Genomic DNA, 144,179 nt, shown 5'->3' with positions numbered 1-144,179 from the left:
CTTCAATTGCAGTTTTCTTTCTTTAAGTAAAAATAGTAAATTATTTAGACTTTTAACCTTTCCAACTGGACCTCCCTGTTAATACGTGCGTGCTTGGGCTCCCAGGTTGGATTCCCGGTGATAGAGTATTGAAATTAAAAAGCATTATAGTACAGTGACTCGGATTACAACTTAAATGTAGGTCCAGGTCTCAGCCTCGATGATGAAAGGTACAGCTCCCTCCAACACTTAAAAGATCTTGTTCAACTGTGGGCGACACAATACTACCTTCTGGGTAGTTGTTATCTGGTACTTCAATCAACAGTTCATAAAGCTTCGGTTAGATTGATTAGATAAACACTCAAATCATTCTCAGTAGTTTATAATCTTAGTTAATTATGCTTCTGAATAAGTAGTTCTTACCGTAACTCTGAAACACGTTTCTTTCTGGAAATAGTGTCGCTACTCTATATAGACTCTTCTTGTATTGGTGCATGGCGATACTCAACCCGGAACAGGTAAACTTCAGTGGTGCCACAGAGATAAGTGTGTTTAGATATGGGAGGCAGCCTTTAGTAGAAGTAGTACGGCTGCCTCCCTCTAGTAGTAGTTGGTAGTAATAGTGATAGCAGTAATAAAAGTAGAGCAAATAGTAGTAATAGTATTGGTTGGTAGTAGTAATAATAATAGTAGTACAAACAGTAGTAGTGGTAAGGGGCCGCGGTGGCTCAGTGGTAGAGCGTTCACCTCTGGTGCTTGGGGTCCCGGGTTCGATCCCAGCCCCCGCCAAGTGAACTTTGTGGTGGACAAACACCGTGTGCGTGGGTTTTCTCGGGGTTCTCCCGTTTCCTCCCACTTTCTTCATTCCACCATTTCATTCATCACTCATCATCACCGTCTCCTTTAGCCTAACCGGCATAACCGTGGGACGTAAAACTCAAAGATTTCATTTCAGTAGTAGTGGTAGTTGATAGTAGTAGTAAGTAGTGCTAGTAGTAGTACAAATAGTAGTAGTAGCTCGGATTCGGTTAGGTTAGGTTAAGGTAGGTTCTGTTGTCTGGCTCCCATTATCTAGGCATAACCCCACCATTTCCCTGTCAAAACATTAAATAGGTTGAGAAGAACCTGAGACCCCGTATTCTTAATGTGTACCTTCCTAGTGGTGCACATTCTAGAACATTTTCGAACCTATAGGAAATAATATTGGCACATTCTACAACAATTTCGAACATTCTGGAACATCCTGGATCATTGTAGAAGGTTCTAGAGCATCCTTAAAATTCTAGAACATTCTCGAACCTTTGGGAAACTTCTATAACAGTCTCTAACATTTTCCAAGATTGTTGATAATGTAGAATATTCTGGAATATTCGATCAATAATAATGTGTGTAGAAAGAAAAGTAACATTGAAATTGAAAATAAAGAAATGAATGCATTGCCATTAAATGTTAACCCCCTTTTTTGGCACAGTAATACCGCTGTTAGGGCGTTTTCTCCCTCTACGACCCCTGCTGGTCCAAACCAAAACCTTCTTCATGGATGGGAGATACAGGGCTACAATACCCTATATCTCCCATGGGGCTCCGGGCTTTGGTTTCGGAGCCTTTGTGGCACGCACAAACAAACCACACTTACTTTTATTATATGTATTGATTGATTATACGAATAATAGATTAATGTACTTTTGATGGTTTTAAATTTTTCAAAACATAAGCATACTGATATAGTGATATATGCTCAAAATATTGTATGTTATTATATAAACGACTAGTATATAAAATTTGCACTCGAAGGGAACAAAAGTAGAGTAATCCGTAGAACATTTTGACTAATAGAAGTGCTCCTTACTTGGAGAAAGTTTTTAAAACATTGCTCTAGTCAGCAGAGCCGATTTGTGTAAAGGGTAACAGATCAGCAATATGCGTTTTGCTGTCAGATATCCAGACAAAGATCCAAGTAAAGGTTCCAGAACGTAGGTTGGCCCCAGGCTTTTCATCCGTACGATAATTTAAGCCTTAATGCAATATAGGGTTTACGATAATGCCTTTGCGGTAATAGGTGAATATAGGACAATTTCAGGACGCATTTTTTTTTGACAATTTTTGAATGTGAAAATGAATTGTAGATGTGCATTAAATAATTATAAAACACATACTAGGATTTTAAACAGCCATTCCCGCCAAAATAAATCAATAACGATTTGAGATTTGACAAATGGCAACTCTGGATCATTTTTTAAAAAAAGTCAATTATGTTAACGAGCAGTGTTTCTTTCAGAAACAATGTTCCGGGCGGGCACACTTAGTATTCCGTGGGGGCACTGCTGACACTATTCAATTTTCTATTTAGTGTTATATTATAGACGTATTATTTTGGTCTCCTCCGGGGGGCATTTTTAGAGCAGTGCAGAGTTGGCGTGGGTCAATGAAAACTTGACCCACGACCCACTGATCCGCCACCCACCGTGACCCACTCTGACCCACCACCCACCGTGACCCACCACCCACCATGAACCACTCTCATACACTGTGACCTATTTTGACTCACCAAAATCCATCGTCATCAATTCTGAACACGATTCACGGCCTCTTCTGTACTGACTAAAGAGTTTACACTTGTAATAAAACATGACTGTGAAATTGTCACTAATCGGAGTTTGAATTTCTAGTCAATCGCTCAAGCACCGCTCTGTCAGAGTAACAGTGGATCTGATCTTTATGATATAAAATGGTAAAGTGTTTGTCAGTGAAGAAATTGAAACAGTTTGAGGTGAGGGGAAATTAGTGTGTGCGTAAAATATACTTGCACTAAGAGAGTATTCTTGCAAGTGTTAATTTCTCAACGCATTCCAAAAGAAACTTCGCATTCGCAGGAAAATAACCCTGTGCAATATAGAAAAGGTTATGGTTTCTCAGTTCACAGTATTTTTCTCACAAAAGAATTGAAAAGTCAGTTTTTCATAGTGTATAAAGGTGCTCGGGTACCCTATGTGAGAGGATCTCCATAAAGTATGCTTATAATTATAATTTGTGTAATCTCTAAACACCACGTTAAATTTAAGTTACAAATATGCATAATTGCAATTATTATGAATATTTATTCAAAGTAGTTTACCTAAAGCAGAGACTTACTAAAAAATAGGTACAAAGTTGAATAGCACAAATAAGCCATTAATAATACAAGTAGGCCTATACATTTTCTATAGCTCGTAATTTTGCACTTGAAAACAAACCTGAAATCGGATTTATTTCCTGTTGGTAACATTTTCGTGGTAAATCATCCGGAGCGGAATGGTGTCCATCCTTCAGCCAAGAAATAAATAGCTGGTCTACTTTGAGCTTGTCTAGCGGTGGGCCATTAACATTGATGAACAACAAGTTAGACAATGTTTGAGCACTTAGTCTATTTCTAATATCAGTCACCTGTAAATTCATAAGGGGAAGTCCCCATTCGCACTCTGTCGAGGAAATTGATAATACTTCTACCCGATTTCTGCAACTCCTCATCGACAATCTGCTTGTTAGACTTAAGTCTGATAACGATTTTCCTTGGTCAGTTTTGAAATACTCAGCAAGAAGTATCATCTCTCTATCACCATACAACATCTTTTCCATATCGACCATGTCAGTTAGCAATGTCGACTCATGAAGAACAGAAACTTCATCTACCACGCCTTCGATAGGGAAGCCTGATGAACTGAAGATTTCTTACTTGTTTATAAATTTAATTTTTGTAATTATACATGAAGGTTTGATGCCATTACGAAGTTCCCTCTCCCGTCTAGAAAGCGAAAGAGAACGAGTTTCCTGGAAAGTGTTCAGAGGTGAATGGGAATTTCTCTCCTTCTTCCCCTTCAATTACCACACTGCTCTTTGCTGTGTGCCAAATTACGATGCATTTCAATTAAATTATCAGAGTATAATTATTTCCTTGTTGGATTATCAATACTTTTCAGTGGAAAAAAAGAATGAAATTTGAAAGTTCCAAATCAAGGTAAGTAGATCAACGTAAAGGGAAAAAAGTGTAAAATTTTCCATATAATTATGCGTACAATCCAAACTTTATATTTCCGTGTAATTAAGCTTACAGTACAAATTTTATGCCTATTTTAGTCACAAGTTTTTGGGTTGATTGCCCTGTGCTGTAAGCGCTCCATATAATAAACATAAGCTTCAGCAATTATTATAGTAGAAAGCAATGGATATATGAAGCCAAGCACTGTAAGTTTTTGTTTCTGATTTTTTTTTCTTAAATAACATCGATCGTTTTCGATCCTTTTTACAAACCAACTCACTACCAATTTTCCATATATAGAAAGTGCCCCCCTCCATAAAGGAGAATTTAAAAATATGCCAGGACACATTTTATTTATTTTCAATAAAGAGTTAATACACTGAATTTAAGCTCAGTAAGTATAACGGCTTGCGAGATACTATTTTTTTTTCGCAAAAATTCGGATCCTCACCCTCCTTAGGATATGTAGCTATTATAATGAAAGCAATACAACATCCCAATTTGGATTAAGGACTAACTACATACCAAAAGTAATTTCATTTGACTTTGCAATTCGGCCGTGATGATCAGGTACACACAATTACATTCAATTTTTTATATAATAATTTATATATTACAGTGATTCAAAAATGTATTTTTTTCCAATAGTTAGCTCCTCTAAAAACTCACAGATCTCGAAAGCCAAGTAGTGGTTTAAGTCTTATTGTTATTATTACAATTAAAAATATCAATATCCAAAAGCGCCTGAAGTTCTTTTTTCACTTGGTTAGATATACTCATCTCAGGTAAGTAGACAGAAACAAGTAGAAAAGGAAGGAAATTAAGGTCTTGGAAGTAAAACGAAGAAAAATTTACCAGTCTTCAGAAGATACTGTCTACAATGCAGTGAGCAGAGAGGATCGGTAGATCATACTGAGTCGGTGGGTCGCAGTGGGTCATGGTGGGTGGTGGGTCGCAGTGGGTCACGGTGGGTGGTGGGTCACAGTGGGTCATGGTGGGTGGTGGGTCGCAGTGGGTCACGGTAGGTGGTGGGTCACATGCCGTTGACCCACGACCCACTGACCCACTCAGAAAACTTGACCCACCGACCCACTGACCCACTCCATCTCTGGAGCAGTGCCCCCCCCAAAAAAAAACAGATCTAGAAGAAACACCGTTTACGAGGGAGTGGAAATACTGTTGTTGTTTAGAGAAGTGTAAATTTAAAATATGGTAAGGACAGTAACGTTAATTTAGATTTCGAAACCGAAAAATAAAATGAAATCTTTCAGTTTAACGTCCCGTAATTATGCCCGTTTTGGCTAAGGAAGACGGTGATTAGGGCAAGTGAATGATGATGGAAAAATTGGTGGAATGGTAATGTGGAACGAAGACTTAGAGTTCTCCGAGAAAACTTACGAACACGATGCTGTCTACCACAAACTTATTTGCTCAGGGACTGAACTATGAACCCCACGCACCAGAGATAAGTGCTTTACCACTGAGCCACCATTTCGAAACTCAAGATCACGAGATAAGTTCGTTATATAGTATTACTATTACTAGTAGTATTATTGTGTTTCTACACTTATCAGGTGCATAACGAGTATACGATAATTTTTAAAACGAAAATCAATAATTCAGTGGTGCCCACCTCCCCTTATGTCCATGACGCACCCCCCTCCCCAATTGTCTATCCGTAGGTGTTCTTCCATGAAAAAAAAATCTTTTCGATTAATTTTTAAACCCCCTCAATGTTTGGGGGGTGAAATATATAAATTTTTAACACCCTCAAATATTTCAATGACGCAGTTTGCGTCATAGCCCCCCCCTTGTGGACACCCCTGAATAATTTTGTTCTCTGAGTTTTGCAACTTTGGTTGGCTCAAGAAGATTTGGTGGTCAGACACTGGGCCCCTCGGACACATTCAAATTTTTTTTTTTTAATTAATTCTCCTCTATACATACAGCTTGTTGAAGTTCAAGATTTAAGAAAACAAACCCTTTCCATTTCAGTAGTATATTAAAGACTCATTAGGAGTGGCAGTGTTTTACAACCTCCGCCAATTTCGTCGATACGCCACACTATCAAGATATTATTAACACTCGTCTAAATTATTACTATTCATCTTCCCAAACACCCAATTTCACCAGTAAATGTTCAAACATGAATTACCATCTATCAATCTCTAACCATTAACAAATAGCTATATATTAATGTAAGTATCTATCTGTACTTACAGACCGTTACAACCCATATTAAAGGAAAAAGTAGGTTAGGAACTCATTACCATAAAAGAATAGAAAATGAAGACGAAGGAAAATAGGATCTTATACATGTGGAAATGACAGTTGATGTTATAATGCCTGTAATATTACCTCATTTATGTCAGATAGCTTCACTTTCCATTGTTGCTTATGATTATTACAGCTCAAGCGTGCGAAAGGAAAAAGAGAAAAATATACCAAAAAAAAAAAAAAAAAAAACTTGAAGGTCTTGCTTATTCTTTGCTTCCTACGCAACATACAATGACCTTGAATTGAGCATAATGCGCACATGCATTAGTGTATCTGATACATACCACGTGGAACTGGATATGAAGATTTGTTTTACCCATCCTATGAGAGATTTTCTTTTTAAGGTTACTCCATACAGTCTGGAAACGATTGAAATCTATTCCGGGATCCGCACGAAAACTTCTTTACGGTTAAACAGCGTCTAAACGGTACACCTTGTTATCTATTTACATATAAAATCTTCAAATACACTCTGAATAATCAGTCAGGTTTCAAGTACAGAAAGTCACTATCGGGCGCCGCTGAAAGATTATAGTTCAATAATGTTTCATCTTTCTTCACATTTTGTGGTAGTCACAATATACGTGGAACGTTCAATATACACGGTGTTCATTTATTATGTAGCCAAAATTCACTGGTGAAATCCTCACACCTAAACAATAATAATAAAAAAAAAAAGTCCATGTGAACATAGGGCGAAAAATGCGTTGTTTCAAAGTTACGCGATGCCGAAATGGAGAAAATTGTAACTTTGAGGCTGCCTAGCTCGAAAACTATGAGAGATATTAAAGGCGGTTAAACAAATATTAGATAAACTAGTGCACTGTCTATCTAAATAACCATGTTTCAGAGTTGGGTTGTACCGGTGCATATGATTTCACAGGGACGGGAGGAAGAGCGGAACATATACCGCAGCTGTTTCTATAAAATCCGTTGTGCCGATCCGTCTCAACTCTGAAACATGGTTGTTTAGATAGACAGCTATAACAATACTTGTATTTCATCACTCTTTATTATATCTTTATTTGTATTTGTGGGCAGAAGTACTTTTAAATTATGCACAAGCTGCTCTAGAAAAAGAGTGAAAAAGTTTAATGTGTCACATACTATAATAAAAGGTAATATCATAATGTCGTGTGTAAATGGATTTTATTAAATCAGTAGTCTGAGTTATATATAAATATATGAACTGTGGATCGTTATATAATTTGCGGTCCTCGTCGCAGGATTGTCGTTATATAAATTTTGGTGGTTCCGCCCAGGATCGAACTGGGGACCTTAGGAGATTCGTATGAAGTTAAGTAGACTATCTCCTAAATAATAAATTCCATGTGTGCAAATTGACTTTAAGCCTACTTAGTGATTTTGTTAAAAGAAATATCAAAACGGAGTATACTTTTTTATTAAGGAGTGACACAAAAAATTTCAGAAATATCAAAATGAGTCGTCCTGATATTGGAAATGCAATTGAATCAAATGATAATAGGGAGATGGACCTAGCTGACCTGATTAAACAGCAAATGGAACAAATGAATCCACAGATGGGACAATTGAGGCCGATTACTATTACTGTTACTACTAAGGTTAGGTTCGGTTATCTTACCGGTAAAATTAGGTTCAGTTCTCATTCGTTTTACTGGTGGCGGGATGTTGTGTCTCCTAACAGATCTGTACCTATTCTTTCCACAAAATTCACGGTAATTTGTCCTACCACGGTTTTTGTTTCCTCTGTAATTAGGTTCGGTTACATTACTGGTAGACGTGAATTTAACATCACCTTTTACATTGGGATCACATTTTAATCTCACATGGATGTTTCGAATTTAGTTTCGATTTAGGTTAGTATGGTTCAGGTTATGAACCATTGATGGATTTTCAAAATTTTGCAATGTCATACTTAGATGATTGAAGTCAACGCACTGCATTACGTTCTGTAAAGGTACCATCCGATTGTTCACTATCTACTATCATTTTGGTCTTTTCTTTGGATGAACATTTCAACAGCTCCAACCCAATCGGAAAATCACTACAAACATTGGTGGGAACATACCGGTACGTTCTCTTTCTGGATTTCACGAATACTGGGATCAACTTTCTTTATGCTACATGAACCTAGGTCGTGTACATATCATTAAACGGTTCTACTACCATTACTTCATCTCCGGGATTAATATTATATTGAATATATCGTGAATACAAGCAGTCAATAGCATTCACTAGACGAAGATGAGCATAACTTTTCGTACATTGATACATACCAAAATCTTCATTATATACAGTATCAGTAAGGCAATCAAAAACATTCGAATGAAGAGAGAAGTTGGGATAATCTGATCCAACCGATACCGCAGTATGTTTTTGCGCAAACTCAGTAAATTTCACCAACGCAAATTCAAGATCTGCATTTTCTGTTGTTTCTGTGGAAGGTGCAGGTTGACAGAAAGCATTCATGCTAGCCTGTGGTGAAATCTCTTCAGTAATTGACAAATTTTCCTGTAATTCCTCACTTGGATTTGCAACTTCTGTAGAATTTTGAACTTCGATGAACCTATTTATAATTTGCTCCATTTTAAGGTCACTTTGTTCAATTCGTAGATTTGTCTGATTGATTTTATTATTAACTTGTTTCATCTGTTCACCATGATCTTGCTTTAATTGTCCCATCTGTTGATCGATTTTACCGTCAAGTTGTTTCATTTGTTCCATTTGTTGATCTATTCGGTCACCAATTCGTTTCATTTGTTGATTCATTTGATCAGCAAAATCTTATCTTAGTTGTCCCATCTGTTGATTCATTTGTTCTATTTGCTTCTCCCTATTACCATTTGATTCAATTGTATTTCCAATATCAGGACGACTCATTTTGATATTTCTGAAAATTTTTCTGCCACTTCTTAATAAAGTATACTCCGTTTTGATATTAATTTCTTTTAACAAAATCACTAAGTAGGCTTAAAGTCAATTTGCACACATGGAATTTATTATTTAGGAGATTGTCTACTTAACTTCATACGAATCTCCTAAGGTCCCCAGTTCGATCCTGGGCGGAACCACCAAAATTTATATAACGACAATCCTGCGACGTGGACTACCAAATTATATAACGATCCACAGTTCATATATTTATATATAACTCAGGCTACTGATTTAACAAAATCCATTTACACACGACATCATGATATTACCTTTTATTATAGTATATGCCACATTAAACTTTTTTATACACCTTAAAAATTGTACATATAGTGTTCACAAGATGGAACCGCAATTATACATTATTTATTTTGTGTTGCTATGACAACCAATTTCACATCGTCGAATTTTTATATTAACAAAAATAGCAACGTATAACAACTGAAAGAGAAATTACATCTATATCTTTTTTTTTTTTCATAATCTTCTTCTCCTTTCTACAGCAGCTTTTGCATAATTCAAAAGTACTTCTGCCCACAAATACAAATAAAGATATAATAAAGAGTGATGAAATATACGTATTGTTATACGGTGTACTAGTTTCTCTGATATGTCTTTAACCGCCGTTGATATCTCTCATGGTTTTCGAACTAGGCAGACTCAAAGTTACAATTTTCTCGATTTCGGTATCCCGTAACTTTGAAACAACGTAATTTTTGCCCTATGTTCATATGGACTTTTTTATTGTTTAAATGTGAGGACTTCACCAGTGGATTTTGACTACATAATAAATGAACCCCTTGTATAAATTTCCCTAAGCTGAAAAATGTTTATTTTTTATGATACATTTGTAAACTATACTGTAGACTGTGAGTCTTTCCTCACCTCTTCACATAATCCTCATTGAGATTTAAGCATTTGTCTCACCGTTGCACTAATTTGTCCAAACATTTTGCAAAAAAATCAATGCTCTGGATATTTAACACTTTCGTCATATTCCACTTCACTCTTTGATCTGTTCCGAATCGTTCACTTTGCAATGCAAACTTTAACACTGGAATAGACTGAAATAGTGTGACGTCACATCCGTCTCGTTGCTATGGTGATCGTAGTTTTATTTTCTCAACAACATGGCCTTAGAGCCTAAGTACAAAGCGAAAACAGTGACGTCTTAACTTCCGGATTGTAAGCATCAGAGTAAATGAAACACTTCTATATGTTTTTAAAAGATTCCAATGAAAGAAAACTGCGAAAACATAGAAAAAGCAAGCAATTAGGTAAATATGTTAAAATATGTCAAGCGTTGAAAGTGAAATGTTTCCCCTGATATCGTAGATTTTGTGTTTTATACATTTAGAGATTACGTTAAGTGTCAAAATATATTTAGCTTATTTATTAACGGATATTGGATTTAAATAATTGTGGAAAATTTTTATTTAGTACCATCGATATCACACATTACATTCCAAACGTGTAGGTCTACAAAAATAAGTGTTTAAAACTTATGCTGAACCACTCATAATTGGATGTTTTCTTGTTGTTATATTTTTAAGGTAATATAAGGAAAGATCCGACGCATGTTAACTGACCAAACATTGTTCCTGATTGAAAATTCTCAGAACGCATATGGTTACAAGCTGTCTTTTTTTTTCTCTCTTTTGATTGATTGTTTCTTTATTTTGAAGCCACTGTAACTATGTACTTATATTTAAAACGGTGGGCGTAAAATATTTGAATATGCCAATATAATTAACATCAAGGATTAATAACTGATTTCACTCCAAAATTTTCTAAATATTGGATCCATATTCTTAATCTGTATCTTTTCCTATCAACTCTACTTTGTCCTCAAAATATTCTAAAATTACTAAATGTGTGTTCTTATTAACAGTATACTTCATAGTATTTATATGGCTTCATGCGTTTGTTTAGAAAACAACATGGCGATCATCATGGTAACGAAGAGGAAATGACGACAACACTATTTCAGTCTATAAGATGGAAGTAACTTGGCGTTAAACTGAGTCTGTATCAAGGATGTTATAAATAGAGGATCTGCCCATATGTATCTTCATCCTATTAAATCGATGAAGCCAAAAAACAACTGAACATCGGCACGTCTGATTGGCTACTCTTGTTTCTGCCATCCTCTGATTGGCTACTTTCGTTTCCGCCATGATTGTTGGCTCAAAACATTGCGATCCTATTGGGAGAGTGGGCAGAGTAGGGGTGGCGAAACTGTGACGTATGGCTTCAAGATTTTGTTGTAAGGGCAGATCCTCTATTTTATAAGATCCTTGGTCTGTATGGAGAGTGGGACAGCGTTCCAACCCTAATTCTTCAATTTTGTGTTTTGTGTGCATACTGAGTGGGAGTGGGCGCTATCATCAAGAAGAGAACACGTTGCATGTGTCAAATTGCGTTTCCCTGGAGAATCCGGGTTCGACTTAAGCGGAATGCAAGAAGAATGCTAAATAGCCAGAGCCCTGATTTTTTGCAAAGGGTTTGGGCAAATGCAACAGTGAGGCAAATGCCTGAATCACAATGGGGATTATGTGGAGAAGTGAGGAAGGACCCACCAACACATGTATGTATAATTTAGAAATGTATCTTAAAAACTATTTTACAGTTGAGGTAAATATATATATTGAACAGTGGCGTATTTAAGAGGAGGGCTTCCGGGCTTAAGCCCCCCCCCCGAAATCTTACTATAGTAAAGTAAATGAAATATTTTGCAGAATTTTCTCATTTCCAGGCAAAGCACCAGCCCCGAAAGTTAGCAAAGCCTCCCGAAACAAAATCGTAAATACGCCACTGATATTAAATGACCCACGTATTTGCGTAACAAGCAATTGATGATATGAAAGTTAGATATTATTACTACCAACCACGTGTACTACTAAATAATAAATTTAATAAATTTATAAGCTAATCCTAATACGTCCTTAATTAAGATACCTTATTTACCAACATATTTACCTGCGTAGGATAAGCTGGATACACATTCCCAGAACATCATAGAGTTCGTCTGCATCGGTGGAACCTGTAAAAGGAAAAGGGATTAGATAGACATCAAATCTGAAATCACAAATCTGTACATAAATACAGTACATAAATAATATGTGTATTGATTTCCTGTTTTCTAATAATTATTGTCTTCTTTTGATATTGCATTTCATTTACATGTTAAAACATTTCTATTTCAGGTAACTTTTACTATGTATGCAATTAAATACTTAATTCAGTACTTGTTTCACTTATCGATACTTTGATGACAGCTTTTTGCGAACCGAGCCTTGAAATGTGTTAAAATGTTTTATAGACGTGTATTTTCTAGATGTTTAGACTGGAAAGGCGATTCGGGCCGTATGTTTTTCAGATCAGCGACTTATACGACAAACGGTTGATGTAAAAGTTGTTTTCTTTGCCCAACATGTCATCGCCCAACCTCAGGGCCGTAACTTGTGCGGGAGGGGCAATTGCCCCCAGGGAAGCTCCCCGCCGTTCGTGGGGGCTCTTTAAGACAAAGTTTTGTTACTCCATATACAATGCGAACATGAAATTATAAATGAAACATCAAACAGGTTCACTACATTACATGAAACATCACACAAAAGGTAAATAAAACAAAAATGAGTCGTGGACCTATTTCTGTAAAAGATGTTCACTATTAGGGGCCCTAGAAATGTATTCCTATGGCTTCGAGATTTGCCAATGTTGTCCCCTAAATTAATTTGTCATATATGGAGCGGGCCCAGAGGCGTGCGGGAGTCCCATAGACTCCGGGAGCCCACAAAGAGTAAGAGAAAGATGGAAAGAAGGGACCTATATTCGAGGGATTTCTGGAGGGAGCTCATGTAGTTAGGATTCCACAGTTAAGCTGTAGGTCCATGTCTCATATTGCCTCGCTGTTGAAAGAGACGCTAAACTGAAAATTAAATCAAATCAGCACTCCTGAACATACCCATTTACCTGGGGATAACTTAAGAATTGAAGAACATATCTGTTACCAAATTTGCACGAAATAAAAATAAATAGAAAAAAAACTTTATATTACGAATTAAATTACAAAACTAGATTACATTTCTAATCATTACATTAGTTAAACTCCCACTTCTGTGATATCCAGTTTTATTGAATAACTGCATGAGACATACTTTCTTGAAAGATAAATTTGGAAAAAGTAGTATTATCAATAACACAAACACCCACAAAAATGAATTTGTTAGTGGACATTTAATTAAAAAAAAAAAAGTTCAGGGACGTAAGCACTGCGACAGGAAAAAAATATTGTTCCTGGTATAAATATCAAATAAAATCATTTTTTAAAGTATATTTTATTTACAAAGGATTTTAAGTGCAAAGAAGAGGAGAGACTCCTTAAAAATACACTGGAAAGACAGGAACAATAAATGCTTTTCTTATAACCACTGTTGCTAAAAATTGAATAGTTGCCACCTCAGCTAAACGGGTGACTTTTTCCCAAGGCTTGTGACTGCTATAGTTGAAAACTTACATTTTATTTATTTATTTGTAGTCAACGTAACATATACTTATTATTCAAGGAATGGAAGATTAAATACCAAGCCGAGATTTTAACCGTCAGGTGAATAAAAGAATTCCTAGCGGACAAGACGTAGACTTCTTTAATCCCGACCAAATCGGGAAATTTGGGAATCCTAGAAACAGCAGGGATTACCTCTGCAAACTTTGTGATTTTTTTTTTTTTTTTTTTAAGTTTTCGATTCTTTCATTACATTTTAATTTTGCACTTTTAAGAGAAAATCGCAGTTCATTTGGCCAATAACCTGATTTTATTTATTCATTTATTTTTACCATGGTTCGATTCTCATTTTAAGCTCTTAAGTTTCGTTTCGCAGCAAGAGAAGCTAAACTACAATCAATTCGAAGGACTATCACTAAAAGAACAAGAGTCTGATAGTGAATCCTATTATTTGTCAATCCTATCTAAACAAGATTGTAACTTCCAGTCTCCTTCAGCTACTGCTTCACATTATCTTATATCTTCTTTGGTTGTGTTGAACATGAGACGAGATGAGACGAGAAAACCTTATTCCTCGTCTCGTCTAGTAAATTTTTATCAGCCTCGTCTCGATTCTCGAAGAATTCTTTCTCGTCTTATCTCGATTCTCAGAAAGCTTTTCTTTCTTCGTTTTGCAAATTGATGTACAAAATGTATGTCCTGATGTTCTCTCCTTCCGGGCCACGAGAATTTCACGAAAGGTATGATATCTCAAAGGTAACCAAGAAAGTTCTGTCGCTTTTTGTGGAAGTCTCTGCTAAATTGGCCCTCACACCCTGAGTTGAATGCGAATGGAGGTAAGGCGAAGGTCAGTTGTTGGTGTGGGTATATCCAACATACTACCTGGTTGTGGCACTTCACTTACACCGTGAACTTGCTTAAGGACAGAGTGACTATGGGACTTCCACACAGCGTCATAAGGGCGTGTATGCTGTGCGAGTTCAAACTGGGGTCAATCGTCACTGAAGGGGGTATATATGCCTTGCCTTTGGTGAGGGAGTCGTGACTACGAGAACAGTGCAGCGTTGGTTCTACAAGTTTATGGACGGTGACGAAACACTGGATGACGCACCACGTGCCGGTCGACACTACAAGTGGGTCGATGGGTCCCACATGATTTGACTGTGAGCCAGAAGGAAATGCGAGCAGACACCTATGTTTCTTTGCTGTCTCGTCCGAGGAAGAAGACATTTCTGGACAGAATTCTTGTTGACATGTAATGAGAAGTGTGTCCTGTACGATGTTCCACGGCCGCGTCATATGGGGCTAGGAATATAGGTAGTTCAACTAAAGTCACTGCTACTCATGAAGATTTTATGAAATGACTCCATTACCGAATGCGGCCGAGATAATCTTTCCAGCTATCTATTGTCGAAAATAGAACTTTATCGTTGTAGTGTTATCGTCTCAAGCCGAGGCAGTTCATGATGGAAGTCATGCTGAAAAAATTTACAATACTAAAGTTAAATTTCTAATTGATTCATTTGAGCCTAAAGACTCCTTTCAGTATTTACGATATATGAAGTCTGAATTTGAGTATTCTCTTGAGAAATGGAGAAACAACAGAATGGATATTATAGGTAACTGATCCAATTAAGAATTTAAAGGAAGATAGAATTACTTCCTTTACATGATGAAATATCTCAAAGTAAAAGTAGGATGAACAGTCAGAGGATTTTTAAAGATGTTTCGACTGGGAATAATAATAATAATAATAATAATAATAATAATAATAATAATAATAATAATAATATGTGAGGCGTATATAACAATTACTTTAGTGTCACAATGAAGACAAAATTGCACTTCGAATAGAGTTGCCTCCGTGACAAGTAATCTCGGAAAAGTTACGGGGAAATGATGTCATGTCTCAGTAAGTGAATTTGTTTCTACTGGGAGGTCTGTATCCGGTCTCATATCACGAAATACTGTCTCGTATTGCCTCATGGGATAGCCTAATTTTTGATATTTAAAAGGACAATATAGGAGTGTCGAGGTTTTGCGTCTATAAGATTTTTACTGAGGAGATATAATTTTTTGATCGAAAATGACACAATTTAACTTTAATTATGTTATAATGATACTTTATGAAGGATACGGAGTTCCGAAATTGAACAAAATCTATATATTAAAATGCTAGGTTTATATGTTTGTCGCCAATCCTTTCCACAATGAGATCTCGAAAACCACAACTATTAGAAACGTGCCGCTTTCACTGGTCGATTAAAACTTTTGTGTAGATTGTCCAGTTCTAATTGAATATTTTCAGAAATATTGCCGTTATTACATTTTTAGAGGTACACTGGAAATTCAAGCATCATATCCTACGAGGTATACATTGCAAAACCACATTGTTGTATATAGGGGTTGTATATCTCTCAGACGTTAGTTTCATGCCCAAATGATAATGGAAAACAAAAGATAACCATTTCTGCAGTCTAAGATGAATCTTTATTGTTTGGAGTCTTTTGCTCAATGAACACCATATATATCACTAACATTATAATTAATTGTGTATGTAATATATTTGCTTATTACATACTGCATGCAAGAAGAAAGAAAACGCTGATCATACATGAATAGAAACTCCAACCGGAAGTAGGCAGAAATCTTGCAAATGGTGCAAGATATTGAAAAAAAAAATAATCGAGAAAATTTCCCCTTTATGGTACCCTTTGCCGATTTTTATGAAGATGTCCTTCACTTGTGTCTGTAAAGGGTTATGTACAGATGTTATGAGGAATGTCAAGGAGAATCATACTCATATGTCAATGATGTGCTGTGTAGAGAGCGCAGGTTCAGCTAGTGTATATTTACAAAGTAAAATAACCTAGTTTTATCTGAACGAAGTCCGTCTATACTATTTTCTTAGGGTAACAGGGGAGAATAATAAAATATGAGAATTGTACCCAAACACTAGCGGGAATGGTTATTGCTAATTATACGCAAGAACAAATGAGAAAATTGAAGAAAATTTTATTTTTTAGTTTAACGTCTGACGCTTATGCCTCGGCGCTAAGGGAAACGATGATGAAGATAATAGACGAAATGTGGAATTAGAAGGTTGATAGAAAACGGGAGAATCCCTCGAAAATCTATGCACAGGCGTTGGTCTATCACAAAGGCCACTTGGCGAAAATTGGGATTCATCCGGGTTCCAAAACACCAGAGTTAAACGCTTTATTACTAAGGCGTCCTAAGAAAAATAGTATATGTTTAAAAAGTGAAAAGACAGAAGAGACGGAATTGGTTTACTGGAAATGGATTGTTAGAAAGAAATTTCTTCGTGGTTAAGCAGTTAGCGTAAGCCCTTTGGCGAGGGAGACTCGAGTTCGATTTCAGGCGGCAACTCACGTTAAGCTGTAGGTCCATATTTCATATAGCCTTCCTGCCGAACGGGACGATAAACTAAAAATGAAATCAATCAAATCAAGTTTGAAAGAATGAAGAAAAAGAAAACGTAATTAAAAAGTTGTTCATTTGAAGTTTAATGTTTCATTCACCATTAAGAATTTTTAAAACTGATCTATTGTTTAGCGTGGGATTCGAACCACATGATCTCCCACCGGCAACTTAACCTATATGTCCTACGTCGTATTCGAAATACATTGTCTCTACGAAGCTCTAATGAAATGAAAAGAAAAAAAACGAAAGAAATCGAATGAAATGGAACTTCCACATTAACATTCAACGGTTATGCACCGAGGCTATGAGAGACAGTGACAAAGATAGTGAATAAAATGGTGGAGTGACAAAAGCAGGCGAAAATTGTAGAACCCTGAGAAAACCCACACAAAGACTGTTTGTCCACCATAAAGTTCACATGGCATGAGATGGGATCGTACAAGGAATCTCATGCACTAGAGGCGAGTGCTGAGCCACTGCAGCCTCGTAAAAACGAAACAAAGTGTGAATCTATAGTACTTACTGATTTATAAAATACAGTTGAGAAAATGAACTGCAATATTTTGATGAAAGTGCTAAAAGAAAGTCAAAATGGAATGAGAGAATTGGGAATTTGTAACTACGAAAAAGAACATTCATAAGTCTTGGGGAGGTCAAAGTCCGTCGCATCTGTGCTACAACAATTTGGCTGATACGTCATTCAAATTTAAAATGGAAAACTCAATTTTTATTTTTTAACTGTGCAGTTTTTTTTTGTTGTTAATATTATTTTCAAATTTTTAGTTTAATGAAACACGAGGTAAGTAATATCAATTGCAAGTAAGTTAAACTTCGAGTCGAAAGTGACAAATACCAACAATTGGCAACGGATTTTCAACACTGATAATTAAGTCCGATCTACAATGTATTTTGGTATGTTAATCGGTGGTAAAACAACAGTTAATAGTATGTAGATGGAAACAAGAGGTTATTTGCCTACGCATTTTTCCGTCAAGGATTTCTAGTATAGCGCTCTTGTTCAGGGTCCATGGGAGTGGCCACCCAGAGGGGACAGGGAGAAGAATAACAAAGACCGGGCGTAAGTTAAAAAATAAAGAAAGAAAAATGAGAGCATCGATTATTTTGCAGGATAACAGAAAAAATATTTGGCTACAACAACCACTTTCTAGATTACCATAATCTGGTTTTATTAGCGTAACGTAAAGCAAGAAGTACTCATCCCTTTTGGAATTAAATAATATCTGCTAAATCTGCGAAATAAATTCTTTGTTTGGATGTCAAAAGATTAGGGACAATGGAAGTTAAGTTCTTTAAAGTTTGGTACAGCTGAGGATGATTTATAATTTATTAGTCGGTTGTTAAGTTTTTGCCTATGGCTTGGTAATTTTATATTAACTCATAGAAAGTACGTACATTACCTAGACTGGCCAGGAGAGAGGGCGATAGGTTGTCTACTGAATACCCACACAGAAAAATATCGTATTTTTCTACAATGTAAGATTGTAAAGAAATTTGAAGAAATGTGTTTTTATGCTCAATCATAGTGCTGTACACTCTTAGATGTAGGATTGTTACTTTTAAGAGCATTTGCGTGGCCATTAGAGGACAAGGCACTATAAATACAATCACTAGCAGATCCAGAAAGGTCATTTGGAGGATGCGGTAAACAATTAAAGGATTAATCTAGCCTTGAAATAAGAAATTTCACATCAATTCTGAATAAAGTAGTTCGATCCCCGACCAAGTAAGTTTGTGGTGTATAAAATCGTATCCGTGGTTCTTCTTTCGCTATCCCCGTTTCCTCCACCAATGGGATGGACTATTATGTACTACTATGTACTAATATTATCATTCACTTCCTTACTCATCCGTCTTTTTTTTTTTTGGTCGAAAATGCATATCGTGGGACGTTAAACTAAGAGATTTCATTTAATTTCATTTGAAGTCCTAATAGTGATACTCCAACTCCAAACAGTGACACTCATACTGTTTGTAATAAGCCTATTTCCTGATGCTGCTTGTGTGATTATACACTTTGCATACGGTAACGTGGACATAAAAAAAAAAAAAAAAAAAAAAAAACTTTTTATGTGGATCGTTTACATGGGAAAGAATGTTGAAAATCAAGTTAAAAATTCATGAATTCATTGTAAAGAGCATAATTACAATAACCAGAACGAGATTAAGCACTTAAAAGTTTTTTTTTTGTGCCGATATGTAATTAAAAATACAAACAAAAATAAACCATAAAATTTAATTCTATTTATAGAAGTTATACAAAACATAAGGTAAGATGGAAAATAATGTTTATTTTTGTATACTTCCACAGTAATTGTTCTTAAATTTAAATATTTCTTTAAAATGCAAAGTTGTTGATCAGATCCCCAGTCATTACTATTATCAATAATTACCTCTATTGTTATTATTATTATTATTATTATTATTATTATTATTATTATTATTATTATTATTATTATTATTATTATTATTATTATTATAGTTCCGTAAAGGAGATTATGTTTTTGATGGAGCATATTATGTTCTCTTCACTGCCATTGTACAGAAAGTATACGAATTTCGTAGGCTGCATACTAAGTTTTCCCTTCTTCATTTACGCTACGAGAGGGCATTTCTCCAAGTAGCTTCTGACCCTTGGTGTACGTCTGCACTTTCTGATTAATATTGTATACATCCAGGCACGTAGCCAAGGGGGTGTCCGGACCCCCCCTCCTTCAAGACCAGAAATTTTAAAAAAAATAATGAAGGATGAAACAAAAAGAAACGAGAAATAGAAAGATTCAGCGTTAAAAATAAAAAGCGAAAATTAAAAATAATTTTTCATCATCGCTTCTTTGTAGATCAAACATGTTATTTCAGAAACGGTTTTCAACTGCTCTTTTAACTTGTCATTTGGAATAGACAGTAGTTGACAGAATAATAGAAACAAAAAGAGATGTGGAAAGCAAGTTCTGTTAACATTTGATTCAACAGAAAAAGGAACGCAGATATTACAAATATTTTACATTATTGGATACGTACTTTTTTTTAAATAGTTCAGGTCATAATGAAAGGAAAATTGTTATATTTGAATGAACAGAAAAAGAAATGTAGATATTGTAAAATCTTTTAAAATGTTTTTAACATTCTTTTATTCGAGATTTCTTCATAGTTTGCTATTAAAATACTTACTAACATGTCCTCATTTTCTTGTCCTAACAAACCAATATGTGTTGTTAGTAAAATAGTTTAGATTGATCAAGCCCCTGGCGCGATAACCACAATATTTCATGTCACACTGCCCCCCCCCCTCCCATTACGAAATCCAGACTAAACGAACCAATGTATGTTACCAATAAAATAGTTTAGAATAATCGAACTCTGGTGTGACAACCACAGTATTTCATGTCTCGGACCCTCCCTATTACGAAATCCTGGCTACGTGTCTGATACCAGCTGCACCATTTGCGGTAAATCACCATATATTGCCCATGGGCCATGCTAAATACAGTTATGGAAAATTTATGTGGTGCCCAGTTGACTTCATGGCTAAGCAAGTGCTTATTTTGCTTAATGGTTAATCCACCACTGATAATAACCCTCTAGGTATTTGTGAAAAAAGTATAACTTAAAACTCTTGGAAGAGGATGACTTTTACAATGATTATGCGTTTTCCTAATACAAAGTTCAAAGCGTGACATTTATGTCCTCGTTTTGTACCACTGTCTGGCATTGGTAGGAATACGAATTTTTACAGATCGATTGTAAATTAGACTTCCAACTCTTCAATAGGTGGTAGTAAACACGCTTAGATCAGTTGTATGCACTTTCATTTTCTAAAAAAATGATTTTCTTACTTTTAGTAAGAAAATTTAACAGAATATTTATTGAGAAATTAAATATTTCCCACCTCGTTGCTCTTGTTAACAATGTAATATTTTAAAGTAGATAAATTTTGTACTTACCTAGACTATAGCCTATAAAGTTGGAATATGAGGTGAGTCGCTTTTCTCGAACACGACAATGTACTTATTAAATACTGTACTTGAAACTGAATTTTTGTAAAGTAAGTCGGGTACTTAGTAAGTACTTGGCCCTTGAAGTTTTCTAAAAGTTGATTTAGTTGCAGTGACGTAATTCAAAGACGGCAGTTTCATGCATTCCAGAAATATTATATATATATATATATATATATATATATATATATATATATATATATATATATATATATATATATATATATATATATATATATAAAAACATAAATTATAAATACAGTGAAACCTATGGTGTCACCGTCGGCTCCATTGAAAAGTGGCCAACTTATAGAAAATGTGGTTGGTGTAATTTTAGAAAAGGATTTCTAGTATTACTTGATTGTAAAATTTTAATAAGCAATACCACGATAGCTACTTTTAAATAATGTAATGTATATAGAGTAATCATAACAACACACAGTACTAGAAAAAATACTACAGTATATTTAATATATGTACGTACCTTTTTCTTTCTGAAAACTAGTCTGGTACACTGAATTATTCGGATGAAAAACACAATCACACAAATAACCATAAAATCGAAACCTATGTACGCAGTTCATTGAAATTGGTATTGTAGCACACTGAGTCATTCAGATTGAAAACAAGAAAAGCAAAATTATAAATTCAATAATTTATATGCAGTTTATATGATTTTTCTGCAGTGACAAATATTTTCTGTAGATATCTTTCGAAAAGTAGCAAATCAGTTAATAAATTTATTCATGGCGGTTCATTCTAGACGTATATCTTACATTCTTTCTTACACATATGCACATTCTAATATTGTAGTGTCTACCTCTTGTTAATGAGCTCCTAGTGTTCCCCTTGGAGCGAAAGATATTTTGAGAAAATCCTAAGGAAATTCATATCTCAAAACCTCCGCTACCTTTCGACAAGTAGTCAGGTGCCAATAAATGACAATTGAGATGGTTAGCTTTAGTACCCGGCTATTTGAGGCGGTCGCAAAGCGTATTTATTGCTCTTGCGTACTCTTGGAATACGCTGACCATGTATTTAAATGTAGATGGCTAATCATAAACGCGAAAGCAATAAAATCACTGAGAAAACGTCAGCTCGAGCGTATTTGGTGCGGGTTGGAACAATAGACCGCCTGCTGTTTAAAAGATTTCAAAAGGAAGAAAAAAAAGGAAAGACGTGTTGCTAGGCAAAGGGATTGTAGCAAGAAACAGCTGCTTGAAAGATGGTTTGTGCAGATTATTGGAACTCTGCTATTACACACCTGGACCTGGCAAAAGGACCTGGAAACCCTGACTGGCTCACAGTATGATTTACACATCTGGTGAAAGTAAAATTACTGAATAGCCACTTTGGCCGCGTTCGCTACAGGGGGTAACGCTTTCTCGACTAGCACAGGACTTAACCATGAGAAATTTCCGGAATTACTAAACCTCCCCACTGATGAAAGGAGCCGATATAGCTAATGGTTTTACCAAAACAGACACGGTAAACATTACGTACAACTATTTCCTAATTTCCTGTACGTGGTTTTTCTTATTCACATCTTCCTTAACCACCCCTTTGTTAGGGTAGTGTTCTGGCCATTGACCTTCAAGAACAAATCGTGGGAATCTATGCTTCTCTGTCTCCAGTAACAAATACAGAATATTTGGCTCTCATACGGGAATACGAAAGAGTCAAGAAAAATAATAAAACGTATTTGCGTGGCCAAGATACCCAGGTAAATTTACCATTATCAACATAGGATAAACATTTCTTCAATGCGGCCAACTTCCAAGATAGACAGGTGGCCAACTTAGAGAGTAATAAATAACGAATGTCTTATGGAAAAATTTGGGTTCAAGACGAACCAGGCCAAGATACGTAGGTGGCCAACTTAGAGAGGTGGCCAAGTTGACAGGTTTTACTGTACTAACTAGGAATATTCCATCACAAAATGATGAAATTTTATATTTAAAATGAGTTAGGTAATACGAAAGAAGATTGTGTATGATATTAAATTTAAAGTATACGGTGTGGCTCAGTGGTAGAGCGTTCACCTCTGGTACACTTCTGGTTCGATCCCAGCTCGCACCACGTGGACTTTGTGGTGGACAAACACCGTGTGCGTGGGTTTTCTCGGGGTTCTCCCGTTTCCTCCCACTTTCTTCATTCCACCATTTCATTCATTTCTCATCATCACCGTCTCCTTTAGCCTGGCCGGCATAATCGTGGGACGTAAAACTCAAAGATTTCATTTCATTTCATTTGATATATTACACTGTAAGAGGAATTTTTATCAATGTAGGAGACCAGCATTTCATGTTTACAAGTGTAGTATTACGCCTGTTAAGCTCCTACAAAGGTTGTACTATGGACAAAATGAATGAGTGGAAGCCAGAGACGACTGACGAGCATACCAATTTCTACCGGCGGAATATTTATACATGATATAGGAACGGTGTCAATTGAGCCAAATATTAATTTTACTATTCTAAGAAGTGGCACAAAAATAGACAGACGTGTCAAGATGAGTGATATTGAAAACGAAGTGGTTGATAACAGTATGAGTGAGACCGGAACAAACCATACTGAAATTATGGTTGATCTACTCAAACAACTATCACAACAAATGTCTCAACAAAATATACAGTTCCAACAACAACTTAAGTATGAATTCTCTCAACGAAATATACAGTTACAACAACAACTTAAGGATGAATTTTCACAACTACTTCATGGAAAAATGAATCAACTTAAGGATGAATTTTCACAACTTAAGGATGAATTTTCTCAACAAAATAGACAGCTATATCAACTTCTTGATAGCAAGTTGGACAAACAACAGCAGCAATTGAATACTAAGTTAGTCGGAGCACAACAGCATTTGGACCAGCGCTTAGGACAAATGACGGAACGAAAGGATCAGCACATGGAACAGGTTAAAGAAATGTCATCACAGGTTAACATGAGTGCTTTAAATGAACCTGAACCTTCTGCAGAATCAACAGAAAATGCAAATTTTGAGTTTACGTTAGTAAAATTTACTGAGTTTTCGCAAAAACTTACTGCCGTATTGGTTGGATCAGATTATCCTAACTATTCTTTTCAGTCGAATGTTTTTGATTGTCTCATGGATGCTGCGTGTATTCAAGAGTTTGTTATGCATCAACGTGCGAAAAGTTATGATCGTTTTCGTCTAGTGAATGCTGTTGACTGCTTGTATTCCCAGTATACTCAACATGATATTAATCCTGAAGATGAAGTAAAGGTAATAGAATCATTTAATGGTAGGTACATGACATTAGTTCATATAGCAAGAAAAAAGTTGATTTCAGTATTTGTAAAATTCAGAAACAAAACGTGTGCTCCCACCAATGTTTGTATTGATTGGCCGATTGAGTTGAATCTGTTGAACTGTGCATTCAATGATAAGACCAAAATGATAATAGTGAACAATCAGATGACGCCTTTACGGAACATGATACAGTGCGTTGATTTCAATCATCTAAGCATGACATTGCAAGATTTTGAAAATCCTTCAATGGTACAATACAGTAATAACTTGAACCATACTAACCTTAATCGAAACCAAATTCGATACATTCATGTGAGATTAAAGTGTGATCCCAATGTAAAAGGTGATGTTAAATACATGTGTACCGGTAATTTAACCAAACCTAATCACAGAGATGGAAGTCAAAATGATTGGCGAAGAGAAGATTGGATTGACAGAAAGAGAAAGAAGTCATACCGAAATTATCCGCCTGACCACAATGCGGTTACTTCTAAGAAGCAGAACAGAGATACATCGGATGCTCCGAGGGAGTCTTCGTGGAACAGAAACCACGGCAAAACAGACTACCATGGATGTCATGTAAAGGACAAGTACAGATCTGTTAGGAGACATGATATTTCACCAGCAGTGAAACGAATGAGAACTGAACCTAATTTTACCGGTAATGTAAACGAACCTAATCCTAATAGCAACAGTAATAGTAATTGTGTAACAGAACCTAATCTTAATAGTAATAGCAATAGCAATTGCACTACATGTAGAAAGCATGTAATCATTAGATCTGATTTTCTTCGAATTGGATTTCGTAGAAAAATCATAGATGGCAAAAATTCTCAAAGTAAGAAACGAAGAACTGTAGAAGTAAATAACGCGCAATACTGTATTCCTATTTATGACTTTCAATGTAACCTATATGAAGTCGTTGGTCACGTAACTTAAGTTAAAGCTACGGCGTCCAAGAAAACCGTACCTTATTTATGTATGCGACGTTTGATAGATGGTATGTAATCTCAATAGAGAAAACGAAGAATCTTATTTATATATATATATATATATATATATATATATATATATATATATATATATATATATATATATATATATATATATATATATATATATATATATATATATATATATTCTAACTTATTGTATTGTAATTTTTGTTATTTTATCTCTAAACTTATATTTAACCCAATAAGTTACCTATCTATGTTGATTGTATTTCCTAATGGGGAATTTTGTTTTCGCGTTTAATAATAATTTAATCTCGCTATGTGGAGGCCTCGTGTTCACTCTGTCCTTACACAAGTTCATGGTGTAACTGAACTGCCACAACCAGGTAGAATGATGGATATACCCACACCAACAATTGATCTTCGCCTTATCTGCATTCGCATTTAACTCACTGTTTAAGGGCCAATGTAGCACAGACTTCCGTAAAAAGCGACAGAACTTTCTTGGTTACCGTTATAGCTTTCTTATAGCCCGAAAACAGTTAACTTCTTTAATTTTGTAGCAGCTTTGAGTAATATCGTGGTTACACCTCCCTTATCACAGTGAATTTTCCGAAGTTTTAAATAGTCGTTATCCTTAATACATGCTGGCCGTATTCACCTTGTTTAGGTAGGTTTCGACTTTGGCAAAAGTCATTTAAGATTTGCTTCATAGGAAGGCAACTGCAATGAACACAAACTTGCACCAACGAATTGCTAGAACCAGAAGCTAGAAAATTGCATATGTTCAATTATTATTCTATTACTTTTATTTGCTATCGGGAGAAGTGGAAAACAAACTGTATCGTTCGGCTTGATATAATTCCTTTCTTACTGTCTTTTCGTGTAATTGAGCAACGCCAGCACTGTTGTCGCTAAAGGCGCACCTAGAAAAAGTACAAAATGTTATTATTTTAACCATGGATATGGGTTACTGTCCTGCGCTTCAAGTCTGATGCGAATTGGCAAAACATTTTTCCCGTGACGAACGGGTTGAATGCGGTTGCAGTAAATATGTATTTCATTTGAATATATTTCTGATATGGTTATTTCTTATTTAAAATGTTATAATGTATGTTTTGTTACATTTTACATCAAATTATTCTTCTCAATTTTGCCCAAATGATTTAAATTTGTTGATAAACATTTTATGGCCCTGAATGGACTTAATATAGGTTTATAATTCGGAATTCCTTATCGACGTTATTTTATAAAAATATAAATATATAAATGATTATAAGATTAATGTAAAATGAAGTATTAATAATGGTATGTGAGGGAAATATGATGTATATGAGTAATTGTGAAATGTGATTTTTGTTTATATACAAGGAATGTCCTAAAAGTATTGACGATTAGTGTAAGAATCCTAACGGTACAGGATGCTTTTCTTTTATTTGTAAAATAATTAAAATAAAGTCGATGTTCGCGCGCCATAATACAACGATATGTTGTGGGCAAAATGTGTGATCTTTTCTATAAATATGCACTAGCCAGATAGGTTAAAAAAGAAGAAGAAAAGGAAACATATCTTGTTATAAATCAATGTATGTTTTGTTGTATATATTGTTACTAAGACGATGTGTTTATATGTTACTATGGAAACAGAAGCAAGGTTAGACATATTGACAATTACCTTTTAAGGATTATAAAGTTTATAAAAAGAAGGTATACAATAAACGACATTTTGCATTCTGTCAATTTAATTTACTCATTGTGGCTCAATAAGATAATTTAATGTTAGAATCAGGACAATAAAACGAAAATAACAAACAATTATTGTTATAAATATGTATTTACAAATATACAGTGTTTTAGAGGATACAGCATTACCTTTACACCATAACGGAGACGTTTTGTATTAAGTTCCCAATAATCTCTCGCACCAAGGTAACATATCATGCATTGCCAATCATCATCCAAACTTGAGAGATTTAAATGATGATTGGCAGCAACATGGTCGGCCACGTCTAGGCTATCTATCATCAAGGGCGCCCATCAGGGGGGAACAAGTTGGGGCTCTCGCCCCCTAGAGGAAATTGTACTTCAGAATACCGAAAACCCAACAGAATATTTACATTAATTACAGCAAAATTTGAACCAATATTTGAAACGTCGCTTATACTTGCCCTCCTGGAAACCACAACATGGGCGCCCTTGTCTAGCACCAAATATAAATTATTTATGTTTTTTTTCTCTCTCTCTCTACCTCTTTTTCCTTCTAGCGCGAGCGATTTCCTACTATTTCAGTTAAGAAATACATCCCGCGGCCTGAGCTCTCGCACTAAGCTTTTAGGTAACTATCAGCTAATTAAAATGACCTGAGAAACACTAGATATAATTCAAAATGTCATATTTTCAATTTTGATTAAGATTACAAAGCTTTGCACACTTCGTTCAATAATAGTTTTCATGCACAAGCGTAAAATAACAAATTTTCACGCACACAAGATAAACAAGTCTATAAAACTATAACATATAAGCACTTAACGGCCGTGTTTTATAAATTTACTAGTTCGCTCTACGAAAGCAAACTCTCGGTGAATTTTCACCCAGTCAAGTAATCTAGGGTTTAATAACAAGTAAAATTATATCTGACGACTCTGGATCGTCGATTATATCAATGTTTCCTCACATCAGTGTTTAAGATCGGTATCCGGAAATAAGTATTAGTTCACTTTTTCAATTTTCAGTTTCTGTGGAGATACAAAACTATTTTACTTAAAGTTTTCCATTGTCACTTCACCCAAGTACACCATGCTCCACATTGTTCGATCTAAATGCAGCGACAGAACTCGCGACTCAAGTTGCTGCTACTTCGTGGTTTTGGGGAGCGTTTGCGACTTACTTGACTCAGTTCAGATAACTGATTGTCGAAAAGCGAATTTCACCATGAGGATACTGCTTATTTAAGGGGGTACTATATACAGGGGTACATTTGACAAGTGCCAGGTATAATCCTTTGAGGTACTTGAGATACATAATGTACATGCCAGGCACATACATAGCATGTACTAAACAGACTAAACACTTGCTCTGTACGTGACTGGAATGTACCTAAAGTGCTGTGGACGATATTCGCTTCTGCCAAGAACATACCTAGAACATATTAGACACATTCTCAGGTACATATCAAGTATGTGCCTAGGGCCGGATTTGCCATCCATGTGACTATCATTTGTCATCCATGTGATTTCTTTCTCATAGGTACATAAAGCACATACTGAGCACATTCCCAGGTACCTGAGGGAACATGATAGGCATATGACTGGTATGTAATTGTGCTGTCATGGTACGTCCCACGCTTATGCCGTGTAGCCAAAGGAGATGGGCATGATGAGAAATGAATGAAATAGTGGAATGAAGTAAGAAATAGGAAACGAGAGAAACCCAAGAAGTCCCACGCACACAGTGTTAGTCCACCACAAAGCCTACTTTGTGCGACCTGGGATCGAACCAGGTACCTCACACACCTCTACCACTGAGTCACTGCGGCCCCATTCATAAAAGAATGTTGTACGCTGCCAATACTACTACTACTACTACTACTAATATATATATATATATATAGATAGATAGATAGATAATTCTATTCTACTGGAGCAAACTGCTTATTCATTCGTTTAAAGTTTGTGTAAAAAATACAGTGTTAAGTAGGAAATTCTGTCTATTGTTTTCTAATGATGACACACTGGCGTTCACCCATAATTTTTTTTATTGGGAGGGATTCAAGTTTTTTATTGGGGGGGGGGATCTAATACTATATAAGCCACTATGTGTATGTAGTTTTGAACGGGTATTATTCTGCACTCTAAAAGACGATATATAACTAGATTGCTTTCATACGAGATAAAGTGTAGAATCAATGAAGTGTAAGATCAAATTTTTATGATACATCAGTCGCTTTCCTGTTAAACAAGTATAGATTTACTGTTAAAGTGTACAAATGTATATTGAGTTAGGAAGTTTTTTTAGCGTCCGAAGCAGGTGAACCCTCTATAGGTGTGCCCCTGGAGACACATACACCTAACTGTTACGCCAATACTACTTGTAAGGCGGGCTGTTTTAGGAAGTAAAGCGTAACTTGGAACACTGAAGACGTTATTATTATTCAATAACAATAGTCTTAATAATAAGTGTTGCAACTCATGCTGAGATTTCCCACGAGAATAGAAACCCATTCCACGAAAGCTAGAGAATAATAAAAACGTTGTCCAGACTGATATTAATTTATTATTATTATTATTATTATTATTATTATTATTATTATTATTATTATTATTATTATTATTATTATTATTATTATTATTATTATTATTATTATTATCTGTCTTCCGTGACAAGCGCATGATGTATTAGTGACAAATGATCAATTATTATAACTTCAGGTGTTTGAGTAAATAATACATTGAATACAAATTACATCACCTTTCATAAACTGGAAAAGAATACATTATATCAGTAATTGTTAATATAGTGGGTGGCGAAGGTACTAATAAAAACAGCACGGATTACTAATAAAACTTAGAAAAAATATATAATAAAAACTGTTTTTTAGTTACGTTTTCCTTAACTGGACATGTGAAAGATCATTAGTTTCCTTCACAATTTGTAGCAATGCACAATTTGTAGCGAGTATTTCGAAACAAAAGGAAATCTATCACGCTTACCTGTCTCGGTAATAGCCATCAATTTAAAAGTGCGGAAAGAGATTTGAAAAGCAAAGCAATCATTCATAGAATTATGACTGTGCACTTCAGTTGTATCCTGTACAATCTTTATACGTCTTTTCCAAATTGTATTTTTGCATTGTCCAAGTTATCCTTGACATTGTACCCTTTTTTTTCTTCATTACTTATCACAGTTGATCGCAGATCTCGGATTTTGTTGTTATTTGTAAGTATAAACGCATTTTCACACCAAAAATACATTTTCGATCTAAAGTATTGTGTTGTCAGATAAAATGAAAGTTCTATTTTGTCCGATTGGCATAAACTACAGTATAAATATTTTATCAAATCGCCAGAGGCAGAAGAAAACCATAACAGAAAAGTAAGAAAGTAGACCCTATAACATGTGCTTGATTCAAATACATTAATGTCCTACAGAGTTCTCAAAATCACGTTCACTTATCTATGCAATAACCTATTCATGAGAGTTTTTTAAACAATTCTTTTCAACAGTATGCCATTAATTTTGTGATGATGTAATTAAGTAACAATTTTACCTTTAATGGTAATATATTACTGTGTCTACACCTATGTCATAAATTTTACTGATGTAGAATTCACATATTAATAAGTGTTACACATTTCTTACGTGTATACGGCTGTTTGTGCAGACGCCAATCCAGGGGCGGATCCAGGGGGGCGATCGGGGTGATTGCCCTCCCAGAAGAGGAAACTTTCTGGTTTTATATATATAAATAATATCCATCCCAGAATTTGGAGCCCATAAAAGTACCATTATGACGACCCACCGCCTCCCCCAGAAGTCGGTCCTGGATCCGCCCCTGCGCCAATCTTGTGAACTAATTTCGTTGTTTACAAGCAAAGTCATACCAGTGAGACCTACACTAGTGCTTTCGTACTAGATCTAGTACCTTCTATAATATTTTAGTCTTCTAGTACTTTTCTCTTCCTCTTCTTTTTTCATAATTGTATTTTGGAGAGAAAAAGAAATCTCATGAAAATTTGGCAATGTACGAAAATTTCACTGTTCCCCGGTAACTTTTTTTTTCCTTTTTTTTTCCAACAGTAATATTTACAAGAGCGGAAGTGGGACATAGGTACCGTCCGGTCGCCTCTTCCAACCTATAAATGGCCCAGTAAACAATATTAGATATTTGGTGATCCGTTTAAACAGTACGCTATTACGGCATTTAAACTCAATTTTATATTTCTTGTTTTTTGCCGACATCCTGTGCATTTGTCATACTTGTGTTACTTTAGTGGTTTTACAGTGGATTCTAATACGATAATTAAGCAGGGAATCAGCCAGGATTTTTAGTTTAGGGGTGTAATGTCAAAATTGGTAGGGTGTAAGTGGTTTGCACGGTTTGTATCGAATTTTGACTGAAAAAATTTAAAGTGGGGGTTTCGGGTTCTTTCAAGAATGTGGGGTTCAAACCTCCACCCACAGGGAAGGTTGAACTGCCGGAAACCTTCTAATAAGATATTGATATCGTAAAATGTCACAAATAGGATGAAAGGAGAGCAGGAAAATTTGTTGTATTTTTTTCCTCAGATTTTCAATTTGGTAGGACGTATTTTCAATTTTCAATATACATGCTGAGATATTCAATACAACGTAAACGCCTAAAATAAAAAAAAATGCAAAATGGCGGCAGCCGCTGCGTTACCATGGGATGTTGTAAGAATAATTAATTGTGGTTTTAAAGTTCCCTGATATAGGATAAACATTCATGAAAAAAATAGATTTTTTTTAAAAAAAGTCGAGCGGCAATTTTTATTTTTTCTCGATCACTTAGCATGGATTGACCCTATGGTGATAAATTTACCGATGACGAAATTACTGTGTAAACTTTTCCGGTGACGAAATTACCTACATGCTAATATTTTGGCTGGCTATAAGCAACTCACGCTTTCAAATTTTTTTTATTCCTAAATGCGAATTACGAGTAAATTAATAAATGTTCATATTTAATGTATTCTGGGTGAACAATATGTTCTCAAGCATATAATTAAAAGTAGAGCCTGCTGTTGAGAGAAGTCACACCGTTAAAAAATTAGTTTTCTTGTTTCAAAGTCAGAGGAAAATGGTGATTTGATCTAGTTAGAAAGTGTGGGGCATGATTGGGAACAGTATTGTGAGGACCCAGGTTCCCAAACAACTTGCATGTATATATATGAGAAGCTTGGTGCAATATTGTGCTAAGCCACATATCGTTCCCAGAAATGAAGCGAAATTTGCCAGTGCACTACCATATCAATTAATGAATACACGAACAGCCGTTGTGATATTTATTTGCACCTTATCTCCATTTTTGCAAACTTGTCAACAGCAACGGGTCATAAGATATCCAAAAATTTTAAAAATAGTACAATCTGTTTTTTTTACAAATTTGGCTTACCACATAGGTGTTCAAACTCTCGAGCGCGACGATCTCGAGATCGTCACTCGTGCTCAACTGGGCTCGGGCTCAATAACTGACGGCGGGCCCGAGTACTAATAAAATAAGCCAGAGCAAACCCAAATGAGTGCGGGTCCAACTGAGAGAAGTGTGCGAAATTTAACTACTGTATTATGTAATTTTAATATTTATAAATAAAAACTAAAGCAATATTACATTAAATATAAGAATATTTTAAAAGCAAGGGACATTTAAATAGGTGAGAAGGAGATATTAGTAATATCAAACAATTTAAATCCTGTATATTAAAATTAAAATAAAAACACTTCCTCATATAAATCAACGGACTATAAAAAATAGAAAGAAAGTGGCAATTCAACATCCAACAAAACACACGCACCCTTCCTTTCATTAAATCCATATTTCAGAATTCTCTGGTAATTCCGCAAAAGTTTTTATAGAGGTAGTTGGTGAGTACTTCAAATGATATGCCTGTATCCAAACTGCCTCTATAAAAATTGTTGTGTGAGTACCTTAGGATTCTGGAACATATATTTTTGGATAGAGGACATATTAGTTCCTAAGTTAAGTCTTGACCCGACTACAGTAGGTCTCATAGTTTTGGAGCTATGGGCCTTTAACCCTTTCACAGAGGAAGTCGACTTTTGTCGACAGAACCAAATTTCCTTAACATGCGAATGTCGACTATAGTCGACGTGTTAAAATTTGTTTGTCCGTATCTTGGCTTTGTCGAGAGTAGTCGCCAAAGTTGTACCGTTCATTTTTGTTTGTGTTCTATTGTTTTCGATAAACAATAGAAATCACACAGAAAACCTTTGGCGACTACAATCGACAAACACAAGATACAGACAAATTTTAACACGTCGACTATAATCGACATTCGCAGGTTAGGTTAATTTGTTTCCATCGCCTTCCACAGTGAAAGGGTTAAAGTTCATTTTTCATGTTTTTGGCAGCCTATAACTAAGAAAGGAAGTATTTGTGCACCCAGGTTGATATATACTTTTTGTCTTGTCTGGTTATCAGGAATCACCTTCCAAACGTTGTTGGTGTTGTTTTGAAACACCCTGTATATATATATGAAAGACTTATGCAATATTGTGTTAAGCCACATATTGTTCCCAGAAATGAAGCGAAATTTGCCAGCTGCATTACCATACCAATTAATGAACAGCAGTTGCAGACAAGAACAACAGTTGTGATATTTATTGGCACCTTATCTCCATTTTTGCAAACTTGTCAACAGCACCGTGTCATAAGATATCCAAAAATCCTAAAAATAGTTTTTTTTTTTTTTTTTTTTTTTTTTTTTTTTTTACAAATCTGGCTTACCACATACAGTAGGTGTCTAAACTCTCGAGCGCGACGCTCTTGAAATCGTCACTCGCGCTCAACTGGGCTCGGGCTCAATAACTGAGAGCGGGCCCGAGTACTAATAACATAAGTCAGAACAAACCCAAATGAGTGCAAGTCCAACTGAGGGTAGTGAGCCCGAGCACGAGGCCAGCTGAGAGAAGTGAACCCGAGCGCGAGCTCAAGTGAGATTAGTGAAAGCGAGTCCAGTGCAGAATTGGCATATATAATAGATAGATAGACAGATAGATATATCTATATTATAAAAGAGAACGTACAAAACCTTTGTTCCCTCATCACGCTAATACGGCTGAACCAATTTCTTTTATTTTTGGGGGGTTATTAGGATTTGGACCCTAGATGGTTTTTATCATATCACTTTAATTTTTAATTACCAGTGTCTTGAGATAATTGACCATTCAAGTGTCCATACGTACAAATCCTTTGTTATTAGTTCATCATAGGTAAAAATAAACGTATTTATATGCAACCCGCATGACCGTGTCACTCGGCGGGTTAACATAAATGACAGGCGCTATAATGTTAACATTTACTGCAATTTGAAAGCGAAAAAGTAAAAATTATCTAAGTAACAAAGTTTATTGCGTTCCGGGGTGACCGCAGCGAAGCGGGGTGAACGCTGCTAGTGGAATATAAATAATAATATACCGTTTATCGTATAATGTATACCTATGTATGCTATATAAATTTCAATCATTTGAATGATAATCATATTTACCCTTACTTATTGTTTATTTAGTACATGAAAGTAACTGTGTGAGGGAGTCGGTTGAGGGTGAGAGTGGCTGAGGGTGAGGGTGGATGAGGGTGAGGGTGTCAACTGAAGATGAGGATGGTTGAGGGGTGAGGGAGTCAGTTGAGGGTGAGGGTGGCTGAGTCTGAGGGTGAGGTAGTCAACTGAAGGTGAGGGTGAGTGTGAGGGGGTCGATTGAGGGTGAGGGTGTCAACTGAGGATGAGGGTGGCTGAGGGTGACTGTGAGGGAGTCAACTGAGGGTGAGGGTGAGTGAGAGCTATCAAAAATGTCCATCTCTGATCTAGACACAGGCTACAGTAATACAAGAAACGCATATGAAATCATGGAAAGACGAACACTTTCTATTTAGGAATAAATGGGCTTGTAGCTCTTGCGCTTATTGAGAACCAAGGGGCACTTTCATTTAATACTCCAGCAGTAATCTGCCAACACATTTTTGTCCCATCGCCCTTGATAACACTCATCCTTCGTCTTCAGGTCTTGGTGGAAAAAATCTCCCTGTTCATCCTACAATCTCCAAAGTTCTCATGGAATTGATCAAGGCGACTGTATAGGAAATGAATATTCACACTCATGTTGTACCCAAGATTGCGAAAGGGCGATAACATTCTCTTATTACAGAAAAAAAACTTTCGGTACATTATGCGAATTGCTTATGAAATATGATCCAAATTTGCTGAGCAGTTCTTAAGAAAACTATTCGTTTAAAAAATTATTGTGGATAACTTAAGAAGAAACGGCTTACCCTACATTATAACGTTGTTAATGAATGTATTTGTTTATTAATTTATTGAAGTTTATGGTCCCTTTTCAGCATCAAGACTATATGAGACGTGAGTGTACAGTTTGTGATGGAATTGGGAATACCGTGATGCGTTCAAACATTTAGTGCTCTTATCAAGAATCGGTTGTTAATTCAATATTTGTGAAATGTTTACTAAAATGCACTGGGCAGTATTTTATAGAACTTCACAAAACCGTTCGGATATATATATATATATATATATATATATATATATATATATATATATATATATATATATATATATATACGAGGTTTGTCCGGAAAATAGTATAAATGTTGAATAATAACTTTATTTTACAGGTTGCAGTCACCGCCAGGTGGCACTATTGCTATAGCCAATCCCATCAACGCTCAGTTCGAGTCAGAGCGATCTGCGTGTCAGTAGGAGTGCGTGGCTGCTTGTTGAAAGTTACCCTGTTTCACCTGCCGTCGGCATGGAGCTCTCTCTGATTGAGGAACAGCGCATCAACATCAAGTTTCTTGCAAAGCTAATTAAGAATGTCCGTGAGATTTTTGAGTGTTTGAAACAAGTGTACGGAGACAATTCTCTGAAGGAACCAACCGTGAACAAGTGGTTAAAAAGGTTTCGGGAAGGCCGAGAAGACGTGAAAGGAGACCCTCGCCCAGGACGTCCGTCGACATCGAGTTCTCATGAAAATGTTGAACGAATACGGACTTGTGTTCTTAAAGACCGTAGATTGACAGTCAGAATAATTGCTGACGATCTGTCAATTCCCAAAACAATCGTTCACGAAATTCTGACACAAAAACTTGAAATGAAGAAATTGTGTGCGAAAATCGTACCGAAGCTCTTGACTCCAGAAGAGAAAGCAAAGAGGGTTGAATGCTGTGAGGATTGGTTGGAAGTAGAGAAAAGAGGGGATTTTCTCAACCGAGTCATCATTGGAGACGAGTCCTGGTTTTACGAATTCGATGTGGAGCTCAAATCTCAAAGCAAGGAATGCAAGCTACCAAGAGAACCCAGAACAAAAAAGTCATGAAAAGCAAGATCCAATGTGAAGACAATGTTGATTGTTTTCTTTGATTCTAGGGGCATTGTTCACAAGGAATTTGTCCCTACCGGCCAGAGTGTGAACGGATAGTTTTACGTGGAAGTTTTGAGACGTCTCAGAGCTCGTGTGACCCGAGTTCGACCGGATTTGGCACAAGGGGGCAGGTGGATCCTTCATCACGACTATGCGCCCGCTCACACGTCGCTCGTTGTGCGTGAGTTTTTGGCCCGAAGCTCAATCACCGTGACAGACCACCCGCCTTATTCACCCGATTTAGCCCTTTACGACTTCTTTCTGTTCCCGAAATGCAAAATGGTGCTTCGGGGGCGGCACTTGGGAGATGTGGAAGCCATCAAGGCAGAAACGACACGGCAACTGAACAGCATCCCAACTGAAGACTTTCAGCAATGTTATCAACAGTGGAAACGGCGTTGGCAGAAGTGTATCTTGTCTAAGGGAGAGTACTTTGAAGGAGACCATATTGTAATACCTGAATAATTGTAAAATAAAGTTCTTATTCAACTTTTATACGTATTTTCCGGCTCACCTCCAAGAATAATCTACCCACTTTTGGAACTTCTAAGACGAATGGTTTAACGGGAAAGGGTTGTTAATGAAATGATGATTTAATATTGAAGTATAAAGAAAACAGTGATCCAAAAAGTAATGACCCACAAGAGTAAACTGTTTATTTTTAATTTTTCCCAGAAACATGACTTATACTAAACTAGCAGAATACCTGTTCTTCGTACAGGGAGAATTAGTTTCAATTTGGACATAATGGGCAACAAAACTGTCACCAATCAACTTAGAGAGCCCAGAAACTATGAATTCGTCACTAATATTGGTCATTTTGAATTATCTTTACATGTCATCATCCCACTTAGGAGTACCAAGGGGGCTGAATTTGGATTTAAACGGCATCAGAAGTGTTACTGTCTTACTCAGTGACCCCGAAAACTGCGGATTCGACACTTATCGGTCATTTCCGATCATTATTAAATATTATCCCTCCCCCACTTTCCTAAGTTCTACCGTCAAAGTGAAATGATAAAAAACTACCTCAGGCTCGAACCGCATCTATGTTGAAAATATGTTCGAGATCGCTCGGGTGGATCAAGAGTTATTAAGTTACAAATATAGTCACTTTCATTTTTAAATATATAGATTAGAGGGCTGTTAATGTTATAGAAATATGAACAAAATCGTTGGAGTGGTTTTCGGCAAAGTCGTAAATTTTGATGTGCATCCTTTAGCAAACTACTATTATTTTTTGAGTGAGAAGAACCTTCGAAAGAAGTCACTAGAAAATTTTATAAAACCTTAAGTTTAAAGTTGACTTTGAATACGTTTAACGCTATGACTTCTAGTCTAATTTATATACACCGAGACGAACGAATGATCTGATAAGCTAACTTACAGATACCCAAAAATAACATTCTGAAGATGTAGGAACCATGAAACATGTAAATCACAGATGCTCAAATTCGTACATGTCTTAGAAACGTGCGTGTTAAGGAGAGGTGGATGTGTTCAACTTTATCCTGACGTTCCTCAAATCATTCCACAACAACTCCAGCTGTGTGAATGGGCCAAGTGAGTGCAAGCCCCACTGAAGATAGTGAGAACGAGCCTCGCTAAGAGTAGTGATACCTAGCCCAGTTGAGAAAAGTGAGCCAAAACTCGAGCTCATTTGAGGTTAATGAGTCAAAGATAAAATAGAATTAGTGGGCACGAGTCCCTCCGAAATTAGTGAGCTCAAGTGCGAGTGCTGTTGAAATTAGTGAGCGAGAGAGCCACTTAGAGCTGTAGGATTCAGCCAAGCAAGAACGTGCCCGAGAATAGTAAGCACGTGCCTTATTGAAGGATGTGATCCTGAGCCCAAGTAAGTGCAAGTGTCAACGAGAATAGAAATGTGAACCCCAAACTCTAGTCCGTTATCTTAATTGTTAAGAACGTCAAAGCAAAGATTCAAATAAAAATAAAGCAAAAAAACACTATATGTTCACATACGGAGAGCCTAATGTCTTGACCGAACATTCATGGGCAAAAGAAAGAAACCAATTAGATTTAATGATGATTGTTTTTCAGCTTTAAGGAGTTAGGGCATAAAGATAGCTATAGTCAAACCATGTGAATTATAATAACATTCTTGGGTAGCTTACTCTATTTTTATAGCCGGTTACATGAGACACGAGATGGCATTCATATGTGTTTAAACTTGGAATATACGTACCAAGATTTTTGAGCATTTTAAACGCATAAAAGCATTGATTCTATTCAAGAAAAGAATGCCGTTATAAAATCTCTTGTACCTGTTTTACTTTAGTTTACATTGTGAAACAAGTAGACCCCTACTCTTACACGCTTAGATATTCTCAGGTATTTCCTTGCATACATCTATCGTTTACAGGTACATGAATCCATTTATGTAATTTATTTAAACGTGTCCATGAACTTACTTATAACGTGGGGGAGAGTGAGGGAATCGTGCGCGGGGGGTAATCATCCTCACCACCTTTCCGAAGTTACGAGCCAGAGAATGAGCTTTGGATTGATGCTACAACCTAGCGGTCGTCACAGGAACTACTGCCACATTGGACATTTCGCGCCTGTTGTATTGTGTTGTGTGGGACGAGTGGATGTTTGTTTTCCTGCCTTTTCTTGTTATTTTGCTGTTGAGGAAAAATGAGGTATATCTTAAATTTTTACTCTACTGTTTTAAACTATGCTTGTTTCGATAATGCATGACCTTGTTCATAGACATGACTACTTATTATGAGTCTTATACCTATATTATACTTATTATAGGTATATACCTACTTTTTTATACTTTTCTAGTAAGTTTTGTTTTGTAATGTTGGTGTGGGGCAATTCTGCGCTTCGGAGGAAGGGTGCGCACGATTTCCTCTTGTATATAATTGAGTGCGCACAATTTCCCCAAATGCCGTTAAAAGTGAAACATGTATTGATACCAAGGTTTCAATTTTGTTTGCAGATCCCTAGAAATTACAACAGAAATACTGAGAATTCCTACTCTGAGGAGAGTTTGAGAAGCGCTCGGACGCTATCAAAAATGAAAGAAGATAAATACGGGAAGTTGGTAGATGCTTCAACATACCTGAAATTACGAAAAAGGCTTGTAGAAAATCGTGCTATGTCTACCCCAACACGGCTTGGAAGAAAATCAACGTTTTCTGTTAAAGTGGAAACATAATTGAAGGATTATATTTTAACGCAGGCAAAGTTATTCTACGGGTTAACTCCAAGAGAATTACGATCGGGCAACCGGGGCCTCCCAGGCCCAGTAGCTTCATATTTATTTTTGAATTTCTCAATAACCATACATATTTCGATGTCATAAAATTCTGAATTCTTCTATCTTTAGTCGAAGTTAAAGCCATGAACATATCGAGTTGGTAAGGCTAATAGAGTTGGTAAGACCCCCAGCTGCCGTCTACATTACAAAAATAGCTTGCCCGGATAAGGGTTAAATTTCACATTCTTTCAATAAAGAAAAGGCTGCAGCAGTTAAAGACTGGTTATACGGATTTTTAAAACGAAACTCTACGACAATCTGAAGGAACACGTTTAAATAGAATTACTGTATTCAATGAAGAAGAAACGAAGCTATTTCTGTCAAACTTTCAGAAAGTTGCAGATGACTTTAAATTTGAACCAAGCCAAATCTACGACATGGATGAAACTGCATCACCGTCGTCCCAAAGAAGTTCCCGAAGATTTACGCTGCGAAAGGTGTGAAGGGAATTGGTACTGCTACTTCAGCAGAAAAAGGACGTACAATAAGTGGTGTTTTTGCTGTCAATGCCGCTGGATCTTATATTCCTCCAATGCTTATATATCCACAGAAACGTATGACACCTCAATTGCAAAGGAATAGGAAGGAATATTGGCTTTTTCTTTTAAGAATTCGAAAAATGGTTGGACAAACGCACAATTGTTCACTGCGTAGCTAGTTCATTTTCAAACAAGTATAAAACCCACAGCAAGTGATCCAATGCTGCTTATTTTAGATAACCATGCCAGCCATATTTCAACTGAGTTAATAATTCTGAAGGAATAACCACATCCATATTGTGCCACTACCACGTCACACATTGCACAGGTTGCAGGTGCTCGATGTAATATTTTTTAGTCCCATGAAAAATGTATTATATATGGAATATGATCTTCGTTTAACTACAACTGCCATGAGAGGGTGACAGAACATGATTTGGCTGAACTTTTAAATAAAGCTTTCATGAAAGTTGCCACAATGAAGAAAGATGTTTCAGGTTTCAACTCTACAGGAATACTTCTCTTTAACCCTGACAAGTTCCGAGATCATGATTTTCCTCCTGTTCAGGACGTCACACTAGTTATCGCTGAAGATTTGGGCTTCCCTAAAGGTTCTACCAAATCATGTGACATTCCAAACAGTGTAGATAAAGACTCAGTGGAAGAAAACAATCCAAATCCTGATGATCTTGTGCCTTCAACATCGGAAGGTTGTTGTTCGAACAAAACATGTGACATTCTAAATAGAGAAGACTTAGTTGCAGAACCGCCCTCCAAATCCTAAAGAACAAAATCATCCAACTCCTAACGATCCTGTTCGTTCAACATCTTCTGCAGGAAATAATTTTTTCCTTCCCTTTGGCCCAGTGAGATTACGTCAAGGGAAGGGGGATACTAAATCTGTAAAGAAGTCTCGGCGACCAAGACAACGTTCAGAAATTATGACCAGGACGCCTATTAAACCCAAGTTAGCAGAGGCCCAAAAGAAGAAATAAGAAGGAAGTGAAAATGAATGGAATAAAGTAGCGAAACACTATAAACGTTTGTGTGGAAGAAAAGTATCATGAAGAAACTGATATGGAAAAGGCAACTTCCAGAGTCGTCTGAGTGAGACATTGAGGGAGAAGAAATTGTTTTTGGTGATGATGATGAATTGGATGACATAGACTTAGAACTAGGACAAGGCAGTACTTTGATTGTAGAAGACACTAATAAGCGTGTCAGAATTTGAGGTCACTTTGGAAAAAACAATGAATTGTGGTATCGATGTGTTTTTTGCAGTGAATGGGACCATGCACAGTGTTCAGAAGTCGATACAGCCAACACTTACGTGTGCGATTATTGTAAACGAAAATACAAGTAACTAAGAGTACGAACATACAGAATGTGACGTGAATCAGTGTGGCACAAAGCGAAGCCTCACGAGAAAATTAGAAGCGAAAGTCGAGATAGGACTAACACACAGAACACACCTCTTCGTTTCGCGTCACGTAGCTTTGCTTCACGTTCCGTGTGTTTGTATGGCTATTCTTTACTTTGATGGTATGTTATTGAATGTGTATATAAAACATTCAATATACAACTGCATATACATTTTAATTCCTGAACTATTTATCACTGCGTACCATTGCTCTACCCGTTGCGTATCATTACTCCATAGGTTGGGAAATTGTGGACAAGTGTAGATTTGCATTAGATGTTTCATTACTCACGTACACTTTGTTTCCCTTCAATTTTAATTGTTTCATTCTAAAGGAGAAAGGATGGAGAAGAATTAAGCTAAATTTTATGTTTCTTCAAGAAATACTTTTCCAATTATAACAGAAATTGCTTAAGTGCGCACAATTCCCCCACTTTCTCCTACATGTTATTATTTTTGTTTTACTCTATCTAATCCGTTCCCAACCTGGACTCATATTGGAACCATGGTGACTCAGTGGTAGATCTTCAGCTCTGGTGCATGGGGTTCCTCGGCGGTGGGCAAACACCGAGTGCGTGGGTTTTCTTGGAGTTCTCCCGTTTCCTCATACTTTCTTCATTCCACCATTTCATTAATTGTCATCATCACCGTCTCCTTTATTACACAAGGCATAACCGTGGGACGTTTAACTCAAAGATTTCATTTTCATTTCTGGACTCACATTACGAAAACTCTGCATCCGTTACTGTTAGTGCGTCTCGTCAATCATTTCTTTGACATCAAGACACCAATCTAAAAATTCAGGATTGTCTCGCCTAAAGTGTGAGGTATGGTCGCTAAGTCTACGAAAAGTAAGGGAAAACAATATTCTATAAACTTTACGAAATCATACATTCAAAGTAATATCGACCTGCACAAGTACAATGCAGTAGCATTGTTTCTTAATAAAGTAAATACATCTTTCAAAAGTTTCCAAATTTGTGGGCCCTTGTTCGACTGTAGCATTATTAAAATCTAAAACTCATTAATATCCACTTTCTTATCTTTTTGCAATTGAGAAACAAGCAACACTTACGCTATGTTGAAATTTATTCTCCTTGTATAGTTTACAATTGAGTTGTCAATCTCATTTTCATTTGCATCCTCCTTGATCTATCCAGAAACACATAAGACAGTTTCAACTTCAGTCGGCATTCGCGGGTTTAGGTACTTCTTTTATATCCTTTCTGATTTCGACTCTTTTTCTAAATCCATACGGATTTCGCGCCTTTCCACTTATTGTGATTAATGTAATTCAATTCCATTTGCGATATTTTATTTATGATGTTAATGTGGAATTACTACGTAAGAAAACCGTGTTAAAATGTCGCTGGAAAGATATATAGGTTCCATTGCTCCTAGCTGTTTTCTACATTTTTGATCTTGTATTTTTTTTAAAGGGATTAAAATGAATTTAAAATACACTATATCTTACCAATATCTACATTATATTCTCTGTAATTATGTTGCACATGTTGCATTATGGTCTGATGAGCAAGGCTCCCTACCGTCCACGGCTGCAAGCCTGTCAATTATGTATGGTTACCAACTCTTTAGACATGCCTATTAATTACATAGCTTATTACTAGCTGAAACACTCCTTCTTTGAGGGATAGGGATCGGATAGAGAATATTTAAATCTTTTTCACGCTTAGGATACACGTAGAAATGAAAGTGTCACAACTTCTAACCAAAAACTCTTAAACTCCTTCCACCCCACTCCTCAACCCTCATGAACTCCATCCCACATACATTGCAATGAAAGTGCCATGATAAAAATACGCAATGTCACCACTTTTTCAACCCCTGACCCTGACTCCCATGCCGAGTGAGGGCGATTTGGACTTAAACAGCAACGAGTCTATTCACCTCGGCGTCCCCAAAAGCTATGGACTGGACATTAATATAAGTCGCCTTCAATCATTTTTGCATGTTACCCTTTCCACCCAACTCTAATCTCCCATGCGATAGGGCGTGGATTTTGACTTCAACTGCATCGAGATTGTCACCATTCGTCTCAATGCCCCTAAAGCTATGAACTGAACACTAATATCGGCTGTTTTCATGTCACCACTAATTTATGACTCCCCGCTACTCCCTCAGGATATATATTTTAATTATTTTAGTACCATATGGTACTTGGGAACCCTAAGGTTAATTACTATGTCAAGTATCATTTCAATTAGTTCAGTAGTTACTGTTCAATTAGTTCAGTAGTTACTGTTAGTTCAATTAGTTCAGTAGATACTGTTAGTTCAATTAGTTCAGTAGTTATTGTATTTTCAAAAACAAATAAATTACTTCATATAGTAAATACTACTTGTATATTGTGATATAGGTACCTCATCTACCATCTCCCTTCTTTAGAAAGTGAAAGTTTATATTTTCCCTCAATCAAAAATTCCAGAAGATTATTATAGCTGTACAGTTATTGCATAAAATATGGTATTCATAAATTGTAATTGCTTTAGCCTTTGAATGAAATAAAAATATTTTATATACTGTTATTATGTCTTCTACATCGTTGGAGGTTTAACTTTTTCATATTTACTTCCGGACAGATAACTAAAATTAGATGCGGTAGACCTATAATTTTGTTGTCAACAACAAATCAAAAAGTACACAAAGAAGTGAAACGATTTCGACAAGATCATTGTAGAACAATGACATTCTAATAAAAGACTTACTTCTTATATTTTGCTGATTTCTTTCCACGAGTTTACGTCACAAAGCCATAGAACCATACCGTAGATTTGAACATAAAAAATTCTGTTGTAAATATTATTTTTGATGAAAAAGGTTGTTTCCAAAGTCGATCAGCCATATTCCTGTGAGAAGACAGTCACAAGGCAACCGTTTGTTTATCTTAAGCAATCGAGTCAGTAACTCTGTGAACATATATATACATATATAAGAAAAAAATTTCACGATTTTCTGAAAGGGAAAAACCGGATGCAAATATTTATGTTGTAGTTCGTTTTCGGATATTGGACGAAACAAGCATTGCAAGATCTTCACTCTTTCCTGTCAAAAGATGGTGTCAACGTGCATTCAGGTATGTTAATAAATCATATTCTATGAGAGAGAGATCAAAATCATATAGATTACACTTTCGGCTATTGAATAATTTCATCAATAACGTAATTTACAGGTGGAAATTTTACTTTACACTCAACAACAAAATATAAATTTTAATTTTGCAAATCAATATATTTTTTTGTACTATTGCAACATTTTGTTGTAATCATTTTTGTGCGACGTAAATATTTCTGGTTTCTGAAAGATTTAAAGAAATAAAATACAATAGAGAAAAAAGTAGAGAATAAGGAAAATGTATTTATATAGCTATTAATTTATCAATTCTAGGGTTACTTAATCCAGCGTTTCACTAACTTTTTTTTTTTTTTTTTTTAAAGAGGATAATAATCGGAATGTGTTACGAACAACACATTCATTCCTTGGTTTCAGTGGCGATTCTAGAGGGTATAAACGGGGGAGGGCGGTCAGAACCCAGATTATGATAGGTATATTACGACTTTACTATACACTTAAAAAATAGATAAATAATAACAGATTAGAAAAATAAACACACTGCTGAACAAGACTGCACTTCTTTAATATAAAAACACATTTACAAGTTTACACGCATTATATTAAATAAGTGCAGTCTTATTCAGCAGTGTGTTTATTTTTCTGATTTTATTCGCAAGACGTTGACTATGATTGTGTGTCAATAACAGATTATTTTTTCATTCAAAAATCTGGGGTCCTAGGCCCTCCCCCAGCCCCGGACTGGATCCACCACTGCATAGTTTTACGGACATAGATCTCATGGACTTCGGAAGCAACGAACCACATCTGGAGCATCCGATTTGGTTTGAAAGTCCTAATTTTAAACTTCAAAGCTTGAATTTCGCTGGTATTATATTACATATTTACATTGTTACTAGGTTTTGTACACTTTCAGATAACTTGATTAAAAGTGAAGTATTCGGGTTCGATTCCCGGTGGGGTCACTCGGTCGAAAAAGTGTAACAGCTTTTTCAGGCCAGCCACCCTGAATGCGGTTTTCCTGGGTTTTCCTCATTCACACCAGGCAAATGCCGGGATGGTACCTAACTTATAGGTCCCAGGCCGCTTCCTTCCTTCCCCAATCCTTTCTTCCTTCCCTTTCCCCGGATTATGTGCTCGTCGAGGGACGTCATCCCTCAAATAGTGAAGGGCTAAATGGCTTTAGATGCCGAAAGCCCAGAAATCCAAATCCTAAATCCTAAAAGTGCAGTATTGTAGTGTTCTTTTTTCTTTCGTAATGTCATTGTGAACATGAAGCACTGAAGAGTTAGTGTCGGAACTTACGGATAATTAGTAACATCGGGCTACTTTTGCCCCTTTTTAGTCCATTAAAATGAGTTGTTCCCTCCAGCAAATTTATATTTAAAAAAAATATCTGAGCACATATTAATACAAGTACACGAAGAGGAAAATCGAGCTATTTCACGAGCAAGGGCGCTGATTTCTCTGTAGATTTGGGGGGCCCATTCAGGTGCAGAAGGTATATATATGAGGATTTTAATACAAATTGCATTCAAATTATGCCAAATATTGTATATTCATAAATTGCTTTGTGGGGGCCCGGGCCCCCCGGGATTGGCGTCCTTGTTCAGAAACAAAACCCGTAGATTCCGACTATAAGGGGAATTCTTGGCGCTGACCTTGAAACGGCAGAGCTGCAGTCTGTATTGTGGTGAAGGTTTTCTATGCTGCGTTACAGCTACATCATCCAAAATGGTGCGTACGTGTACTCTTTATGTTTTCTACGCATGTTCCGAACAAATTTTCTAAATGCTGTTACGTACTCAGTTCTTTTCTATGTATGTTAATTTGCGACCAGAAAGAAAATTTAGATCGTACACAAGAATGGGTCTGTGCAGTATCCGAACACAACCAGATAATCTTTATTAAAGTACATAATTGTGACTTCCTGTAGCCTACGCGTGCCGACGGAGGACACATATGATTTCCGACTATTTGAAAGCTGTACAGATCACCATCGGCTAATCAAGAAACTTGTACGTAGCCCCGTACGGAATACTTCCTGTATGATACAAAATTCTGCTGAATTTTGCCTCTGGATTTTTTAAGACTAAAATTTTGCCTTTTCCCCCTCTCAGTGTAGTATTAATTAAATTTCTGTTGATCTTATATTCATATAAGGATTAATAGAAAAAAATAGTTTCTTTTCATAGAATTGAAGACTATGAAGAATATTTTGTAGAGTATATAACTAGAACACTATGGCCTCTGGAAACCGTAGGTTCAATGCCGCGTTTACAAAAGCTTTCCACTGACTTCTATCTTAGCCAACTGGATCCAGTTTCTACTTTGTATTCCTATCTCCGCAAGATCCATCTTAATATTGTCCTCCTATCTGCGTTTAGGTCTTCCTAATGGTCGTTTTCCGATTGGTCTTACAGTTAAAACTTTAAAAGCGCTCTTACTTTCTTCCATCCTGGCTACATAGCCTGCCCATCTAATCTGAGTCTTCTAGATTTGATAACCCTAAAAATGTTTCGGTAAACGTATAAATTATGTAGTTCCTCGTTATGGAGTTTCTGCCATTCTCCGTTCCCATTCCTCTTGGGTCCGAATATTCGTCTCAGGATCTTGTTCTCAAATACGTTCAGTCTACGTTCTTCCTTCAGAGTAAGCGACCATATTTCGCAGCCATATTGAACAATAGTCATGATTATCGTTTTATATATTTTAAACTTCAAATTCCTCGACAGAATTCGCGACGACAAGAGATTTTGAACTGAATAATAACACGAATTCCCTGCTTTCAGTTGACATTTAATTTCTTCGTGAATATGTTTTTCGTCTGTTAATATTGATCCTAGATATTTAAAAGTATCCACTTTATCAGAAGCATTGGATATTTCAACGCATCCATAATTTTCCGTATTACGATCTCGACAAAGTTACATATATTTATATAGGTTTTTATACAGTATATATAATTCGGCGCTCTTGTTATATACCTATAAGGTCTTCGTCCGTCCCGCTCTTACCTACGGACATGTGGCTTGGCTCTCTGCAAATAAACACTTTTATGACCGCCTCCAAGTTCTGGAACGCCGAGCTATTCGCATCGCCTATTCCATACCAGCCAGAACACCCACAGCCGTTGTCTATAGCCATACTACTATGATTCTACTCTTAGCGCACATCTACCACCTTCGCACTCGATATATTATGGGTCACATAACAGCCAATCATCCCATCATAGCTGAATTACTGGACCAAACTCCCACACGCCCACGCAGAGCTTACCCACCGGTGGACCATCTTTTAGCAATCTACGAACGAGCAACTGATAGTGCCGATTACAATCCTGCTCGACTCATATATCAGCGCCACCCCTACATCTATCCGAATTAGATTTCTCGCATCCATAATCCGCTGACACCATTATTCAATAATCACACCGGCTATATTTTCTTACTCATTTGTCGTAAAAAGCGCATACAAATTCACTCACATTAAAGTATATCCTGTTTCGAACTAACTTCACTTTCATCTCCAGTCTTCCACACCTCCGGCCAAGAGAAGGCATAACCTTCTAGGGCCCGCCCATCTCTGGATGGGAATGAAAGACAGTGAAAAAAAAATACCGTATACAGGGTAATAAATTGTATAAAATGTCTGCCGTGGGAGAGAAAGTGAAAGGTGATTACTTTTATAATTTACAGGTTCTGTTTGACATTCTTAATTATTCTGCATGGTACGAAATTCACTTGATTTTTTTTTTTTTTTTTTTTTGTTCTTTTCAACAGATGCGGACGACAGCATGTTCCTTTATGCAAAACAAGGTAAAATCCACACCAAACGTACGCTACGGAATAGACATGAAACCTGCGGAAGCGGTACTAATGCTCCCAATTATGTCGTCTTGATTAGAGGTTGATAGCGTTTGAAAATTATTATACAAGATTTTGGAACATATTGGCAGTAGGAATATTTCTCCATAATTACTGCACATAATTTTGCCTCCTTTCAGCCAATACACGTATCACTACATACTCTCTTCAATTTGGAGGAATTCTCTCTCTCTGTTCTGTTAAGCAAGTTGATCTTATTATCTAGTTTATTAAGAAGGTATCATCTGACCTGAATACATAAACTAAAACGATAAAATATTTCGGAAACTACACGATTTTTCAGCTTTCTACTTGCTTCAGGCTCTGTAAGAGACAGTTCCGCAATTATCTACAGGTGCTACATTCATCTTATATCTCATACAATATTGATTATACCTTGCTTACGAAGTAGAAAAAAAAACGACATTTTTCATGTCGACTCGTTTATATACAGAATGTTTCAAAACAACACCGACAACGTTTTGGAGGTAATTCCTGACACCAAGATAAGATGTAAAGTATGGACCAACCTTCCTGTAGAAATGCTTTCTTTCGGCGCTATGACCGACGGAAAATTTGTCAAAAAAGAAAAAAAAAGAGAGAGAGAAAAACAGCAAAGACAGTCATAACTTGAGAACAAAATGTCGAATGAAAGTCAGGTAAAAGAAAATGTCTATTAAGTGTTTAATTATGGATTCCCTTAATGCACAATTGAACGTAGTACAGGAGCGGCTCAAGGGTGATTCCCAAAGAAACTTGAGATTACAGAGGGTATGTTTTTAAAATCAAAGTTGAATGAAACAATAACAACCAAGTATAATATTTCAACGAACAACAAGGGTAAAACTGATAAAGAACGCGGGTGGAGTCGTTTTCCCACTTCTAAACAATATCTATGGCGTGTCCGACTTCCTAGAAAATTACAATTCGCAAAGATGGCAAGAAGGACGGTGTGACGTCATGCGTCCCCCTACCTTTTCAGATTCACTTTTGTCTCTGCGAAAAACAATCATAGTATCTCGTTCAAGTTAGAAAGAAAAAATGTTAGAATTCGAAAGATGCAGATACACATGTTTGATGTACTTTGTCTCACTAGTCAGTACAGAATAAACTCCCTGGATAAATGAAATGAAACTAAATTTTTAAGGTCTCATGGTTGTCTTTCAGGCTAATGAAGACGAATAATAAATGACAACTAGGTTCTTTCTGTTCGAACTGTGCCCTTGCTGGCGTTGCTGTCGATATGTGACTTCCTGTACCTCCCTCAAAAGAGGAGGGATAAGTTGCTGCGACCGAGATCTTTCAATTGTTGGGTGCGGAAGCGTTGCCACAATGAATCACGGACTTCACAATGCTCTTGTCTTGTCAGCCACTTTATATAGCCTATCTTCACTCGTCAAGACCAAACGACTGAATGACAAATTGGCAACACAGCCGAGGTCATTCACTTGTTTCCGCTACGCAAAGGGAGGGTTTCATCCACCAGAGGGCGGCGGTGGTGGGGGCCGAAGCATAGCTCGCATAGTTTCCGAGGGTACAGGTGGAATAGACAGGCTCTAATTATGGTGAAAATAATTCATTAAATGAGAATGCATGAGAAAACTGGAAAACCTGTGTAAGCTCACGGACATGATGTTGTCTAGTATAAACTTTCATGATCTGAAATAGAAAAAGGACCCCCCTCTCACCAAATGTGAACTCTACCCTTGAGCCATTATGCTCCCATTTTCGAGGAAAAACTATTATTCTGATAAATTAATCAGTCAAGTAAATTTTATGTATGATAAATCAATGCACAAAAACGTGAAAAATTTATAGGTTTCTTGGCTAGAAATGGTATTAACATTTCTTGGATCATTTATTCCCAACTGAGGAACGCGTCCCTTCAGCGATCGCGGACAGATTGTTGGTAGGTTGTCGTTAAAGTGGTTTTTAATCCATTTTATCATTTTTATTGTTTAAAAAGAACATGGACTTCATACGTTTAGGGGAAAGGAGGACATTAGTGTTCAAGAGACTGAGAACTTCTGGTCTAGATTAATTGTAAGAGAATGCAATTGAATGAACAGCGTATAAAGAGATCAAGTAGACTTGTTTTTTAAGTCTTAAGCGTTATTAGTCGTATTACGGATAACTACATGATTCAGGCAGTTTCCTAATGGTGAAGGGTCAGGAAAATAGAATTTTACGATGTCGAAGTAAAGCGGCTTATAACCAAATGGCAAAGTCACGTTGTAGTAACAGAGGACTGTGTCGAGGAATTCTAGACGTAACTTCAACTCATAAAGATAAAGTTTAACATATTTGAGAATATTTACTTGGCGCCTTTCGTATCAAAGTATTCCAGGTTACGATGTGAATTATTTGACAGGTTACGATATGTGTTTTAAAGATCAATTCTGCAATACCTCATAGTCAACAATAGTAAAATAACTTGTATAAACTGCCTTATTGAATCATAATAACTGTATCTTAATTTCTAAAACATTCAGTGAAAAATGCTTTACATTCGAAAAAAAAAATGGATTCCGGAACTCACTGAAGGATTCTTCATAGCGACAAAACCAGCTAAAATTTATTTTAGGGGCAAAGGAAAGAGTTAGGAAAACTTAGGAGCAGCAAAATTTTTATATCTATATCGAAAAGGGAAGTTTTATATTACTTGACCTACATTACAATACATTTCTACAGGTTTCAAGGTAGGCGTTGTCAACGAGCTAAGGGCATTTGCCCTCCTCTCTCTTTCTCCTGACGTTATTGCTGATTCGTATTTTTTTTTCATAATTCACGACATCACAAACGTATTTGGACAAAATGTATTTAATAAAAGGCCGCCAGGAAAGAAACGTGGCTATGAAATTTCAACCAAGGGAATTTCAAGAGTAAGAGGAGAAAAGACAGCCATCTAATAGTGAAGGTAAACATGTATAATAGGATGTTCAATAGCGCATTAATTCAGGAATGTTAAAACACCAAAATTAGATTCTCATTAAAAAAAAAAATAATTAAAAAACAGATAGAGAGAGAGAGAAGTAAGGATTTGAAAATGAAATCTTTGAGTTTTACGTCCCACGATTATGTCGGTTAGGCTAAAGGAGACGGTCATGATGATTAATGAATGAAATGGTGGAATGAAGAAAGTGGGAGGAAACGGGAGAACCCCGAGAAAACCCACGCACACGGTGTTTGTCCACCACAAAGTTCACTTGGCGGGGGCTGGTAAGGATTTGAATAAGGTAGATTGTTCGTGAAGTACAAGAACTTCCTTATAATTACATTTACAAAGGTGTGAGTTCCCACGCATCATAAGTATTTCAATATTTTTCGTAACTGGGAAGTTATACACACAGAGAATGTATACGTCGGAGGGACAGTTCTTCCTCCTAGATCTTAATCTCAACCCAGACAAAGTAGATCAATCAAATATGTGAACCTCTGATTTTTTGAATTGTGTTTATTGATGTTTCTTTTTTCTCATTCAATGTTTGACAAAATACAAAAGAAATTCTTCAGTTTCTTTGAGGGTCACCCTTGCGCCGCCTCTGTGCTAAGTTCAATTGTGCGTTAATAGAGTTAATGACAAAAAATAGAGAACATTGCTTTTTATCCGACTTCAATCCGATATTTTGTTCTTGAGTTATGGCTGTTATTTTTCATTTTTCCGACAAATTTTCTGCTGGTCAAGCGCTGAAACAAGCTATTTCTACATCCAGGTTGGTCTATCTTTCTCACCTTACCTTTGTTTCGGGAATCACCTCCTAAACGTTGTCGGTGTTGTTTTGAAACACCCTCTATATGTATCTTTACTCATGTTCTCATATAACGATATAGCTACGCACAATTTATCAAAAGGAAATTATTTTAAAGATTTTTTGGTAGTCCTTTGTAAATCTAATCAGAAACCGATGATAACCTTCGGATCTTGACTACGGCACGCTACAAAGGGTGTGACATTAATACTGCAATGAAAAGACATCATTTATGTATCTTGATGTAAACTCAAAAGAACACAGAAGTTCGATTTTTCATTTTCTTCCATTTTCAATTTCAGTATTTATAAACATATACATTGTAATGGCAACAGTTATTTGTAGCAGGTGCAAGATAATATGGCATTATTCTACACTTTTGCAAGACCTCCAATTATCCATTTTTTGAAAATTCTTGTCAAACTCAGACAATGTAACATGTGTAGCTTCTGAACTATTTTTTTTTTTCTTAAAGCTCATACATTACAGCATATTTTAGCTTTGGACTAATTATTGTAAGTTATAAAATGTACTTTATATAATTAAAAATTAAAACAGTATTCCAGATTGTTCTACTTTCCTCTGCACGACATTGTATACAAAAAAAGTAAAATAAAACAAATCTGGTATATCATTTGCTATATATACAGGGTCTTCCAAAAGTCCTGCAAAAAAGTAAAAAGCTGTAAGTTTGTAACCATTTATTGTATTTGTACAAAACTTTTAGTGAACCTGTAAGAAAGTCTGAAATTTTGTTTCCAAGCACTTTTTCAACGCCAAACTTCCAGCTGAGCACCATTTACGTCCAAACATTGCTGAAATCTTTTCGGGAATCCAAGAATGGCATTTCACAAAACTCACTTCTTATGTTACAGTCTTCTTCCATCAAATCCTGTACAAGTTTCAACTTGTAAGGCTTTGCCTTTATTTTCTTGCGAACGATATTGTGTAGCGTTTTCATTGGCACTCGCAGCTCCAAGGATCTGAGTTTCAACGATTTCTTTGGACTTCGCAACACGCTTTCCTGCACGGACTGAATCACATCAGCACTGGTTGTTGGCCTTCCGCTACGAGGCAAGTCCTAGACACTTCCGATAGCTAGGAACTTATCGTACCATCTCTTTATACTTGAACCTGCAGGTGGTTGTTTCTGATATTTTTGTCGGAATTTTCTTCTCACCAAAACACTAGATTTTAACTCGCAAAACCACGCCATACACTGCGCTTTCTCTTGAGTAGACGCCATCTTTGTCACGTTATGTGCGGTTATGACGTCAACGTTTACATCCGCTCATTGTTGCCACCAAATTCTTAACATTTCCACTAAACATTACTAACAAAATACAAGATTGTAAGTAGTACTTTCAAAGTTACAGCTTTCTACTTTTTTTTGCAGGACTTTTGGAAGACTCTGTATATATATATATAACATCAGGGAGCTATCCTGAATTCGTTGGTGCAGGCGCGGTGGCTCCATAGTAGGGCTCTTTTCTTTCATGCGCGAGGTTCCTGGTTAGATCCCGGCTAAGTAAGTTTTAAGTGACAACATCGTGTCCGTGGTTTTTCTAGGGGTACTTCCGTTTTATTACAATAATTTTATAACTATTTTTGAAAAAGGAAATCTTTCAGTTTAACGTCTCAAGATTATGCCCTTTAGAATAAGGGAGATGATGATGATGGAATAATTGGTGGAATGAGAATGTGGGAGGAAACGGAACTGCCCGAAAAAACCCACGGGCACGATGTCGTCTTGCTACAAACTTACTCGGGCATGGATCGAACCTGGGACCCAAACCAGAGATAAATTCTCTGTGTCCCCAACCAATTTTTAAATCTATACCGAACCAAACAAATTAATTCCTCATAAAACTATCATCGAAACTAAAATTTGATATTAGGAATCAATTTGCTTTGCTTGACTCAAAGTTCAGTCATTTTTGTGTTTATTGGGGTGTATGTAAAATATTGTTCTCGGTAACACGGAGTCATTTGCTAGTATGAATGTAAAATTTAATTATAATTCAATGATTTTTCTTTTTGCATAGATAAGTTCGATTTGAAATTTGCATAGCCCTAATGTTTCTCTGTTTGTCTTTCGTAAAAATAGTATAAAAGAATTTACCATTATGACTTTTATTTATGACCTAGCCTTTGGCTATCTGGGGGTTACCCCAGACCCCAAACTTTGCTCGGTCTACGGCCTAGTACCTCTTAAACCCACAATTCTTCGGAATTTCAAGATTGTTTTACTATTTCAGCTACCTAAGGGACAAAATTTTGTGTTCCAAGAAAACGTCCTTTTAAATAGCATGGGAATTTCTTCATCCCCCCTTTAGACCCTCTTAAAAATTAAAACTATTCACTTTTGGCAATTTTCTTGTGGATTAGTTACGGCAGTCTACAATCATGCCAAATGTCATCGTTTTGAATCTGCCGGAAATGCTTAAACATTTTGGGGTGTAGAAGATGTCCTATATAAATAACACGGGAAAGATTTTTCAGTTCCCTATAAATCCACTTTAAAGTTGAAAATTTTTATGTGTAGTAATTTTGTTAAATAACAGTATAGAAAACATACAACATACCAAATTTCAAGCTTTTATTCCAATTCCAAGTACCTAAAATATGAGATTAAAGGTCCAAAAAAAGATCTGTTTAAACAAGATGGGAATTTTTTTCATTCCCCTTTAGACCCCCTAAAAATTAAAAATATTTACTTTTGGAAATTTTGCCGTGAGTTAATCCCGGAAAGCTACAAGCATGCCAAATTTCAACTTTCTCAATGATAACCGGAAGTACCCCTTTATTTTATGTCAGTTCATGTAATTTTATATATACGTAGTTAGGATAGGATTTAAATACATAAATACCGGTACATGATAAAATTTGAGAATAATTTAATGTGACTCTTCATGTAGTTATAAATTTTAAGTTAAAAATCTGTAATTTCCGTTAATTACTACAAGAATCGACCAATTAGGATCATGCTAGTTGGCTTTATAAGATTGTAATATTAGTCCTTTCGTTCGTTACTCAGCAAAATAACTCTTGAGGGAAAGTGTATTTTTGATTTGTTTTCTGCAATATACAGCAAGATTCATTATTCCTGCCGAGTTCGTTAATGGAATCAATCAATTAACATTTCTATAAGTAACGGTGACTGTAACGGTTGGCCATCCAAACCGCATATATGGATAATGTGAGTCTCCCATGATCCTCTTTACTATCTTTATCAGTGTTGCCAATTTGGGTGAAAAGTCGCTAAATCTAGGGGATTCAACTTTGAAGATAGCGATAAAAAGTAATTTTCCTGATTGGCTAGGTTTTTTAAAATTATTTTTTAAATGACAATTTAGCGACTAACAAGTCTAGCGACATTTCTGTGACGAACAATTTGTCCTTTGTTCTTTATTTCTTCTCTGTTTTAATCAGCACAAGCGACAACGAATTGTTTAGCTGTGCCAGACCACACAGAGAAAAATCTGTTCTCCGGACAGCGGTATATTGTACAAATATACGGTATCCTCTTGCTTACTATATAAATCAGTACGGAGCATACGTTATTCATATGCTACATAGGCACTGCCCTTAGGTGTTACATCATGCCGTTGCAGGATGTCTAGCATCTAACAGTTTTCCGTATATTACATACATGAACTTATGTTACCTTCGTCAGCTATATGTTATATACGTCCATTTGTATGTGAGATCCTGACCGCCTACATTGTTTCATACAGAAAGTGCGTATAGATGGAACACTTATACAGAAAGTATTATAAAACATGCATTTTCAGTTATACGTCTGCTGTACGTTAAGTCCAAAAACTACAGGAATTACGCATGTAACCTATCTTTTTAAGTACGCCACCTACAACTTTTTTTTTTCTCAGTGCATACAATCCTGCTTCGTTCTCTAGTACTCTTTATCTTCCAATGGAGAAGAATTGAGGTGTTCTTGATAGTATAGATGAACTCAACATCAGGTCGTATTTTACCACTTAGGTACAGCTATACCCAAAGTAATGATAATAATAACAGAAATTTTAACAACAATATTAATAACTAATTGATAGAGGAAAGTTATGTTTATTTAGCCCTTATGACGAAAGTTTAAAATGCATTTTTCTGATAACAAGTCTGTTTAGTTCACGCTATCTACTTGGAACATCTGAATTCCAAACCTCAATTTCTAGTTTGCAGAGCCTCCATTGCAAAGCACAAATAAAACAGTACTACAGATAGTAGTAACTTTAGAAGCGTGAGTTAGAGTAAAGTGAGTGTTAGATTCTTTTTAATATTTGTGGACTTATTTATACATTTTGTTTAAATCGTATAACGTAAGTGGCCTATTTTATAGTGTTAATTATGTCAAAACATTACAACTCCAATTTTAATCGACTTTTTACCCCAAATTGCAGTGCTTGTATCTCTCACTTAGCAACTTTTTACGTCAACATTTTAGCAACAATGGTCTTTATAACAGTTTATTCATTTATTGTATTACTCACCAAATGCGAATATGCCTAAATATTAACCCCTTGAACGAATTTTGGTCTATTCTGAAGGGATGTCATCATCATCATCATCATAGGTATTCTGCCTTTATTGGCAGGTCACTTGTCGCAGCTGAGAAGCTTCCATGCTTCACGGTCCTCAGCTAACCTCTTCGTCTTCGCGTATGACCCTTCTGTTTTTATATCATCCATTAATTGTAATCTCCTTCGCCCCCTCCCTCTCTTTCCCGACACCATACTCTCTAGGACGTCCCTCATGATACAATCTCTTCCTAGGCAATGTCCCAACCAGTTTCTCTTCCTCTTCCTAATAATGTCTAAAAGTGTTCTTTTCTCACCCACCATTTCTAACACTCTCTCATTCGTTTTCCGCTCGACCCAACTAATTCTTTCCATTCTTCTCCACACCCACATTTCGAAGGCTTCCAGTCGATTTTCGTCACCTTTATGTAATGTCCACGTTTTCGCCTCATACAGTACAACACTCCACACGAAGCATTTTATGAGTCTTTTTCTCAACTCTTTATTCAAGGTCCCACAAAACAGACTTTTCTTCCTCCTAAAGGCTTCTTTCGCCATTCCTATCCTTGCTTTTATTTCACGTTCACACTTCATGTTATTACTAAGAATACTACCCAGATATCGAAAACTATTCACTTGTTCTATTTTCTCCCCTCCTACTTTTATATTTGACACAGACCCCTTCGTTCCAATCACCATGGCTTTTGTCTTTCTAACATTTATTTTCATCCCATATTCTTCAAAGTCCTTTCTCATTTTTCTAAAATTTTATTGGTTTTCTTTTCAGATTCTCTGAAGGGATGAAGGAAGGAGAAAAAATAATAATTATTCAAGCTTCTTTTGATCTAAGGTTTTCTTTACGCATCTAGATATCAAATAGAAGAATATTGTTTATTCTTCCATCTTCACAGAAAAAAAGTTTCTTTAACCCTTTAATTGGCAAGCACTGACAGAATTACTATTAAAATATACAGTTTGCTTTTATGTTTGAACCATGTCTTCCTTATCATAATTTCGTAATTTTTAATGTATTTTTGTACTTTGGTTACAAAATAGAGGGTGTTTATTTCAAAGCAACATTGCCATAAATGAGATCTTATCTGTAGCTACTGAGCAACATTGGCCTATTATGGTAAAATATCATAAGAATACTCTCAGTAATCACAGTTTCGTTGAAATATTTTCGTATAGAGCAAGAAAGGAGAAATGAAAAAATAAAAAAAGAAATTTCGCGAAATGTAGGAGATAAAGCTTCTACAATACTAAATCTGACTGTCCCCTGTTGACGAAGATTAGAAGTATCTAAAGAAGCGACCCGCAAATCATGTATATGAATATCATATGAAAGTAATATTAGGTAATGACAATTAAATGAACACTGAAGTTATAATTCGTGCGGATAACGCAGTAGAATGCGGTGTTGCTTGAGAGCAACACTCCCAAATAAAGGTAAATAAGGGTAACACATAATTAGTACCGGTATCTTGCTGTAGTTTCTTTATAGAAAAAAAAATAAAAAAGTTCAACCTTTCACTCATTTTACATGTAATAAATTGCATCTTCTGACAGTAGCTCTCGATGTACAGGTAAAGCTTAATATTTTTCTCCATTTCGGATTTTTACCAGATCACGGTCGTGTTATTACAGATTCCGCTAGAAAATATCGTCTAATTGTGAAACGCATTTGATGCTTTTTATTTCATTTGAGATAGATAGAGAGAGAGAGAAGAACATAGATTCCTGCATCATCTTTATGTCCTTACCAAAGTTCTGTATTCATACTGTTTATTTGAACTAACGATTATACCACACATCAATAGATGGTGCAGAATCTTGAATATCCTATTTAAACATCTGTGAAACTTATCCTTTTCTTTTCCGCTTCTACCCTAGCTTGTGCTACTTAAGAAATACTCGCGTGGAACCACTAATACATTGGGCCCGATAGAGATGTCATTTGGGAATGGCAGGGGGAGAATTGCCCCAGCTCCTGATTTTGACTAATGTAGTCTTTTAATATATTAACATCGTGAATATCTTATGTCAGTGGACAGTGGCGTTACCGGTCCCTAGGATGGCTATTCCTAGCTTAAACGATGAATGTTACAACTATTTCACGCATATCAATGCATGTTTTTTTTTTGTGTGTGTGTGTTTGTGTGTGTTTTAGGGGAGGAAGTTAGGAGCAATCTTTCAATATTTGAAATTTGCGTCCCATGGTAGTGCCCTGTATGTTGAAGGAGATAATTATAAATTCAATCATGTTTTGGAATAAACGAAATTAAAATTAATAAACGCTATATTAAAACCCTCTTTCTCTAAATCGCTCTTAACGTACCTGAAAAGACATAAAATATATTTACTTAGAGCTTTGAGCTAAACAATTTTATTAGCATATGAAATTAGAATAATAATCAACAGTCTATCACAAAATATACCAACAATGTTTGCTTAATATGCTCTAATTGGTTGAGTAGTACGTTGCGAAAAATTATTGAAAACCTCAAAGTTTAAGCTTTTGAAACTCGTGCTTTTAAATTTTTAAAATACAGCATAAGAACCATAAGATATATTTTTAAAATTCGAAATTATATTACACAGTAAAAACTCTTGCACCACATAATTTTTAAAAGACCCCCAAAATTTTTACTAATTTTCATTACTAATAATTTCAGTAATTAACCACAACGCATGTGGTATCACTAAAATCTAATTCCTAACACAAGAAATGTGCTATCTCGTGTAATTAGTTGAATATTTTTTAGAGATTGCGACAGAAGGCAATAACAATTTTTTTCTCAGATGTTTGTACAACAAATTGTCGTGTTATAGACATATAGAGTTTAAACGAGCTTTTCCTTCGAGCTTTTACTTATTTTACGTCGTTAAGTGCAGTAGTTATTTCAGAAAAAAAAAGGTTCTGGGGGAGGGGGCACACTTGGTATTCCGGGGGACACTGTTAATGCTATTCTATTCATTATTATATTATAGAAGTATTATTTTGGTCTCCTCCGGGGGCACTCCCAGAGCTCCGGGGAGGGGGCAGTGTTCCCCCAAAAACATGTCTGGAAGAAACACTGGTGAAGTGTTGTTCTAGGAGAATAGACAGATATTTATCACTTTAATGGAAACATTCTGGATTGGAAACGGTCAGACGAGGACAGGACCATTTTAGTGTTGGTGTGTTAGAGTAAACTTCATACTATGAGAAGAGCAGTAGAACGGTAGTGTGCAGTGAAGTGAACAGACGGAGATGGTGGAAAATAGACGACTTCACTGATTTCCAAATAAGGCAAATTGTTGGTGCTAGCTTATGAAATGTGAGGGTGACGAAAGAGCCCAATGCATTTGGTGTATCACGAGGAATCACGAGGGACAGTGTCCAAGATTATGACGACATACAAACTCACGGCGAAACCACTTGGGGAAGAAAAACAGTAATCAGAAGAAAACCCTCAGTGGTAGGTCTCCCGAGCATTAAAGTGGATTGTTAGAACTGTTGTGTGACTGCGGTGGAATTGACGGAGGAACTCAAGCAGCATTCAAAGCCTATATCGACAATCACAATACGCCGTGAGTTACATGATATGAACATACGGGGTTAGATTGCATAGGTAAGGAATCATAATGATTTAGTACTACGCCATTGATGCCACCAACTCGCAACAACGACCGCTAATGATATTATCACATGCATTATCCATGTATTATTTCAAACCATGGACTGTTCTTCTATTGTGGAGGACGCCAAAAAGGAAACAAATGCATGAACAGCAGTGTCTCCACCCAACCGTGAAAGATGGCGGCTGTTCTGAGATGCTGTGGACGGCAATATCCTGCTTTTCCGTGGGTCCTACGCCAATGCTTACTGGTCACATACCTGTTGTCATTTTCATATATGTCGCCATTTTAGGTGTTTATGAGCATCATATGGTCCAGATATTCTAGAATAATAAGGAGACATTCACACAGCATAAGTTGTTTCCGCCTAGTTTGAGGAACATCAGCATGAAGTTAATGTGCACATAAACCAGCCCGTACATTCCCCAGATGTACCCATAATCGAACTTTTCTGTTTGGTTTTGCAAACAGCAATCCGATGCAGATTTCAGTGTCCATCTCCTCACAAACTGAGTGATGCACTTTGCGCAGTATGGTGTAATATTTCAATTCCTACCATTTAACACCTCTATAACTCCATCCCACTTTGCATTGGAGCAGTTCTGAAAGCGAAAGGTGGTTCAACAAAGGTATCGAAAAAAAAAAATAAGTAAAACCTGGTATCACAGTATGTCTACTTGTTTGTGCATAATGACATATAATTTATTCCTAGTCTTGTCACACAAATTCAAGTGTTAATCTTTACCTTAGGTCTGAAGTATTTCTCATCTAGAATTTCTTAATTATACTTCCTAAACATCGTATTATCTTGCAATTTTAAATAGAGTTACGTTCAGTTCTTATTATTATATCTAATTCAAATATTATGTTCTTAAATTTTAGAATGATTCCATCCGTAAATTCACAAAGCTCCTCCTACTAGCTTACACGTTAGTAGCTAACCCACACCCCGTTGGTGCATGTGGTCTCAGGTTTTATAACAGTAGGAAGACATTGAAGGCATTATGGTAATCCGGATTGTAACTTAAGCTGTAGATATACGTATCATTAGGCCTTGATGCTAAAAAAGAATTAAACTTCCAGAAATAACAATCCTAAACCTACTATATTGGTAAAACAGATTTGTGTATAAATTTAACAACCTTCATTCTTTCCAGTCAAGTACTATTCTAGGGGAAAGGAACATGCTCGCTAGGCTAATCAAACTAAGTTTGTGCGAATATGTTATATACTTAACTGAGATCAAACTTCAAAGAAATCTAAAATTTAGAAAAAGCTATGCCTACTACATTCATTTTTATAAACAAAAGTACAAATTTATTTTCGTGAAACATCTTTGTACATTGCATTTTGAGCTGAAAGTGAAATTTAAAACCCATCTTCTTATGACACAGATACGATAGGGCCGGGAACGAACATTTGGTCATAAATGTTCAAAGAACATCTTCCAATCGTTGTCCGATTATTGGGATGCTGCAAAGTACAATCGATAAGTGACCTGCATACAACCTTGATTCATTCCTCCTACAGATATTGGAATGATATTTTGAAAATTATTAACTGATTGTATTGCTTAACTGATAAAAGGATGAATTTATAGTATATTTATACAGTTATACTATAATGTCCGTCAGGCTCCTATCCTTTCACATAAGTAAAAAAAAGCAATACTTTCTGCATTGCCTCATAAATGCATCGAGGGATAGGAATCACACGAGCTACCGGTATTTCTTGACGCATATCCTGCATGGAGGGCCGGATTTAGGGGGGTGCACTGGTGCAGGTGCACCCCCCTGCGTTGTAAATATACACTATCTAAAATGAGAAACCAGCAGTGAAAATAGCATTTTCATAAGGATTTTGTACGATACAAGTATCCATCATATTCCAAGTGTCCATGATTAACGAAATTCCTGATCTAAAGCAGCAAGTTAACTACGCGTATATACTGAAATTATAACAATACAAAGCGGCTGTGGCTCAGTTCGTAAAGTGTTGGTTTTGCATTTCGAAAGTTGCGGGTTAGATTTTCGAGACCAGACACAGCATTTCCAGGCCAATTCCTGATTCACACCAAGTTGCCGAAATGCACTAAAAAGTTCAAGTCTAATTCAAATATACTGGTAATTATTGGTGTACCCCCCATCGGAAAATCCTGGATCCGGCCCTGCCTGCATGCTAAATATGGTCTTCCAGTATTTGAGTTTTGCAAGTTTAAATACTGAAACCTTATTTAGATTATTTTTTTCATAAAGTTTCTATTCCTTGTCAACTTGGATGTTCACTTATTCAGCAGTGATTAAAACACATTTACTTTATTTGTCTCTTGAAATTGTGGATCCATAATATATAGGTGAAGAAAAACTTCTATTTCATTATAAAATACAAAGTCCTTGTTACATATCTTATTTGGAAGAGATGGCATCTTATTGTTAAGTTAATTGTGGGATGTTATCAATTTCACATCTAAGCCGTCTTCGTATGTAGTGGTTGATGACGTGTTAAAGAAATGTCACTGGGTTAGTTTTAAGAATGTCTTCCAACACTGAGGACGTTGTGCTTTGAAATTAAATATATTTCAGTAATGAAAGATATTTATGACACAAAGAAGGGAATTGAAAGTTGGGACGGGATGCAGTGGGTCATGGCAGGAACTTCGTGACTGTTTTTTCTTGGGAGTAGACGTTGGTGATTGAACTCAGGAAGTGCTGAAATTGGTTACCTATTTTGATTTTTGTTTGATATGCTGCTCTAGCTGAAAAATACATTATAGTTTTTTTTAGTTATTCGTGTTCTAGTGTCTGTGATACTACATAACTTCGTAAGAATAATGTAAAATGTAGCTTTGACAAAAATTACCCGTACGATATTCCCCAGTCCAGCTGAATTATTCACATAGTTGTGTGCGCATTTTCCTTGTACAATTTCGGATGAACGAGCTTTACAGTTAAGCAAGGAAGAATATTGCATGTTCGTCCAATTGAGAAACAATGACAGTTACGATAAGTTTATGCCTAGGCTCCTAATAAATTGCCTTTTACTATTTTTAACCAGACTGTCAGTAAAGTGTATATTATGGATGCACAAGTCAATCTTTCGACAGCTAAAATCATGGGTCTTCCATTTGAGTCCCCAATGAGAAAATGTCTCTGGTGTTATGTAATTATTGTGAAACTAAAAGATTTGGTCATGAAATCTGAAAAACAGTGTTCCCTACTGGTATTTATAATGGGACCAGGAAATTTTCTATGATGTTGAAAAATCTTGTTTCCACTTGGTTACATTTCGACACTGTCAAAGACTATGTCTCCTATCGTGAACAGTTACGAACTTGTTATGTTTGCAGTTCTCTACAGTACAGCATTTTCAAGTGTCCTCTGTGGCGGCGCCCTGCAAACCCTATGCATTTGGAAGGGAATCCTATGCACAATCATGACAAATCTGCATCAAATTACACAAACCTCTAGACCACAGTTGTCTGCAGGGGGCGCGGTGGCTCAATGATAGAGCGTTCACATCCGCTGCTTGGGGTCCTTGGTTCGATCCCAGCTCGCGCCGTGTGGATTTTGGGGTGGACAAACACCGTGTTCATGGGTTTTCTCGGGGTACTCCCGTTTCCTCCCACTTTCTTCATTTCACTCATTTCTCATCATCACCGTCTCCTTTAGTCTAACCGGCATAACCGTGGAACGTAAAACTCAAAGATTTCATTTCATTTTCACAGTTGCCTGCACTCTCTAAGTCAGGTAGTGCTATTAGTCTCCACAAGCTCCAACTCCGCTACACACTAGGAACAGCAATAGAATATTCCTAATTCACATCAACTAGATCCTCTGCTTCCACGTTACCAGCTTTGCAGGCCTTAATTTCCACCGGCTTACGTGAGGGGTAACACGCGTTCCAGAGGCTTATATTTTCCCCAGATACACTACCCTCATCTCTTTCTTCATGCATGACAGTCGTACTTCAGGAACGTTATCCCTAATGGGCATGACATTTCCAATAAATTAGTGCTTCTTCCAGCAGTGCTTCTGACCGCTGACGTTCCTGATACTGTCGAGTTTTCATAACACGGGAATCAACTTGAATCGAATACATGGGAAAGTGTAAGTGATCTACAGACGTCTGACCTTGTGAAATACCAAATTTAGCAAGAATTATTTTGTTTATTTGCTTCGTCTCGTCACCACTAGATATGTGCTGTTCTCGTGTATCGCTTCTCGCTTGTCTTCATACATTATGGACTTTTGGATTCTTTCTGCTTGTGTATAACCACGAGGTTTACAAATGTTCGTCGAATTACTGGTATTGTGTATATGAAACTATCCAGTACTTAGTTTTCTGTGTATGATACAATTATCTGGCAGATACGTGTCTTGTGTTTCATTTAATGCTTGCTGGTGTCAACTCCCATTCGTACATAACTAAATAATAGTTCTATACGCAGGCTACCTAATAAATCTCTATTAGCACGCTTCATTGTGATACTCAAGGCTAAACTTACATACACCTTTTCTCGTCAGAGTGAGCTATTAGATGTGTTATTGGTGGAATATGATTTTTTTGTCTAGGGAACTCCAGGTACAAATCAGCGTATAATCACGAATATTTTTAATGAAGTTATTAAACTGCTACTCCTTACACACAATGAAATACTACTCTTGAAAACTTCAACTATCACATGATTCCGAAAGACAGAGCAGTGATTATTATCAAGTTTTTCATCGTTTAAATACGAATTTGTGCTTGAAAGTCAGACACAAGAACCTTAATTTTCACAAGAACCATAATTTCATTTTCAAATCAACCCGACTGGGTTTGCGCTTGGATAGATATTATCTCCCGGTCAGTTTCTTAAGCAGAGAGTTTAATATGGTTTTACCCAGCCTGTTTCCAAACTATGCAGATATTAAGATAGTGTTACACTTTCCGACGTTACTTCCAGAATTGTATTGTCGCACTTATTGAAAATCAAATAGTCAACTTTTATCTGCTGACCACGTATAATGTTTATTTACTCCAAGTTGGACATGATGGTTGCGTGTTCGGACGACCTATTCCAATATTAATATATTGTGGGGTCAGTATATTAAACCCCAAATTTGCTCTTTCTTTCATGGCATTCGAAAATAGAATTACAGCGTAAAAATATAAAATGAGATTCAAGAATTTATATATATATATATTATTTTATGTGAAGTGTGAAATCAACCATGGCCACAACCATGCGTGATAAGGACCAATTGAAACAGATATAACATTCCCAATCCTTGAGCGTTCACATCGAGAATTTGGTGAGAAAGACCGGTCTCTGAACCTCTCGTCTTTGTAGCATTGTATTTAACGTCTCAATCATAATCAGTTTATATCGCACATCACTGGATTTGTAGGACAAACGCTCACTATTAAATACGTGTCCTATGCTCGTTTTCAGTGATATTACACTGAGTTGTATGCATTACCTGCAGTTGATAGGATAGTATCTTCCCTTTTCCTCAACACCGTACCTCTTTATTGCGCCCAATAATTTATCTAAAATTCAGACGATCCTCTCCCAAGTTAAACGAAGTGTAGCTCCGGGGAAGGATGGTACCACGTATCGCTTTTATACATGCTTCTATGCATTGCTAGGTCCGATACTCTGTGAATTATTCAACTTTTTCATTTGCAAGGTGGACCTGTACATCATCGTGATGGCATTATCATTTTATTACCCAAAGGTGACAACCCGTCAAGGGTTATTGACTACTGTCCGATCAGCTTCTAAACTCACACTACAAACTTTTTACTAAACTTCTGGCTATTCGTATTAAGAAGGTCATTCTCCTATGCATCGCACTGCACTAAATTAACGTTACGCTACCTCCTCAACATACACTGCATTCGCGACCATACGCGAGTCCCTCCCTTGTATACGGTTTCAATCTACCTAGGTATTCCTGTGCAATTTCCGAAAAGCTTTTGACATGGTACAACGCATTAATTTGTTTGAGTTCACTCAAGCGTACCATTTCCCTCCTCAGATACTCATCGTTTGGCACCACTTCTTCTTCACGTCTAAAAATTAATGGTCAACAGCTTTCACCGTTCGCTATTCATAAGGTATTCGAATAGGTAGCGCTCTCTCTGGAATATTATTTTGCCTTCCGATGGATCCTTTATTTCATAGTTTCCAGCACTCCCCTGCATCAGTCCTCCACAGTCAATTAAAAAGTGTTTCGTATATGGACGATTTAACGCTTCTTTGCACAACCACTCCTTACCCCTACAATGCAAGATTTTTTATTTTCTGTGAAAAAATAGTTTTGCAAGAGAAATCAAAATTGAGTAACGGAAGTACCAGAATGCTTAATAGTGGCATCAATGCAGAAGCTGTGGAATTACAACTAGCTTCGAGCGTTCCCAATCTGGTTCAACATACATTAGCAACTACATACCGTTTTGTATGAAAGCACAGTGTAATGTGCCATTACAATGAAGGTAATGAAATTTTTGTTTGGAGAAATCCAATACTTTTCAAACGTACCGTGTACTATAAATTTTTAATACATAATTTTCGGTCCATGCAGTAAATCCAGTTGTTCTTTATTCAAATGAACATTAATGTGGAAGCTTCGGAATAATCTAGTAGGAATTATATTTCGAGTAATAATATCTTTATTTATACATTATTTTATTTATATCCTGTATATCGGCATTTCAAATGGATGAGTATTGAAACTATACACTTTAATGCTATACGAAAACATAGGCCCGCAATTGGACAGAAATTTTTAAAAATTATCCTCCAATTTGATATTTGGCAGAATAATTTAGATCCCTTTCGTACCTCTGAGATGCCCATATCCTCCCAAAATCCGGTTTCAACCAGTTTTTACTATTTTCTATTCGATTTATATTTTCCACCGCCAAAACTCTTTGTTCTGATTGGAACTATTCCCGACTCTCTAGTATTAAGGCGCGTTTCTTTTCATTCTTTACCTGGAAAAGCATCAAGAAACACTACGCTAGTTTGCTCCAGATATTTATTGGAATTCTTCGACAAAAATGCACTAGTATAAGGTAAACCCAGTTTCAATTAATAAATAAATCCGTTGGGATAGAGTCGCAAAAATATTGGATTTTCATTTTAAAACAGCCAACAAAAGCGAGATATGGACTTCAACCCAAGCGACGCCATATTCGGAAATGTTAATAGTGATAAACAGGATTCATCGTAGTGCGTAATCTTTTTCAAAACAGTTTGAAGACTAGTGTTTCTCTTAATAACTCCAGTTATCCTGAAAAATTTTCCTGTTAGGTTGCGATAGGCCTGTCCTAACATAGCTTTGTCTGTATATGTAGTAAATGTGATTCTGTTTATTGTAACATGGCGGTAGGTGTAGATTTCTTCGTGATTGAATTTATTACTATAATGTCAGTGTAAGTTAGAACAGGGACTCCTCCTTATTCCTGAGTTGATCACAGCTTCCAACACATTATGGGTTAAATTAAGAATCAAAAAGGACTCTTTTCCCTTCAAGAAAGGGACTCTTACCATTAGTAGTTTCAATATATCCTTTATGGGGCATTGAAAGTAATTCTGTAACTCGATAACCATGATTTAATTAATAGGAGGGCCGTATTGGGCTCTGATTATTATTTCTCCTTTTCATAGTGCATAGAGCCGGATCAGGATGGTGAAGTTCAGTAATTTGTTTGATTTACGTTAGTTGAACTGTGTAATAAGATGATGTAACGTGTGTAGTGGTATGTATCAATATTTGGTTTCTTATTTTGTGTATGTAATTTAGTACTGTACACCGTAGAAGTGATGTGTGAGTGAAAGTATGATTTATTTCGTTAGGGACAGTGTATTGTTTAATTAGTCATCTTTTGTGCTCAGTTTAAATGTACAAATCAATTTGCCACGCAAATTTGTAGTAATCCTGTACCGTAATTACGTAGTAGATTGCTTATAGTTTAGCGATGACGCTGTACAAAATTTATTTAATAGTGCAAAGTTAGTTTCGTACTATCAATGCCATCTCGTGTCGGGTTGAGAACTATTCGACGCTAGCTTTTTGTTACTCCAAAACTTAATGATTTAGTTGATATGAAAATTACCCTTCTTTTTTAATTATTGATGCCTAAATATTAGTTCTGGCCTATATGAATAGTACTTAGACGAATTACATTATAAATGAACGTTCCTTAAAAGCACAATCATTTATATAGTCCCGTAATCGAATTATTAATAATAGTAAACTTTGCTTTTCCCCTTAGCGTTTGTCTATATGGCATTTTCTGTTGTCATTCTGCAGTTTCAAATTTTTCTCTCTCCGTTGCTTTCTGTGAACAATGCAACGATCGCATTGTTGACATTTTCTGAAAATATAATTGCATGTAGTTAATATTGAATTTTCGTTGCATAAAATTAATATGAAGCCGTAAAGTGAAATATACTGTAATTTGTTTTGAAAGAATGTAATGTAAGTTCATACAAGCTCACGCGTATTGATTAGTGTACTATACTAATTTGTTGATGTTAATATATAATGAGAATGTTTTGTATAGTCTTGGGTGTAATTGTAGAGTATAGGATGTCTGAAAATAAATCGACGTTATAGGAAAATGAATAAATATATAAGCGATCAATGATAATATCATTGATATATATAATATATATCTATATCTATATCTATATATATCTATATATATCTATATCTATATCTATATCTATATCTATATCTATATCTATATCTATCTATCTATCTATCTATCTATATATATATATATATATATATATATATATATATATATATATATATTGTAGTGAGAGTGAATAAATAATAGGACACCCGTGCATATATGTGCCCAGTTGTAAATTTTACTATGAGGTATTGATTGTATTTATATAATGATAAATCTTATGTACACTAAACATTACGTTAAAATATTGTGTGAGGAAACTGTGTTGTGGAAAAATGATGGTTTGTATTATCACTTTGTGGCTTGACATTTAATAGTAATTGAACATACTAACTGATCATCCGACCTGTACAATCCGGACCGACCGATACGAATAGTAGTCATATAGCAAATGATTCCGGATATTTTTCAGTTAATCACAGAACAGAATACGTAGATGTTTGCAGAATTGGTATAGTTCAAATATACGCATTCAGCTTACGTTTGCAATACTACTCTGCAACTTTGATTTTTTCCACGTTACCTGATTAAGCTAGGTTCATTGCTGTTCGCAGAGATGACGAGGTGGATAGGGTTGAATAATATAGAAAATTTATTACAGTAAAATCTCGTTGTACCGTACCACACCGTAAAATCCCCAATGTCCATGAATTTTCATTTCCTCTTCTTCTAGTAGATATAGTGCTTTGAAATTAGTCGATGCCTCAAGGTTAGAGCCCTTGCGAATTTGGGAGCTACTGGTAAGATTTGTCAGACAACTTACTAGTACAAAATTTATTTTATTATTTTTTTTTAAAATTTTGGCAAATCACTGTTAGGATTTCTACTATTTTATTGATTTTATTCTACTTTTTCATACTTTACTCGGAACTTCTCTGTTTCTGAGGGGTCGGTTTGTTTTTTTAGAAATTCTAACTTAAGAGACCACACTGACCTTTCGGCTGGACCGCCCGTAATCTGAGCGAATTGGTACCGGAAACGGTTAATAGTCAATTATTTCACAGGGCTTATTCCTTGTGAGATGGTCGCCTAAAAGGCACGGACTCGTACTTAGACACTCAGAGACCCCGTTGGATCACGTTTTTAGTAGGCTACCTTTTTCGGCATGTGAAAGTACATTTGGCTGTGGATTGTTGTATGTCGAAATTCGAAAACTTATCTTTGTAGTTCCGAAATATCCGATAAATGTAAAATGTAAATGTTAGAAAATACAGCCGTATTAGAAATTCTCTCTAATCTTTGTAATACTATTAAGTATCATATGTAACAGTTAACATCGTCTGTATTACACTAACTGCATGTAGCATGAGATTAAGGCAGGTCATCGTAACCCTAATGTATTATTAAATCTACCTTCAAGTTAGTAAACTGAAATCCTCCTGTAAAATTACATTTCGATTTCATCCCTTCCATACGAATCCTCAAACTTGACCAGTGTTTCTAGTCGTGTTCTCAATACAAACGAAAAATTCTTCTGGACTTTTAAAATTCTCGTTTCTTTATACTTTGCGTGAATCTAACGATAAATGTGTGCACCTTGTAATACGAGGTGATATTGACTGAAAGATAGTCAGTGAATGGGATAGTAAGTGGAATGACCGAACAAGTAACATATTCAACGTGATATTAGTGACAAAACTTTGCTCTCTTAATCCCAGATATAAAAGAAATGTATCGATAGATACTTCTACGAACCGAATATGTGTCGGTTACGATTAATAAATATAACCTCATGTGTGAATCTTAAAATGAAATGAAGTTAAATGCATGGACACCAGAAAGGGTGCTTTAAGAATATGTGTGATATTACAGCTCATTTAAAGGTACGAGAGAGGGCTCGTAAAATTACTTAAAATTTTTCATATATGAGATAAACACTCATTCTAACCTCATATCAAGTTTTTTCCTTCACTCATAATATTGTAGAATGTAACTATAACCATGCACTCACATCATGTTTCCAAAAAGTTATATATATATTTTCATCTGTCTGTTAATAGATATTATATATATATATATATATATATACCATTGCAATGCTGTTGTTCAATTTCGTATGTGGATTGATATATTTATATGTATGTTTATTGCACGTTTATAAAATTCTGTTTAATTTCTCCATAGATGTAATAAATGTTCGCCAATTGTAGTTAAATGGTTTCTTTTAAACAATTTTACCCATGTCAATACGCTGTCCTGTATATATCTGTGTGCGTGAATGAGTGACAATTTAGTCTTAAGTGGTAGCATTTAATATTGATTTACTATGATAGTGTTTATAATAAATGTGTAATAGTATCTTATATGTACTAGTGTATGACGGAGGTCATGAACGATAACTAATTCTAAATTAGTCTAAATAGGCTCTGGGAGAAAAGTCAAAATAACAGGAAGAGCCTGAATAAAGATAGTCTTTTGAGGAATCTCAAAACTTCTATTTGTGAAAAATAAGTACATCACTGTGACTTTTTTCTTTCCCTTGCCTAATTCAAATGTGTGTTTGATCTCTACCATGGATATTTAGATACTGGATGAAGGGTTATTTAACGTTTGGAAATAACAGGCAAACGATTAAATTAAAACTTCTCGTCACCCGGACTGGGTTAGGGGAACTTTCACTTGTGGAGTTGCCTGGATCCAGGTCGGTATAGTATGAGGGAACATGTGTCTCTTTGGGATCACTTCAGAATTGATCCTCAAGTAATAACCTTCGAATATAAATCACCTTTTAATAACTATTCAAGTTTCTTTACCATATTTCCATCATTAGCCAGTAATCCTTTATCTCCAGTTCCTTCTTCTTTTCTCCTTTCCCTCCCTTCTCTTCTTTCTTTTCCTCTTTCTAATAAAACTGAAGAGGTGTCGTGACTGGGAGTTGTCGCTATAGTCACGGTCAATAAATTCCTTTGATGTTTCTCTTCGGAAGTCCGATATGAATTAGTTAATCCTAAAACATACATATGAAGCAATAATCCTAAAATTCATTTGTTTCTTATTTCATATTTGGTTATAATATCAAATTAAAGATTTCAGTTTAAAAACTAGTCAGCACATTTCCCATTCATGCTTTGCTTTTCAACAGATTATTTACAACTATGACCCATATATGTCTCACTATGCATTGTAGGGTTAACTTGTTTCGGCATTACGAAAAGTAAAAATCTTTCCTTGTGTTAGTGTTTTGAACTGAACTTATACAAAACAACTCATCTGTGGGTCAATAACTTTCAGATCTTGCTTCACCGGGACATTTTGTGGACTCTATTTCGCGATCCTCTTGGGAATGGAAATGGCTGGCAACGAAGAACGTGTTTAGCGCCAAGTATGTGACCTTTATTGGAAGTAATATTCTATGTTATCATGTTCTTTATGGATAATTGAAATTGGAATGGCTAATACGTTATGCAGTTCGGGAGGAACTTATGATAAGAGATCGGAATAATTGAGAGTCGATATTGTGATATTATATGATGGTAATTAAATACGTGATACGGTAAAAGATTGAGTTATAATTATAGTTTATAAATTTAGTAATTGTTCATTGTACAAGTTAAGCCTAACTATATCACATTTGACTCTTCACTTATGTATTGAGTTATTTAATCATACCAGATTCCGACGATCAATTTAGGAATTCCATTTCTGGTCCCGTTCAAATTTTCTTATCACTATAGTTGGCAGGTATTACTTCAGGTGCTGGGTATGAACTTAGCAATGATTTGCTTACGTACATTTACTTTAATCCAGAGTATTCAATATCTAATAGCTCTAAACTCTGCTTTCTTGCGCATCTTTTTTCTCCCAGCAACATCTGGAATGTGTCGAGTAAATCTCCCACACTGTTCAATGGTTGTGGTACTGGGTAGATCGATTCTGAACTGGCAACAATTATGTCCTTGTTCGTTCCCTGCCTAGTGTATTACTTAAATGTCATAGCTAATTCTTTCCTGGTCGACGATCCTTCCAAGTATTGGACATATACCGCCTTATGCAGAGTCGTTTTGACATATATTTAGCGTCATACTAAAAGCATTACTACTGCAGGAAACATGTTAGTAGAACACTTTAGTATGACACTAATCACTCGTCAGAACGACTCTGCATAAGGCCCATAATCTTTATATACCACTTTATTGCAACTTGAGTTTATGAATATCACCACTTTATGTCAACAAAAGAGAAGTGCACCACCATGTGTCTGCTATGCGGCGTAACATTCATGGGCCTTGTCTTACGGTCTCAATGACAGAAGCCTGGTATTATTTACTACATAATTTAACTGTAACAAAAACTAGGCTTTTACGAATTGATATGAGTACCTACGACATATGTGATATTTTTGTCCGCAGATGTAAAGTTTTCAACACCGCTACATGTGCTATGAGGGAGTTCTGTGTTTCTATTTTGGGCTGATGTTTAGGGACGTCCTTCACCTTTAACCCGCTTTTATTTCTGGAGAATAAATTGTGCCCTTCTACGAAAGAAGAGCAGTCAGTTAGCTCATTGGCACTGCAATATTGTTTATATACACCTATCGACCGTTCTGTAAACATCTCTAGTTGACATACTTGAATTGCGTCCTGAAAAATGCAATTCATATTCTTAGGTGATCAACGGTTTTTTTTCCATCGATTTCTGAAGCTAAGTTTAATTGTTTAAATGATACGGTGTAACTTGGTTAATGATAATATGTTTTAGATATTAAGTTGCGACCTTTTCTTCAAACCTGTTGCTTGTATTGTAAAACGAAGCTTTTGACTCTAAACAGAGCAAGCTAAGGTCAATAACTCGATAAGATTTCACTGCATATGTATATTTAATTTTAGTTTTTTCAGGAAAATTTACCGTATCATAAAAGGTCTAATATACTATAAAAATGGGAACCATAGTTCGTTTCCAGCTACCACCTAGTGGGTTTTACGCTCGTTAAACACCGTCTGAGTAGGTTCTTTCGTTTTCCTAAACCATTATAATCCCACAATTATAATCCATCTAAACATAATCGTTTTTGGTGTGCAACAATAGGGCGTTAAACTGAAAAGTCAGTAAGACTGCATGTGTTTATACTTATGAAATGAAATGAAATCTTTTGAGTTTTACGTCCCACGTTTTTGCCGGTTAGGTTAAAGGAGACGGTGATGATGAGTAATGAATGAAATGGTGGAATGGAGAAAGTGGGAGGAAACGGGAGGACCCCGAGAAAACCCAAGCACACGGTGTTTGTCCACCACAAAGTTTACTTGGCGAGGGCTGGGATCGAACCCTTGACCCCAAGCACCAGAGGTGAACGCTCTACCACTGAGCCACCGCGGCCCCGGTGTTTATATTTATATTTTGGAATACATGTTCGTAATAGTGGTGCTATACATGTTCATTTATTACCCTCAATATTTTGAAAGTACGGTACTTCATAGAATTGGAGAATGGAGATAAATAGAGGAAGGCATTTCAAACAAGTTTGTAATTTAACTACTCATTACCAAATAGGGAAATCTTTTCATGATATTAATGTTTAATTGTTAGGCCTAATGACCTACTTATGTCGGACAGTACACACTGTGACGTCTAGTTATTTCACTACACACTACAAAGTCGGTTATGATCTTTAGCGTTTTGGAAAGTACTAATTTACTGAAGGTATATAAAATCGTTTCATCTTAAAATGAACACACATACAAATTTTGTAAAACCACTAAAGACATATAGAAGTCTAAGAATAGAAAGAGTTTGATTCACGTAGTTAAAACCGGTTAACTTTTTATTACACTTTTCAATTTATATTTGAATACTAAACTTGATTGTAATTTTACTAATTATTTTGTTTCTTTTTCTAGATTTTATTTGTTGTCTTGATGGTCTTATGGCCTGTACAAGGTGAGGAAAAAAACGAAACCTTAATCCTGAAAGAATCGGGCAGAAGTAAGTAACGATTGAAATAAACACAAATCCTGTCTTTGTGTTTCTTATTTTAAGATATACTGTAGATAATAGGCCTACTCCTACAACAGTAATCAAGTAAAGGTATATTACTGGTCATAAAAATTTGCAATAATAGAGGTTTTAAGAAAGAGAACGTCAAATTTGGAGATACCTTATGGTACATCAAGTGTAAAGTAATTACACTTATTGTTCTGCGGAACATATAATGGTGCTTCCGGAGCTTAGTAGTTATGCTATTCTTGTATATTATTGGTTTTGAACTTTTACTACTACAGAGTGCAAATCTTAAGGACAAAAGTAAGTTTCGGGTGGCATAGGTCGCTGAATCTTAAACAAAACACATAGTGCAGTAAACGAAGCTCAATTTTTAATGAAGAACGGAACAAATTGGCAAGCTGAAAATTGGTACAGATGTTGGGAATGATGTTCTAAACAACACACTAAAAGTCTCCTGAAATCCCAGGTGACCTTCACCGCCATATTGGAAAATGGCGGCTGGAAGTGTCAAATGAACAATACACAGATAAAAATAACAATATCTTCGCTATGGTTGAACATAAAGAGATAAGCTTAGTGTTGTTTTATAGAACATAGACAACCCAATATTTTTTTAAAGAGAAACAATTTTCCATAAAACGCATGCTTTTACAAATATTTAGCTCTAAATTCTAAAATTCCGAAAGCTACCGTCAAACTGATTTACAATTTTATTCAACTTAGAAAGTAAACATTAACAACTTAAACTTTGACATAGATGTTGATAAAGATTATTTAAATGGTATACTAAAATCCCACAACTTCTTCGTTCGCCATATTGGAAAATGTCAAAATGACCGAAGTAATTGAAAGATAATATTTTGTTAAGTGAAATACTCAATCTGGACCGGGCTAAATATTTGAGAAACTGTAAATGCAGTCGATCCGAAGTCAATTACGGTCAATGATGGTGCCAGGGGGAAACATTATGACGTGTTTAAGATTGTCCTCCGCCATCTTGGTGACCGCCATTTTGGAATCAACTTGTTTATTTTAAATGACAACATGGTCATGTGACATATTAAACATCGTCGTTCGAAGAGAAACCCAATGGTAAGATTATTTTTCTAAAACCTGCATCAGTTTTGAAGTTGTGAATACATTTAGAATATGTTACATGTGAAATGCTCTGAAATGTGCTGTGCGAAGTTTCGAATTGAAAGATAAAGTAAAAAAACAAGCTTTGTAACATCTCACATTACGTATTCTTTAATAACTTGGAAAAGAGAGAGCTAACACACATGAGACAATTACTATCACATGACATGTTCAGCATGCCCACCGTTCTGTTCTATGCATATCCTTAACCATGAGACCCAATGCTTGTGCACTCTGCGAAGCATGGTTGGTGACTCTGCGAAGAACAACTGGACCATCAAAACAAACATGTTCGACAATTGATCCTGGATTCGTTGCTTGTTCCCACCTCTTGGTATGTGAGTGTACGTAAAGAATCACTACTCAGATTGAATCTGCTCTCCTATGAGGAAAAAATGTCGCCTCACCCCTTCTGGATCCAGTCCTGATGTTCTTGGCATCACTGCAAACGGTGCCGTCTATGCCGGATATCAATAGAACACGATGTAATGACCATCGGATAAAGAGACATGGGATCGACGTGTTACTATAAAGCATGAGATTTGGTGTCTTGCAGTCCTGTTAAATATGTTTGCACTTCCATCTGCTGTTTCACGTCGGTACCTTCTTGTCTGTTTCACAATGTAACGGTCGTCCTCTGCTGTAAGTTCACCATGGTCAACCACTACCTCTTTTTTGCACAGCATTACTTGTTGTTCGAAACACTCCTCATGCACATGATGCGATGCTGTAGACAATACCAAGTTATTGTGTGGTCCTTCTTCTAGTTTTCAGATGATTCTTCCCGGGTTAAGTCATTCAAATGTTGCCTCCAGATGTTGTGAGTTACACCACGTCAATGCATCTTGATACCTTTCTGACTGACAGAATTCTTTGCAAATATGCTGCCGGGCTTTCTTCACTTTCACTAACTACGCAATATTTTATATTACTTTATGAAATTGATCCTTAAGTTTTGCACACTACTACTGTTATCTGATCTTTGAAAGTTTTAAATTCTATTATTTATTAAAATAGATATTATTAAAATAGATTGTTTTGTCTAATAGAATTTTGCTCAAGGAAAAGTACTAACATACACTTAATTTGATAAATTTAATAATTGAACTAGTAGAACTGGAGATGGGATGACTAATCCCTTTCTTTACTTATTTAAAATGCTATAAGGTATTCTTGAAAATTGGGAGCTGAGCTGAAGGATAGACTGATAACTTGCTACTAGCGGAGTTATAAATGACTTCACTGAACAGGCATTCACTTTCATTCGCCATTTAATGTTCTGCGATATAATGAAGGATGACTTCGTACAGTGTCAAAAGACAGATCCTTAAATAGATAATGGGCCATTTAATATAATATATGTACAATTCTATAGTTAATGGAAGGTTGTTTGTTTGGCTGTGGCTTAATGGGACATTAGCGGATACGGTATTTGTTCGTATCGCGATAAAACAACAACTAAGAAAACTTTAAAAATTGAAACAAAAATCACGACGGCTGAACGAATGATAAACAAAATACACAAAAAAATGTTTGACAAGTAAATAACCTTAAAATAGCCAAGAATGATCCAAATATTCATCTTTCAGAACCTCCGGTTCTTGCACAATCATTTTTAGAGAGGCTGTTTGGGAGTACTTGATCACTCTCCACCTACCTCTCTGAACATTGTTGTGCAAGTACTGGAACATTCTTAAACATGGATATTTGGATAGTTCACATACCAGTTCCTCAGTGATATCTTAACACGACTATGATAATTCCCATAGTAGTCGAGCTATGAACTTTTAAAGTTTACTTTTTTCACATTTTGGACAACCTATAACTCCGAAACTATCCATTTTTGAGCACAGGTACATAGAAACTTTTTACTTATTTTGATGTGAGAAATCTGTTTCCAAAATATTGTGGCACATTTATGTAACACCCTATATAAACACCATATGTTGTTAGTTACACTACAGCTACCATGATTTACGCAGGCGATTGATATGCTACTAATAATAACTGTATAATTCGTCAGCGGTAAGCTAAATATTTCAGTTAGTAAGAAAAATTACTTAGAAAAAGTATGTTTCACTTTTTAAGAAAAAATACTTAAGAAAAGTATCACGGCTGCCACAAAATCCGGTGTATCATAAGGATACATCATCATCATAGGTATTCTGCCTCTATTGGCAGGTCACTTGCCGCAGCTGAGAAGCTTCCATGCTCCACGGTCCTCCGCTAACCTTTTCGTCTTCGCGTATGATTTTTCTGTTTTAATGTCATTCATTAATTGTAGTCTCCTTCGCCCTCTCCCTCTCTTTCCCGCCACCATACCCTCTAGGACGTTCCTCATGATACAATCTCTTCTTAGGCAATGTCCGAACCAGTTTCTCTTCCTCTTCTTAATAATATCTAAAAGTGTCCTTTTCTCACCCACCATTTCTAACACTCTCTCATTCGTTTTCCGCTCTACCCAACTAATTCTTTCCATTCTTCTCCACACCCACATTTCGAAGGCTTCCAGTCGATTTTCGTCACCTTTACGTAGTGTCCACGTTTCCGCCCCATACAGTACAACAATCCACACGAAGCATTTTATGAGTCTTTTTCTCAACTCTTTATTCAAGGTCCCACAAAACAGACTTTTCTTCCTCCTAAAGGCTTCTTTCGCCATTCCTATCCTTGCTTTTATTTCACGTTCGCATTTCATGTCATTACTAAGAATACTACCCAGGTATCGAAAAGTATTCACTTGTTCTATTTTCTCCCCTCCTACTTTTATATTTGACACAGACCCCTTCGTTCCAATCACCATGGCTTTTGTCTTTCTAACATTTATTTTCATCCCATATTCTTCAAAGCCTTTTCTCATTTTTTCTAACATTTTATTGATTTTCTTTTCAGATTCTGCAACAAGCGCCATATCGTCTGCAAATCTTATGCATCTAATCATTCTACCTCCTACCGAAATGCCATCATCATCATGTAGGCTCTTTTTCACATTAAATAGTGTTGGCGAGAGGCAGCATCCTTGTCGAACTCCCCTTCCAATTGCACTCTCTTCAGTCAGTTCTTCCCCTATCCTAACACTTATTTGTTGGTTCATGTATAAGTTTCTTATTGGTCTTCTATCTTTCCATTCCAACCCTATCTTTGTTAGAACTCCCAACAACAATTCCCAATTCACGCGGTCAAAAGCCTTTTCTAGATCAATAAATACAACATACACCTCTTTCCCTTTTTCTATAAATCTTTCACCGATCGCCCTTAATAATCCAATAGCATCTCTTGTGCCCTTGCCTCTTCTGAACCCGAACTGCTCCTCCTCAATATCTTTATTTGTTCTTCCATATAACCTTCTGTTCAGTATTCGGAGCAGAATTTTAGCTGCATGAGATATGAGACTAATAGTTCTATAATCCTCACATCTCTTTGGGTTCGATTTCTTAGCCATCGGTATCATGATCGTTTTCAGAAAGTCTTTTGGCCATTCTCCTGTTTCATATATTTCATTGCATAGTCGCAACAATTCTTTCTTTCCTTTATCTCCTATATTTTTAATGAATTCGACTCGTATGTTATCTATCCCGGTAGCCTTTCCATTCCTAATCTCGTATTTAGCCTTTTCAAACTCATCCCGAAGAATACTAAATCCTTTATCATCCTCGCCTATTTCATTTTCTACTTCAACATTTAGGCTACGCGGTCTATCCCTACTCTCATATAAGTCTTCAACGTATTCTTTCCACCTTCCTATGACCTCATTTCTCTCGCTGACTACCTTCCCATTCTTATTTTCTACTGCCATCATAATACCCCCTTGTTTCCTCCGAAATTACATATATTTCACCTCCTTGTACATTTCCTCATATTTCCCAACTCTTTCTAATTCTTCTATGGCCTCGCATTTTCTTTTGTAAAACTCTTCCCTCGCTCTGTCTGTTTCCCTTCGTAATTCATTATTTAACTTTCTGTACATCTTTCTGCCCTCTTCTGTATCAACCTGTTTCCACATCTTCCTCTCCCTCATTTTCTGCAACATCTGCTCTGTAACCCATGGCTTTTTTTTTTAGCAGTTTTGTGTTGACGGTAACCTACTGCTTCTTCTGCAGCCTGCTGTATGCAACGTTTAATATGTTCCCACCGTGCGTTACTACCTGCGCCTATCCTTTCCTCGTTTGAACATTTTTCTTCGAATTTTTCAACGAAAAGATTTCTTATTTCCTCGGTTTTCAACTTTTCAGTTACCTACTTTTCTTCTGCCTACATTTTTCAGTTGAATATCTACTTCGGCTAGCACAAGGTTATGATCAGAGAAAATATCAGCCCCGGGAAGGGTCTTCGCGTTCTTTAAGCTATTCCGATACCTGTCCTGAATCATAACATAGTCTATCTGATATCTTCCGCCGTCTATTGGTGATTTCCATGTATATCTTCTTCTCTTGTGCTGATTGAACCAAGTGTTCCCAATTACTAGTGAATTCTGTGTACAGAAATTCACCAGTCCTATTCATATTTGCCTACGATACTACCTTCCTGTTTTTCTCCCACAACTGGATTGAAATCTCCCATTAGAATTATGCATGCACCCTTCTTCTCCCTATCTATAATGTCTTCTATTTTCTCATAATTTTCCTCTACTTCTTCATTTGCATGCGAAGTCGTCGTTGCATATGTCTGTATCACCACTAGATCTTTCGTTTTCCCTTTAAGTCTTAACATCATAACTCTATCATCAATAAATTCTACTTTCACTACCTTCTCCTTTAAGCGCTTTCCAAGAATTATTCCTACGCCATTATGACCGCCCTTTTCATTACCTGAGTAAAACATTCTATATCCTTCGCTGTTCAATACCCCATTATCTTCCCATCTAACTTCACAAACGCCTACCAAATCTAAATTATTTTGTTTCATTTCTTCTTTAAGATTTTCTAATTTTCCTCCCTGTAACATAGTACGTACGTTCCATGTCCCTATCCTAAACCTTTTGCTCTTCCTTGTCTTTCTTTCTCTGTCTGTCTTCCCCCATTATTGCTTTCTCGTCCAATAGTCCTTCCCAAGCCACCCCCCTCCCGGAGATCCGAATGGGGGGATATTTTACCTCCGGAACTACATTTTGACCTGCGAAAGACCATTGTTCATATGTTCTATTTTTGCTGCCAGCAAACTAGGGAAAATAGAGTGGTGGTTTCCCGTTGCCTTCCACCCCGCAGTATCCCAGCCGTTAAAGTCACTCTGATCACGCCTGGGACTAATGTCCAAGTTACCGTACCAATCACTATGATTTCCGCCAACTTGGCTACTGGAGAACTGCTGCCTTCTCCCAGAACACTCTTCGTCTGGCTACTTCATTTAGACCAATTCGGTAGAGGTGGCCCTTCTGGTAGTGAACTACCACCGACACAGCTCTAAATTTCACTGTAGCACGCAATCCTCCCCACCCGACACATAAGTGTCTTCGTAAAGGTGGTGTTTATCGGGGAGGTAAGGATACATATATACTGTAATTTTAAGGGTGCACATTGGCTTTTAAGTCTAGTAACTAACATTGATAGTTTCTAATAGTTTTTATTTTTTTGCTATTAGCAAAGCTTTACGTAACATATTTATACCCAGTAAGGACAACGTATTGTGTTTTCTATAGTCTTTCACGAAAATAGTTTTGTGAGCGAATAAAAATTTTGACATTTACATGAATAGAAGTTCTGCCATCTGTTGTTCCTATATTCACTGTGTTTCTCTTCGTCACCGACTATATTTCGTTTCTCGTAACCACTTTTAAGTTATTTATATTGCAGCTTATTATCAATCATAAGAGTCTTGCCCTTTTAACAAGTAGCTATTGTAACAGGTAGCTATTGTGTTGAATTTCCAGTCATTCTTTAACTGTGTACCCCGTCTGCTGTGAAAAAGAGTAGATATCAGAGTGCGTTAACTTTATGGAAGCGTTGGATATTTCCGGTTTCTGAAATTCTGAACAATTACAGAATATACCTCTAGTTTGAGCCTAAATCAGGTATGAAGCACAATCTAAGTTCCAGCAGTTCAAATTCTGTACTTTAAGACGTCAATAAATTCGAAATGTGACAATCTAATATGCCAATCATTCTTAACTTTGAATTGCATCTTTGGCAAGTAAGGATTCTATTTTGTGTTTCTATGGAGAAGATTCAAGTTTTCGATCGCTGCTATATAGAACGTGAGGAGAAAGGTTAATTAATGGTAACACTATACCAAATGTCTTTCAGCAGTAATAATAATAATAATAATAATAATAATAATAATAATAATAATAATAATAATAATATCAATACTGTTCAGATTGTCATTGTCCAGTACTCTTATTTTATAACGCGAAGAAGCATTAAGAAGCAAATATTTAAAATTTTATCTTCGTGTAAATAAACTTTGTGTACTTCTCTAAGCAAAAATATAATTTATGATTTAAATCAGAAAATAGGACTAAAATTTTTATCCAAGTTTAGGATATCATAGATTCGTGAAGTTGAGAAAACCAATATCTAATCTTATTTCAGAAGCGGGATGCGTAAGTAATCAAAATATATTCCTCTAACTTCTTAACTGGGTGAACCGCGTTTAAACGTCACGGAGAATCTAATCTTTGTTGGGGCAATCGCTTTTTGGCATCGCGAAAGATCTTATGTTTTTCTAGCTGTTTATGCCTTGTATGCGCGTTGCATTTTGGGGAAACTTCTTGCCATGCATTGACCATATTCTCCTCTGGGTTTTCCTGCCATCTATTGAGCATGTTAGTCATTTATCGACAAAAATGGCTGCCTCTACAAGTTCTGCTGCTGGTTCCTCTCGTAGAAAACGAGTTCTTGAAGATGATATTGCACCTCTCCTAGATGAATTATCAATCACAAGTGAAAGTTCAAGTGATTCCGAAGAATATCAGTCTACTGGCAGTGAGAGTGAAACAGAATTCGACAACGATGTACCGGATAGTTATGTGCAAGCAGGGGTGGACTGGCTATGTAAAAAGGGCGCGGTCACATACTCTGGAAGGGCGCCGTCCATCCGAGGCTTTCGCTTGTATGGAATACCTAATAAAAGGAGGTGCCGGGGGGCTTCTCGCGGAAAATAAGTACACAAAAAACAACAAAAAATGAAGTAGCTATTGTAGTTAATCACGATAGAATTATACAGATTCAATATTTTGATAAAGAAACAAAAAGATTTTGAGTACTAAATATATTAGGCCTATACAAATCTGCACACTTTAATTGAGACTACAAAAATCACACCAGTTGTTTGAATTCTTCGGCTACATTTGTTAACACCCTAATTATCAAATAAAACACAGTTCTGATCAGAGCAGAATGAAATATCTTAAAAACTATACTTACAATATGTTACAGTTTCAAGGACCTAACGTCCTCTTCATCAGACACTCTGATGAAGAGGACGTTAGGTCCTTGAAACTGTAACACATTGTAAGTATAGTTTTTAATATATTTCATTCTGCTCTGATCAGAACTGTGTTTTATTTGTTACTCTACTTATCCAGAGCCATGGAGTTTGTTCACCCTAATTATAACTGAAGATTTGAGTTAAGATTGTTGCTTATTCTATTTTTCATACTTCTTTCCTATTAAAGCTATGTTCATCGTAACATTAACTTATTCTTAAAACCGTTTATAAAAAGTATACATGAAACATTTACTAGAAATTAACAAAAGTAAATTTAGAATTAAAACTGGAAATAGAGGGGCCGTTGCCACAGCAACCACTGTTGCCATAACAACGAATCCTGTCACCGCTCGTCAATCTAAAACTGATTGAGGGAAAAGGAAGCTGCAACAAATGTGATGCACAGAATAAGTCGTGAGTGGGAACCCTTCACCCCTGGTGGGGATGTTCACGAAGCTATCAGCTTATGCCTAATTATATTGGAATATAATTTCCATTTCTTAATTTCTTAATTTCGAACATACTAGGTTCGATCGAAAAGAGAAAACCTTTTGTCGGACTTCTGAAGAAAATAAAATCAAATAAATACATGACCGTGTTTATTACATATAGAATTCCCAGTCACGACCCCCCTTTCAGTTTTATTAAAAATAGAAGAAGAAGATGAAGAAAGGAAGAGGAAGATAGAAGAGGAAAGAGGTAAAGTAAGAAGGTGATAAAGAGGAAACTGTTACTGGATATTTTGAGGAATATGGTAAAGGAAAGTGAATAATTATCTAATTGTAATCATTTCCAATAGCTATTGGGTAAATGTCTGGTATTTGGGTGACCAAAGGTAGACACATGTTAACTCATACATCCCCGATCTAGATCCATTTGACCCTAACTATCAAATTATCCCGATCTAGATCTGAGATAGATGAGAAAGTTTAAGTTTACAGTTTATTCAATATTTCCAGAAGTTCTAGACTAATATCCAATACTTGAAAAATAAAGGACGAAGTTGATGGCATGTTAGAATCGACCACAAAGAAAAAAAAAAAAATCAGAGTATTACATATTCGTAGAAGATTTTGACTTTCACAGTTCTCCCATGCTGATCATTCGTTCAGGCTACTTCAGTCCTTTTTACTTCCTTCATAGAGCCAACTTAAGTTAGTATTAACATTCAATGAGTTTAATTGATAACTACCATTAATTATAATAAATCACACATATATGTCAAAATAACGGATGCACTTAATACTAAACCTACATTTCACTCACACACACATTCATACAGGACAATGTATACTTCGGGTTGTATTTAGTTAAATTAAACTAACCTAACTACATTACTATATACATTTATTACATTTCAATAGAAGAAAAATTAGTTGGACATAACAGGGAAAAACTTAATACATGGAAAGAATGTTTCATTGACATGCATAGAAATTCGCTAATTTTATCAAGACCAAATAACACATTTCTCTTCCTATATATATATTAAAAGTTGAATTACATGAAAGAGAATTTGACAAAAAAAAAAAAAAAAAAAAATGAAAGACAAAAATAAAAAAATTCAAAGATCAATACATTTAGGATTCAATGTAATGAATATATATATATCGTTGCGGAAAAGAAAGAAAAAAAATATAATTGGTTAATCATCCTTAAAAAAAAAAAAAGAAAAAACACTTTAGTAACATTTTATTAGGTCTCTGTCCCAAGAGGAGACATTTCGACGATTTTATGAGTCTTTGTTCTCACATTGATAATAGCTCCTTTTTCCAACTCTCTTTTGCACTGTGGTTTGTGTCCATGAGAGTGTTTAATTATTTTTGTTTTAACTATAGACAAATAGTTGCTTCATATCATATATATATTTATATTTCTCATTTCGTCACTCGACGCACTCAATATAAAATTTCAAAGTTTATCAAGGTTAAAAAAAATTTATTAAATCCAGTCACAGACATTGAGAACATATTTCCATATTCCGGTATTCACATTAAATTATCAACCAAATTTCACTTCATTAAATTTAAGACCAGTAATTTTCTTTATAGTATAGATCTTGTAGTCAGAAGATTCTAGTCACTGAATAGTTAAATTTCCGATCGTAGGGGAAGGATTTGTTTCAGAGTTTACTGATAGAAGATTCGTTGGTGGGGCACACTGTTTCGTAGGTTATTAATTTCACTATGATCTCGCGAATAAATTTGGATGAGGATTAGGGTTATTTTACTTATCTTACGACCTGCTACTTGTTTTATTCACATACAGTAGTTAACATTATATTCCACTTTAATAGTTACAAAAATTAATAACAACTCAACAAAAAGTAATTTATGACAATTTACGCAGGAATACTATATATCACAAATAGTTAGTTAATACCGGGTGTCTAAAATCTATGGCAACCTAACAAGACCAGGGTAAATATCGAGCCCATTACATACATACTCGTATATATATATATATGTATTCATATTAATCAATACAATAAATTTCACTTTAATATCTATCTTAATATTTCATCGACGTTCAAATTCTACATCACCGTTCATATTCGACAAGTATTCATATTTTATAAATATTTATATTTATTTGGCTCAAAGACAAAACAAAAACCCTGACTATCAACATTCACTTTTTTCCTTCATAAGGTTGCAACATTGTATTTCATATGAATAAACCCGATAATCAATAATCATTTTCAACTTACTAAAGATCCGCGTAGATATACAAAAAAAATAGTTGGTGTTATTTAATGACATAAGAGGTGGAAATGCAACAAAATGAGCAGGCACGTAACTTTTAAAACTATGTAAGCACATATATAGATGTATATAAAAAAAAATCAATGTTATTGGAAACTAGTGGGCCCAGACTACTAATACATACACACTATATGACCAATCAATAGAAATAAAAACCAGTAATCAGTTGTCAATGGATATAATTTGTATGATCCATGAATAACGAATGTTTCTAGGAATCCGAAAGCATAATGTACCTTCCCATCAATTTCTCCAGTGGTGGATTGAATATCGCGAAAATGGTCCCGAGATGTGCTGCAATACCTCCACGAATTGCATCCCTCGATGTCTCAGTTAGTACATACGATCGAAATAAGTGAAATGAATATTGTATGTTTTATGAGTTTCAGAAACCGGGGGGGGGGGGCAAGGTTGAAAAATTTAAAAAAAAATCTCGAAGTAATGAAGACAGAGAGAGATAGAGAAGAAGGAAGACGAAGAAATAGTGGCGCCAAAGACTTAAGTGGGAAATAACTAACGCTACAAAGACAGAAAGTCGAATTTCGCTCTCAACAAAATCCATAGCCAAAATATTCTTAACATGCCAAAAGGGTGGTCTACTCAAATACGTAGACTCAAGGAACGCCCTGCTGCCAAGGATGCAAGTTCTGTGTCCATCAGATCCCAATCCCACAAGAATTTGGTTGTAAGATTGAAATCCGATCCCCGTATCCGGCCCAAACCAGCAGGTTCCCGGAAATCGTCCGGAAGGTTAGAGAAGGCGCTAATTTAGAATTTCAAGAAAAGAAAAAAAAAATCATCCGACCTCTTGGAAACTAGAAGATTCCAGAATAGGGATGAAATTAGAGTAATAGCTAAGGTATCCCTAATTAGTAATTCGCCAAAATTAAAAAAAATTAAATAAATAAACTGAATTTTGGATCGGTGATTTCAATAACCAAAACATCACCGATGGCTACCCAGCGCAGACATGCCACCGTCTGGGACGTCGTCAATTTCCCTCATCTAATTAAACTAAGAAAAGACATGAAAATACTTAAGGGGACTAGGGGTCGACGTCCGGGTACGCTAATGACATGAATATTAATTTAGTAGCAGTTGATTTAATCGGATAGTCCGAACTGAGTTATATGAACACTGCACAATAACTAAATAAGGTAAGCGACAAAAAAAAATCTCTGAGAGGCAATGAATGTTAAAGGTATAAATGACCGAAACCTGTACTTTTCGATGATCACAGAATATAGCAGTTGGTTTTCTTAATTATCATTTCTGTCAACCTTTAGAAGTAATTCCCACATGATGCTACCCTATCTATTGAAAGTTTTAAGATTCCGGGGCTATTATCATGAGGTACATAAATGCAAAGTAACACACAATTCCCAACTATAATTTACTATCCAAGTAGCAAACTCGGTTGGATGAATGCACTGGTGTGGAAGTCAAAACGCGAGAGATTTTTTTTTTTTCCCTCTTCGTAAACATATTCATATTTTCACTATATAAAATTCACTAGGCCTATCCATTTAAATATAGGGGTCATCATTTCATTCATATTATATATCATATTATTAACATATCATTACATTCATTCATTATCTACTAATTTTCGCACGAAGTAATATTTTATAAACACCCTATTTCGTACATTTTACACGCAGGCCATACACATATTTACATTACGCAGTAATAAATATATATATATAACTATCACAATCTATCACGCTCAAACCACCACACGATCACATTCATCGAACCACGTACTCTTTATTTCGAAGCACCCAAATTGTATTTACCTTGCAGGTTTTAAAAAAAAAAAAATCATACATGGATTTACGGAAAGTTAAATTGTCAACGATTAATCTATTTCTGATTTGTTGATAAAACTGAAGCAACAATGGAATTTTCTACAGCTACGGGAAAAGAGAATTTAATACTACATTTTTAAACAAACAGTAACAGCATATGGGCTTTACTTCTATTAAGAAAATAGGTGTTCTTTATTTCAGCGGATTATTCATTAACTACTGGACCTAGCAAGCTGAAATTTTCAGTACAGTAAGATCTCATGCTATTTTATACGAAGGTATACTCATCCGAACCGAAAACCATGTCCACGGGAAGTAATTTGAGAATAACTGTCCAAAATCAAACAATCTAAATCACTAAGTCATGCGATGTCGTACTGTCAACAAACAATTGACTACCGAAAACTGACGCTATAGCGCTGTAGTGGAGGCATAATTTACCGTGTACTGAAATGTATACTTGTACTCATTAATCAGAGATTTAATATTTACTCTGGTTTATTTATGTTAGAAAAATGGTACTAAATTAAAGCATATTTATACACTGTCCAAATCGAAAATTCACACACTCACACAAAACTACTAACTACATACACCACTGTTAGTACTATACATAAAGACAACTAACTAAACTAAACATGCACCATTTAGTTACATGCATGTTGACGAAAATAACCTAACACATTAAATTTAAAATACATTACTCCCTCGTCGCTATATACAGTCGGCTCTATTTAATTTAAAGGGGGTCAAAAATGAGAAAAGTAACACTAGGTCTAATTGACCTGACCAATTGTTTACATAATGATTGCCAAAAATTGATGCCCTGGGGGCACCTTAACGAGGTTTATGGAGGGACCCTTCCCCTGAAAGGGGAAAAGGCCCTAAAACGAACAATAACTAACCCATTCCCCCGCTAGAACTGGTTCAATTTGGAAAAGGGGATAGGAGCCCTTTTAAGCTAACTTAAGCTGCCATTATGATTATTTACAGTACTATCAAACCTACTACATACATGCAATTACGAAATAAATAATGATAAATCACATTTACTGTATACACGACCAACATGCACTAATCAGGTCGTAATTTCCCTAATCCGTAACTGAGTTTTTTTAAAAAGGTCAGACAATCACTCTCATAAACTGTCTATGCTTTGGCTTGGATGATGAGCAATATGGCGTCAGAAAAGCTGGTTCCTATTTCTGCTTTATTTTACAGTTCACTTGACGAAAAATGGAAGTTTGTCAGCTCCTAAATCATTGTCAGTCTTTAAATATTAAGTTACATTAAATGTTACCTTAGTTTTCCTTGAAAATTTGAGACCTTCCCGAAAAATATGTGGCAAGAAAATCACAAGCTGCTCCTACTAGTGTGTCTTCAATTATTCTGATAATATTGCGCCGAAAAAGCCAGAGGTAGGAGAATTCCTCCAATCAGAACGAAAACTTTAGCCGCGGAAATTACAAAGCAAATAGAAATTTGGCAAATCCAGATATAACCGGATCTGAAAGTGACTATGGACTAGTGAGAGGGGGTGAGGGAAAGATTAGGTACCTGGCCAAAATCTACATTGGTCTGAAATTAAGGAAATTTATATCCAATAACGGAACTATGTTTCGGTATGACGTCAGAATGGTAAACCTTGTAACTATTCAAATTATATATCCGGAAATGGGATTTACACTTAATCAAAATATAAATAAATATATTATACAGTGGGAATATGGTTACTAACGAAACCTTTGGGTTCATTATATTTAATTCGAAGTAGAGAGAGTAAATAAATTGTGTAACTAAACCGAAATTGAATTAAAAAAAAAATACTAGGTACAGGGTGCGTAAAAAAAATTGCCATTACTTTCAACTGTAATGGTACATTACAGTTTTCCCCGGCCCATTAACAAAAATTTTGTTAGAATAACAAAATTTTGCTAATTGGGAATACTAACTAATGATGCTTGTTAAGTTAACACACTCATTCATCCCATTCAAACGTTACCAGTCACTCTAGGACAGTGTATTATATCTACTTGGGGTATTGCGCAAGTAATTCACTACGTTTATCTTCTGTACAATTGAAAATCTTTAAATTTCGAAAATTGTGAGTTCCGATACTTTCACCTTTGAGATTATACAAAACAGCGCAGTTTTTTAATAATTTTTTCACGATAAACGGGCCAGTGAAAATTTTCATCCATTTGGCGGATTCCTGCTTTATTATTGACGATAAATTGTGTAATTTCAGCATTACTAGTTGACCTTCCTCCAGAGTAACAGAATGTGTTGACCGTTTACTAGAATTTCGTGAATTTATATCTATCTCCGTAAATTTAAACCTATTTTCAACGGAATCTAATTGTTTTGGCCATGGGAACACCTTCCGGTAGTTGTCAACAGCAGAGTAACTCAGAAAGCGTTCCGCCGGCGTGCAACCAATACTTGAGCAATAAGAATTATTAAGAAGGTCCTGTATTTTTACAAGATATCTATACCAGGTGGTTTGATCTTCATTACACCATAACCGAACTAACCTATTGAGCTCTTTATGGCTGCGCTCTGTTATGCTGTTACCCTGAGGAGAATAGCTAGCTGTTTTCTTGTGTTTAATTTTATACTTAGCACAGAAATCCTGCCACAGTTTGGACTGGAACTGTGGGCCCCTGTCGCTTAAAAATTCTTGAGGATATGGTAAAAGGTGAAAATATCTTCTCTCTAGTACCGTTATTATTTCTTTGGTATGAGCTTTTCTGAGCGGAAGAAAAGTAACAAAACGAGAGTAAATATCTATTAATGATAAAATATAATAGTATCCCTGGCTAGGTGGTAATTTCCCAATAAGGTCCACCCCCAGAGTCTCATGGGGTACATTTGCTCTTATGTGATATTCTTGCTGAGCTATGGTTCGGTTTGCGAACTTTGTTTCCGCACATTGGATACAGTTTCGGATGAAATTTTTTATGGTAGCTTTTTGATTTTTCCAATAAAAGATTGCGCGACAAAAGCGATAACATTTTTGAACTCCAAAATGACCTGTGGAGTGAACAATACTGATAATTTGGTGAATACAAGCCTGAGGTATTACTAAAAGCCATTTTTGAACTCGCAACGGTTTTATGTACATTAACCCACAATGCATTGCGATTCTATTCCGATTACCACTATTTTCAAATTGCCTTAAGAACGTTTGACATAATTCATCAGTTTTTTGATTTTTCTTGATATGATTTAAATCAATGTCAGCATATTGTGTTTTCGTTAGGAAATGCACATAATGGGTTTCGGGTTCAAGCAATACCTCAGGCGGGTATCTACTAAGTGTATCGGCGATAATGTTCTCGCGGCCTGGACAGTGCTGAAATGTTAAATCAAATTTCTGTAATTTAAGTAGGATCCTGGTGGTTCTTGGTTCAAGGTTCTTCTGAGTGAAAGCATGAGTAACTGCTGCATTGTCGGTATGAACATGCGTGATACGACCCATAATATGTTGTTCAAAGTGCTCACATAGGAACAGAACGGACAGTAGTTCCAACTGAGAGATCGACAGAGACAATTCGTAAGGCTTTACCCGTCGACTAGCATATCCGATGACATTAGGATCTTCTTGACCTGCTGGATATTGTGCAAGATAGCCAGCCAGATTTTCCATACACGCATCACTGTGTATGTGAAATGGCAGGGAGAAATCTGGCTGACTTAGAGCAGGCGGATTGCTAATAAGCTCTTTTAACTTATGGAAAGTTTCCAATGTTTCATCGTTCCATGTGAATTTTTGATCCTTTTTTAGTAGTTGATATAATTTAGCGGTAAGTCCAGAAAAGTTTGGTACGAACTTTCTCCTCCACCCTATGAGGCCTAGGAACTTTTGTAATGCCTTCTTTGATTTCGGAACCGGAAAACAACGAATGGGTTCGTTTAATTTAGGGTCGACCCTTATCGTTTTGCCACTAATGATATGACCTAAAAATTTTATCTCCCGTGCGAAGAACTTACATTTTTGAAAATTTAAGGAAAAATTTGCCCTCTTGAAAATTTCAAAGGTTCTTTCTAAATGAGATAAGTGTTCTTCTTCCGTGATCGATTTTACCATAACATCATCAAGGTATAAAACTACAAAAGAACGAGTTGAGTCGTTGAAAAAATTAGTCATAACAGATTGAAAAACAGCAGGACTGCTCTTCAATCCCTGTGGCAAAACGGTAAGGCAATATTGCCTTCCTTTATACACAAAGCTAGTACATTGATATGATTCTTTGTGTAAACTGATCCCATAATAAGCACTAGACGCATCAAAAGATGAGAACCAAATGGCTTGTGAAACACGATGTAATAAATCGTCTATTGGTTCAACCTGTGCTTGTGGAGAAATAATTTTTGAGTTGGTAGCCCTGAGGTCCAAAACGGGACGTACGCCCCCAGAGGCCTTTCTGACAACATGAATAGGATTTCTGTATGGGGACATCTGTTCTATAGCAATTCCTAACCGTAACCATTTATTTAATTCGGCCTCAAACTCGGGTTGCATTGCTTGTGGGACAGAATAGCAAGGTCCTACAACTGGTTCGTTATCTTTTAGTTGAATTTTGTATGGAGGCGCATTAACACGACGTGGGTACTCGGAGAAGAGAGATCTGTACTGTAATAATAGTTTACGGAGACCTGATCTAATTGGTGGTGGTAAGTCATCCCGAGTAGTAATGTAAGTGTCGATGTCTTGTGGAGAGACATTGCATTCGGCGTTCAGGAGTGGATCCAGCTGATCGTCCCTGTTAACCTCTCCCTCATTGAGAGGCGTCACTGCACAAGCAGCTTGACAGATAAACCTGGGGTCAAGCATGGGCTGATCCATCACTGGCCGCCCTGACTCACCGATTGCAATCTCTCTTTCCGGTATTCCCACTAACATTACATTTGGTTTATTAGTTGAAACAGTAACTGCATTCCCGAGACTATCTTTCATACGAATTTCTTTCTTTTCACGGTCGATGATACAATGGAACTTATCTAAGAATGGGCAACCCAAGATTAAATCCGTTCGCAAGTACTTAATAACAAAAATAGCTATTTCAAAAATATGGTCTTGAATATTAAGATTGAAATTTTGAACCCCTTGAACTGAAAAACTTTCCTTCCCAGCAAATGCACCCAGTGTAAGACCCGTGTACGGCCTTAATTTTGCAGAAGGGAAGCGCTGTTTCAATCTTCTCCACACCTCCCAGTCCATTAGGCAGAGCTCCGAACCACTATCAATGGTAGCAACAAGTTCAACGCCACCGATACTTCCTTTTAGGCTGGGAGATGCCGAGAAATAACGTTCTTCCCCCACCGCAAATGGCTCTTCATCGATTACGAATTTTATTATAAATTCTAAGGAATTTGGTGAGGGGTATTCTTGTATCTGAAACTCGGATTTACTATTATTAGAATATTGCATTTTGTAGTTAATGGGGTGTATGTACCCGCAGTTATCCTCCCCCATTTCATCAGGTAACTGCGGCGTTAGTTTGTCGACTTTACCGCCGTTTCGCGACTATCACTCCCATTTAATATTGTTCTAGGCTCACCGTTACCACGCACCTGCGAAGGGACTGAATTCTGGGGTCGATTTACATTATTGTTACTATTATTCTGACTATTACCGTTCTCCCCTCTTCCGTACGCCCTGTTAAAATTCCTCCTGGTGTTATCGCCCCTACCCGGGTTCGATTCCATGTTGGTACGGTCATAGGGACGATAACTCCGGCGATTGTTGAACATGGGCCGATTCCTAAATAGTCGCCGGCCATTATTGTTGTTTTCTGAGCCATACCCACTAGGATAACGAGATCCAGCTTGGGTATAACTCAGGAAATCTGTCTGGCAACTTGCCGTTACCTTCGTCTTCGTCGGTTTTAGAATTTTTGCCTGTCGGGCGAAGTATCGTTTTGGTGGACCACCAACTTCCTTACCGCACAAGGCAGCTAAACGTGAGGTGACTTCTCGTACCGTTTGGCACAAGTGGGACGCTATGGCCCGGGACTTATCGGGTGGAAGAGCGTTAACTATAATATCTACAAGTTCAGCCTGAGAGGGATGTTCAGCTATCTGATAATATAGTTCGATAATTTTCCAAGCATAGTCCAAGAGGGACCCATACTTGGAGCGATCATACCGGAATGATTGTAAGTTTCTCTTTTGGAGCCGTTCGATGTGCTCATTACAATATTCTTCTTTGAAAAGAATCAAAAAATCACTAAACGTCCGGATTTGGTATTTAACCGAAGCAAACCATGCGCCCGAAGCGGCGATCAAACATTTTTCAACTATCTGTAGGCGTTCCCCATCTGTAAGTTTGTACATGTCTAAATATTGCTGCAGTCTCCGCAGGAAAACTCGAGGTAACCCGTTAGTAATGTTCCCATCGAAAGTGGGAAAACGTTCAATATCCCGGAGGGAAACTTTAGAGCTCATACTATGCGGGGCAGGAAAAGAATCCAGTGGAATCAACGCGTTATCCTGAGCAGTTGGGGTTGTCACCGGATTTGCCACCGACGGAGTGGTCACTGAACTGAACGCTCCCATATGACCAAGAGAGGTTTTGTAATTTGTGTCGACCATGTAAGGTTCAAACTTAGGACCCACCACGGTAGTAACCGACGGTCCGGCACATCTCCTTTCCCCTCCTGGCAGCACGCTGTACGATTGTACCATTCCAAAGGTAGAGTGAGCATTTACGCTAGTGACTGTTGTAGTCACAACACTCGACTGCATCGGTACATCGAAATTACTCAACCATGATTTCGAGGTTGGCTGATGCGGGGAGCAATACATTGCTGTGTCCCGTGCATCAGGCAACACTTGACTCTTTCCCGGGAGGACGTTACTTGTTTCTGGGAGAATTTTCCCTGGAGAATCGCCATCAGGGAAAGGATAGGAAATATCAGACTTGGCGATTTGCAATTTAGTAATATTCCCCTTAATACTGTCTACTTCGGTTTGAATTCGACTAATTCTTTGATCAACCGACTCTAGTTTAGTTTCTATTGATAGGTCGGATATTACAACATTCAATCTACTTATTTCAGCCTGCTGCTGTTCAACCTTTCGTTCGATGTCACCAAATCTTTTGTTTGTACCCTCAAACCTTACATCTATTTCGTTTAATTTCTCATTTGTTTCGTCTCTGAGCTGCTCGGTAGACTGTTGGGCCTGGTATCTAACCTGCTCCAGTTCAGTAGACGTTTGTTCTTTCAATTTACTAATCGAAGAAGCAAAGTCTAAACAAATCTGGTCAAATTTGTTGTTTAATACCTCGAATCGAGCGTCGGTCTCTCGTTTCGAGGTATCAAACTTCTCATTTATCTCACGCCTTAAGTTTTCACTATTCTGGTCTATTTTAACTTCCATGTTAGTGAATTTTTCATGCATCATTTCCATCATCTGGCGAATTAATGCAGACGTGTCAGACCCTCCAGATGACATTCCTTCCTTCGGGTTTGCCGTCTGATCCCGAGAATCACTGTGATTTTCATTTTTTTCCTCATCGTCGAGGTCAGATATCTCCGCTGGAGATATTTGGCCTCGGTCCTTTTCACAGTCCTCACAATATTTTTCTATTTCGCCGGTTTGCACCTTTTCTGCATTTTCCGCAGTATCATCTAAATTGGAACAAGCAAAGTGGATCCATTTTTGTCCACAACCGGTGCATCTTATAAGTCTCCGCGGGGCGCGAGATCTTTTCTCTTTTTCGTCTAACGTGCATTGAGTGCACGTGACTTCACACTCGTCCTGTGATACAACAACCTTTTTTGTTGCCATAGCTTCGAGACACTTTACACTTTACAAAAGACAAGATATATATATCAAAAATACACATATACTATAAGATACTTATTCGCTATCCAAACAAGTATTATTCATAAATTAAAGGACTCCCATTCTCTTTCCTTCCTTGAAACCCTTCTAGCGTTTAGTTCTATTTTAGAAAAATTTTGACACTCCTTCTCTTTTTCCCCCTTAGAAAAGGAAACAAAAATGACAAAGTAGCCAACGACTCTACTTGTTTCACTTGACTATAAAATTTCTCGTATTAATTTCAATGTTGTAATCAATTCAACATGCCTTCAACCTCACTCTTTGACATTCTTAAAAAAAAATTCAGATCTATCGGTCGCCATTTAAACTGAGATCCGTTGCCATGGGAACAAACGTTGCCATGACAAACATTCTTGTCGCGGTTCACCAATTCAAACTAATTGGCATGATAACTGGTATTATTCAATAAGCATTTTCAGATCCGTTACCACAGTAAACATGGTTACCATGGCAACAATCTTGTCACGTGTCGCCATTCTAAAACTGGAAATAGAGGGGCCGTTGCCACAGCAACCACTGTTGCCATAACAACGAATCCTGTCACCGCTCGTCAATCTAAAACTGATTGAGGGAAAAGGAAGCTGCAACAAATGTGATGCACAGAATAAGTCGTGAGTGGGAACCCTTCACCCCTGGTGGGGATGTTCACGAAGCTATCAGCTTATGCCTAATTATATTGGAATATAATTTCCATTTCTTAATTTCTTAATTTCGAACATACTAGGTTCGATCGAAAAGAGAAAACCTTTTGTCGGACTTCTGAAGAAAATAAAATCAAATAAATACATGACCGTGTTTATTACATATAGAATTCCCAGTCACGACCCCCCTTTCAGTTTTATTAAAAATAGAAGAAGAAGATGAAGAAAGGAAGAGGAAGATAGAAGAGGAAAGAGGTAAAGTAAGAAGGTGATAAAGAGGAAACTGTTACTGGATATTTTGAGGAATATGGTAAAGGAAAGTGAATAATTATCTAATTGTAATCATTTCCAATAGCTATTGGGTAAATGTCTGGTATTTGGGTGACCAAAGGTAGACACATGTTAACTCATACATCCCCGATCTAGATCCATTTGACCCTAACTATCAAATTATCCCGATCTAGATCTGAGATAGATGAGAAAGTTTAAGTTTACAGTTTATTCAATATTTCCAGAAGTTCTAGACTAATATCCAATACTTGAAAAATAAAGGACGAAGTTGATGGCATGTTAGAATCGACCACAAAGAAAAAAAAAATCAGAGTATTACATATTCGTAGAAGATTTTGACTTTCACAGTTCTCCCATGCTGATCATTCGTTCAGGCTACTTCAGTCCTTTTTACTTCCTTCATAGAGCCAACTTAAGTTAGTATTAACATTCAATGAGTTTAATTGATAACTACCATTAATTATAATAAATCACACATATATGTCAAAATAACGGATGCACTTAATACTAAACCTACATTTCACTCACACACACATTCATACAGGACAATGTATACTTCGGGTTGTATTTAGTTAAATTAAACTAACCTAACTACATTACTATATACATTTATTACATTTCAATAGAAGAAAAATTAGTTGGACATAACAGGGAAAAACTTAATACATGGAAAGAATGTTTCATTGACATGCATAGAAATTCGCTAATTTTATCAAGACCAAATAACACATTTCTCTTCCTATATATATATTAAAAGTTGAATTACATGAAAGAGAATTTGACAAAAAAAAAAAAAATGAAAGACAAAAATAAAAAAATTCAAAGATCAATACATTTAGGATTCAATGTAATGAATATATATATATCGTTGCGGAAAAGAAAGAAAAAAAAATATAATTGGTTAATCATCCTTAAAAAAAAAAAGAAAAAACACTTTAGTAACATTTTATTAGGTCTCTGTCCCAAGAGGTGACATTTCGACGATTTTATGAGTCTTTGTTCTCACATTGATAATAGCTCCTTTTTCCAACTCTCTTTTGCACTGTGGTTTGTGTCCATGAGAGTGTTTAATTATTTTTGTTTTAACTATAGACAAATAGTTGCTTCATATCATATATATATTTATATTTCTCATTTCGTCACTCGACGCACTCAATATAAAATTTCAAAGTTTATCAAGGTTAAAAAAAATTTATTAAATCCAGTCACAGACATTGAGAACATATTTCCATATTCCGGTATTCACATTAAATTATCAACCAAATTTCACTTCATTAAATTTAAGACCAGTAATTTTCTTTATAGTATAGATCTTGTAGTCAGAAGATTCTAGTCACTGAATAGTTAAATTTCCGATCGTAGGGGAAGGATTTGTTTCAGAGTTTACTGATAGAAGATTCGTTGGTGGGGCACACTGTTTCGTAGGTTATTAATTTCACTATGATCTCGCGAATAAATTTGGATGAGGATTAGGGTTATTTTACTTATCTTACGACCTGCTACTTGTTTTATTCACATACAGTAGTTAACATTATATTCCACTTTAATAGTTACAAAAATTAATAACAACTCAACAAAAAGTAATTTATGACAATTTACGCAGGAATACTATATATCACAAATAGTTAGTTAATACCGGGTGTCTAAAATCTATGGCAACCTAACAAGACCAGGGTAAATATCGAGCCCATTACATACATACTCGTATATATATATATATGTATTCATATTAATCAATACAATAAATTTCACTTTAATATCTATCTTAATATTTCATCGACGTTCAAATTCTACATCACCGTTCATATTCGACAAGTATTCATATTTTATAAATATTTATATTTATTTGGCTCAAAGACAAAACAAAAACCCTGACTATCAACATTCACTTTTTTCCTTCATAAGGTTGCAACATTGTATTTCATATGAATAAACCCGATAATCAATAATCATTTTCAACTTACTAAAGATCCGCGTAGATATACAAAAAAAATAGTTGGTGTTATTTAATGACATAAGAGGTGGAAATGCAACAAAATGAGCAGGCACGTAACTTTTAAAACTATGTAAGCACATATATAGATGTATATAAAAAAAATCAATGTTATTGGAAACTAGTGGGCCCAGACTACTAATACATACACACTATATGACCAATCAATAGAAATAAAAACCAGTAATCAGTTGTCAATGGATATAATTTGTATGATCCATGAATAACGAATGTTTCTAGGAATCCGAAAGCATAATGTACCTTCCCATCAATTTCTCCAGTGGTGGATTGAATATCGCGAAAATGGTCCCGAGATGTGCTGCAATACCTCCACGAATTGCATCCCTCGATGTCTCAGTTAGTACATACGATCGAAATAAGTGAAATGAATATTGTATGTTTTATGAGTTTCAGAAACCGGGGGGGGGGGGCAAGGTTGAAAAATTTAAAAAAAAATCTCGAAGTAATGAAGACAGAGAGAGATAGAGAAGAAGGAAGACGAAGAAATAGTGGCGCCAAAGACTTAAGTGGGAAATAACTAACGCTACAAAGACAGAAAGTCGAATTTCGCTCTCAACAAAATCCATAGCCAAAATATTCTTAACATGCCAAAAGGGTGGTCTACTCAAATACGTAGACTCAAGGAACGCCCTGCTGCCAAGGATGCAAGTTCTGTGTCCATCAGATCCCAATCCCACAAGAATTTGGTTGTAAGATTGAAATCCGATCCCCGTATCCGGCCCAAACCAGCAGGTTCCCGGAAATCGTCCGGAAGGTTAGAGAAGGCGCTAATTTAGAATTTCAAGAAAAGAAAAAAAAAATCATCCGACCTCTTGGAAACTAGAAGATTCCAGAATAGGGATGAAATTAGAGTAATAGCTAAGGTATCCCTAATTAGTAATTCGCCAAAATTAAAAAAAATTAAATAAATAAACTGAATTTTGGATCGGTGATTTCAATAACCAAAACATCACCGATGGCTACCCAGCGCAGACATGCCACCGTCTGGGACGTCGTCAATTTCCCTCATCTAATTAAACTAAGAAAAGACATGAAAATACTTAAGGGGACTAGGGGTCGACGTCCGGGTACGCTAATGACATGAATATTAATTTAGTAGCAGTTGATTTAATCGGATAGTCCGAACTGAGTTATATGAACACTGCACAATAACTAAATAAGGTAAGCGACAAAAAAAAAATCTCTGAGAGGCAATGAATGTTAAAGGTATAAATGACCGAAACCTGTACTTTTCGATGATCACAGAATATAGCAGTTGGTTTTCTTAATTATCATTTCTGTCAACCTTTAGAAGTAATTCCCACATGATGCTACCCTATCTATTGAAAGTTTTAAGATTCCGGGGCTATTATCATGAGGTACATAAATGCAAAGTAACACACAATTCCCAACTATAATTTACTATCCAAGTAGCAAACTCGGTTGGATGAATGCACTGGTGTGGAAGTCAAAACGCGAGAGATTTTTTTTTTCCCTCTTCGTAAACATATTCATATTTTCACTATATAAAATTCACTAGGCCTATCCATTTAAATATAGGGGTCATCATTTCATTCATATTATATATCATATTATTAACATATCATTACATTCATTCATTATCTACTAATTTTCGCACGAAGTAATATTTTATAAACACCCTATTTCGTACATTTTACACGCAGGCCATACACATATTTACATTACGCAGTAATAAATATATATATATAACTATCACAATCTATCACGCTCAAACCACCACACGATCACATTCATCGAACCACGTACTCTTTATTTCGAAGCACCCAAATTGTATTTACCTTGCAGGTTTTAAAAAAAAAAAATCATACATGGATTTACGGAAAGTTAAATTGTCAACGATTAATCTATTTCTGATTTGTTGATAAAACTGAAGCAACAATGGAATTTTCTACAGCTACGGGAAAAGAGAATTTAATACTACATTTTTAAACAAACAGTAACAGCATATGGGCTTTACTTCTATTAAGAAAATAGGTGTTCTTTATTTCAGCGGATTATTCATTAACTACTGGACCTAGCAAGCTGAAATTTTCAGTACAGTAAGATCTCATGCTATTTTATACGAAGGTATACTCATCCGAACCGAAAACCATGTCCACGGGAAGTAATTTGAGAATAACTGTCCAAAATCAAACAATCTAAATCACTAAGTCATGCGATGTCGTACTGTCAACAAACAATTGACTACCGAAAACTGACGCTATAGCGCTGTAGTGGAGGCATAATTTACCGTGTACTGAAATGTATACTTGTACTCATTAATCAGAGATTTAATATTTACTCTGGTTTATTTATGTTAGAAAAATGGTACTAAATTAAAGCATATTTATACACTGTCCAAATCGAAAATTCACACACTCACACAAAACTACTAACTACATACACCACTGTTAGTACTATACATAAAGACAACTAACTAAACTAAACATGCACCATTTAGTTACATGCATGTTGACGAAAATAACCTAACACATTAAATTTAAAATACATTACTCCCTCGTCGCTATATACAGTCGGCTCTATTTAATTTAAAGGGGGTCAAAAATGAGAAAAGTAACACTAGGTCTAATTGACCTGACCAATTGTTTACATAATGATTGCCAAAAATTGATGCCCTGGGGGCACCTTAACGAGGTTTATGGAGGGACCCTTCCCCTGAAAGGGGAAAAGGCCCTAAAACGAACAATAACTAACCCATTCCCCCGCTAGAACTGGTTCAATTTGGAAAAGGGGATAGGAGCCCTTTTAAGCTAACTTAAGCTGCCATTATGATTATTTACAGTACTATCAAACCTACTACATACATGCAATTACGAAATAAATAATGATAAATCACATTTACTGTATACACGACCAACATGCACTAATCAGGTCGTAATTTCCCTAATCCGTAACTGAGTTTTTTTAAAAAGGTCAGACAATCACTCTCATAAACTGTCTATGCTTTGGCTTGGATGATGAGCAATATGGCGTCAGAAAAGCTGGTTCCTATTTCTGCTTTATTTTACAGTTCACTTGACGAAAAATGGAAGTTTGTCAGCTCCTAAATCATTGTCAGTCTTTAAATATTAAGTTACATTAAATGTTACCTTAGTTTTCCTTGAAAATTTGAGACCTTCCCGAAAAATATGTGGCAAGAAAATCACAAGCTGCTCCTACTAGTGTGTCTTCAATTATTCTGATAATATTGCGCCGAAAAAGCCAGAGGTAGGAGAATTCCTCCAATCAGAACGAAAACTTTAGCCGCGGAAATTACAAAGCAAATAGAAATTTGGCAAATCCAGATATAACCGGATCTGAAAGTGACTATGGACTAGTGAGAGGGGGTGAGGGAAAGATTAGGTACCTGGCCAAAATCTACATTGGTCTGAAATTAAGGAAATTTATATCCAATAACGGAACTATGTTTCGGTATGACGTCAGAATGGTAAACCTTGTAACTATTCAAATTATATATCCGGAAATGGGATTTACACTTAATCAAAATATAAATAAATATATTATACAGTGGGAATATGGTTACTAACGAAACCTTTGGGTTCATTATATTTAATTCGAAGTAGAGAGAGTAAATAAATTGTGTAACTAAACCGAAATTGAATTAAAAAAAAAAATACTAGGTACAGGGTGCGTAAAAAAAATTGCCATTACTTTCAACTGTAATGGTACATTACAGAATTATATACCTACCTAGCGAAAAAAAAATCAAAAACAAAACTGGAAAATGAAAGTAAAGTCACTGCTTTATGCTTGAAGGAGCCTTCGCATCTCCTTGCTTTTCTCACACATTTTGTCAATAATAAGATTGCTGTCTATTGTGATCAGAATGTCTCTTTCTTAGTTCATCAGAACAATGATTCCAGATGTTCATCTGTAAGTCTTGAGCGGAGTCTTGTTTTAATGTATCTGAGCTTTGAAAATGCTCGCTCACAGGATACTTGTATTGCCGGTAATGTAAGAAGATACTTATAAATTTTGAATAATTCTGTGTAGAGTCTTGAGTACATATTGTACTGCAGAATCACATCGAAGGTGCACTTAAAGCAAGAATTACACTTCACTCCATCACATTTTATAGACCTTAAATCCACAATATCGTCAGTCGACCCCAAATATTCCTCCCCATCCTCCATGAAATCTTCAGAAAACTTGTCCTCTTCAATCAAATCTTCAATCGTACTAACCTCAAGAGCTTCTTGATTCTTTTCTTGGTTCTCATAAGAGGATTTTGAAAACTTTTGCCACATTGATGAAAACGAAAGAAGCTCTTCTTTAAGTTTTCCCTCTTCACAGTCAGGAATTAATTCAGTTATTCTTTTCAGTGAAAACGAAGCCAGACTTAAACTCTTAAACTTCGTAGGATCAAAACACTCTAAATCTAAGTATAAGCTTTGATTTTCAGAAAATCTTTCCTGCATGCTGTTAGAAATTAGGTCTAAACACAGTTGAAAACGGTTACTTCAAATCTGTATTTACTGTCTTCAATTACTTTATCAGAAGCTGATTCCAATGCCATTTACTTTCTTTTTCTACATCTTACCTCAGGCAATTCAGTTTCTATAATAACTTTTTCTAGACTAGGAACATCTGTAATGAGTTCTTCTATACTATTTGACATTTCTGTTGCAAAATGTTCTGCTGCTTTGTAGACTTTGTCAAACTGGTCCCTAGCTTCTTTCAAGTTATTTTGAGTTGAGGATTTCAGGCGCCATGCTTGTACATAGTCTAAGTTTTTTGTTTGCAAGTAATCTGATAAAGGTATGGTATGCTGAAAAATCAATAAAAACATCATAGCCACAATGATAGTCTCAAAGGAGCACAACTTTTGAATGAGAGACATTGCATCATGTCTGACTTTGGAATTGAATTCTTGCGAGTTGCCAATCACATTTAAAGCTGCTACAAGTTCCACATATACTGGTTTTGATTTTCTTGGTCTGGCATCCTTTGAGTCGGGTGCCCAGTAATGAAAGTATCCAAATATTTTTACAGCAGCGCTGCTTTTACTTCTCCATCGACGGCGGGAGCTCATGTGATTCGGATTCCACGTTAATCAGTAGGTCCACGTCTCATATAGCCTCGCTGCTGAACGGGACGTTAAACTCAAAATCAACTCAACAACTTCTCAATCGAGTTATCCCAATAGCCTCAAGACGAACGCTTGGGTTTTGTTCCAAGTACACCTCAAGTCGTTTCTGGGATTCTTTCAAGAATATCTGAATTTCCTGGAGAAGCCCAAAGAAAGATATACAAACACCTAAACTCTGGACGGTGTCAGTTATCACCAAGTTCAACACATGTGAATAGCACCATATGTGAATGTGTTTCGGATTGATCTCTTTCAGCTTTGCTGTCACATCTTTATATGGTCCACTCATATTTGACGCTCCATCAAAAGCGTCTGCCACACATTTTTCGATAGGTATTTTTACTTCAGCCAAAGACTGTTTGAGGGTTTGAAAGAGGTTTTCTCCAGTTGTTGAAATCACATGTTTGAGGGCAATAACTCTTTCCTGAACAAATCCATTGTACACATACCGAAGCAGTATGGAGCACTGGTCATATGAGGAGACATCTAGGGTCGTGTCCATCATGACAGAAAAAACTTCTGCTTGGTTAACTTCTTTGGCAATTGCTGTTTTGATTTCAAGTGCAATTAAGTTAACAATGTTCATCACAGTTGTTTTACTTAAGAAAGTAGCAGTGCTTCACCTTCCGAATTTCCTGTTACCACTTTCTTGCCTCTTCAACAGTAGTTCTTCGCTTTTTTTCAGAAACTTTCTTTATGTGAGATTAAAGATTATCATTGTGCTAGGCTAATAATAACAGTATTGCAAGGAAATTTCCATGATTTAGTGTAGGGTCATTCAAATTGTAAGCAGCTTCAGTTTTGTTCCTTAATGCAAATCCTTGTTTCCCAATCAGTTTTATTACTTCAATTATAGTCATGACAACTGATCTCCTCTCTAGTACTTCTGATTGTCTTTTACTTAATTGTGTTTGAAACAACAAGAATTCGACGGTCTTTTTCCTTTTGCATCTTAAAAATGAGTTTGCACAGTCACAATGAGGTTTTGAATTCTCGAGTTCAATAATTCTTTGTGTTAAACGTCTCCATTCATTAAAACCTGTACAAAATACTGATTTTCCATTACTGAAAGCTAGACAAATACTGTAGTACAAACACTGATTTCCACGGTTGTACGACAACCATTGGCGACTGATATTTACTCCTTCAATTAAAAAAAATGTTTATGGAAAGACTTTTTGAAGTAACTCGTCATCTGATGGGAGCACTGGATGATGAGAAAAAAAGAAGCTTAAGTCACTTTTAATTGTAGGTCTGAAGAAGTCAAAGTCACCAATATTAGGCCTCCCTAAAGAATCTTGATTATTACTTTCTGCACACATTTTATCAGATCGAGATTCCTCAGACACAGGTTGTACCATGTCCACAACGTTATCTAAAGAATCTTCATCCTGAATTTCGGTCAACATTTTTTTAGAACCATAGTCCGATAGTTCAGGAACCGCCTCCACGTGCGAGCAGGATTTAGAAACAGAAACTTCCTTTTTCCCATCGTCACCGTTTTCTAAATCAGCATCAGGTTGAAATTCACGTTCCTCGAATGTATAAGATTGAGGTTCCTTCTCCAACGTATTTTCAGATTTTGCCAAAAATGCAGTAATTTTAGTGCATGAAAGGGCACATTCTTCACGCTTTTTTAAGCTTCTTTCATCAAACGATATTCATGGCCTGATTTTCTTTTCTTTGCTCTTAAGTTTTCTGAATTTCCTTTTTGGCTTTCATTTCCTAACTAGAAAAGGGGATAAGATTGATTGTCATCATGCGATAATTTTGACATTTTTTGAAAATTTTTATTGTGATAATTTTTGAACTGCTCGATTTTGAAATTTTGGGACCTGGAAAATGTTTTGATTTTAAAAACAACTTACAAAAATTTATAAGCTTTAAGTTATGTGATTTTACCCAAATACTCGTGTAAACCAATAAAACGAACATTTTAACAAAAAAAGAAAAATATCTGAAACATTTGGATAAAACAACCAATTTGAAAAATGTTTCAAATGAAAATTTTATTCCTAGCTTCTTCCATGGCTAAAGTAGTTCAGAAGTATCACAATAGAAAGCCACTGCCAATAAATTACTGAATAAAATTTCAAATAATTCAAAATAATATTAAGTTCGACAATTAATAATGCAAACAAATTTACTTCGTCAGTTTTTATTTTTATGCCCGTTTGATTACTTATTTTATGACATTATAATAATTAATGCATTAAATAGATGTGCTTAACGCTAACATTAGCAAGGGTGTGGGTTGAGGGGGTAGCTCCGAGACCCAACAAATTTCTTTTTTTTTCTTTTTTTTTTTAACTTCCCTAACAACCGACAAAAAATCTGAAAATTTTGGTATTGACAGGATTCAACTCATTGATGATACAGCATACTTGGTTTATTTTTAATGTTTATCTTTTAATAATTATAAATTAAATAATGCTAAAAATGTGTATTTTTAGTAGTAAAAGGCTATATACAGAAATATGTAAATTTTAGGGAGCCGAGCCCCACTTCCATCTTACCACAACTGAAATGTCGCAGAAAGGTGCCTTCGTGCATATAGTACACTATACTAAACTGCTTTTGACCTGTTTAGTTATTTTTTTTAATAAAAAGATAATAAAACAAATAAGTTGTAGTCACTGGCATTGATAAAAAAAATCGTCTACAACTATATAAATACATGTAGCTGGTGACATTTTGATGGAGAACACTAATGGAATAGAACAAAACTTTGTGATGTGTTAGACCCCCGAAGTAATTATAGAACAATATAAAATAGTTAAATAAAACACAATATGAAATAACTGTTAGAACACTGCATCTAATAATGTAAACAATTTCTACTGGATACCAAGAGCAGTAACGTTTAAGTCGTATCGTAGGCTGAAAAGTTTGCTTAGAAAAATCAAGAAAAGATGAATTGATTACTCGGAACATGTGTAGTCTACCTCTTAGTAATACTTGTTGTTAAGTAAAATAGGTGTAAATAATAACCTAAGTGTGCCATTCCGCCAAATAATCACTTGCGCCGCTACATATAGTTCCCAAGTTCCATGAAACACCACTTAAAACAAGGAGTTTTTGCAGCATTCTCACTTGTCCAAAGTCACAGTACAAATTTTGCAAGTATTATATTCTATATACATTATGTATTTGGGCATCATATAATTTTGTATATGAATACTTTTTCAATGTGCATATATACGTAAAATAATCTATCTACTATATTATAAATGTCATTGTATGTTTGTATGTATGTATGAGTATGTTCCACATCCCCTCCTAGGCGGTTCAACCGATTTTGAGCAAACTTGGCATAACTATTCTTTGGTACCAGATAATCAACATTGTCGGGGTTAGCAACCTCCAACTCTCCCCTTTGCAAAGGGGGAGGGGGTGGAAACTTGAACCCAATGCTATTTAAATAGGGGTTATAACAGTAGGAATGGTGTTAATGGTAGAACGTAAGAACGAGAAAAATAATTTTAACGAAATTTTGGAAACATATAGGTTATAGTGTGACATAAAACAACCTTGGTATATAACGCCACTAGCGCCCCTAACGGCGGGAGTGGGAGGGAGAGAAATGTAAAAATGATCCAAAATGACTGAGAATAGAGTCAAATCAATATATTTCGAAGTCGCTAAGATCATTAATGGTACCACCAAAGCCTAAAACAGAAAGGGCAAGGCCGTAGGCCGAGTAAAGACGGGATCTGGGGGCGGAGCAGTGGGGTTGGGAGGGTTGATATATAAAAATCATCCAAAATGACCGATATTAGAGTCAAATCTATAAATTTCAGGGTCCCTAAGATCATTAGAATGACATTCCCAAAGCCAGAAAGGGAAAGAGCGAGGCCGCAGGCCGAGCAAATACTATGATTTGGGGCGGAGCGTGGGGTTGGTGAGAGTGATATATAAAAATTGTCCAAAATGACCGATATTAGAGTCAATTCTATATATTTAGGGGTAAATCTAGTATCATTAATAGCATTCCGACGCCGAAAACAGAAAGAGCGAGGCCACAGGCCGAGCAAATACCGGGGTCTGAGGTGGAGCTCTAGCTGGCCAAAGGCTAGCGAATTTATAAAATAATTATGTTTTTCTTTTAAAAAAATGTGTTCAGAGAGGAAACTGTGCGCCTTTCCGAGGCTAAGACGGGTCTTAGCCTCTTCCGAGGAGGGCGCAAAGGCACTGACGTGAGAAGGGCGCAGCGGCCATCGGGCCGGTACTTGATTATGGCCAGTCCACCCCTGTGTGCAAGTACCAACAGAATGGGTAGCATTTGGTAGTGCGAGGCCACTGTTTGTTGGCAAAGATCGAGGAGTTGTGGAAACCCGTTTTGATGAGAATATTTCACCTGAAATAGTTTTTGAGCATTTGTTTAGTGAAGAGCTTGCAGAAATGGTAGCAAGAGAAACAAATAGATATGCTGAGCAGTGTATTCAATCTGAGACTATACTGGGGCGAATTAAGTTGAAAAGTAGAGATCATAAGTGGGTTGAAACAAATTCTGGTGGAATAAAACTGCTCGTTGGGCTCCTGATATTGCAAGGTATCATCCAAAAGCCAACTTCAGCAATGTTTTTTAGCAAGAAGAAAATATTAAGAACTCCTTTTTTTCAATGAAGTAATGACAGAGCAGTGTTTCCATCTTTTGTTGAAGTATTTGCATTTCACAAACAATGAAGCATATGATTCCGAGACGGAACCAAATCCTAAACTGTACAAGATAAGGCCAGTTCTTGCTGAGCCCATATCAAAATGGAATAGTACATATACACCTGAAAAAAAATGTCTGCGTAGATGAGAGTTTACTTTTATGGAAAGAAAGGTTAGGTTGGAAGGTATATATTCCCAAGAAGAGATCCCGATATGGTATGAAAGCGTTTCAGTTATGTGAGTCTTCGACTGATTACGCATATGATATGCTCTTATACACAGGTAAATCAATAAATATACCTGACACAGTGCTTGGTATTCCAATAGAGAGTGTTGACCATCCATCTCAAGTGATTATTATGCTAATAGAAGGTCTTCTAAACAAGGGTCATATGGTATTCATGGATAACTACTACTCTTCGCCCAAGATCTTCAATCTCTTGGTCCAACACAAAACAGATGCAGTTGGAACTCTTCGCGTGAACAGGCGCAGCTTACTAAAAGACATGGCAAAGAAGAAGTTAGAAAAGGGTGAATTTTGCACATGGTTTTGCGGTAAATTGATGGCTCTGAAGTGGCAAGATAAGAAGGACATACTCCTGCTTTCGATAGTGTATAACAATGATGTTACCGTTGTGAAGAAACGAAGTAATGAGAAGTGTAAGCCTACGGTAGTTGTCGATTATGGTAAAGGTATGGGCGGGGTAGACCTTGCTGATCAGTGTATTGTGACATACTCCATGGCACAGAAACGTCTGAAAAAGTACTACATGAAAATGTTTCGGCATTTGCTCGACATTACGATATTCAATTCGTATATCATTTTCAAGAACAGTGGTAAAGACATGTCTCACCTGAACTTCAGATTGTGCCTTGTTAGTGCCCTCACAGAAGAATATGCAGGTAGTACTGTAGCCGGAAGAAAAGTTGGACGTCCAAATTCTGAAACTCCTCTTCGACTTATAGCCAGACATTTCATTGAATACAACACAACAACAGACAAACAGTCACATTCCAGACTGCGTTGTGTAGTGTGCTCAAGCAGAACAGTGCGGAAAGAAACTATGTATTGCTGCAAGGACTGTGATGTTCCTTTGTGTGCAATTCCGTGTTTCAAGATATATCACACGCAAAGCAACTACTGAAAATTGGCAAACTGACATGTTTGTGATGATGATGATGACTACGATGGTTGTAACTGTAAAATCTCTATTGGTTCATGTGGGTTGTATTAGAGTAGGTTATATTAAAATAATATATAGTTCAAAGTTAGTACTATTATTTGTTTCAAAGACTTTATAAAGCAATGTTATAATGTAAATCTTCTATCTTAAGTTAAGCTTAAAAAATTCCTCAACAGGCTATTGGCCTCAGGGGAAAAATTACTCGCTTAAGAGGTTCGAAAACGAGATCCAAAGCGTATGATTCTAACCATGTAATACTCCATAAGGAAGCGGTGATTAAGTGAATATTAATGTGTAGGGATGCACGCGAGACGAGACGAGACGAGAAATGTAAAAGTCTCGTCTCGTCTCGCAGCCTCAAATGTTGGTCTCGTCTCGCGTCTCGTCTCGTCTCGCAAATGTAAAGTCTCGTCTCGCGTCTCGCATAAAATTTTGGGTCTCGTCTCGCGTCTCGCGCGAGACTTTCTCGCATGGTCTCGCAGTCTCGCATATATTCTGGTCAAAATTTTGCAATGTGTTATTCTATGGCTGTTAATGAATGATGATGTGATATTCTGTCCGAAGGCAGGTATTTGACCTAAAAGTCCCTTGGCAAGCTGAATCCTTGGTGGTTTGCCATTGATTTCCATGGGATGAATGTTCATAACATCCTAAGGAGACGGAACCTAAAGTTCAACATGGTATCCGAACTTGTGTCCCCTCCGCTCCAAATTAAAAGAAAAGTTGTGCTGGAATTTGATTCCTGGACCATTAATTTTCGTCAAATTAACCCTTTCCGGTACCTGGCTTTTTGGGCTATTTTTTAGACTTTCAGTCAAGCAGCTACTGCATCGTCACTATTTATCCTACGATCACGGTTCATACCTCATTCTCTTCAGAATGAAGCTGGCTTTCAAATGGTACCACTTACATGCTCATGCCATATACCAGGAGCGGGAAAAATGATGTCAAAGGGAAAATTACGGAGGGAATTTTTTCTCGCACTTTGGGCCCCTCTGGAGCGGCCCTGTGTAAATGTACCCACCTAAAAAAAATCTGATAAATAGTACTTGGTATACTAAATGTGTGTGCCAAATTTCAAGTTTCTATCTTGAATAGTAAGGGCGGAAGAAATTTTATCAGGAATTCCCACCACGCCCCAAATTACCGTAAAACACCATGATCTAAGGTAAAAAAATTCCTGAGACATCCGTAATTACCCTAGGGTCATGTTTCGCCCATCATTCTCTTCAGCTTAGAAGTGCCTTTCAAGCGGTATGACTCACATGTCTCCATCATGTATCTAAGGCGAGAAAATCCCGATAAAAGGGATTTTTTGGGTCTAAATATCCTTTTTTCAACTTTTAGCCCCTCTGGACCCCCATGTTTTAACGCAGAGTTCTGAAAAAAAAAATCTGATAAATACTACTAGGTGGGCTGAATGTTTATGCACAATTCCAATTTTCCAGGTGCAAAAGTAAGCCCGCAAAAAAAAAAAAAAAAAAAAATGAAAATGAAATCTTTAAATTTTACGTCCCACGGTTATGCCGGTTAGGCTAAAGGAGACGGTGATTATGAGAGATAAGTGAAATGGTGGAATGAAGAAAGTGGGAGGAAACGGAAGAACCCCGAGAAAACCCACGAGCACGGTGTTTGTCCACCACAAAGTCCACATGCCGCGAGCTGGGATCGAACCAGCGACCCCAAGCACCGGAGGTGAACGCTCTACCACTGAGCCACCGAGCCCCCCGCCAAAAATATATATATATATACCGACAATGTCCCATATTCCCGTATACAGAGGGAAATTGTTAAACATTCCCTGAGACATCCCTAATTACCCTAGGATCATGGTTTGCACATCATTCTCTTCAGAATAGAACTGCCTTTCAGGCGGTACCATTCACTTGTCGCCATCATGTATCTAAGGCGAGAAAATCCCGTGAAAGGGATTTTTTTTGGTAAAAATTTCCCTTTCTCCACGTTTAGCCCCTTTGTACGCCCATGTTTTAACACAGAAGTACGAAAAAATCTCGTAAATACTCCTCGGTGGACTGAATGTTTGTGCACAATTTCAATCTTCTAGGTGCAAAAATAAGCCCGCACAAAATAATACCGAAAATGTCCAAAATTCCCCTATACAGAAGTATATTTTCATAAAAATTCCCTGACAATTCCCTAATTACCCTAGGGTCATGTGTCGCACATCATTCTCTTCAGAATAGAACTGCCTTTCAGGCGGCCACTCACTTGTCTCCATCATGTATCTAAGGCGGGAAAATGAGGAAAAACGGGACTTTGGGATAAAATATCCCTTTTCTCAACTTTTTGACCCTCTGGATCCCCCCCCCTGTTTTAACGCAGAAATCTAAAAAAAATCTGGTAAATATTACTCGGAATGTTTGTGCAAAATGTCAATCTTCTACGTGTAAAAATAAGCCCGCCAAAAAATAATGAACATAGACCGGCCCCGCAATATTAAAAGAAAATATATATTTTAGAATTATGACGTCATCACCTCCTATGTCTCGACGCAGGAAGATGTGAAACCATACGTAAGGTCTTCTACAATGCATCTGGACTTGAAAAAAAAAAAAAAAAAAAAACCGGACGAAAAAGCTCAAATAGGAGAGTTATAACGCAATGTACCATGAAACACCCCGTATGGTACAGATTGTACCATGGGATCCCCAAAGGGTTAATAGCATAATTTACAGCAAAACCAGCATAAATTGTTGCTGGATCCAACATTGTTTTCCAGCTTAGAGGTCTGCAGCAATATTTGGCTCTTCTAAAATATCGTCGCCACTATCAACACTTACACGTTTTGGTCGTTTCCTTGAGGGGTGATTTTCCATTATAAAGATGTTTTTATACCACCAAAAGAGCTTGTAGACAACAAAAGAACTTCCCACAACACAATACGACCCAATTCTTTCGGTTCGTTCGCGCTTGTAGCAATGTTGCATTATCGCATTTTATCAACTTTCGCTTTCAACTTATATGTGTTGCCAGATCTAAAAAATAAAATTACTTACAGATATAAGGCCATTCCTACCATCTCGCATCAAACCTATAGGGCCATCCTACCAAACCAGTGTTTGAATTAAACTTCCGAACTAGAGGGGGATGTTTTTGATAAATATATAGAAAGAAAATACTTATTCCATGTAAAAATATCATGTTATTTCTGCGAGCCGGACCCGGGATAAACTTTGACGAGAGGGGACTTCCCCGCCATCCCCCAACATAAATCGCTAGTAGTAATGCGAAAAAGACAGAAACAACAGAAATATCACAGTTTGCAGCAATAGGGAGACTTATTCGCTTTTCAGACCAAAAAACAGAAGTTCATGTATTCGTGCGCGCCCGCGTGTATGTGTTTGTGTCGCAAAATAAAGTCCTAAATCCATGTTGTAATAAATTTCCAATTTACAAAGCTTTTCTTTTTTAATGATGTTTTGAAACTAAAGAAGGCTTTAATTCTGAAAATCAACCTTGAATAATAATAAATCTCATAAAATGTCTATTGCCCCAATCACTTTTTTGTTCCTGGAGGCATTAACGCTCAACTTAGAATATTCAATAAATGTAAAATCACTAAATATGTAATTACATGTAATTCATAAATGTTGCGAGACTGCGAGAAGTCTCGCGAGACTTCTCGTGCGAGACTTAACTGAGTCTCGTCTCGCGTCTCGTCTCGCATGGTTTAGTCTCGTCTCGCGTCTCGCATAAAATTTTCAGTCTCGTCTCGTGTCTCGTCTCGCAAATGCGAGACGAGACGAGACTTCTCGCGTCTCGCGTGCATCCCTATTAATGTGAATATACTCTGTTAAGTCATGATCCATAACAAAAGAAGTACCCGAAAGCTCTTCGAAACTGAAGACACAACAACGCAGTGTTTTTCCCTATCTTAGTTCAGAGTTCCCTCGTGGCTGAGTGGTTAACGTTTGCGTCTCTGACTTGGGAGATGGGGTTCGATTCCCAGTTGGAGCTCAAGTGGTTCTGATCCTACGTAAGCTGTAGGTCCACATCTCAGATAACATTGCTGCTGAAGGGACGCTAAACTCAGAATCAAATCACCCTAGTTCATCAGCATACCAACCGTTATCATATTACATAAATCATAAATTCATATATGGTTGCCTAAACTGGAATAAAACATTTCAGTTTACAGTTTACATACAACGTTTATCTAAAGAACCAACTTTTATTTAAAAAATCACTTATCTAAGCTACGTAAATTTTACTCAAGAGAAGAGCATAGTTGTGTCCCTTGTGCTCTCTGGGGGCAATGAAGATTGACAAAACTTCATACAAGGTAATAATAATAATAATAATAATAATAATAATAATAATAATAATAATAATAATAATAATAATAATAATAATAATAATAATAATAATAATAAACTCAACTGATTGATAAGCAGTGCGAGACGCTAACACCCTTCTCAAACTTCTACTGTTAATAAGAAAAGTTGGCTTAGTTCGTCATTTCCTCATATGCTTGATGTGAAAAAAAAAAAAAAAAAAAAATCGACGATAACTTTCTATTGAAAACCTAATAACTAGGAAGTATGTGATACGACATATTTATGCTATGAGCCCATTCTTCCTTATTGTTTTGGCCGGAAATTAATTTAAAAGTGCACCTCATCTTTTAATAATGCATCCTACAATAAATTTCATATAAATTATTTAATGTTCGTGGGGATACTTCCATTCTACGGGCATGAAATAAATCAGAGGAAAGGGACTTAAGCAATTTAAGAACGACCTACCCAAAAGTTTTTCGATTTTACTTAACATTCTTTGAGAATTGTCTATCAACATTATTGCTTGGATTGAAATGAACGAGGAACGAGGTTAACAATCCTCAACTTTAAGAAAACGCTTCACTAAGAGTATCCAAAAACAGTTTCAATTTTCGAGAAAAATTGGGAGTATTCCTCTAGGGTTTAATAAGTACCCCTATTTGTTGTGGTTGAAATACGTAAACAATAAGATAAATCTCACATATAAGAAGTCGCTCTTTCAGTGGTAATCGAACCATTAATTCTTTAAAATTAGTGTTATAGTCTATTGGTTAGAACTTTATTCTGTTATTAAATTTTAACATGGACAATACATGAGGTTCAAAATTACACAAATACCCATGGCAACGCTATGGGTTTCTTCAGTTCAATACTGCAGAGTACAGAAATGGTTTATAATCTTTTTCAAGAGTACTACCTTTGTCTATTATAAAACTTACTTATATTTTGAAAGTAATTATTACACTTTCAGATTAAGCAGATTCATATGTAGTTAGTAAAATAATGTAACACCAACTTTGGGAGCTGTAGGTAAAATAAGAAATGTGTATTATCATTGCCGTGAACAGTAGAATCATTCAGTATATGTCTTATAACTTTTCGAAAGTTCTAACCAGAATTAATAAACTTAAAAATCATGTATTTCATGATTCAGCTTGGTAATTGAGAGGTTATATTTAACTATCAATCCTGGTTCAACGAATGTTGTTTGTTTCAGAAGGGAAACTATCTACTAATATACTACTTGAATTCTATTATACAGTAAATCATGAAAATAAATTGCCAATTCATTGAACGTTAATTTTAATTTTGTTTCGTATACTTATTTCAGACTAAATCTGACAAACAAATTCATAAATATACTCATAACAATGGACAACTGTGTTCCAAATGAGTGACTTGTGACTAGGGATGCGCAGGAGATAAGATTTGCGGCTGTCTCGACTCGAAAATGTGCTGTAAAAGTGATGTCTTGACTCGAAAAATATATATTTTTCTATTGGAAGAGCCGTGTCTCGACTCGAATTTTGTCAGGAAAATCCTGTCTCGACTCGTCTCATGCGCATCCCTACTTGCGACAAATCACTCAGCTAGCAAGTTTTCTCTGGATAATCCCGTAATACTTACGGGTAATTATAAATATTTCAATATGTTAAAAATGAAGAGAGAAAATATTATATTTCAACTCTGAGTAGCTACTGACAAATAGTTATTGGAAAAAGGAAAACTAAAAGAAAAGAAAAATCTATTTCTAGAAATTACCTTTAAATATCATGGACAGGCGTTCGACCAATCTAAGAAAAGGATTTGTTTACATTTTCCAGTTTTGGTCAATAACAAACAAGCATTTGTTTGCATCTTTGAGATATGTTTACCATGTGTCATCATAACTGTTCTTTTACTTTTCTGTATGATTGATCCTTATACCAGCATTTGCATTTACCTGTTCTTAGGTGCTGTGAGAAAGGTTTGTATGTAAGTACGGTGAGTTAATAATGTTTCCATATTCTGAAAGAATATTTTTATTCTGCTTTTAGTATGCAAAAATTATTAACAATAGAATTGTCATAAACGTTTTCCTCGTTTTTTGAATTTTATGTAACCTTTTCCTGTTCTTTACTAACGTGTTCACATTCCCCATCATTCCATGGTCTATGTTTCTGGACCTGGATATATTCTAAATTTCCCTGCGTTACTCTTTTCATAGTTTCATGAGTATTCTTGGAAGTTTAATCAAGATCGCGGACCTGCCAAAGAAATCTGCCAGAAAAATTTTGCATTTATGTCAGGAAAAAAAAATCTGCCCAACTTTAAATCTACGAAAACTAATCTGAAAGTCTTTCTAAACTTAGGAATCCTTAGCCTTCTAATTTTAAATTTTCTCAGTTTATGACTTCTAAATCTTTATATTCTGATTCGACCGACTATCTTATCCTCTAAAGAAAAAGTCATCTAAGATGTTGGCATGACTCTGAGGATTGAATTGCAAATGCCTTTATTCACGGGGTAACGTTCAGTTCAACCATAGGCTGTTCTACCACTTAATGTAACAAATAATAATATTACAAAATACATAAAAGATGTTACATATGATTATACAAAGGAAAACTCACTTATGCAGAAAGACGGTGCAGTATGAACATAACTTTTACTTATTTACAGAGTATAATATAGAAATACTAAAACTGAACTAAAATAAAAATTAAAGAGTTGCATGAATAGATTAACATGTGTATTTTTTATTAGAAAGTTCATATAAAAGCAGTTTACTTATACTAGTTTTAGATATAAGTACTCATTAAAGTTCTTGCTGATGTACGAGGTCTGTCTGACCTTGAATTTTCCAGCGCATAGTAATGATGCTAGAGCGGTGACACTGTACACAGTGCAAGGAGACATTTTAATACGAGTACTTGATTTTTTTTCTCTGCGTTTGAGTGTGATAGTCGCTGCCTGCTGGATGTCGAGTGAGGTTTTGTTATACATATTCGTCGGATTTTTTATATTTCTCTCAGGATGACTGAATGAAATGAGCAAAGATACTGCATCAAATTTTGTCAAAAGCTTGGTCATTCTCAAATCGTAACAATTCATAAAATTCAACAGGTATTTGGAGACGATGCTATGGGGTTAGACAAATAATTAAGTAATGGTTCTACCAATTCAACAATGGCCTCACTTCAGTGGAGAGTGAATAGCGTTCTGGCAGGCAACAAACTACTCCTAATGCAGCTGTTGTTATGAGAGTGGAAAATTTGATAAATTGTAATTTGACCGTACGAGAGACTGCTAAAGAGGTTCGGATCAGAAAAGATTCCGCACGTCAGGTTTTGTGTGCTTAACATGAGCAGAATGGCTGCAAAATTTGTACCCAATCTACTGTCGAAGGAACAGAAAGAACTCTATCTTAAGGTTGCAAAGGACATGTTGGACACTACCAATATTGATCCTGAATTTCAAAATGCAGTGATAACTGGAGACAAGTCATTGGTGTATGCATAGGACCCGGAAACGAAAATACAGTCATCGAAATGGAAGCATCCCGAGTCCCCAAGGCAGAAAAAAGCGCGACAGGTGTGAAGCAAAATCAAGGGTGATGCTATCTGTGTTTTTCGATATCTGTGAAATTGTGCATCTCGAGTTTGCACTGGAAGGACAAACAGTAACAAAAGAGTACTATCAACAATTCCTCCGCCGACTCAGTTAGCGGAGTCAGTTGAACTCAAATGACTTTCATCAAAATTTGGTGAAGTGCTTTTGCTCAATTCGTTCAATCATCGTGAGAGAAACAATAATAAAAAAGAGGTGAATACATATAACAGAACCTCACTCGGCGCCCAGCAGGCAGCGACTAACACATTGGAACGCGGAGGAGAAAAGCAAACATGCGTATTGAGTTATCCCCGCGTTGTGTACAGTGGCATCACTACTGTAGAGCATCACTATTGTATGCGGAAAATTTAAGATCGGATACTTTTTGGACAGGCCTCGTAGAAAACAAAAAGTAATCATTTATACATTACTCGAGCAGAGGGTTCTGTCGAATTTTGGCACATTTCTTACATTTTCAGGTTAGATTAGAGCTTTGCATTTCTTTTAGCAGAGCTTGCACTAAATGAGCTCCATTACTACTTGCAGATTGACTCCAGGAGGACTCAGTATAAATACAGTATGGATGTATGGCATAATAACTACAGTGCATAAAACACGAACCAATTTGCACTAGGTGGCCACTAAAAAGCACGAATGCTACCTAAACGAGTTAGGGCAGGAGAGCAGTAGGGAGGCCCGAGCGTTAGCGAGGGAGTGCGTCCATAGGGAGCAGGTGCGTCAGCGATATGCGTGTAAACGAGGATAGTGAAAGAACATACTTACACATACAATACTTTCACTATAATTCAAAATTAATTTCAATATGCTGTGGACTGACATTAATTACTTATATTTACAGTCTCATTCCTTCACGAAAGATGTTTCACACAGTATTTTACCTATACATCTTCTATTTGGTAGAACCGAACCGTCTGCTCGAGTGAACCTATCATTTATTCTACATTTAGTTGACAAGAAACTTTTGTACTCTGTTATATTGGGATACTATAAACTTCAAACACTCACAACTGTAACAGGATACTTTCGCTAGTTTTATTAATGTATGTCTTCGGATGTCGAGTGGTTAGGTTCGGATGGATTCCAATTCAAAAGGTCAGCTTAATTTTAAGGTACAAAGGTCATCATTGCTTAAGGCTTTATGAATCTGAGAGTACAACAAACGCCTTCTTCATATCGTCAGAATTTTGTTATTACTTTTAGGGGAAGTTATAATATGTTCAGATAAACCTCACGCCAGCATTATCGACTTCTTGTATTCAGATCTGCGACAAGTTTATTAATGTTGTATTTTGTGCAACAATTCGGAGATTCTAATAATTTTAATTTTCAAAATCTTCTATGCTGAAAAACATGTCTTATTCCATTGTCATTCCTGGCTTCATATGCACCTTTTTGTCTCTCAATCTTAACATTGAAATAGGAAAATTCCTTCGCAGGACTATACAGAAAACATATTTTATTTCTTGATACTTGACAATTTTTCTACGAATAGAGAATCCAATCGTACACCAAATCTGCAAGTTAACACTTTGAGTGCTGGGCTCTGAAGTGCAGGCTTTTGCAAGAACGCTGGGCTTTTTTTCAGACATTTTAAAAATTACATCTTAAAATGTAGAAAAGTTAAAATAATACAACATGCAATATTTGAAAGTTTAGAACTTGCTCTTTATTCTTATGCATAATATTCTATATCCCAACCACAAAATCATTACAAGTGACAAATAACATTTACATGTAGTGCAAGGTTAATGAATGCGAATATGAGAATTATTATCTCAGGGTTACTTACCTGACATATCTGATATTTTTATTGCTACGTAGCACAGTGGGAGATTTCATCGATCTAGGGGAACTTTATTCAATGTGTGATGCACATTTGCCTGTAGTAGGTTTTAACGTTCCATTCGATTAAAATATGCTATTTCTTTGATAAAGAATGTTGTTTGTGTATTATTTACCAAAGAAGTAACACATATGTAAGAAAGATAAACACGATTACACATAATTGGCAAAGAGACAACAATAGGATTGATGTGATCAGCTTATATCTAAATAAACGTTTAGTGATAATGAGTGCATTACATTAGATATTCAGGACAATAAACAAGAATCATCGAGCACGCAAAACTGACGGGAAAAACAAGTTCATTAGTCTTAGTCACTGCTCTGTTCGGAATGATCAGAGAAATCATTCACATAAGGCGCTTTTAGCAATCGTAGTACCTCGGACATTATGTCTGAACGTTTGGTTTTGGCAGGAGCACGTTTACTAGCAATATATGGATCAGAGGTGGTCAGGAATCTATGAATTAAATCCGTGTTGGTATTCACTCTGGATAATTTTCTTGTGAAGAGTTCCTATATTTCTTATTGTCTTTATTTCGAACCTCCTGTGCTTCTTCGGAAAGCTGGCTTATCTGTAGAAATTGGACTTCGAGTACGCTTACGGGCATATGATACCAAGAATACTTTTGCAAATACAATTCCTAAGTGCAACGAGCGCACTCACTAAATTTGTTTGTATCAGTCGGAAAAACACAATTTAAGCATTCTAAAATAATGTGTCATCGCTTAATTAAGTGGACATTTTACCCGAGTTATTTTGGACGATTTTTCAGCATTCCGAAAAAAACTTGCAGGCTGTATTGCCATCGTTGGTGTTTCCTGCTTGTTGTTTTGGCATATCTACCAATAGTCCAAGCTCACTACGAAATTTTGCTTGGACAAGTTTCTTTTTTTATTCGATTTTCATAGGATTTTCTTTGCCTCGTACATGCCATGCTTTAATATCTAGGCGGTAGGCAATGTGGAGAATACATTCCATAAGACGTATCCAAGAATAAACTGGAGATAGTCAGAGTCAAAAAGTTCGGATCTACAATTTTATGAGAAAGAATACCAAGATTATTCATCTTTCTCGGTTTTGCTCCACATAAATAACACGTCTGCGTAGACGCACATGAGGATACAAAATTACACACTTTTCCATCAATCATACAAAAAATCATCCTAGACCGAACGATAAATTCCTTCTCATCTATGTTATTATGATCCGAGTGAGTTTCTCGATTTGGTCTTCTATTTTCTGGATTTCGTTTTGTACAACCTCAACCGTTTCTTCTGCAAACACAGAACTTATTGGATGACAATATCTGGTAGAGGATGGAGCGGGATTTTGCCAAATAACACAGTTACGGTCGTTAGTGACACTGTACAGTTGGATAGAGACCATAGATACACCAAAAAAAAACTCTCGTCACTTGAATGCTCATCTAAAAAAGGTCTTCGATACATACTTTGTTGCGCACCACCACAATCCCCCTTAATACCAATATTAATGTTGCGAACATCAGACAAAGTTCGAAACACATCTTCTTGTGTTTTACTAAGTCTTCTTATGGTATTATGAAGAAGGGATTGCACCGATATGTCAACGGATGTCTCTGTGATTTTTATTTCATCTGGATAACAACGTTGCTTAGCATCTCTAACCTTATCATTGGATGGATACATTTTACACCCTGCTTATTTTGCCTTATCACGCATGACATTTTACTGGTTTTTACAAAGATTCGCATCAACTATTATCGACAAAGCTTCATCTTCTGATAATTTCGCCGGAACGGGAATTGCAGCGCTTCCAGATTTCTTGATTTTTCGTACCCCGTGTGGGGAAAGAACTACAAACTCATTGACGATCGCTGCCGAGTCGCGTTTTCCTGCCCTCCGTAGTTTTAATTCAGTCGCCATTGTCAGTTCCTCGTTGCTGGTTGATTCTATAAGTTCTTTAACTTTCCTACATTGCACTTTTGAGGTACATTTTCGGTCTACCGCATGTATTTTCAACAGAAGTATCCGTTGGCAGAACAGGCGCTAAGTTGAAGTCCACTTCATTTTCCAACCATGTTACATTGTCTTCTATCAACCTCTTCTGGTGTCGATTGGCTTTGTCCCGTTTAACCATTACGTATATCATTAATACATTTTCTTATTCTTGCTCGCGAACTAGTGGTCAGTTCTACTATCTCGGTTTGTTCCATTACGTAATTTGTTAAAACTTCAACCGCTTTGTTGACGCATGTTGTTCCCACACACCTAATATAACATGCCATGTAAACACAGGAGCCATTTTTACGCCATTACCTCACGTTTTTGCGCAAACTTGCGCAAGGTTTCTCGATTGTTTTCACTTCTAACCTCAATAAGCTTTCAGGTGAACTTAATCCGCAGGCTGAACACCACAGAACACCTACTTGAAACCTTGTCTGTATTTCACACATAACATTTTTTTCCGCACGTTCACACACACTTTTTTCCCACGCTATCCCCTAGGAACCCTAAAATGTAATGCAAAGTTCAAGTGCTCGATCTTTCCTTCGGAGACCCTCAATACTATTCCAGCACTGCACTGACCACTCTGTGTAAGCACAGCAGGACACATGTCAAACGAACTTCCAGTACAAAGCGTACCTGTCGCATGCTCTACGTGCGTGCACTTGGTTGTCTCCTTTCAGGCCATATTTGCAATCGTTGCACGCGACCATCGCCCGAATTCATGTCAATTTCATGCCAACGGCATATTTAGCTACCTACATCGCAGGTATTCTTTGCTCTATTGCATGGTCGCAAAATTGAATAAAGTTCCCTTAGATCAATGAAATCTCCCACTGTGCGTAGTCTGGATCATTTTCAGAATCGTCCAATAAGTCTTCTTCAAACAAATCACCGTCACTGTCGTTCAATTCCGCTTCTAAACTGAAGCGTATTGAATCGTTCGACAGGCACTTTCTCGCCATCTTGACGGTCAAACAATAAACACACGGTTTTTTGAACCCTGGCGGTAACAAGATATTACTTAGGATCTTCACGACATCTGTTGGCGAAATTAAGAACTACGAAGCCGAAGGGATATTACAAAACTGCTAACTCCGTATAATAAAGGAGCAAAACCATTGAAATACATATTGAAATGAAATCTTTGAGTTTTACGTCCCACGGTTATGCCAATTACGCTAAAGGAGACGGTGGTAATGAGAAATGAATGAAATGGTGGAATGAAGAAAGTGGGAGGAAACAGGAGAACCCCGAGAAAACCCATGAGCACGGTGTTTGTCCACCACAAAGTCCTCACGGTGCGAGCTGGGATCGAGTTGAGTTGAGTTGATTTTTAGTTTAGCGTCGCTTTCAGCAGCGAGGCTATATGAGACGTGGACCTACTGGTTAACGTGGAATCCGAACCACATGAGCTCCCGCCGGGAATCGAACCCGGGTCTCCCACGCCAGAGGCACGTACGCTAACCGCTTAGCCACGGGGGAGCTCAGCTGGGATCGAACCAGGGACCCAAGCACCGGAGGTGAACGCTCTACCACTGAGCCACCGCACCCCCAAAATACATTTTGAATCACATCACGTATAAATACGGAATCCGCAGTCTTCGAAAGATCAGCTACCCCGTAAAAATACGGAATTAGCACTCATAGTGTTAAGGAAGAGTCGTTCTATCCATTGTATTTTTAGATTAAGAGTTAAATTCACTTTTAACTTCTAAAATCTATGTCAGCTACAGTGGCATTCACTATGGCTCCTGATAACTTGACTAAAAGAAGAACTGCTACCTTTTCTCAGGATATTCTTTGTCTGACTATTCCATTTAGATGTGTTCGGCATCTGGTGAAACTTTTCTTGAGATATAAATCAAAATTTCACTGTAGTACGCCATTCCTCTCTACCCGATATAATACGTCTTAAGTGTTTATGAAAATGTGCACCGAGAATGATATTCCATACACAGCTTTTAAGAAATTTTCCCTTTGTTATTGTCGATTAAGTTTTGCAAATCACTAATCCCTTTCCTCCCTGCGTTCCCTGTACTATTCTCTTTTTGATTCCCTCGTATGTTTCATATGAAAATATAGAGCTGCCCAGATATTTAATAAAGCCCTACTATCTAAATTTCTTCAGCATCGAGGAAGTTATCTTACTCTGATTTCACATTCTTTTTGTTATCTTTCTCAATAATTAAATATATTCATTTTAAATGCAACAACGTATTCTAACGTAGATCTTGACAAACACTGTTAAATAATGTGTCATCTATGTGGTAATAATGCTAAACAGGTTATATTTTCTTCCTAACTAATTGCAATTCTTTATTTATTTCACATTAAAACGGTAAATATCTAATAGTCTAGCGAATATGATTCCAAAAATGTTTCAAAATCTTATAATCACAGGTATTTAATATATTTTAATAACAGGTTATGGCTACGGAAACTATGGGAATCATGGAGGCTATGGTAATTATGGAGGATACAGTCCCTATGGCTACGGAGGAAATTACGGAAACTATGGAAACTACCCTTATGGAAGCAGCTACGGCGGACATTATGGCGGTAACAATTACGGCGGTTATGGAGGTTATGGAAACAGTTATGGTGGTTATGGTGGCTATGGCAATCGTGGCTATGGTGGTTATGGTGGATATGGTGGTCAAGGCGGTTATGGTGGTCAAGGCGGTTATGGTGGTCAAGGCGGTTATGGTGGTTATGGGAGGGGGTATGGCAGTTATGGAAATTATGGTGGATATGGAAACAACTATAATGATTATGGAGGCTATGGGTTTCGAAGGAACAACTGGGGTTGATAAGTTCGTAAGTGATATATGGATATCTAAGTGATTTCTTTGGAAGTGATTGTGTAACTGCGAAGTGACATCGTCATCCAGTAAAACTAAACAGTTCTCATCAAAAATGGGAACTAATTTTTCTTTTAAAATGTCTTTGTGTGTATTAATTGATGCAAAAACTCTAGTGATAAATCTTATTTTCGTGTTTATTTGCAAGTATTTTTTCTATTGACTTATTCTTAACTATGCATTTTAAAAATGTAAATTCCTTGCTATATTTTATGTTAAACGTCTGTAAGTCACTTCAGTTCTATGCACAAGAAAAATATGATGACTATTTTATGTTAAGTTTTATTTTCTTAAAATTGAAATAAATTAATAAAAGTTGCATAAACATGTTAAGGTGGTAGAATATTTTCTTTTATATATTGTACGTACGATTATTTTTCATATAGTCTTCACATGTATTGATGCTTTATTTTAATAACAAAGAAGCGAGATTGGGTATTTCGTACGAACAGGTTAACCAACTCTTCATCCACGTTTTGAACTTTTATCAGATAATTAGACAATTCAATGACTAATAGTACAAACTACTATTTCTGTAGTTGACTAATACTTACCAATCATTATTTTGTAAAATATTTGAGATTTGGTATTTTTCGATTTTTGGTCTTTAGCGTTCGAGAAACGAAATTTGGAAAGACCTCCAACAAAACGATAATACGAATTAACGGCGAACACTAGACAACATCTAACTATAAAAATATTTAAGAATAAATAATATACAGGGTGTCCGGAATGGAACTGACGGTTTTTAAAAGTGTATAGTTTTAATATGGTCAGATATACAGAACAAACAAAACATGCATTTTAAAGGAGAACTCAAAAAATGTATTTGGTCTTACAAGTTATTCTAACTCAGTGTAACTCCATGTGAGCTCCATTTGTAACTCTTACAGTATCTAGCCTGAACTCAATCTCTCTCCACGTATTCTGTAACATCTGAGGTGTTACTGAACCAATCGCATTCCTAATACGGTTCTTCAGTTCATGAAGGTTACGCACCTTTTCACCAGAATACACAAGGTCTTTCATGTGCCCCCACAGGAAGAAGTCCAGGAGGGTAACTTTTTGTCTCTGCAAACCACCACACGCATTGCGCCTTTTCGACTGCCAACGCCATTTCTGTTTATCGGCAATAATAGCGCCGTCACCGGTAGTTATTCAAATATGAAAATTTTCTAAACAAAACTTTTTGAGTTTTCCTTCAATATGAATGTTTTTTTTTTTTTTCTTCTGTATCTCTGACCATATTAAAACTATACACTTTTAAAAACCGGCAGTCCCATTCCGGACACCCTGTATAACAGTAAACATATTCAAAAGTATATGGAATCTAATTTAAAAAGATGAAAATGTAAAAAAAATCTATCTATAATATATAGCAGGAAACATAATCTAACCCGTAATGAAGTAAAATTAAACAACATTTACTATAAACAATAACTAATAGCAAAAACGTAAGAACATAATAGTAAGCATATCTAGAATCACATGTCTAAAGGTAAGTAAACCGTAGTGGACAACACCTACAATTCAACATAACCTAACTAGAAAAGTTAAAGAAACATTTTCTAATAACGAAATCATATAAGATTAATCACAAGTAACAGTAATCATATCTAAAAGTATATGGTATCTAATTTAAAATATCGAAGAGTAAACGAGTTATATCTATATCGGTGAATGGCAACTATCAGGAAACATAATATAGCTCTAAAAATAAGTAGAATAAACAAACATCTAGAACAAACAACGTTTACCAGGAAATATGGCGACGAGTATATGTCTTCTAAGTAAAAACCTTCAAATAGATATCTAGCTAGGTATTACAATGAACGACATCCATTAAGATAAAATGAAATGAAATCTTTCAGTTTAACGTCCCATGTTTATGCCCTTTCGGGTAAAGGGGACGATGATTAAAGTAAGTGAATGATCATGGAAGATTTGGTAGAATGAGGAAATGGGAGGAAACGGGAATACCCCGAGAAAACCCACATACACGATGTTTTCCACCACAACGTCATCCATTAGGGCCATCATCCAACTCTAGAAAGAAACTAACTTTATACTACATCGAACAGTAAATAACAGCTTACAAGAAAATATATAAGATTAATGAACATCTCACAATAAATATCTAATAAAGAAAACAAAAGTATCTCTCTAAGTGCTGCTTCGTAAGTTTTAGGAAATTAAGCAAAAAGGTCGTAAAGCTTTCCTCAGAAATATGTGATATTTCGAAAAGCTCGAGTAAGTGTCTGGGACTTACAAGGAGGGTGTCCGAAGTGTGAATCTCACATTTCAAAAATGTTTGTGCAGATCGTTAAAGGAGGCTCATGGAATAAAGATCTGCACAACAAATTTAGGCGGAACCCCATATTTGAGTGGGGCAGTGACCCTTTTCGATTTTTGGCATTCGTAGTAAAAATCGGCCTTTTGATTGGAAAATTGACTTATTGTTGTTGACAATCGTTATCATTCGTCTTCATTTGCAGACGAAGACACAAACACACTTCAATTGTGGGTCGAGGATCCTTGTGTGGGGGGTTCCCAGTGGCGGATCTAGAAGGTAAAAACTGGAGGAGGCCGACACCAGGCTATGATACTATATCATGAGTTCACTATAAACTTTCAAGAATACATAAATAATAGCTTCAATTATTTTTGTCACTAAAAAAACTGGGGGCTGCCCCCCTGGCTCCGAGCTAGATCCGCCACTTGGGTCCCCCTCACAAGTGTGATACATGTTGCTCCTTCATTTTGAAGAGCTGAATTCAAATATGTCATTAAAAGTTTTTTTGAGGAGCACATGTGGGGCACAGGTCTCTACCTAGTTTCTGGGATGCCGAATCACAAGTTGAAAGACAACTGAAGGGCTTGAAATAGAACTGAAGGGCTGAAGTTTGGCAGAATTCGTGCTTGCTTTATGTATTGTATGTTTTACAGAAATGAAACTCCACGAAAAAGTATTCCGCGCAAAGACTTTTGCAGCACCAACTACATTTCAGGAGTGTTAAATCTTCGCACTCATCACATATGATAGTGTCGTTTAAGAAAAATGAGAAACTCACTAGATTAACAAATTCTGGCGGCCTCGCATCTACATATCCGTATTTATACAACTATATTTGAACACATCATGGTACCTTGGCGATGATAGTTGTTCATAAACTAGCGATTGCAATTTTATAATGTTGTTACGTTGTGAAGTTGTATATCAATTTGGTGTAAAATTACGAAATCTCTCATTGTCCGTACAAAATTGTTCCATATTCTAAAGCCCCAAATATCCAGTGGTTGTACAGCCCAAGTTGCTCCCGGTGGAATCTGTTTACACAACGCTTTTTCGTCCGGAATGTGTTGCTGCGTCTCTTTCTCGTTAAAAGATGATCATGAATCTATGAGAAAGACACCTTTGTCCCCTATGTTAGGAACTAAAACGTCACGGATTCACTTCTTCAAGTGCAGCTTACTCATCTTTCCAGATTTTGATGCAGAAGCCTAAACATTTGGGAGATGGAATAAAGTTTCTTGACCTGTGCTCCAAATTTTCCTGTCGGTTTTGGGAATACAATCTATAATGGCCCAACTAATTTTCCACTTGCAGACATAAGTAGTATTATTGTGTAGCTATGAGATAAGACATTTTTGGATTGTGCAGAAGCTTCTACTTTTTTCCCCACCTTGTGTGCCTAACATACGATTATAGTGCAATTCCATTGCAAAAACACTTTGATCGGAATTGTAAGTATTGTCTATATCGAATTCCGGTAACGTCAGCGAAAACTTCTAGCTGGAAAGAAAGTTTCTATTTGTTCTGAATGTCAACGTCTTCTCGCGACACGAATTTTGTAATTCTCGCTACACAATATTATGTTTCCGTTTAAAACTGGTGCATCAACTTTTGGGACCCTTAAAGTTTTCAAGATTAATTTCTATCGCTTTTTCAGTTGCCCATTTCCGAACATCCATGTCAGGTACAGGCATAAAATCTCTTTTGGCTTCAATCCATAAAGTAAGCACTGATTCTGCCAAACTTCTATTTCAAGCCTTTCAGTTCTCTTTCAACTTGTTTTTCAGCATCCCAGAAACTAGGTAGAGACCTGTGCCGCACATGTGCTCCACAAAGAACTTTTAATGACATACTTAAATTTAGCTCGTCAAAATGAGGCGGGACAGGTATCACATTTGTGAGGCGGACCCCCTCCCACACACACACATAGGGATCCCTGACCTACAATTGTAGTATCTTTACGCAAATGAAGACATATGATGACGATTGTCGACAACAAAACAAGTTAATTTTCAAATCAAAAGGTCGATTTTTTACTACGAAAGCCGAAAATCGCAAATGGGGCACTGCCCCACCCAAATATGGGGTTCCGCCGAAATTTGTTGTCCTGATCTTTATTCTATGAGCCCCCCTAACGATCCGCACAAACATTTTTGAAATCTGAGATTTACACTTCGGACACCCTCCTTATTAGACATTTTTGTTCTTATATGTTAAATCAGTCTGTGAGTTGACTAATGAACGGACGACAACCAATGTAACCAATATTGTATTTTGAAAAGATGCTGTCAAACTGGTAAGCCAAATATACACCGCACTTTTCTTGAAATTTGTTTCTCAATCATGTTCATTTTGGTATGGAGAAGCGCCATCATAATGATAACAAAATTTTGTTATTCCATAATACTGGAGACATTACAGTGAATACTGATTTGTATATATGATACTTGTGTTTATGTAAATTTGTATTGGGTGACAATTGCTTTCATGCAATCACTTTCACGCTTTATGATCGATTACATACTATAAGTGTGCAACAGAAATAACGCGTAGTATCTTGATGTTTTGTTAATGGCAAATTATCTTATATTAAAGCTCCTTGCTAGGCTCACATTCATTTATAAATAATATAGTGAATAACTTAGAGAGAAAAATATGGAAAGTAAGCCAGGTAATATCAACAAAATGTCATTAAATAAAGTAATAACCGATTGAAAATATTTTATAGACCATAAATTTGGAAAAGCATGACGTCATAATTATTAGACCCTCAAATTTATGTCCTATACGAAAGCTCTTGAAATTAGTCATTAGTTTATATAATACTGTTTCTCTGGCTCACTTTCTAAACTTTTATAATCTTCATTGTTTTTATACTATTCATTAAAATTCAAAATTGGGGATAGGATTAGGCAAGAGCCTTTCACCCCACTGAAAAATATGCACTTTTCTTTCCAAAGATGAAAAAAGTGTGATCAATTGTGAACATATAATTACGATGTAAATACATGCAATTTTTGTTGTTTGTACTCTATTAAATAAATTCTTGCACGTGTAAGTTTACAATTATGTTAATTAAATTCATTTTCAGATTATTGTTTAGTGAAAGCAGGTTACGTTTTGTGATACCTATATATTGTGAAATTTACGTGGCTTGGTATTAGTGTAATGAAACGTAAACTTAACTGAAAAGGAAAATTGTGGCCGCGGTGGCTCAGTGGTAGAGCGTTCACCTCTAGTGGATGGATGGGTCCCTGGTTCGATCCTAGCTCGCGCTATGTGAACTTTGTGGTGGACAAACACCGTGTGCGTGGGTTTTCTAGGGCTTCTCCCGTTTCCTCCCATTTTCTACATTCGACCATATCATTCATTTCTCATCACCGTCCCCTTTAGCCTGGCCGGCATAACCGCGGGACGTAAAACTCAAATATTTCGTTGTTTTCAAAGGAAAATTTTACGATACTTAGTTCAAATCCTAGGGTGTAGTACAACCGGTAAATATAAATTGCAGTTAACACTAGTCATGAGTTTCAGAGAATTAATTTATGTAGAAAGTGCATCGGTAAGTCATAACAGAACCCATATTCTGGCACGGCGGCCATAAGTCACACACATTGTCCCTTGACTGAGCTTTATCCAGATAAGTATGACTAGTGCGTTGCCAATCCTTTTTGCTAACCTTATGTTGACACTTTGAAGGAATCTATCTTCCAGCAGTGTGGCTCCTGTCACCACACCGCTCTTTTACCCATGTCCCTCTGCTCCCCGACTCTAATTATTTCGAACAAATATTAAACACAGTGGAGACGGTGCGTAATTGCCAGCTTTGGGGTCCGCAACGATTAATCCTGTTATGCGAAAATGTACACCAAGTATGAAATTTCATAAGGTAAACAAACATTCAGCATTAGAATGTCTGGTTGCTTATATTTTTTCAGGCGACTCAGATTTTTACATGTCTATTATTAAGGTGAATACAGTATATTCTTTAACATTCTGTTTAACACATTCGGATATCACACTGATGCCGTTTCAGAGTCAACAATCTTACTACCCACATCTTGTGTCCCAACTGTACGACATGTCCGTGAATTCTATTGACTATTCTTAAATGCGTTTCTGCCAGTGTAACTAGGGATACACACGAGTCAAAATATGTTTCTAATCTCATCTTATCTATCCAGGAAGAGGAGACGAAATTTTAATTTCACAATTATTCACTTTTGTCCTCCTCCTTTAGAATATAAGGAATAATGGTGGAAAGTAAAACTGAAAACTTTCAAATCTTGAATTTCTACTATGCGTTTTAGAGAAAGTATAGGGTGAGTCAGAAAGAATCTTACAACTTTGAAAGCATATCGAAATTTATTGAGATTATTTACAGGGAGGAGAGAAGTGTCAATTTGTAGCAAAACACTTCGAGTTAACATCAAAGTCTTATTTTGGTTCGATATGACTGCCGTAGTGACACGAGAAACATCCCACCAAAACTCAATTTCTTCGCTCACTCGTTCCAGCTGATGGGGAGCAATTTCTGCAACGACAGCGTAGATGCAATTTCTCAGGTCTATAAAATTGTCTGCTAGTGGCGCAATATACATGCGATCTTTAACAAATGCCCATAGGAAGAAATTCATAAGTGTAAAGTCTGGGGATCGAGATGACCATACAACTGGACCTGCACAGCCAATCCACATACGTGGGAAGCGAATATAAGGAATATCTCGAACTTCCTTGAGGAAATGAGGCGGTGCGCCGTCTTACTGGTAGTAGTAGGTCACGTCTTGTTGTTGTTTGTCTTCATCTATCTGCGGGAATAAAAATAAATTCTAACATATCAAGATATGCAATACTAGTGACAGTGTTCTCCATGAAGAAAAAAAGGACCGTAATTTGCTAAGGGGCACAAAATATATTTACCTTTGGACTGTCATCGACGTGCTCAATGGTTTGATATGATTTCCGCTGCACCAGATTCTACAGTTGTGGGCGTTCACCATGCTACTGATATGAAATATACTCTTATCGCTGAAGATAATTGTGTTAAAGAATGTCTCGTCTTCCTTTATCTTATCCAACATTTCCACACAGAATTTTCCAGAAGCAGTCTTATCTACGTCAGTTTATCTACAACCTTATCTATGGTTTCAAGTGTAAATATTTACTTAGCACTCGCTGAACTTTCTTCTTTGGAATGTCTGTCTAGCGAGACGCATTGATTTTTTTGGACTACAGGCAAAGCTTCTAATCCTTTCGACACCAGCAGTAGTAACGGGCGGGTGACTTGGTGATTTTACATGACGAAGAGAACAACCAATCTCAACAAAGTTCTTGTGCCAACTGTAAATTGCAGGCCTGCTTGGTGGTTCCATACCCTGTTCTGTACGAAATTTACGCTGAACAGCATTTGCAGAGTTCATTTCATGAGAATCGCCATTTTGAGAATAAACTATGGTGGCGCTTGCGTTGACGAAATGTGGTACTATGGCACTACGTAAAGTATTTTGCTACAAATTGGCAAATATATCGATTTTTTAAGTTTTTTTTGTATATTTTTATATGTTTTCAAAGTTTAAAGTCCTTTTTGATTCACCTTGTAAAAAAAAAATCCTGAGAATGTGGATGTTATCCGATAATTTGTTTCTCCAATTCTAACCTTGGATATTTGAACGTTTCTGTCTCTGTCCCCCATATACAATCTCTCTCTCTCTCTCTTTCTCTCTCTCAATGTTGTCTGCCACAACGTCACATGGCATGGGATCAAATCTCCGACTCTAGTTATCAGATGTAAGCGTCTTACCAATGGGCAATTGTGACTACCTATAGGGTTGTTGTTTGTAGGCTGCGGATATTTAGACATTTTAATAAAGAAATATGGATAAAAAATAGTGAAACAAAAGCTATAGAAATATATATATATATAAAATAATCAAAAAATAGACCAAATATACATCAAAATTAGTCAAGAATTACATGAACATTTGAATGTACTTACTAAGAAAAAAAATAGTTATTGAAGAACATTAATTTCTTGCAGTAGTTCATAAGTAAATGATTCCAGGCGAATTTATCTCTGAACGGAAGGAATATATTACTTCACAACAGCAATGAGTTGACGATATTCCTGTAGACAATTTGCATTTTTACCAAAAAAAATTGTAAAATGTAGCGCAGTTTACTCGAGAGTTCACCCATTTTCACGGTGCAATACTTTACGTTTGACTCTAAGAATTCTACTTTGTATCTACTAGTCTCGACTATCAGCTATTAAATGATATTAGCCCGTACCCGCTGCAACATATGTCTTGTGGTTTGGGACGCTAACACCATCTCATGCGCACTTCATTTTAGACTACCTGATATTTTGTTGCGGTTTTTCCTAACGTACTGAGCTATTCTCAAACTGTTTCCTATAAGAAGAATAGTATTTCAATAATTGAATAATTAAGTTAATTATTACCCATTTCCTCACGCGTGTTTCGTAGAGAGATCCAAGTAATACATTTAGAAGAAATATAACTGATTTCAAAAACGCACTAAGCAGTAGAAAACCAAACATTTTTAAAAGAGAATTCACTGGCTTCTAATACGCAACTTCGAAAAAAGGCAAAAATTAATAAAAGCGCTAATAATAATAGTAATAAAGCACTTGAAAGCAAAATATAATTTGTCAATATTTTTTAAGTCGTGCCAAGCCATTCATGTTAATTATTTATTCAATTACCATCGAAATAATTTTATATCTGGTAATCATTTCTTTGGCTTAACGCGACTTGAAAAAACATAACAAATAATTGTAATACATTATTTTATACATTTAAGCCTTTTACTATTATTATTATTATTATTATTATTATTATTATATTATTATAACAAATAATTGTAATACATTATTTTATACATTTAAGCCTTTTACTATTATTATTATTATTATTATTATTATATCTGGTAATCATTTCTTTGGCTTAACGCGACTTGAAAAAACATAACAAATAATTGTAATACATTATTTTATACATTTAAGCCTTTTACTATTATTATTATTATTATTATTATTATTATTATTATTATTATATGGTTTTTTAGCGCTTTTATTATTTTTAAGCCTTTTTAAAAAGTCGGTTCATATATTTTCAAAAAGAGTTTTTATTTATTATTTCAGTCGTTTTTTATTTTCAAATTGCATACAACTTATTCTTTCCATGCGTGTCAGTTGGCGTGGGGATGGAAACGAATAGCGTTGCTCTTCGTTAGCTATTTCACTCATTCCTTTAATTTCAAATATTCTTCATACATATATATATATATATATATATATATATATATATATATATATACTCTTCCTGTGCGAAAACACGGCATTTCAGCTAACCTTATAATAAAAGTGAATGTGACTTTGTTTGATCTCATCATGCAACAACCACAGAACCAATTAAAATTATACTTGACGTGTTTATCAATCTTAAGGATTATATGGTATTACACTTCTGAAAATGTGTATCCTAAGAGTGAGCGAAAGGAATAATTTATGAAAAGCTAAGTATCTTAGGAATCCTTCAAGTTAGGTACTAAAACTCGATGTGTAAATTTTTCATTCAAAATAACGAATCTGTTCCTGCTTTTCTGAAAATTACCATTTTAAGGCAAGAGCGTAAGGGTGAAAATTTATAGGGAGAAATGAGTAGTGACATGTAAAAAAAAAAAAAAAAAAAAAAAAAAAACTGCTAATACCAATGTTCAATCCGTAACTTTTGGGATAGCTCAGATGAATACACACACTTCCAATGCCGTTTAAGTCCTAATTCATCCCCCATTGGCATGTTAGTGGGGTGATAATTAAAAGAGATTATGGGGGTGGAAGGGGGCTGACATTACGGATTGCACTTTTATTGTAATGCGTATCCTGAGGGGAGGAAAACGTTCCAATACTTCCAATAATCATATTCTCCCCGGTCGAGAAAGGGACATTTCAACTATTGTTTTCTTCTTAGAACTTCCAAGAAGAGACAACTTAACATTTCGTAATCTGTATGTAAAGTATAATTGAGAAAACCCATTGATTCACTATTTCATTCAGCAATAAATTTCCGAAACTATTAAGTGTAGAACTTTGAAATTGTATTTAAATGTTTTCCTTACATCATAGGTTAAATGTGACTCGTAAGAGGGATACGGGGGTTTAAGTGTTTTTTTCCCGTCCGTCAGATCTATTAAATTATTATTAGATCAGGTGCATAATTATCAGGTGTAGAAAGTTGAAAATATTTATAAGTGTTCTTGCGTCCTAGGCTCCAGATTAGATGATATTTTGCAAATGGAACTCTAAAATGAGATTAGATTTCTTTTTTGGTTAACCGAATTTCCAAAGCTACTGGATACAGAACCATGAAGTATTGTTACTACTATTCAGTTGCATTCAATATCAAAGACGAAGACGATGAAACACAGGGAGAGGAAGAAATGAAAAATACTGCCGCGGTAACAAGCGGGCGCATAGGCTAGTAAAGTAACATATGTTTCTTCTCAATTAAATGTATTCGTGGATTACATTGAAATAATAACTGATATTTAAAGGTCGTTGTAGTTACTACTACACACTTTTGTAGTAAATTCAATGTGAATCAAGAAAACATGAAATTATACCGTCCATAAGGGTGGCTGGCAGACATATTGGATTAGCCGCCATGTTGAATGAAGCAAACATGGGAAGAAGAAGAGGGAAGACTTTTATTATGTTGTTACAATTATCTTCTGGGATTCTGCAAGTAAAGTTTCAGAAATTCAACAATTATGTCCGAGTTTGACCTAAAATTATGCCAGCTAGACTGGACTATTAAAGCATTATGAGATTAGCTTTTAAAGTGTAGTTACTCACATATTGCGAGCTTCTCATAATTTACACAGGCAGTTCTGTTAAATGAGAGCATAGGCCATATTTATATAAAATTATAACTGTTAAAGAAAACCTCCTGTAAGAACAGAACTATTGCGTGTAATTACTTTTATTTTCATTATACATAGGTATATAATAATATGTTAGTAATACATAACACAAATTAAATCCGGTCATCATTTTACTGTTCACGTCATGCACGTTATAACTCAATATGTTATTTTTAATTTCGTAAGTCCTTCGGGGCTTCTTGCCAAATAATATTATAGACAAACAATTCGATAGTTAAACACACTGAATTTTATGAGGAAACACTGCTGTTATTGAATGAGCTTTTGGCACTTGCAGAAAATAAGATCACACATGCTATATATGTGTTTTGTTTTAATGTATGCTGTTCATGTTCCCCTGTCGTTGCAGGTGCTCACTTTGAATTATTATTATTATAATTTCTTCCAGTGATTCTAACCTAAGATACTTGTAACTATTTTCAAGGCTTTGTTTGACCGATTCTGATACTGAAACTAAGGGATATTTTGGGAAAAGGCTATGAAAGTTCAAATAACTAAATGAAAGTTCAAATAACAAAGGCCCCAGTCAAGTTTGGCGCAATTTTAGATAAGAACGCCACTTAAAAAACATTTATATTTATAATTTAGAGAACGTTTCCTTGGTTTTTTCTTAATCCAAATTTCAGTATTCACAATTAAAGAGGGAAAATATATCTTTCAGTATTAGTGACATATTTGGTTAGAATTAAGAAAACATATACGTTATAATGAATCGTCAAGACGTCCTAGGCTTACTACTATATTCAGTTTTCAATAGTTTAATTCTGAACATATAAAGTCACAGTGGTAAATGTTGCAATGACTCCAATGCCAACAGATATAGCATATAAAATAAGCGAAAACTGGTTCGGCGGAAAGTAAGAAGAAAAAAAAAATGAAAAACGACACACACGGGGAAATCAAATGGGCAAGTCATATAATAAAATTAGCTACTACAAGTTTTCCTCGATCATAATCAATTCGCAGTTCGCTTGTATTCGGTAATATAAACCATTCAGTAGGAAAATTATACTTACTTTCTTGTGGTTAACCAACATCTGGCAATACCCGGAACTAGACTATATGCCTAGACACATGACAGTATACCGTATTAGGACTTCTTTAACGTTATCCTGTATAAATCTACTGTATCTACTAGTGTATCTACCTTCAGAAGAAAACAAATCCTTCATCGATAGGATTACTGACGACACGAGATGAGATAGAGCTCCTCTGTTTTAAACAGATTCATTTTCCGAGTCGAGATAGCCTCGTCTTATCCCTTGGGGTAACCCTTTTCACTATTTTTGTAATGGAGCTGTTTTGAAGCTTCTTTTACTTAAAAAAATAAATTTAGAAATATAATATAATAACTACAACTGGAAACAAATTCAATGATATTGGGGATAATTCTCCACCATTAGTGTTTGATTACCAGGAAAGAAAGCTCAAATTCAAACTTAAATATTAATTCTCGAATAAGCATTGGAGACTGTAGCTCATAGATGTATCAAAAAGTGCTTCTTTCAATAAATAAAAGCGCGCAAATTTCATTTAAAAAGTGCAGCAGAAAGGTAAAGGAAATTTGCTAAAGTCAAGCATATCTAAGTCGAATGTAAGTCGAGTCGAGATGTCCATTATTGAAAGGTATTTTGTGTCAGCTCAAAACACAATATTTAAGAGAGAAGCAGCAGCCCACGATTCCAATCGTTGAGATGATCTCTCGTAGTGCTTGTATGTTGATATTTTCTTTCCTAAAGGTGTGGGAGATTCCCTTAATTTTCTCCAAAATGGCCGTTTTGTTCGCGGAGAGTATCATCGGACACATCCACGAAGTCACAATTTACCATTAAGAAAACAAGAGTAATGATCGAATCCACCCACAAATTACGTGGATAAGTGACGTCGAAAAGATATTGGACTTAACCGAACATGTTAGTTAAGCTGGGTACAAAATCCTCAGCGACTCGTGTCTAAGTTACTTTCGATTATATTTGGCAAGTTATACAATATCAGCATGATGAATAACTTTTAGGTAAGATACGAATAATGTTGAGTCACTAGAAAATGTTAAAAAACTAAATATAAAATTCACCAACTAGTATTTTCATCACGGAGGAAAAAATATGATTTCACTGTATACTATTTAATTAATTGAGAAAAATAGAAGTAACACTAAAGTAATTTAAAATTCGCTTAATCAGTAAGGAAAGTAGTAAACAAAAATGAGGAAGGATAGAGGAAAAGGAGAAAGGTTAATATATGGGTTAACTGCCATATGCACAAGTTTAATGAACCAATAAATAATACGTCATACTTCCAAGAAACCTTTATACTACTTTTGATAAATAAAAATAACAAAATTTTCCTTAATGAAAATATAATATTCAAGACGGAGTGGATTCGAGTCGCTCTCAAGTCTTTTAATTCTTGATATACAACAGTATATTAGCAATGTTTAATATTATATTCCAAATATATTTAAGAGTAGGGTTTAAGATTGATTACTACGGTTTCTCAGTAAAAGATTAATTGTAAATATTATCAATATGTAAGTGTTTTAAATTTAAAAGGTAACGAGATATTTTATAAATCATAGTATAACAAAGACCAAATTAGCCATTACCTTTAGATAGCAAATTTGAAAGCAATTACTTGATTATAGATTCTTAAAGACTGATTTGAGTAGGGATGCACGCGGGACGCGAGAAGTCTCGTGTCGTCTCGTGTCTCGTCTCGCATTTGCGAGACGAGACACGAGACGAGAGTTAAAATTTTATGCGAGACGCGAGACGAGACGCTAGACGAGACTCAGTTAAGTCTCGCGAGACTTATCGCAGTCTCGCAACATTTATGAATTACAATTAATTGTATATTTAGTGATTTTACATTTATTGAGTTTTCTAAGTTGAGCGTTAATGCCTCCAGGAACAAAAAAGTGATTGGGGCAATAGACATTTTATGAGATTTATTATTATTCAAGGTTGATTTTCAGAATTAAAGCCTTCTTTAGTTTCTAAACATCATTCTAAACATTGCAGTTAGTTCAACTGCATGATCTGGAAATTGATCCAGAAAGCTTTTTTCGTATCAAGTATAGTTTGCTGGATATTTTGATTCTCGCAATTGTTAACATATTGCGTTATCCACAAGTCCGTTGACACAAGTAATGTTATTCCTTGGTGGTTGGTGTAAAGGGAGATAGGCGACAATAGATGGCAACACTGTTCTCCTACACAAGTAACGTATTTTTTTTAATATTTTCTCTGTTGCTTCCACAAATGTAGTGCTAGAGAGTTTAAACTTTCTGAAAAGAAAGTTCAAACCTATTCTAAGGGAACAATCCGTGTCAATTTTGGATATTGTGACGTTAGAGTATTCCACGGACTAGAAGCAGGCAAAGACAAGGTTTAAATCCGGTTAAATAAAGACGAAGAAATTTACATATAGTATAGTAAAAGGAACCGGGTTTGGTTCAATGAGTTCAGAAAAACATATACGGAAACGTTATATTCTTTATATCCTAATTACATTGGAGACTTTTTTTCGGGGCAAAAATGTGCCCGCATGGCATACTGGAAAATATTGCTGGAGACCTCTAAGCTGGAAAACAATGTTGGATCCAGCAACAATTTATGCTGGTTTTGCTGTAAATTATGCTATTAATTTGACGAAAATTAATGGTCCAGCAATCAAATTCCAACACAACTTTTCTTTTAATTCGGAGCGGAGGGGACACAAGTTCGGATACCATGTTGAACTCTAGGTTCCGTCTCCTTAGGATGTTAGGAACATTCATCCCATGGAAAGCAATGGCAAACCACCATGGATTCACCTTGCCAAGGGACTTTTAGGTCAAATACCTGCCTTCGAACTGAATAGCACATCATTCATTAACAGCCACAGAATAACACATTGCTAAATTTTGACCCAGAATATATGCGAGACTGCGAGACCACACGAGAAAGTCTCGCGCGAGACGCGAGATGAGACTCAAAATTTTATGCGAGACGCGAGACGGGACTTCACATTTGCGAGACGAGACGAGACCAACATTTGAGGTTGCGAGACGAGACGAGACTTTTCCATTTTTCGTCTTGTCTCGTCTCGCGTGCATCCCTCGATTTGAGGTAAGATATCTTACCACAAAAACATGGAGAAACTTCTGAATAACAACCACTGAATGGGCATTATTATTTTCACGTAAATCAGAGATGTTCGTTAGAGAGAGAGAGAGATTACACAAACTAGATTATTCACAGTTCATGGAGTAAAGTAAATGCATTCGTTACAAATGCAAAAATAGGCTAATATCAAAATATTATCCTCAATGTTCGAATTACTTGAAAATTAGGGGAAAATCTCTGGAAAGAAATCAAAGTATCGATTTTTTTTTAAAAAGAAAGTGCAATTTCATTTCCATCCGAAAATGGATGGACTCTATGTTTGAGAGCAAATACACTTTGCGCTCCTATTTCTTTGAGCTAATATACTGTAATATTTCTATCATGAATCTCTCCATCATCTTCTGATAACTTTTAACGTTTGAGATGAGTTTAGTTTAGTTTGAGTTTAACGTCCCTTTCAGCAGCGAGGCTATATGAGACGCTGACCTAGTGATTAACGTGGAATCCGAACCACATGAGCTCCCGCTGGGAATCGAACCCGGGTCGCCTACGCCAAAGGTGCGTATGCTAACCGGTTAGCTAAAGGAGCTCACTTAACGTTTGAATTGTTAGTGAATTTCACATTTCAAATCCACACAAAATCACTAGTAGAATGCATTGATTACATAAGATACGTCGGTATATTGATAATTTGCTTTCATAATTTAACATTCCAGATTAGCTAGAATTTGTTATTTCAAGCTCTTTAACGTTTATACAGCGACGTTCGATCTGAGCCTAGGGTGCTTCATTAGTTTTATTTACACGGAGTAGTATCTAAACTGTTTTTTTTTTTTTCACTTTGAAAACAAAATTTATTAGAGTACGTAACGGGTTTATTCACAGTTCCATTGCCAAGAGCACGAGAAGATAGACATTGACCAATAGGTGTAGCAGGACATACTCGTCAAGTCCTATCTACAGTACTGTTCGTTTTGCAATAAAACCTCAGGAAGTTGATCATAAAAGACAACAAAGGTAAGGGGATCATTGTCGATTTAGAGAAACTGAGATGTTTTAGGAATGCAGTCAATGTCAGGAATAAGATCAGTATGCAACCACATTTAGCATATGTGAGAAGCATCTATAGAGGATAGAGTTAAGCTGAAATATAGGGGTAGGTGATGGGTCGAAGATTTATTCAAAATTAGATATCTGGAAGGAAAATAAAGGTAGACGAAAAAAACGTATGTCTAGTATATAACCTTTCAAGAGCTTGCATATGACATGCAATTTGTTGCAAGATTCTAGATCAACCGCCACAAATATTCCTTCCAGTGTATTTTTGTTTACAGTAAGCACGTATCGTATAATGCTCTAAACATCAGAATAAAAAGGAAGAATCTACGAAAACTCAGAAATTGGTTACTATTTCTTTTAGAGAAATAAATAGATTAATGGGAAGTAGATATAATTAAAAAATAAAATAGTCTGGATTGGAGTCATAATAATAAAGACATTATAAGTTGTGCTACTATAGCTAATACTGATTTGTAGTGCAAACATATTTCGACTAATGAGTCAGACATCTACATAAAATATGACCAACTGATTGTTTGCTTTTAATTATTCACCAGATGGCAACTGTGTTAATATATTATTAGGAAGACAAATCCGAAGCTTGTTTCGCGTGTCAGAGAATAGCTTTGATTTAATTCACAAGGAAGGCGTGAACAAAATATCTGTAGCGAAATAACTTGCTGACCTTGAAGCGAAAGATTTCAAGTTAATATCAAGATCCTCTTCAGAAGACATGGATCGAAGGTTGCATAAATTATGTAAAAATGACAAATAGGTATGTTCTTGTTACGGTCAGTTTAGAACCACTTAAATTTTGAAAAGTTGGTGTTGAAATGTCTTATATATAGACATATATTGTGAAGTTACACATATTTCATTTTAGATGTATTGTTACTATTAATTTAAGCTTCTCTCTCTCTTTTTTTTTTTTTTTTATTTTCTTAATCAGCTGAGATCCTGTTTCTTCGGAAACTATTTTCTCATTGTTCTTCATCTTAATATTTCCAATCTTCGTAGCTGTATTCATCAATTGTAAGCTCCGTGATCTTTTCTGAACTAAGGCTTTTTATTTGAAGAAGGAATTCGTAATGTATATCTTTTCGGTTTCGGTGATACGTTTCTCCTTCATTTCATTTATCATATCCGTAATTTCTTATTGACTTTTGACCTGGTTTCTCTTTGTTATGCTATTTTGTTCTATTCAAAGTTTTGAATCATGATCTTTACGTAATTGTTTTCTCTTATACTAAACTCTTTAATTTCTTCTTAAAATTCTTGGAATTCCTGCGCTGAATGATTTGTTGAGGAAACTTACGGTTTGTATGTCTAGAGAGAGAGAGAGAGAGAGAGAGAAATGTTTGAAGAATATCATGAAATGAAATGAAAGTCCCACGGCTATGCCGGTTAGGATATAGGAGACGGTGATGAAGAGAAATGAATGAAATAGTGGAATGAAGAAAGTGGGTGGAAGCGGGGGCATCCCGAGAAAAGCTACGCACACGGTGTTTGTCTACCACCATAAAGTTCACTTGGCGCGACCTGGGATCTAACCTAGGACCCCAGGCACCAGAGGTGAACGCTCAACCACTGAGCCACCGCGGCCCCCAAGAATAGACTAAATAAAAATAATAAAATTTTAGAGTCGATCATAATTTTGACTATATCTTATTAACTGTAGCTTATACTATTATCTTGCTGATGTGGTAATGAAACGCTTGATGAAGGTAATACCTGAGTATCAGTTTTATCTTAGTAGTTGGCGCGGTTGTCTTATAGGATCAATCCTAAAATTTACTTTAAAAAAAAAACACCTTTTTGAAATCGATTTTCACGAAAACTATGCCCAAGGATTACCATTGACCCATAATATTTCGTTCAACCCGTTGAATCTTTAGGCACTGAGTACGTAAGTCCAACAGAGGAATCAAACATCCAATTGAAGATTTTTAATGAGTAGTCACCGTCACTACCTCACTTAAAGTTTTTGTGCTCTAATCATTTTTCTTTTTCAAAATTATATGTGGTATTCATGCTGTGATGATCATCTAATTATCAATCAATATAATTTATTTAATATTTGGTTTGAGTTTTGTCCAATACAACGTTTACTAATGTAATTGCGTTTTTAATCCCACGTCTTTGCATTTTAAAAATAATTGCACGGCTCATTTTATTTCGGGAGCATGAGTTTACTTTACGGTCTTCGGGCACGCCTCTCAGGGGTAGATTCTCCGTTTAATACTCTCTGGTCTACTGCATCTGTTAAGAAAAAGAAAGAAACTTAGAATATATAGATTTATCTTTTAAGTACTGAAACGTAAGCACCCATTGAAAAAGTCAAAAGTCGGTACCCATGCCTATATATATAGATATCACCTTATATATATAGATATCACCACATGAGCTCCCGCCGAAAATTGATCCGGGTCTCCCACACTAAAGAAGAGTATAATAATAATAATAATAATAATAATAATAATAATAATAATAATAATAATAATAATAATAATAATAATAATAATAATATGAACTGCGTTGTGGTAGTGGTGAAGGAGGTATTAGGGCTGATAGTGATCTTCTGGACACTAGAACTCCGGATTTATTTTAAGGTTTACAAAAATCTTAAGGATCGATTCAAGAAGTATTTTGCACTAAGAAGGAATCACAATGGGATATATAGAAAAGGTTTTACACCTGTACAGCTTCTTATTTTAGGATAAATTAGAAAGTTGTCCATCACCTCCGTGTAATACATATACAATAAAAGTGTACGGCAAAAATAAATAAAAAATTACAAAATGAAAAAAGTAAGAGCATCGAGTAGGACTCGAACCAGATTCAAAAGTACTAAATCCACACAGAAAGCCAGAACTTAGCTCGCATGGCTATCGAAACAACTATGAAGTTCCATTCCTATTTCATGAATTTCTTAACAACTCCCCCTCCCTTTTTCAACGAATATTGTGGTCGAAAAGCGTGTGTGCATTATTTACAACCAAGTTTTCTGCATTTAACAAGTAAAATGATGTTCTAAATGTATCATTACATTAAGTTATAAAAAGACAACTGAGTA

General features: G+C 36.0%; 2 protein-coding genes across 3 annotated transcripts; both read left to right on the top strand.

Moving 5' to 3' along the window:
- The first annotated feature begins 35,902 nt into the window (after positions 1-35,902).
- Positions 35,903-36,469, top strand: LOC145661722 (protein GVQW3-like). The gene has a single exon (XM_081727057.1). It carries the CDS (start codon positions 35,903-35,905, stop codon positions 36,467-36,469), a length of 567 nt encoding a protein of 188 aa, XP_081583183.1.
- An 8,038-nt stretch (positions 36,470-44,507) lies between these two features.
- On the top strand, positions 44,508-124,990 carry LOC145662142 (uncharacterized). 2 transcript variants are annotated; one of them, XM_081727475.1, is made up of 3 exons: positions 44,508-44,793; positions 75,086-75,125; positions 124,248-124,990. In XM_081727475.1, the coding sequence occupies exons 1-3, from the start codon at positions 44,773-44,775 to the stop codon at positions 124,631-124,633; spliced, it is 447 nt and encodes a 148-aa protein (XP_081583601.1). In that variant the 5' UTR covers positions 44,508-44,772; the 3' UTR covers positions 124,634-124,990. The 2 variants fall into 2 exon arrangements, with proteins under 2 accessions (XP_081583601.1, XP_081583600.1); XM_081727474.1 differs by having other exon boundaries at positions 44,512-44,793; positions 75,086-75,170; positions 124,248-124,981.
- Positions 124,991-144,179: the final 19,189 nt, after the last annotated feature.

This window comes from Thermobia domestica, chromosome 10 (genome assembly GCF_964235325.1).
Source record: "Thermobia domestica chromosome 10, izTheDome1.hap1.1, whole genome shotgun sequence".
Lineage (NCBI taxonomy): Eukaryota > Metazoa > Arthropoda > Insecta > Zygentoma > Lepismatidae > Thermobia > Thermobia domestica.
This window is presented reverse-complemented; position numbering and strand designations above follow the sequence as displayed.

Bases quoted from the DNA above. Each gene is read 5' to 3' on its own strand.
- LOC145661722 (XM_081727057.1), top strand. From the start codon at position 35,903: ATGGAGCTCTCTCTGATTGAGGAACAGCGCATCAACATCAAGTTTCTT.
- LOC145662142 (XM_081727474.1), top strand. From the start codon at position 44,773: ATGGTGTCAACGTGCATTCAG. The intron at 44,794-75,085 runs GTATGTTAATAA...TTCTTTTTCTAG, and splicing joins TGGTGTCAACGTGCATTCAG to ATTTTATTTGTTGTCTTGAT. The intron at 75,171-124,247 runs GTAAGTAACGAT...TTTTAATAACAG, and splicing joins CCTGAAAGAATCGGGCAGAA to GTTATGGCTACGGAAACTAT.